Source organism: Cherax quadricarinatus, chromosome 48 (assembly GCF_038502225.1).
Source record: "Cherax quadricarinatus isolate ZL_2023a chromosome 48, ASM3850222v1, whole genome shotgun sequence".
Lineage (NCBI taxonomy): Eukaryota > Metazoa > Arthropoda > Malacostraca > Decapoda > Parastacidae > Cherax > Cherax quadricarinatus.
In genome coordinates this window covers 18,193,753-18,337,931 of record NC_091339.1, presented here as the reverse complement: position 1 = coordinate 18,337,931, position 144,179 = coordinate 18,193,753, and the positions used below count along the sequence as shown (strand labels likewise).

Below are 144,179 nucleotides of genomic sequence, written 5' to 3'. Positions count from 1 at the left end.
TAATCTTGCATATTTATGAGACAGACAAAAGACATCAGCAATCCTACCATCATGTAAAACAATCACAGGCTTCGTTTTACACTCACTTGGCAGGACGGTAGTACCTCCCTGGGTGGTTGCTGTCTACCAACCTACTATATATATATATATATATATATATATATATATATATATATATATATATATATATATATATATATATATATATATATATATATATATATATATATATATAATAATTTTTTTTTTTTTTTTTTTTTTTTTTATTTTTTTTTCAACAAATCGGCCGTCTCCCACCGAGGCAGGGTGACCCAAAAAAAGAAAGAAAATCCCCAAAAAGAAAAATACTTTCATCATCATTCAACACTTTCACCACACTCGCACATTATCACTGTTTTTGCAGAGGTGCTCAGAAATACAACAGTCTAGAAGCATACACATATAAAGATACACAACATATCCCTCCAAACTGCCAATATCCCAAACCCCTCCTTTAAAGTGCAGGCATTGTACTTCCCATTTCCAGGACTCAAGTCCGACTATATGAAAACAACCGGTTTCCCTGAATCCCTTCACTAAATATTACCCTGCTCACACTCCAACAGATCGTCAGGTCCCAAGTACCATTCGTCTCCATTCACTCCTATCTAACACGCTCACGCACGCTTGCTGGAAGTCCAAGCCCCTTGTAGGTAGTAGGTTGGTAGACAGCAACCACCCAGGGAGGTACTACCGTCATGCCAAGTGAGTGTAAAACGAAAGCCTGTGATTGTTTTACATGATGGTAGGATTGCTGATGTCTTTTGTCTGTCTCATAAATATGCAAGATTACAGGCATGTCTTGCTACTTCTACTTACACTTAGGTCACACTAGACATACATGTACACATTTATTTATACACACTCATCTGAGTTTTCTTTGATTTGTATCTTAATAGTTCTTGGTCTTATTAATTTTCCTTTTATATCCATGGGGAAGTGGAATAAGAATCTTTCCTCCGTAAGCCATGCGTGTTGTAAAAGTCACCTAAAATGCCGGGAACAATGGGCTAGTAACCCCTTTTCCTGTAAAGATTACTAAAAAGAATAAGAAGAAGAAAATTGTCATATATATATATATATATATATATATATATATATATATATATATATATATATATATATATATATATATATATATATATATATATATATATAGATATATATATATATATATATATATATATAGATATATATATATATATATATATATATATATATATATATATATAGATATATATATATATATATTATATATATATATATATATATATATATATAATTTTTTTTTTTTTTTCAACAAGTCGGCCGTCTCCCACCGAGGCAGGGTGACCCAAAAAAGAAAGAAAATCCCCAAAAAGAAAATACTTTCATCATCATTCAACACTTTCACCACACTCACACATTATCACTGTTTTTGCAGAGGTGCTCAGAATACAACAGTTTAGAAGCATATACAGTGGACCCCCGCATAACGGACGCCTTGCATAACGGACAATCCGCATAGCGGACGCTTTGATCGCTAAAATTTTGCCCCGCATAGTGGACAAAAACCCGCTCAGCGGCCTTCGTCCGAGACGCGTCCAATGTGCGGCCTGAGCCACGCTCACATGTTCCGCGGGTGGCATTGTTTACCAGCCAGCCTCCGCGGTAACATCCAAGCATACAATCGGAACATTTTGTATTATTACAGTGTTTTTGGTGATTTTTTTCTGGAAAATAAGTGACCATGGGCCCCAAGAAAGCTTCTAGTGCCAACCCTACAGCAATAAGGGTGAGAATTACTATGGAGATGAAGAAAAAGATCATTGATAAGTATGAAAGTGGAGTGCGTGTCTCCGAGCTGGCCAGGTTGTATAATAAACCCCAATCAACCATCGCTACTATTGGTGGTACAGCTGCTGCTGCTGCTGTATCACCGTCAGCTGCTGCTGCACTGTCAGCTGCTGCTGCTGTACCACCGTCAGCTGCTCCTGCTGCTGTAGTACCGTCTGCTGCTGCTGTAGCATCATCTGCTGCTGCTGTAGCATCGTCTGCTGCTGCTGTAGCATCGTCTGCTGCTGCTGTAGCATCGTCTGTTGCTGCTGTAGCATCGTCTGTTGCTGCTGTTCCACCGTCAGCTGCTGCTGCTGCTGTAGCATCGTCTGCTGCTGCTGCTGCTGTTCCACCGTCAGCTGCTGCTGCTGCTGTAGCATCGTCTGCTGCTGCTGTAGCATCGTCTGCTGCTGCTGTAACATCGTCAGTTGCTGCTGTAGCATCGTCTGCTGCTGCTGTAGCATCGTCTGTTGCTGCTGTAGCATCGTCTGCTGCTGCTGCTGCTGTAGCATCGTCTGCTGCTGCTGAAACATCGTCAGCTGCTGCTGCTGCTGCTGTAGCACCGTTGTTGGTGTGGCTTATTGAGAATACCAAGAAACAATTAACCCCAGAGGATTTGCCACCCAGGATAGCCCAAAAAAGTCAGTGTCATCGAAGACTGTCTAACTTATTTCCATTGGGGTCCTTAATCTTGTCTCCCAGGATGCAACCCACACCAGTCGACTAACACCCAGGTGAACAGGGAAAATGCCTGGAACTAGTGCTCATATTGGTGAATTTAGAGCCAGCAAAGGTTGGTTTGAGAGATTTAAGAATCGTAGTGACATACACAGTGTGATAAGGCCTGTTCTGGAAGAAAATACCAAACAGGACCTACAGTACTCAGGAGGAAAAGGCACTCCCAGGACACAGTGTCTCATCAGTCATTGCTGCATCTTCAATAAAGGTAAGTGTCATTTATTCTTCATTTAGTAGAGTAGTACATGCACAATATATATTGTGCATGTACTACTCTACTATTGTGCATGTATCCTTCTCTTTGTGTGTAGGAAAATGTATATTTCATGTGGTAAAATTTTTTTTTTCAAACTTTTGGGTGTCTTGCACGGATTAATTTGATTTCCATTATTTCTTATGGGGAAAATTCATTCACATAGCGAACATTTCGCATAACAGCCAGCCCTCTTGCACGGATTAAGGTCGCTATGCGGGGGTCCACTGTACGTATAAAGATACACAACATATCCCTCCAAACCCCTCCTTTAAAGTGCAGGCATTGTACTTCCCATTTCCAAGACTCAAGTCCGACTATTTGAAAATAACCGGTTTCCCTGAATCCCTTCACTAAATATTACCCTGCTCACACTCCAACAGATCGTCAGGTCCCAAGTACGATTCGTCTCCATTCACTCCTATCTAACACGCTCATGCACGCTTGCTGGAAGTCCAAGCCCCTTACCCACAAAACCTCCTTTACTCCCTCTCTCCAACCCTTTCGAGGACGACCCCTACCCGGCCTTCCTTCCCCTATAGATTTATATGCTTTCCATGTCATTCTACTTTGATCCATTGTCTCTAAATGACCAAACCACCTCAACAACCCCTCTTCTGCCCTCTGACTAATACTTTTATTAACTCCACACCTTCTCCTAATTTCCACACTCCGAATTTTCTGCATAATATTTACACCACACATTGCCCTTAAACAGGACATCTCCACTGCCTCCATCCGTCTCCTCGCTGCTGCATTTACCACCCAAGCTTCACACCCATATAAAAGTGTTGGTACTACTATACTTTCATACATTCCCTTCTTTGCCTCCATAGATAAGGTTTTTTGACTCCACATATACCTCAACGCACCACTCACCTTTTTTCCCTCATCAATTCTATGATTAACCTCATCCTTCATAAATCCATCCGCCAACACGTCAACTCCCAAGTATCTGAAAACATTCACTTCTTCCATACTCCACCTCCCCAATTTGATATCCAATTTTTCTTTATCTAAATCATTTGACACCCTCATCACCTTACTCTTTTCTATGTTCACTTTCAACTTTCTACCTTTACACACATTCCCAAACTCATCCACTAACCTTTGCAATTTATATATATATATATATATATATATATATATATATATATATATATATATATATATATATATATATATATATATATATATATGTTTGTATATATATATATATATACACACAAACATATACCTATATATATATATATATATATATATATATATATATATATACATACATATATACATATATATATACATACATATATACATATATATATACATACATATATATATATATATATACATATATATATATATATAGGTAGTAGGTTGGTAGACAGCAACCGCCCAGGGAGGTACTACCGTCCTGCCAAGTGAGTGTAAAACGTAAGCCTGTAATTGTTTTACACGATGGTAGGATTGCTGGTGTTTTTTCTGTCTCATAAACATGCAAGGTTTCAGGTACGTCTTGCTACTTCTGCTTACACTTAGGTCACACTACACATACATGTACAAGCATATGTATACACACCCCTCTGGGTTTTCTTCTATTTTCTTACTAGCTCTTGTTCTTGTTTATTTCCTCTTATCTCCATGGGGAAGTGGAACAGAATTCTTCCTCCGTAAGCTATGCGTGTTGTAAGAGGCGACTAAAATGCCAGGAGCAAGGGGCTAGTAACCTCTTCTCCTGTATATATTACTAAATGTAAAAGGAGAAACTTTCGTTTTTCCTTTTGGGCCACCCCGCCTCGGTGGGATGCGGCCGGTGTGTTGAAAGAAAGAAAGAAAGATATATATATATATATATATATATATATATATATTATATATATATATTATATAAATGTTAAGGAAGAAAGGGAGGCGGTAATTTCATGCACTGGCCAGGGAGGTATACCATCTTTTAGGAGTGAAGAAGAGCAGAATGTAAGTGTGGTGGAGGTACGTGAGGCATTACGTAGAATGAAAGGGGGTAAAGCAGCTGGAACTGATGGGATCATGACAGAAATGTTAAAAGCAGGGGGGGATATAGTGTTGGAGTGGTTGGTACTTTTGTTTAATAAATGTATGAAAGAGGGGAAGGTACCTAGGGATTGGCGGAGAGCATGTATAGTCCCTTTATATAAAGGGAAAGGGGACAAAAGAGATTGTAAAAATTATAGAGGAATAAGTTTACTGAGTATACCAGGAAAAGTATACGGTAGGGTTATAATTGAAAGAATTAGAGGTAAGACAGAATGTAGAATTGCGGACGAGCAAGGAGGTTTCAGAGTGGGTAGGGGATGTGTAGATAAAGTGTTTACATTGAAGCATATATGTGAACAGTATTTAGATAAAGGTAGGGAAGTTTTTATTGCATTTATGGATTTAGAAAAGGCATATGATAGAGTGGATAGAGGAGCAATGTGGCAGATGTTGCAAGTATATGGGTTAGGTGGTAAGTTACTAAATGCTGTAAAGAGCTTTTATGAGGATAGTGAGGCTCAGGTTAGGGTGTGTAGAAGAGAGGGAGAATACTTCCTGGTAAAAGTAGGTCTTAGACAGGGATGTGTAATGTCACCATGGTTGTTTAATATATTTATAGATGGGGTTGTAAAAGAAGTAAATGCTAGGGTGTTTGGGAGAGGGGTGGGATTAAATTATGGGGAATCAAATTCAAAATGGGAATTGACACAGTTACTTTTTGCTGATGATACTGTGCTTATGGGAGATTCTAAACAAAAATTGCAAAGGTTAGTGGATGAGTTTGAGAATGTGTGTAAAGGTAGAAAGTTGAAAGTGAACATAGAAAAGAGTAAGGTGATGAGGGTATCAAATGATTTAGATAAAGAAAAGTTGGATATCAAATTGGGGAGGAGGAGTATGGAAGAAGTGAATGTTTTCAGATACTTGGGAGTTAACGTGTCAGCGGATGGATTTATGAAGGATGAGGTTAATCATAGAATTGATGAGGGAAAAAAGGTGAGTGGTGCGTTGAGGTATATGTGGAGTCAAAAAACGTTATCTATGGAGGCAAAGAAGGGAATGTATGAAAGTATAGTAGTACCAACACTCTTATATGGATGTGAAGCTTGGGTGGTAAATGCAGCAGCGAGGAGACGGTTGGAGGCAGTGGAGATGTCCTGTCTAAGGGCAGTGTGTGGTGTAAATATTATGCAGAAAATTCGGAGTGTGGAAATTAGGAGAAGGTGTGGAGTTAATAAAAGCATTAGTCAGAGGGCAGAAGAGGGGTTGTTGAGGTGGTTCGGTCATTTAGAGAGAATGGATCAAAGTAGAATGACATGGAAAGCATATAAATCTATAGGGGAAGGAAAGAGGGGTAGGGGTCGTCCTCGAAAGGGTTGGAAAGAGAGGGTAAAGGAGGTTTTGTGGGCGAGGGGCTTGGACTTCCAGCAAGCGTGCATGAGCGTGTTAGATAGGAGTGAATGGAGACGAATGGTACTTGGGACCTGACGATCTGTTGGAGTGTGAGCAGGGTAATATTTAGTGAAGGGATTCAGGGAAACCGGTTATTTTCATATAGTCGGACTTGAGTCCTGGAAATGGGAAGTACAATGCCTGCACTTTAAAGGAGGGGTTTGGGATATTGGCAGTTTGGAGGAATATGTTGTGTATCTTTATACGTATATGCTTCTAAACTGTTGTATTCTGAGCACCTCTGCAAAAGCAGTGATAATGTGTGAGTGTGGTGAAAGTGTTGAATGATGATGAAAGTATTTTCTTTTTGGGGATTTTCTTTCTTTTTTGGGTCACCCTGCCTCAGTGGGAGACGACCGACTTGTTGAAAGAAAAAAAAAAATTATATATATATAAAACGAAAGCCTGTAATTGTTTTACATGATGGTAGGATTGCTGGTGTCCTTTTTTCTGTCTCATGAACATGCAAGATTTCAGGTACGTCTTGCTACTTCTACTTACACTTAGGTCACACTACACATACATGTACAAGCACATATATACACACCCCTCTGGGTTTTCTTCTATTTTCTTTCTAGTTTTTATTCTTGTTTATTTTCTCTTATCTCCATGGGGAAGTGGAACAGAATTCTTCCTCCGTAAGCCATGCGTGTTGTAAGAGGCGACTAAAATGCCAGGAGCAAGGGGCTAGTAACCTCTTCTCCTGTATACAGTGGACCCCCGCATAACGGACGCCTTGCATAACGGACAATCCGCATAGCAGACGCTTTGATCGCTAAAATTTTGCCCCGCATACCGCCCAAAAACTCGCTCAGCGGCCTTCGTCCGAGACGCGTCCAATGTGCGGCCTGAGCCAGCCTCATATGTTCCGCCGGTGGCATTGTTTACCAGCCAGCCTCCGCGGTAACATTCAAGCATACAATCGGAATATTTCGTATTATTACAGTGTTTTCGGTGCTATTTTTCTTATTATCACACCGGCCGATTCCCACCAAGGCAGGGTGGCCCGAAAAAGAAAAACTTTCACCATCATTCACTCCATCACTGTCTTGCCAGAAGGGTGCTTTACACTACAGTTTTTAAACTGCAACATTAACACCCCTCCTTCAGAGTGCAGGCACTGTACTTCCCATCTCCAGGACTCAAGTCCGGCCTGCCGGTTTCCCTGAATCCCTTCATAAATGTTACTTTGCTCACACTCCAACAGCACGTCAAGTATTAAAAACCATTTGTCTCCATTCACTCCTATCAAACACGCTCACGCATGCCTGCTGGAAGTCCAAGCCCCTCGCACACAAAACCTCCTTTACCCCCTCCCTCCAACCCTTCCTAGGCCGACCCCTACCCCGCCTTCCTTCCACTACAGACTGATACACTCTTGAAGTCATTCTGTTTCGCTCCATTCTCTCTACATGTCCGAACCACCTCAACATCCCTTCCTCAGCCCTCTGGACAACAGTTTTGGTAATCCCGCACCTCCTCCTAACTTCCAAACTACGAATTCTCTGCATTATATTCACACCACACATTGCCCTCAGACATGACATCTCCACTGCCTCCAGCCTTCTCCTCGCTGCAACATTCATCACCCACGCTTCACACCCATATAAGAGCGTTGGTAAAACTATACTCTCATACATTCCCCTCTTTGCCTCCAAGGACAAAGTTCTTTGTCTCCACAGACTCCTAAGTGCACCACTCACTCTTTTTCCCTCATCAATTCTATGATTCACCTCATCTTTCATAGACCCATCCGCTGACACGTCCACTCCCAAATATCTGAATACGTTCACCTCCTCCATACTCTCTCCCTCCAATCTGATATTCAATCTTTCATCACCTAATCTTTTTGTTATCCTCATAACCTTACTCTTTCCTGTATTCACCTTTAATTTTCTTCTTTTGCACACCCTACCAAATTCATCCACCAATCTCTGCAACTTCTCTTCAGAATCTCCCAAGAGCACAGTGTCATCAGCAAAGAGCAGCTGTGACAACTCCCACTTTGTGTGTGATTCTTTATCTTTTAACTCCACGCCTCTTGCCAAGACCCTCGCATTTACTTCTCTTACAACCCCATCTATAAATATATTAAACAACCACGGTGACATCACACATCCTTGTCTAAGGCCTACTTGTACTGGGAAAAAATTTCCCTCTTTCCTACATACTCTAACTTGAGCCTCACTATCCTCGTAAAAACTCTTCACTGCTTTCAGTAACCTACCTCCTACACCATACACTTGCAACATCTGCCACATTGCCCCCCTATCCACCCTGTCATACGCCTTTTCCAAATCCATAAATGCCACAAAGACCTCTTTAGCCTTATCTAAATACTGTTCACTTATATGTTTCACTGTAAACACCTGGTCCACACACCCCCTACCTTTCCTAAAGCCTCCTTGTTCATCTGCTATCCTATTCTCCGTCTTACTCTTAATTCTTTCAATTATAACTCTACCATACACTTTACCAGGTACACTCAACAGACTTATCCCCCTATAATTTTTGCACTCTCTTTTATCCCCTTTGCCTTTATACAAAGGAACTATGCATGCTCTCTGCCAATCCCTAGGTACCTTACCCTCTTCCATACATTTATTAAATAATTGCACCAACCACTCCAAAACTATATCCCCACCTGCTTTTAACATTTCTATCTTTATCCCATCAATCCCGGCTGCCTTACCCCCTTTCATTTTACCTACTGCCTCACGAACTTCCCCCACACTCACAACTGGCTCTTCCTCACTCCTACAAGATGTTATTCCTCCTTGCCCTATACACGAAATCACAGCTTCCCTATCTTCATCAACATTTAACAATTCCTCAAAATATTCCTTCCATCTGTTTCTGGAAAATAAGTGACCATGGGCCCCAAGAAAGCTTCTAGTTCCAACCCTACAGCAATAAGGGTTAGAATTCCTATAGAAATGAAGAAAGAGATCATTGATAAGTATGAAAGTGGAGTGCGTATCACCGATCTGGTCAGGTTGTACAAGAAACCCAAATCAACCATCTCTTCTATTGTGGCCAAGAAAACGGCAATCAAGGAAGCTGTTCTTGCCAAAGGTTTAACTGTGTTTTCGAAACAAAGATCGCAAGTGATGGAAGATGTTGAGAGACTCTTATTGGTGTGGATAAATGAAAAACAGCTAGCAGGAGATAGCGTCTCTCAAGCGATCATATGTGAAAAGGCTAGGAAGTTGCATGAGGATTTAATTAAAAAAAGGCCTGCAACTAGTGATGATGTGAGTGAATTTAAGGCCAGCAAAGGTTGGTTTGAGAGATTTAAGAAGCGTAGTGGCATACATAGTGTGATACGGCATGGTGAGGCTGCCAGTTCGGACCACAAAGCGGCTGAAAAATATGTGCAGGAATTCAAGGAGTACATAGAAACTGAAGGACTGAAACCTGAACAAGTGTTTAATTGTGATGAAACAGGCCTGTTCTGGAAGAAAATGCCAAGCAGGACCTACATTACTCAGGAGGAAAAGGCACTCCCAGGACATAAGCCTATGAAAGACAGGCTTACTTTGTTGATGTGTGCCAATGCTAGTGGTGATTGCAAAGTTAAGCCTTTATTAGTGTATCACTCTGAAACTCCCAGAGCGTTCAGGCAAAAGAATGTCCTCAAGGATAATTTGTGTGTGCTGTGGAGATCAAACAGTAAGGCATGGGTCACTAGGGACTTTTTCTATAACTGGTTACACCATGCATTTGCCCCCAATGTCAAAGATTACCTAACTGAAAAGAAATTAGAACTTAAGTGCCTCCTGGTGTTAGACAATGCCCCTGGTCATCCTACAGACGTGGCAGAGCGACTTTATGGGGACATGAGCTTCATTAAGGTGAAGTTTTTGCCTCCTAATACCACTCCTCTCCTGCAGCCCATGGACCAGCAGGTCATTTCCAACTTCAAGAAACTGTACACAAAAGCTCTGTTTCAAAAGTGCTTTGAAGTGACCACAGACACTCGATTGACTCTAAAAGAGTTTTGGAAGGATCACTTTAATATCCTCAATTGTGTAAACCTTATAGGTAAGGCTTGGGAGGGAGTGACTAAGAGAACCTTGAACTCTGCTTGGAAGAAACTGTGGCCAGAATGTGTAGACAAAAGGGATTTTGAAGGGTTTGAGGCTAACCCTGAGAGGAGTATACCAGTTGAGGAATCAATTGTGGCATTGGGGAAGTCCTTGGGGTTGGAGGTTAGTGGGGATGATGTGGAAGAGTTGGTGGAGGAGGACAATGAAGAACTAACCACTGATGAGCTGATAGATCAACTTCAAGAGCAAGAGGCCAGACCTGGGGAAACTGGTTCAAAGGAGGGGAGAGAGAAATTGAAGGAATTGCCTACTTCAAAGATTAAGGAAATGTGTGCAAAATGGCTTGAAGTGCAAACCTTTTTTGATGAAAATCACCCTCACACAGCTATTGCAAGCCGTGCTGGTGACTGTTACAATGACAATGTTGTGAACCACTTTAGACAAATCATAAAGGAACGAGAGGTACAGGCCACTATGGACAGATATGTTGTGCGAAAGAAGTCCAGTGACTCTGAAGCTGGTCCTAGTGGCATTAAAAGAAGAAGGGAAGTAACCCCAGAAAAGGACTTGCCTCCTCAAGTCTTAATGGAAGGGGATTCCCCTTCTAAACACTAACACACTCTCTCCCCTCCTCCCATCCCATCAATCATCACCAGATCTTCAATAAAAGTAAGTGTCATGTAATTGTGCATGCCTTTTTCAGTTTGTGTGTACTAAAATTAACATTTTTTTGTGGTAAAAAAATTTTTTTTTCATACTTTTGGGTGTCTTGCACGGATTAATTTTATTTCCATTATTTCTTATGGGGAAAATTCATTCACATACCGAACATTTCGCATAACAGCCAGCCCTCTTGCACGGATTAAGGTCGCTATGCGGGGGTCCACTGTATATTACTAAATGTAAAAGGAGAAACTTTCGTTTTTCCTTTTGGGCCACCCCGCCTCGGTGGGATACGGCCGGTGTGTTGAAAGAAAGATATATATATAATATATATATATATATATATATATATATATATATATATATATATATATATATATAAATAATATTTAGTGAAGGGATTCAGGGAAACCGGTTATTTTCATATAGTCGGACTTGAGTCCTGGAAATGGGAAGTACAATGCCTGCACTTTAAAGGAGGGGTTTGGGATATTGGCAGTTTGGAGGGATATGTTGTGTATCTCTATACGTATATGCTTCTAAACTGTTGTATTCTGAGCACCTCTGCAAAAGCAGTGATAATGTGTGAGTGTGGTGAAAGTGTTGAATGATGATGAAAGTATTTTCTTTTTGGGGATTTTCTTTCTTTTTTTTTTTTTGGGTCACCCTGCCTCGGTGGGAGACGGCCGACTTGTTGAAAAAAAAAAAAAAATATATATATATTTATTTGTTTATTTATTTATTTATTAACCAAATCTTTTCCTCAGTTTGAATATGCAATAGCAGCTTAGGTTTAGGGAAAAATTTGCAGTAATGAAAGAATAATCACTATGAATACCCACCCATTATATTAATAGAAAATATGTTGTCTTAATACTACTTTGACATCTTAGACAGTGGTCTTCAGTATTTTTGTTTTAATTTGTTTTTCTCAGCTTTAAAGGCAGCATTTATTGCACTCTATTTGCGTTATTAAAATAAGATCCGTATATTTGATTCAAGGAAACTGGTTAGCCAGACTTGAGTCCTAGAGGTAGAAAGTACAGTGTGTGCACTCTAAAGGAGGGGTTTGGGATATTTGCTGCTTGGAGGGACATTTGAACTGTCATATCTGTGTGCCTCTGGAAAAATGGTGATAGTGTAAATGATGGTGAAAGTTTCTTTTTTGGGTCGCCCTGCCTTGGTGGGAGAGGGCCAGCATGTTAAAAAAATGTTTAATTTATATATAAAATTATTTTCAGGTTCCGGAATCATTTTGGGGAGCAGTTAGAGCTATAATTAAAGTGCTCTCTACAAACTATGGTCATGCAAGGATTGATTTTGGACAGCCTTTTAGCCTTCGGGAGTTTGTCAAGAATGCCAAGGGTGTTGCATCCCGCCTTGGTTTAAATCAGCCTCAAAATCAGCCACAAAGTGAAATAATACTGGGATGCACACCACCCCTCTCCCCCACCCCAATCAATGTTAACTCTTCACCAGTTGCTAGTGACTTGAAACCACTAGCACCACTTCCTCAAGATGTAACTACTACTACTCTAGTCACAGGAAAGGGCCACCAGCGTTCTTTATCCAGTCCAGCATCCAGTGATCATCTACGACTGAAGAGAACTTTATCTAATCCATCCAGTGCTATCAATGCCATAAGTAGAACTAATTCTAACCTACATGAAGCAAGAAGTAATTCCTCCCTTTTTGGAAATGACGTTACAGATGAATATAGATATCTTGTCAAGTCATTAGCATCTCATATTGTTTATGGTAAGCAATAATTATGTCACAGATATAGAATAGCATACTGCACAGTGCTTTGTCTTTATTATAACTTAAAAATCACAATTTTTTCAAATACTGGTCTCATATACATGTACCCTACAATACATACATGGTCTTGTATGACTTTTTTCTGTAACCACACAGGTTATCTCTCAATCATTGGGCACCTATTTTTCATAAGCACTGAACACATGCATCAAGTATCCCAACACAAAGGTTTATTACTAAACTGAATAATGAGCTTGATGACAAACTTAGTTTTAACATATTTACCGCTGTATGACCCATGTCAGTTTAGCGTTTTCTTTGATTACAATAATAATTTAACATATTAATGAGTTATAGATAACCAAATGATGCAGTGAATGTGGCCACAGTTAAGAATCATCACAGGGCAAAAAAAGTACTTCTGTGGTCTTCCCAGGACTGTTTCTATGAGTGGCCAGTGCTTCTGAGTGAGGTTGTTGCTTGATAACTAAACTGTAATATGGTTTCTGAGTTTAGTACCACCACTTGCACTTTGGGTCATATATACTGTAATTCAGGTCATTTACTTAACCCTTTGGGGATTTCGGATGTACTAGTATGTCTTACGACCCAGGGTTTTTGACGTACTAGTACGCCTAAATTCTAGCGCCCTCAAATCTAGTGAGAGAAAGCTGGTAGGCCTACATATGAAAGAATGGGTCTGTGTGGTCAGTGTGCGCAGTATAAAAAAAATCCTGCAACACAGTGCGTAATGAGAAAAAAAAAGCTTTGACCATGTTTTTGGATTAAAACAGCGACTTTGCACTGTATTTTCGTATGGTATTTATTGTTGTATTCTAGTTTTCTTGGTCTCATTTTATAGAATGGAAGACATATTACAGAAATTGAGATGATTTTGACTGGTTTTACAATGAAAAGTACCTTGAAATTGAGCTCAAAGTAGCAGAAATGTTCGATTTTTACCAAAGTTCAAAAGTCAACAAATCATGCCAAGTGTCCAATACACATCAACTGGTGAGTCTAATATTCTTTCACAAGTGCGCTGATATTATTTATACCATTTCTACACTAATGCAGTAGTCTGCATAACAGTAAATCTTATTTTTTTTTTTTTTTGTAAGAATAAAAATTCAAAGTGGAAAGCCAAAGAAATATAAGAGGGGCCTGGGGATGTGACTAACGAACAGAAAACTTGTTATTTTAGTGCCAGGAATGTCTTTCTTGTTTATTCTGGACCCTATTCGGAAATTGGCATCTTTTGAAATTTGTGTGAAATTGGCAAAATTGCTAAATTTTGACCACTTTATTGGATAGTTGAAATTGGTAAATGGGTGGTTTCTTGTACTCATTCGGTAGAAAAAAATGGAGTTCTAGCGAAATAGTTATGATTTTTGTCGACTAGTACACTGGAATTGGCCGAAAATAGGGCTCAAAGTGGGCAAAATTGCCGATGCATAAACATCGTCGAGACCGCTAAATTCGCGAGAGCATAATTCCGTAAGTTTTTCATCAAATTTCATACTTTTGGTGTCATTATGACCGGGAAAAGATTCTCTATCTTTTCATAAGAAAAAAAAAAAATTGGCCGACCCTGAGAACAAGTCTCTGAGAGGACCTGTCGACCCCCAAAGGGTTAAAGAAGTGTTAAGGATCTACAGTTTGTAAATAAAATGCTATCAGAGGTATGCCTTTTTCAAATTTAGATTAAACATTTATTATACAAAAGGAAATACACAAGCATAGGGTATTCTGGTATATTGTATAATTTTGTTTCAGAATTATAAAAACAAGTAGATAGCACGAGTTAATTTTTATTATTTTGTTTAACAGATGCTGAGCGATGTCAAGCTATCATGTCAACAAATGCTATAGCTTGGTTGTTATCATTTGTGTACCGTAATGGAACAAGCTTATTTACTCTCACTAAAGCACTCGATGCCCTTAGAGATTCTCTGAGAACCCGAAAGCGGGATACAGGATTTTCTGGCAAATCCAAAGATGTTGTTATTCATGCTGTAAGTTTGCTACTTGGTAATTTACATGTTCATGTAATAATACTCTGTCTAATAACTGCAAATTTTTGTGTGGGAAGCTTAGTGACAACATTTAAAATTGAGTTTTATTCTTCAGTTATATAAAAATGTGCTATACAATTACAGGTTAAACTACTTGGAGCTGGACTGGTTAGAGTAGAAAAGCCTCAGGAAACTGACAAGCTTAGGTGTGAAGAAACTGATGTCTTAATTGCACCAATCACCCTCCTGCCAAATGTTATTGAACTCAACTATTATGCTAGTGCTCTTACTCCCGTCTTTGCTGTTGATGCTATTGTTGGTAAGTATAGTTCAGTGTTGTGTATTTAGTTGTATCTGAGCACCTCTGGAAAGACAGTGATTATGTATAAATGATGGTGAAAGTGTTGAATGATGAAAGTTTTTTTTTTTTCTTTCTTTTTGGGTCACCCTGCCTTGGTGGGAAATGGCCGACGTGTTAAAAAAAGTTAAAGTTCTTCCAGCATAACTTAATTCCATTCCTGGTTTGCCAGAGTGTCAAGAATCCACAGTAGCCTTGAAATAGTGCTCTTTCTGTAATGATTATTCTCATTGTTTTCTTCTTTTTAATATTTATTATCTACTGATGAATCCATCTTATTTTCATTAACTAACCTCTTGGTTTGAGTACTCCACAACTCCCATAATTGATCCCTTCATCCACTGTCCCATCTTTATGATGAATTTTTTTAATATTAACTGTTTTACGTGTGCACAAGTCCAGCCATGCTTTCATTATAAGTTGTGTTAAAACTGTCACTTGAAAAAAAAAAAACCAATAATATTATTGAAAATCTGAAGAGATTAATTTAGATATGCTACCAATATTCATAGCAGTCATTGTTAATTCTAAAATTATGATGAACGCATAATTATTAAGCTATTATTTTCTTAGGTTTATTTTATACTGAAGGTGGTGTATATTATGATTCATTTAAATAATACTGGTAATTATTATTTTCTCCATGGGGAAGTGGAATAGAATTCTTCCTCCGTAAGCCATGCGTGTTGTAAGAGGCAACTAAAATGCCGGGAGCAAGGGGCTAGTAACCTCTTCTCCTGTATATATTACTAAATGTAAAAGGAGAAACTTTCGTTTTTCCTTTTAGGCCACCCCGCCTCGGTGGGATACGGCCGGTGTGTTGAAAGAAGAATTATTATTTTCTCCATGGGGAAGTGGAACAGAATTCTTCCTCCGTAAGCCATGCGTGTCGTAAGAAGCGACTAAAATGCCTGGGGCAAGGGGCTAGTAACCCCTTCTCCTGTATACATTACTAAAATTAAAAAGAGAAACTTTTGTTTTTCATTTTGAGCCACCCTGCCTCGGTGGGAGACGGCTGATTTGTTGAAAAAAAAAAATGATTATTTTGAACACACACTTATTTTTTCAGCCACCAGTTTACTGTCATTACTCGACTGTGATTTGTGGAGCTACAAGGACTGTTCACTTGATATCTTAATAGACAGAGAAAAGGTATGTAGGGGTACTTGCACATAGTTTTTGTTTATGAATATATGTAAGAATTATTGGGTAACAAGTATGTTAAATACATGTGTTAAAGCAAACAATAGCATCATTATCGAAAGAGTTAATGGAATGTTAGAAAGCAGGAATATGGTGGAACAAGAAATAAGGAAGTGAAGGGGATGTGTATATCAAATTCAAATGCCTGCCTCTTAAAACTTCTATCATACCCCATTTTTCAACTCTTCTTGAAATGTCTACTACACCTTCCATCCACCAAATTTATACAGCTTGATCAGCCTATCTTGCCTCACCCATTCTGAAAGACTAAACCACCTCATAAACCATTCCTCTCTCTACAGGAGGATTGCACCTTACTTATTAATCTGACTTTGTCATATTGCAAAGTCAGGTAAAGAGTAACTTGGTCTGTCAACATAATGTAAAACTTTCTTAGATTTTACTAGTTATGATTGTATTGAGATTATAAAGGCCTGGACTTGTGCTGATTGTAATTGCAACATTAGTTTTTATATAGTTCTATGTTGTGCAAAAGAAAGAAATTGTAAGTGAACATAGGAAAAAACAAAGTTTTGAGAGTATGTAACTTAGTTTATTTTTATTGTAATACATGATCATTTCTTAGTGGAATTATCATTTTTTAAATAAAAATCTACCGCATATAATTTTATTTATTAATTTTAATTTTGTTTATTGTTGCAGTTAATCAAGCGAGCTCTACGCCTTTCTGAGATGCTACAGAATGAGTTCCTGCTGGCCCCACCGTGTGCCAGCCTGGACACTAAACTCCATGAGTCTGTCGACAGTCTTGTTGACATGGGTCTTCTACAAAATGCTGGGGTTGGTCCCTATATATATTCACATAATAACAGATTTTTTTTAGGTAGTAGGTTGGTAGACAGCAGCTGCCCAGGGAGATATTACCGTCCTGCCAAGTGAGTGTAAAACCGAAGCCTGTAATTGTTTTACATGACAGTAGGATTGCTGGTGTCTTTTTTCTGTTTCATAAACATGCAAGATTTCAGGTACGTCTTGCTACTTCTACTTGCACTTAGGTCACACTATACTTGTATGTACAAGCATATACAGGTTCTCCATCACAAATTCGGCATCAGTGGGGCCTGTAGTGTGCCAGATTACTGAGTTTGCTGGATTACAGAGTGATTAAGTTAGAATACACTTAATAAAGTTAACCAACTTTACTTACACAAGAAAGTTCACCACTGCCGCTTCCAAAGTGAATAGCTGAAATTTGCATCTAAACACATTTACATGTCTTGAGGTGAAGGGCTGTCAGGATTGCCATCTTCTTCATCAGGAACTGATGGTGACAGTGGTAGCACATCAGGCTGAGCAGATGTTGAAGGCACTAGATTTTCAAGTGGTGACTCCTCTGTTGCACACTTTTTAGCCATTATTTTGAACATATCTTGCAAGCTGAGTTGTTTCATATATTTTGGCCTTTCTTTGATTAGTTTATCCTACAGCATGTAAACATTCATTATTTATTGTTCACTTATAAAACTGCATTGCTCTAGACCTTTTAGCAGTTCACTTGCCAACTGAATTAACCTATCAATAGAGACTTTCTGCTACATCTTCCTCATTTTCATCAATGCTTTCTCCTCCACTGGCTTGCTACTGTGAATTTACAACCATCTGCACAATTTCTGAGTCAGTTTAATGACATACAATAGCTGCATCTTCATCTACATTCATCCATTCCCCAGCATTAACTTCATCCATCCTCGATGCAAGATCCTTCGCAGCAGGATTAGTCAGATCACTAGCAAAAGAAAGCAGTCTATGTATAATCTGTTTTTCCTTCAAAGCCCTAAATCCTGTAAAGTCATTTTCAATATCTTCTCCAGGTTCCATCTCAAACATTAACCCTGGCCACAATTTATGCCATCCATTTTTCAGTGTGGATACGTCTACAGACTTCCAAGTATTGGCAACACAGTAAACCATATCTCTCACATTAAATTCCTTAAGAAACTCATGTACTGGTCTGCCAGAGTTAACTGCACTAAGTAGGTGCCTCATAAAATGGGTGTGATACCTAGACTTAAAAGAACATAGTATGCCATTGTCCTGGGGTTGAATTAATGATTTGCAGTTAGGTGGGAGGTAGATACCAAAAACGTTGTTCTTTACCAGGAGTTCTGCTTTCGGATGTGCGGAACAGCTGTCTAAAATAAGCATTACCTTACAGTTGTGGTCCAAACCAACAGTCACAGTGAGTTCTTGCTTCTGGAAGAAAGTGATTTTCAAACCAATTCAATGTAATTTCAGTTACCAATTTTTTTTGTTGGCACGGTAAATCACAGGAAACTGTCATGCCTTTGAAAGCCCTGGGACGTAAACTTTTACCGATGAACAGTAACTTGCATTTGTGCGTTCCTGCGGCATGAGAGCATGCCAATACAGTGACATGATCTTTCAATGCTTTATATCCTGTTGGTGATTCTGCATCCTCAGTTGTCAGAGTTCTTCTTGGTGTACATTTCCAGTACAATGCTGTCTCATCTGCATTGTAGACCTGCTCAGGACTTAACTTTTCATCTGAAACTAACTTGGTGAACTTGTCAACACATTTAGCAGTTGCTTCTGTGTCTACTGAATGCTCTTCACCACACACTGCATGAAACTTTAAGCCATATCAATCCTTAAAATGCTGTAGCCAACCTTCACTGTAATCACATTCATAATCAAGTCCTAGTTATTCATGAAAAATTTTGGCTTGTTCCTTCACCAGTGTGCCAGACAGCTGAACACCTTCACTTACATGTAGCCTAAACTACTTCATTAGAACCTGATCTAGTTCTGAACTTTTTCCTTCCCTCATTTGTTGTCCTTTTACACATCTGTTTCTTTGATTCACTGTTAGCAAAGAAACTCAGTAATTTTTTTTTTGTTTCTTTATGTCATAAACTGTTGAAGAGTTAATGCTATATAACTCACACAGGTTCCTCACAGATACACCACTGTTAAGTTTTTTCAAAAGTTCAACCTTATCTGTTATGGACAGTGTACGGTGTTTGCGCTTTACACAATGAGGAACATTTCCTTTCGTTGGAACCATGGCTAGGGCTAATAGTGAGAAAGTTTTAGCAATAAATGGAGAGAAAAACAAATTGGAATGACTTATGCTCTAAGCAGTGCCACCAGACAGTAGCGGCGACCCCCGGAAATTTTAGCCCTTTCATGTTTGATCAAGAGTCCCTCACCAACATCAAGGAAAATTCCTTGAGGGTTTTCCATTTTGAGTTTTTATTCACACAAAAAAAATAAAGATTTACTATTATGCAGACTACTTAATTGTTGTAAAAAATGGTATGAATAATATCAGCGCATTTGTGAAAGCATATTAGACCCACCAGCTGACACATATTGGATGCTTGATACAACTTGTTTACATTGAACAGCGTCAAAAATCGAACACTTCCGCTACTTTGAGCTCAATTTCAAGGTACTTTTCATCATGAAACTAATCAAAATCATATTTATTTCTGTAATATATCTTTCATTCTATCAAATGAGACCAAAAAAACGAGAATACAACCATAAGAACTACATGAAAATATACCGCTAAGGGCCGGCTAATTGCTGAGTAGTGAACTCCGTTATTTATCATCAGTTTTTTTTTTTTTTTTTTTTTAATTTTTTCCATCATACATTGCCCAAGTTTCAGTAAAATAGCCCAACAAACAACTGAGAAAAAAAAACTATTTACCAAAAATCATACATATATGGCAAGCCCAAGCCAGGTACTGGAAATAAGTCACTTTGACTTTTTTGGGTTATCCTAGGTTCTCTACACATGTGCTGCTATGTATGATAATCTGTAGAGAAAATAGCTTTTTTGTTTGTTTTAGGGTGCATTACGAGTGTATATCACAGTTAGCCCTGTGCTATACTCCATTTTCTCTAACAGAAACCCCAAAGACAGAATAGGAGGATGGTACTTGTATCCCATATCCTCTTCATACCTCCGTCAATCTGCTCAGTATTATGCCAAATGTTATTCATTCTAGAGTATTTACAATGTTTTTGTTATTTATATTGTTTATTATGTCATATTAGATCATTTGTGATGGGTAAATAAGCCATAGTGTGATATTAGTGTAATAATAAAGCATATTGCTCTGCATCACAAGACTGAGCTCATGGCAACCGACAGTGGCTTCAAAGCCACCTTATCTTTTATGGACAGTGTACTGTGTATGTACTTTACACAATGAGAAACGTTTCTTTTATTCATTGGAACCATGGCTAGGGCTAAAAGTAAGCAGTTTATAGCAATAAATGGAGAATAAGAAATTGGAATGACTTATGCAGCAAGTAGCGCCACCAAACAGTAGCAGCAGGTTGGTGTGACGACCCTGGAAATTTGAAATTATGCTAGCTGAAATTAGTGCCAAATAACCGAAGGAACTAAATAACTGAATGCCAGATTTGTGATGGCAGACCTGTATATACACACCCCTCTGGGTTTTCTTCTATTTTCTTACTGATTCTTGTTTATTTCCTCTTATCTCCATGGGGAAGTGGAACAGAATTCTTTTGTAAGCCATGTGTGTCGTAAGAGGCGACTAAAGTGGTGGTAGCAAGAGACTAGTAACCCCTTCTCCTGTATACATCACTAAAGTTAAAAAGAGAAACTTTTGTTTTTCTTTTTGGGCCACCATGTGTCGGTGGGATACGGCCGATTTGTTGAAGAAAGAAGAAGAATAACTTTTTTTTTTTTTTTAACAAACAGGCCATAGCTCACCAATGCAGGGGTGACCCAAAAAGAATTATTTTTTTGTTTACATATAATAAATGACCAGTGTGTTAAAAAAAAAAAGCTATTCCCTTTTTAAATCCTTGGCAGTAATACTTGAATATTCAATCTGTAAGTGGATATTATTGCAGTATTTACTGTGATGAATATTCATTCACTGAGATCAAATTACATGTAGATTGAAACCTCATTAATGCGCATTTTTCTGGACCAGGAACTTACTTTAATAAAGAATTTTTATTAAATGAAGATACGTATAGTACATGTGAGCAATTGCATGGCAGAAAAGAACAAGTGCCACCAGTGCCAAAAACCGGGTTAGTGAACGAATCGATTCCTTGTCTGTTTATGGGAATGTGCAGATGTTGTCTTCTGCATCTGCAAATTAGGCTCATACCCCATAACAAAGTACAGCAACTTGAGCTCTATGTATACCACCACTCTCCCCCACGCCTGCATTTTTCTCTGCTTGAATTTGGCACTTATTTTTTCTGCCATGCAATGCCTTATATATAGTAAAAAAATAAGTGTGCCTAACTCAAGATGCTCTTTGATATTAGTAGTTTTCAGGTGCCTTTTTATGATTCACCATTTCAGGTATACTTGCTTAAAATTCAATTAAAATATTAATTTGTACTATTAACAGTTTGCATCCAGTTGTGCAAGAATGGTATATAATACCGACAAGATGAAATTAAGACACATGTGCAACATCTGGGTATCTTTATTGTAGACATTTTGCCATCCAGTGGCTTTATCAATACAAAATCTAGGACATAGCTTGAAGACAGTAGGACTATATACAGAAGATGAGGTAATCAGTCCCTCAACCTTGGAGTAGGTGATTACCTCGTCTTCTGTATATAGTCCTACTGTCTTCAAGCTATGTCCTAGATTTTGTATTGATGAAGCCACTGGATGGCGAAACGTCTACAATAAAGATACCCAGATGTTGCACATGTGTCTTAATTTCATCAGTTTGCATCTAGTTATCAATACCCTCTTAGCATACTAGCTATCATATAGATGTATGACTTACGTGTATGACATGATTCAAGAGTACAGTATGTTAGTGTTTTAGAATGTGACAAATTTAAAATAGGCTAACATATACAGTATGTTTTACGTACTGAAAAGAAATGAGTAAATCCAAGTAAAAGATTTATGATGATTGATATGAATGGGTGAGTAGTGATACAAGGCAATGAGAGGTGGGCTCATTGTCTCAGGAGAGTGTGATAAGGGAAAATTGTGCACATCAGGTGATTAAAATGTTGCAGATAGAGAGTACATGTCTTTTATTTGTGCATTTAGCTTTTATTCACACTCCAGTAATTCTTGGTAGTCTGTTACAAATTACTAGTATTTTTTATAGTAAGAGAAAACAGACTTGATGAGAGTTAAAATTTGGTGTAAAGAAATCATGAACAGAATATTATTCAGTGATAGAGATGCATATTGATTTAGAATCTCTTAAAGTAATGTTATCAAACTATAAATACATTTTGTATTACTGGATTGAACTTTATTTCATAAAATTTTAAAAGGCATTTTTTTTGTATAATTAATTCTTTATATTTTGTGATGTTACATAAAAAAAACCTTTGCAGAGCATACACAACAGATGGTCAGATGACTCTGATGAGGATGACCTGACCTTCTCCCTGTGTTACAAGATGGTACCATCCACATCCTCACTAGAAGTCATAGGAGCATGGACAACCATGCTTGCTCCCATATTGGATGCTTACTACTGCACAGCATGCAACCTACACACACTGATCACCAGACAAACACCTGATAAGGTGTTTATTCAGAATACTCAAAATCATATTGCAGCTCTTGTGGACAAAGGCACTCTGAGATACGGTATGTTATCCATTTATCTATATTTGTGTGTACTCGTATATAATTATGCCATTTACTAGTCTATAGCCCATTCTTTTGTATTTCACTCTTTTCTATGACAGTCATCCTAACACGGTTGAGGAAATTGGGTAATTTTTTTGACAGAAGTACTACTGGAGGTTGCCCAAGTATCCAGAAGTGGTATCCAAAGGTGTATGGATCTAGCCTTTCATTCCACTTTATCCTCATATATTATTAGCTGAATGACATTACACTGTTGGCATTCTTGGTCTAAACAGTCAATTTTACTAATCCTTCCTTGCTCAGTTAATTCTGTATAATGGGTAGGGAAGGGATGGTGGTTCCCGGGAAAGTCTTCTCTGCTTGTCATATTGATGGGGATGCTGGGAATCTTGGAAGTCTGTTTCTCTTTCCTTCACATGTGTGGTAAGGTACCTATCCCCTTCACTAGTTCCTTGGAGACAGCACCTACCCTATATGACCCTTGCATGATTGTGGACTGAGAAAACCCTAGAACCAGTCTCGGATGGGTACCCAGAATTTGAGGCTAGTTTGGGGTGTTACTCCAGTTTCTTTCTTTCAGGGTTAGTATACAACTGGCAGTCTGGTGCTGTAGTCTGAATATTATTGCAGTGCCATTAAAGATATTGATGTGTTAAAGATTCTGGAGGGATATTGGCAGTGGTTTCTTCCCAACACAATAAATTATTTTGATGAGATTTTATGAATTTTGCTGCTATAGTGCAGTATTATATGATATTCAGCAATAATTTTAGTAGTAGGCAGGCATATCTTATGTTGATGCAATAGCAAATACCTCAACTTACAGGTATTTGATTGTAGAGCACAAGTTCTGTAAGGGTTGCATACTAGCCTATGCAACATGCTCATTTTTTTTAACACTGGCCATCTCCCACAAAGGTAGAGTGACTCATAAAAAATAAGAAAGTTATTCACTGTTACTCATTCCATCACTGTCTTGCTGGAATTATGCTGACATTAAAGTCCAGATGCCCCTTTGAACTTCAACATCTGCGTTTCTCCTTTAGAGTGCAAGCACTGTACTAGCTGCCTGGCTAACTAGTTTTCCTGAATCCTTTCCTAAATGTTATCCTGCTCATACTCCAACAACATGTCAAGTCATAAAAACTACTTGTCTCCACTCTGATCTGATGTGCTCACCCAAGCCTGGTGTATGTTCAGGCCCCTAGCACTCTAAAGCCTTCTTTACCCCCTTTCCCTTTAGCCCCTCTTGTGATGACCCTTATGCCTCTTAGATTAACCCTTACCCCCTCCTTCCCTCAACTCTATTTTTGTATACCCTCCTAGTCATTGTATTTTTCTCCATCCTCTTTAAGGTGTCCAGACCACTTCAACAATGCTTCCTGAGCCCTCTGAATTATATTTTTGGTAACCCCACACCTAATCTCCACTCTCCAAATTCTCTGCAGTAGTAGTTTGTGATGAATATGTGGGCCATTGTGCTGCCAGCATCAACAACCTGGTTGACCAGACAAGCACCAGAAAATCCTGGCCCAGAGCCATGCTGTGGAATAGGAAAAAACTCAAACTTTTATAAGGAATATCTAATGGCCTCTGAGAACCTAGTTGGCTGGAATGATTATGACATGAAATAATCAAGCTTGACTCTCAATGTACCCCTGATTAGTTAGAAGGCTACAGCGCACCTAATGGTCACCAGATGATCTAAGGCTACTTGCCACCACTAGAGGCTCCAAAATACCTTTGTTTGCAGCTAGTAAAGATGACCACTGTACCACCATATGAGACTGGGGCAAAAACTTGTGAAACAGGCAGGGAATAATTGGGAATGTATTCCAGTGAATCAAGAAGTACATTAGGAGAAGCAAGTAAAGAGCAATTGTCTGGGAAGAGAGTCAGAATGAGGAAGAGTAACCAGTGGTGTTCCACAAGGTTTGGTATTAAGACTGGTGCTGTTTCTAGTTTGTGAACTACATACCAAATTAAATAAAGCCAGATGCATCTCTAGTTGCTGATGTAAAACTGATGAGAATACAAATAGATGAGGACAGGGAAAGGCTGCAAAGAATGACTTCCAGCCTTTATTGTTGAAATTGAGTGTTACAGATCATGAATTGATTTTTCATCATAAAGAATACGGTTCTCTTGAATACCAGTCTTGTTTAAGAATGTCAGTATGACATTGAGGATATTTTTGTTAATGTTATTTCAAGTTATTGATCAGCTTTTAACCGGGAAACTGTATTTAAGCACTTGTGCCCTCTCCTCTCTTTCCATTATTGATTAATTAATATTATTGCTACTTCTTGAACTCTAGTTCTCTCATATACAGTATGGCCCCGCTTTATGGTGTTTCGCCTTATGGTGTTCCGTTAATATGGCGATTTCAAATTATGACCAAAACTCGCTATACAGCAGCCTGTCTTTCTAATACGGCTCAAACCACCAGGTTTGTTTACATTCTCCGTGAGCGCATCTCTATTATGTCTGGAACCTTTCCAAAATTTCAAGTGTTTTAAAGTTATTACATATTTTATGTGTTTTCTGATAATAATACTTGTGTACCTATACCTAAATATACTTACACACTGTGCTGGCATGCAGGTACACATTAAATCACTAAGAATGTCCCTCTAGTCTTAACGCTGTAGTAATACTAATAGTACGTAATAATAATCACTCTTGGGGACGTTAAATGTCTTATTTTACATCAATATAGACATTTTCATTAATCCATCTATGATGTTTTCTTAAATTATATAAGAAACACATTACATAACATATAAACATGCTATGTGGGTGTGGTTGCCGGGCGGAGGGAAAACATTACGTAATACTAATAATAATCACTCTTGGGCACATTAAATGTCTTATTTTATGTTAATATAGACATTTTCATTAATCCATCTATGATATTTTCTTCAAAATTATATAAGAAACACGTTACATAGCATTTAAACATGCTATGTTTATATGCCGGGCTGAGGGAAAGCATTACATTTTCTCTGGTCCAGCACCAAAAAACGTGTATAAATCTGCATTTGGCCTGGTCACTCCGCTTTTGTTTATAATTCTCATCATGAATTATTCATTAATTCTCCCTTCGTTTATGACGGCATCTAAAGGTAGTTGTTAGAAACAATTAAATTCAGTGAACAAGGTATGTCGATGGTAATAATATGGCTCTGGGCCACAGTGTAGGTAGCTGGTAGGTATAGCACAGGTGGGCTACACCTATCAGCTATCTACACTGACTTCTACAAATAAATGTACTACCCACCTCTCATCCAACATTAAGACTACACATATTTTAAGGTAAATAATGAGTGTACTGTATGTGTATTTTATCTCTCTGGGCTGCTTTAAATATCGTATGCTATTAAGTTTGGGATGGGGAGCCAGGGCTCCCTACACCTGACTTCCTACAAATAAGTACTACTCACCTCTCGCCCTACATTAATAAGACTACAAATATTTTAAGGTAAGTAATGAATGTATTGTGTAATATATTTTACTTTTTATTGTGTTTTTTAATGCCTAGTTCTATTACTAACTTAATATAAATTAGTGCAAACTTGTTGTCTGGCATTTATATGCATTTATAAATGGAAAAAAATGGCGTTCTGTTCTCCGGCGATAGCCTGGAATCTAACCTGCTGTATAAGTGGGGCCTTACTGTACACAAGTTATGATTTTTTGTTTTTAACAAACTGGCCACAGGGTGACCCAAAGAGAAACGTGAAAGTTTTTTCTTTTAAATTTAGTAACTTACATAGGAGAAGGGGTTACTAGCCCCTTGCTCCTTTGAAAATAAATTATTGGTAATTAAATCAGTTTCTCCAGCTAAGCTAAATTACTTTTTTTTCTTTCAGGTGAAAGTATGTGTGTAGAGCCAATAAGAAATGCTGTAAAGTTTTTTGAAACAGAAGGAGTAATGGAAAGCTATACACAGGACAGTGTACGGCTCTTGTATCTTGCAAATGAGTATGACTCTGAAGACCGCCTTTCAGCCTTTATTGCTGAAATTGATTGTTACAGATCGTGAATTGATTTTTCATCATAAAGAATACAGTTCTCTTGAATGCCAGTCTCATTGAGGAATATCAATATGACATTGAGAATATTTTTGTTAATGCTATTTCAAATTATTAAGCAGCTTTTAGCTGGGAAACTGCATCTACCTTCTGCCATCCAAACATTAAATTTAATATCTTTAAATTGTGTCTGTTTTGGGAGTTTATGAAGCTAAACATTAAAATGTGCCATTAATGGAATCACCCAAGATGTGGATTACTTGGGTTTAATACTCTATTTTGATGTGTGATAAAAAAAAAAAAGAGCTTATCAAAAGTAGATCAGTATTAAGTGACATTTATTCAAAATTGGTAAAGATGGTCCTGTTCCAAAGTGCTCACCTTGAATTTTCAGCTACCATCAGGTTTGCAAATATTGGTTCACATGAATGAAACTTCAGCCAACCAACAAATATGGAAATGGGGGCTTTGTGGGAGTTAGGCATAATTTGTTTCTGTTGTATGTAATGGTTGTGCCATTAAGCTTGCGTTTGAAAAGCCTCCATAGTATTGTAACCTAATACTACTTTAGGAATTGTTCCAGGAAGCAGTACACTCAAAAGAAAGTGTATTGTAATGAGTGCTGAGCACTTAATTGTAATTATTAAAGGTGTCAAACAAGTTACTTTTTATTATGAAGAAATCCTTACACAGCATTGGAGTAGTGTTTGCAACACTTGGAAACTTTCTAAAGGAACTTTGCAATATATTTTTGACCGTAAGTAAAGGAGTTTATTTTCAGACTAAAAATCTTATTTTTTACCTAAACCCATTCAAAAGTAGACTTGACTTTCTTAATATTCATGAAGTCATCATCACTGACCTCTGAATATTTTCAGTGAATATCAAGCTGTAATATTACAGTCTGCAAATATTGTGGAATGAATACTGGTACAGTAGAGTATGAGCCACTTCAGCTAAAACACTGGCACCTGAAACCTATTCATCTTAATGATGGTTATCTTACAGATTGACCTGTTAAATTCATGGGAAAAAAATTTAATTTGTACCTAGCTGCAAATAAAAAAAAAAAAAATCATCATGCCTGCTAGTGTTTAAAACATTTCTCATAACAATCATCATTTTATATAAATAGCCCATCGATGCCTAATGCATGCATTTGACAGCTCGCCTGTAGATTTTTGTGGTGAGTCACTATTACTTGCCTTTTGTCAAATATTATTTTGTTTGGTATGTAATGTTTAACGAAGTCCATAACGCCACATAGGACCGAGATTGTATTAGACAAACATTCGATATAATGTCGATGTTCTATTAAGAAAGCTCATGTAGCAAAACTGTTAATTAGATTCTGTACCATACATGGTACTGCATTCTGTTTACAGACTCGTTCACACTTAATGCTACTGCATGAGTTGCTTAAACTGTTTTATGTACATTCAGACCATTGTCTCATGTGATGCACATTTTCTCTTAGGGTTTCTGCTGTAACAGAGCATTATCACAAATGCAGCCAATGAGAGTTTTAAAGTGTAAAATGTGAAAGCATATTTTTCAAATGAGATAAAATTACCAATGAAATTTTTTATGCATGTAAGAAACTTGTTCCTTTGGTATGCAAGTATTGATGTCATCATTTTTATAAGTTTATTTAAAGTTTTTAAATATGTTAATTATTAAAAATTGTGAAAAGTAACATAATTTAATGACTTAACCATTTATAATCAGATGTGAGAAAATAAAATTTTAAATTATTTTAAAGTACAATATGGATATTGAGTGGTACTGTGTAATGAAACATAAAGTGCAATGCATTGAATAGTACTCTTGATTTTTTTTTTAAATTCCTTAGAGAATAATTTTATATCTATCAGTCATGGAAATAGCGTGGCAATTTTGGAGGTAAGAAGTCTTTACAGTAATTACTGCTGAGAATATATAGGAGAACTCTATCTCCCAAATCACCCAAGTGCTCAGTTGGATCTAAAATGATTTATTTTACAAAAACAAGAGGTACAGAATGTGTTGATTGTGAATCAAATTATTCTTGCATCCAAACATGAGGCCTGTTGTATTTTTGCAGCAATTAAAATAAAATCAGCATGTTATGATCATTGTATCTGTGCAACTGCCCTGCTGACCAGTAGAACATACATTGGTTTTAACACACTAATCAGAGTGTAGTTTTGTTTAGAAATTCACCATATGTTTGATATTTTTATGTGCAAGCAAATAGCAAAGATTATTTTTCTTGAAAGAATCTTTATTTTATGGGTAAATAAGGACTGCTTAAGTATTCTTTTTTTCTTAATTTAAATTAGTGATACTAATCACGGGAAGCGCTAGACCCGTAGGGATTATACAGAAATTAGCGATAGAGTATCCTAAACAAAATTACTATAGTAAATGCAGTTTTGAGATATACACATAAGCAGGTGTGGTGTACTAGTAGGTTTGCCTTGTTGTGTTAGTGGCATTGTACCAATAGTTGTCCTATTGATACTGTAGTTGGTAGATGGTGCTACATGTCGACTGGTTTAATTGGCCCTTGGTATAATGTGCCATGTAATTCTCATTTGACACACCATTCAAAATGTTCCTGGTACCGCTGCATGAGTTAAGAGATTGTGCTGACAGCAGACCCACTGTTTATAAAGTGCCATTGACTGATGGCACATAATACATTTACTAGCAAATAGTGATAAAACACTGGCACCAATGTGCAAAGCTATTAGTTATTAAAATAATCTCCTTACAACTTAATTTGCACTGTTGCTCATGTTTACTTTAAATACATAACTTGTTTACAATTCTACCCAATAAATCAGATCCAGAGAATTTATAATTTTTAATTAGGTGATTTATTTTTAAACCTATACTCTTTGAAGCATGTCTTTTATTAGATAAATATGACATACAGTATACTGTATTCCCTTTATAATCACCATATGATAAGGGTATATAATGGTGCTAAAACTGGTTGTATAAAACTGAGGGTGTGACATAGGCATAAGCTAACTAAGCTACAGCTTATGATATAAGGGGCCTCAAAAATTTTTGCTCCCTTCCCATATACTTACTGTTACCTGTTTTGACTTTAAAAGTTTTGGGGCCACACTTGTCTTACTCATGGGTATTTCATGGAGAGGCACCCTGTTCCTCTCTGTGAGCAGTGTCAAGTTTCAGTATCGATTAGCCACATTCTGTTAGACTGCCCTCTCTATCAACGAGCACGCAGAATTTACCTCCGTCGTCGTCTCCGCTCTACTACTCTCTCTTTACCTTCCCTTCTTGCTGATGGACCCTCCTTTAATCTTGACTCTCTTATTGACTTCTTGACAATGACTGATTTACTCCACAAACTCTGATGATGATACCTTTTGCACTTCCCTAAGCCCTTTCTACCTCAATCTCTTGCTGCCCTCTACCCTTTCACCATCCACACCGCTGTTATTCGTAACCTATTACTCATCCATCTCCCTTTTGTCACCTGATACCCTCGCTTCCTTCCTGCCCTGCAGTGCTGTATAGCCCTTGTGGCTTAGCGCTTCTTTTTGATTATAATAATTTAACTTTACATAGATTAGCGCCTCAGAAAGCCAAACTCCAGCTCTAAAAATTACGGTTCCAGTCTTGAGTTTTTTTTTACCCTCTAAGTCATGTTCAGTCTTTTTGTATCATTTTCTTTACATAACTGATCTTGAGTATGAGAGATATAAGATACTTTCAAGTTACAATATAAAGACAAAGGTAGAATGGACACTTTATTAAGACAATATTGTGCTTAGCTTTTTCAAGTCTGTAATGCTTACATGGGAAACTTGGGGATGTATAGATGGAGTGGGGATTGTAGCCACAGCTGACCTGAGCATATGAACAACTGCAAAAGTCAAGTCAGGGAGGTTTGCAAAAGGGATTTGTATCTATGATAGTATAGTGTCCATAGCAAAGAACAAAGCTGATACTTTTCTTTCCATTGGCTGTTGGAATAAAGTTGTGACATTTTGGTTAATCCTCTGAAGACCATAAGCATTAGTAACAGTATTGTAATTTTTTTCAGTTGTCTTCTTGTTTGGAAGTCTCTTACTAATTGTTTGGTTGTGTAGGTGTTCCTGGGAGCAAGAGGTTGACTTAGAGATCCAGACCACCTGCATATTCCCATGTACTTACAACAGACTTGAAAAAGCTTGATCTCCAAGCAAAAGTTTGGCTTAATAAGGCATTCATTGTGACTTCTTTTATAACTGACTGTAATTCATTAATTTACTGTTGGGGTTGGGTGTATGAGACAAAACATTATGCATTATGACTCCTTAGTTATGGCAGGACATAGATGTACAGTACAATTGTTTTGTAAAAAAGTCATTAAATACTGTTTATTACTTAAAGTATCTCATAGTTGTGGTTATTATTATTATTTATGTAATTATTTATAAAAAAGTGCTAAATATGTATAGGTTTATAACACTACATTCAGTGAATGAATTTGCTGAGTGTGAAAGTGCATGTGAGAGAGAGAGAGCATTTGTCAGAGGCACAATATTTATTCTTGTTATTTTTTAACTACAACGATCTTTCACCAGAAAAAAAAATCACATTCACCACATTCATTCAATAGCTGTCTTGCCAGGTGTGTGAAAACATTACACTTCCAATGACCATCTGAACTGCAGCATCCCCACAGTAAAAAAATTCACTAAATACATTTATATAGATGGCATATACTTTACTGTATATTTTTGAAGGTGGGAATGGTATGTGACTTGACCCACTGTCCCTAAAGAGGAGGGACAAGAGATGCTACTGCTGATCCTCAAAAGAGCTCAAACCAAATTCCTTCAGTCATTTGCAGTCAGCCATGCCCTTGATCACTTTTACAAAACTGTCAGGACAATTTGGGTGCACAGTAACTTCTGATTATGTGATGCTTCATTTGTTTCTGTGCAAAATGAAATGTCTCGCAACTGGTAATATAACAACATAAGAGAAAATGCTTTATCTGGGAATCAAACAACCATCAACATAAATGCAGCAAAGATGATGTTACTATACTGTTAATCTTAAAATTGGTTCAAAATGGGTGTCTCATTTACCTGATAGATCCATATTATAAAATTCGTGATAGTGTGAAATTTCAGTTTGTAGTGAAAGGAATAAAGGGATGTAATAAACAACCATTCACATTTTCTTTTTCTTTTTTTTCTCTTTTTTTTTTTTTCTTGCATGCACATACTGGTAACACACACAGAACAGGCCAAGTGTTTAACAAGTGCCTTTAGCAACTGGTGACAACAAGAACATGTTTCTACCAAGTCACAAGCATGCTGAACAAGTTTAGCTACGATCCTGAGTAGACTTGTTAGAATTCAATTTGTATAGGTATCCAGTAGTATAAAATTATAATATACTGTGTACTTGATGGTGGCACTGTGCAATGAAATTGATTTGACTGTGGGGCTAAACAGCAACTACTGAGCTGAACATGATGCATTCCCACAGAGCTCAGTGTTTAACCAAGAGTAATCTGAAAGAACCCCAAAATTTATGAGGAAGTATTATAGTTGTGCAATGTGAAAAAGAAAAAGGCTGGATGAGTAAAATGTGGGTCTAAATACTGTATTTTAAATATAAGTAAGTCAAAATTTAAAAAATTTTGAGGCTCTATGATGTGTTGGCAGAAGTAATATACCATGTGCATTTATTACTGTACAGTACATGTAATTAAAAAAAAATTTGTTGCAGCTACTATAGTTCTCCTTTTTGGAACTTTGTTGTATACAGTACATAATAAAATCAACTTAAAATCTGTTTAGTAAAATTATATTTTGTTCATTCAGGTATGGAATATGAGTTAGCCTACACTAAAAATCAATATGAATTATTTTCTTTATTTCAAATTTTTATTGTTTAAAGGCAAGTGCCAGCATGACATTTTCAACCTTAAATAATTGCAGTTTTACACCATTACCATTCCTTTTTTTAGGTAATACTTGTAATGTTTTGAGTGTTGCTGAGAGTGGATGTATTTGTTTGTGCAAATGGTAAATATTGAGTCTAGCCAGCTGAGTGCATTTGTAAAATAAAAAAAAATTGACTTTGGTATCATCGGTTCACCCATTGTATTTTATATTCTTATTTTATATTCTTGTAGACCTTTTATAAAGGTTTGTGAATTATTTAGGGACTTGTACTCTTAGCATTTCTGCAGTAAGTAGGATTCTGGCTAGGAATATGTGATAATACCAGGAAGAAATTGCCTAAAATATAGAAGATCTGTCTTAGGATAGTAGAATTTCTTTTGTATGATCTTTTCCACTTGTAACACACACACTGTTTTATTTGCACATGTATTTAAAATACCTTATGTAATCTTGCTGCTTTTACTGTAACAGGACAGAATAAAAATGTACTAAAGCACCAAAGTAGTTTATTCAGAGATACCATTCTTGAGTGTGATACAAGTTTTTGGGCTAATAATAAAGATGTGCATTACTTTTGTGCCTGTACTGGAGTAATGCAGTACAATACATATCTTCAGTAACCTCAAGTGTATCTATACTCATTCTTAGAAATTTTTTTGTTCTGCATGACTTGTAGAGAAAGTCTTATCAGATGGGCAAAAGCTATCTTGGTACTTTATGGTGTGTTATGTTATATGCATAGGTGCAATTCAAATTCAAGTGTGTTGATCCTATAGTCACACATTTAATAAAGTCTTTGATGTTATAAATATAAAATCAAAGCTGTAACATGAAATAAGGCAACTGCAGTGTTCTCTTCAATCTTTGATTAGATGAATAATTCCAAGCATATAGCTGCTTGATTACACGTCATGTATAGTATGCTTGTCATACCGGGTGTTTCAGGGAGCTGCTCAGTGTTTGTTTTTCTATATTTTATTTACTTTTCTATTGTAATAAATAATAGTATCAGGATCTAGTCAGCTTTTCTGTGAATGCAGGAGAAACTTTACTAACAATGGATAGTTATTGTCATAATGTTAGCCATTCATTGGTGGTGCATTTGTTACAGAGTCGTCCATTAGTAGTGTACATCAATAAACTCAATATTGGGAAGTGTTGTTAACAGATCCAGGCTAAAAGCTTTTGTTATTCACTCAAGTTTTGAATCTTGGCTGGTATCTCCAAGTTCATTAAAATTTACTAAAAATTTGTATTATCATGCATACAATTTTGACTTGATATTGGAATATAAACATTTATAAAGGAATGTTTATGTGCATAAGCTGATACCAGTACTGTAATGAAAGTCAGCATTAATCAATCTTATTTCTAATGATACTTCACAAAGCCTGGAAATGCAATCATAATGAATATAGATATGTACATAGCATTTGATATTTATTCACTGTTGCTACCTAGAATGTATGTAAGATTCTGTTCATTTATGGCAAAGAATTAATATTTTTAGTTGCTACCAATGTTAGATGAATTGTAATATAACATTGGCAGTATTTGTAATAAACCTTTGAAAATTCTCCTGTACAAGTATTTTTAAACCTAGATTTACTTTGGGCCAAATTTTGGCAGTATTCTACAAGAATTGTGTTGATCTGACATTTTTGCAAAAAATTATATTAAAAAAATCATATGACTAAAAAGATTTTATGGGGAGGTTCTGAAACTTGGCTGGATAGGGAAGACAAGTGGAAAGTAAGAGTTTTTAAAGTGTGTCTGAAAGTTTTCAATTAGATGTGGGGGTAGGTCAAGGCTCTTCTATCATGCCTCCTATATTTTTTTTTCTTTTCAACATGACACCCTAACGTAATGACTTGACTTAAGAAATCGTAATGACACGATTGCAAACAAACCATACCCCCGGCCGGGATTGAACCCGCGGTCATAGTCTCAAAACTCCAGCCCATCGCGTTAGCCACTAGACCAGCTAGCCACAATAAGATTCATCCAACTAGGTATATTTCTACACCATAGGAAGGTTAGCACAGGCACCTCTGTGACCACAAATGCAAGTTTTTACAGACGAATCTCCAGCTAACGTAATGCTTGTAATGCCCTGCATCAGCAATTTATATTTGTGAAGACCCTTAGAGGTTTAGTGCTTCTTTTTTTATTAATATATATTTGTGAAGTTTATTCCAGAGAGTTGTCCACACAGACCATGTGTTGATGTGAAACTGTATAAACTACCTAACCAACAGCCGTAGTGCAAAATTTAGAACTTCAGAATGCCTCCAGGAACTTGCATACTGGAGTTGTTTTTTTTATCTCTGAACTAGCAGTTTTCTTTGACTATGGTCCTGACTTTTAAAATGCAGTGGTAGTTTTCTAACTTGTGCAATATTGTCATAAATGTTCCTGGTCCCACACCCACTCACACTGATAAGAAAAATGTTCTGCATTCCAACCAATAAACATGCTATTTAGCATATGTCTTGGTTGGCTTAGATAACACAAACTGCAAGATGAGATTCATAGTCTGTGTGCAAACCTCAAAAGCAAATACACACTCCAAGTTTGTGGCTGTAGGTGACACCACATTACAATTCATCAGCATACCTAACTGCTGTTGATATTCTGTAAGAATTCTCCCTCAAGGGTCTCTTGATTCAAGGAATTTGAGCATGTCTCCTCTTGGATTGAACTTGATTGCCTCCCATTTCCCATGAGCTGCATGACCCCTATGGATTTGGGGTTGTCCCCTTAATATAATAATGTAAGCTTTATCGTATCGCATCCATGCCTGTGTCATCATTTGTAGTAGTCTCAGACTCCCTTAGTGCTCTACAGGCTATACGAAAATTTGATACATCTCATCCCCTAGTTCTCCGTATCCAACTTTGGCTATGCCGTATCTCTACCAAACATAAAGATATTGTTTTTTGTTGGGTCCCTGGTCATGTCGACGTACAGGGCAATGAACAAGCAGACACTGCTGCGCGGTCAGTACATGACCTACCAATTTCCTATCGAGGTGTTCCATTTCTGGACTATTTTGCTGCAATAGCTACCCACCTTCGCACCCGTTGGCAACAACGTTGGTCAACTCTGCTCGGTAACAAACTTCATTCTATTAAACCGAGCATAGGTTACTGGTCGTCTTCTTGTCATCAGTGCCGAGGTTGGGAGACCACTCTCTCCCGCCTTCGCATTGGTCACACTCGTCTTACTCATGGGTATCTCATGGAGAGGCACCCTGTTCCTCTCTGTGAGCAGTGTCAAGTTCCAGTATCGATTAGCCACATTCTGTTAGACTGCCCTCTCTATCAACGAGCACGCAGAATTTACCTCCAACGTCGTCTTCGTTCTACTACTCTCTCTTTACCTTCCCTTCTTGCTTATGGACCCTCCTTTAATCCTGACTCTCTCATTGACTTCTTGACAACGACTGATTTACTCCACAAACTCTGATGATACTTTTCACACTCCCCTCAGCCCTTTCTAGTTCAGTCTCTTGCTGCCCTTTACCCTTTCACCATCCACTGCCCCGCTGTTATCCGTAACCTATTACTCATCCATCTCCCTTTTGCCACCTGATGCCCTCGCTTCCTTCCTGCCCTGCAGCGCTGTATAGTCTTTGTGGCTTAGCACTTCTTTTTGATTATAATAATAATAATAATAATTTATCATTTTATTTTTTGGTAAGACAAATGTTTTTTCTTACTTCAAATTTTGCTGTATGACCCTTGTGGGTTTAGCACTTAGTTATGATTATTATAATAATTATATACCCCAAATTTTATAAGATAAATGCCTTTTTTGTGTAACTTTTAAATAGGTGTGAGACATGGGTATTCCACATTGCAGCAAAAAGGATTCTAGAGTCAGTTATGTCACGTTTGAGAGCAACTTGCGGTGTGAACATCATACAGAGAATTCAGAGCATGAAAGGTGATGGAGAGGGGTCACCAGAGGAATGAGGAGGATCGTTGAAGTGGTTTGGTCATGTAGAGAGGATGGGGAGGGATAGGACGATGAAGAGGGTGTATAAATCTGGGGTGGAATGTAGAATGGGCAGGAATCATCCTAGGAATGGTTGGAGGGAGGGGGTAAAAGGGGTTTTGAGTTTTTGGGCTTCAGTATCCAGCAAGTTTGTATGAGTCTTAGATAGGAGCAACCAAAGACAAGTGGTTATAAACAGATGTGTTCTTGGAATGTAAGCAAAGTAACTGTCATGAAAGGATTCTGTAAAACTGGTTAGTTGGACTCTATGCCTGCACTTAAGAAGGGGTGGGGATGCTGCAGTTAAAGGATAATCTGATATGCGATGTCTGTACACTTCTGGCAAGACAGCAACTGAATGAATGGTGGTGTTGTATGACCCTTGTGGGTTTAGTGCTTAGTTTTGGTGATAATACAGTACTACGTAATAATAATGAATGGTGAATGTTTTTTCCTTGGGTCACCCTGCCTTGGCAGGAGATTGCTGATGAGGCAAAAAAATTATTTTATTTTTTATTAACATTGGCAGTTTCCCACCAAGGCAGTGGCCTGAAAAAGAAAAACTTTCAATATCATTCACCCCATCACTGTCTTGCCAGAGCCGTGTTTACACTACAGTTAAAAAACTGCAACATTAACACCCCTCCTTCAGAGTGCAGACACTGTACTTCCCATCTCCAGGACTCAAGTCTAGCCTGCCGGTTTCCCTGAATCCCTTCATAAATGTTACCTTGCTCACACTCCAACAACACATCAAGTCCTAAAAACCATTTGTCTATATTCACTCCTTTGTGGCTTAGCACTTCTTTTTGATTATAATAATAATATATTCACTCCTGTCAAATACGCTCTCACATGCTCGCTGGAAGTCCAAGCTCCTTGCACACAAAACCTCCTTTATCCCCTTCCTCCAACCTTTCCTAGGCCAACTCCTACTGCACCTTCCCTTCACTACAGATTTATACACTTGAAGCTTCTATTTTGATCCAGCCTCTCTACATGTCTAAACCACCTCAACAACCTCAGCCCTCTTTCTAGAGCCCCATATTCTAAACCTTCCTTTGGATAATAATGTTGATAATCCCGCACCTCCTAATTTCCAAACTACGAATTCTCTGCATTATATTCACACCACACATTGCCCTCAGACATGACATCTCCACTGCCTCCAGCCTTCTCCTTGTTGCAACATTCACCACGCATGCTTCACACCCACATAAGAGCGTTAGTATGGATATACTCTCATACATTCCCCTCCTTGCTTCCACGGACAAAGTTCTTTGTCTCCACAGACTCCTAAGTGTATTACTCACCTTTTTCCCCTCATCAATTCTATGATTCACCTCATCCTTCATAGACCCCATCTGCTGACACGTCCACTCCTAAATATCTGAATACATTCACCTCCTCCATACTCTCTCCTTCCAATCTAACATCCAATCTTTCACCACCTAATTTTTTTACCCTCATCACCTTACTCTTTCCGATATTCACTTAATTTTCTTCTTTTACACACCCTACCAAACTCATCCACCTACCTCTGCAACTTCTCTTCAGAATCTCCCAAAAGCACAGCGTCTTCAGCAGAGAACTGATGTGTTACATTCTTTATCTTGTGTTAGATTCTTTATATTTTATCCCCTCACCTCTTGCCAACGCCTGCCCATTCACTTCTCTTACAACCCCATCTATAAATACATGTATATTGAACAACCATGGTGACATCACACATCTTGTCTAAGGCCTATTTAATATGCTTATGAATGTTTGCTGGAAGTCCAAGCCACTCACCCACAAAACCACCTTTACCCCCTCCTTCCAACCTTTTCGAGGACGACCCCTACTCCGCCTTCCTTCCCCTACAGATTTATATGCTCTCATTATAATTATAATCATGGGGGAGCGCTTAACCTGTAGGATTATACAGCGTATGTGGGGGGAGATGGAAGGTATTCAGACTCAATTCAGGGAACTGGAGCAGATTCGATTCCCTAGATCAAGAGCCCCTCACCAGCGTCAAAGCACCTCCCTTGAGGGGATACGCTCTCCAAATCATTCTACTTTGTTCCATTCTTTCTAAATGGCCAAACCACCTCAACCCCTCTGACTAATACTTTTAGTAACTCCACACCTCCTAATTTCCACACTGAATTCTCTGTATAATATTTACATCACACATTGCCCTTAGACAGGACATCTCCACTGCCTCCAGCCTCCTCCTCGTTGCAGTATTTACAACCCATGCTTCACACCCATGGTAAGTGTTGGTACCAATATAGTCTCCTACATTCCCTTCTTTGCCTCCATGGATGTATATTTATTTATTCATTCACACTAATGCAAAACAACAGGCCTTTCCTAGAACAAGGGGAAAATAATACAATAACCTCTGCTGAAGAGTGTACGAATATTTCTGAACAGTGAGAGAGAGGACACATCAAGTAGTTTCTGTGATATAACAGGTAAACAAATTCTCCATGAAAACCATTACTGTTTCCTTGTTTCCGTGTTATGCAGTAAAAATTCTATGGACAAATTCATCACTGTTTCGCAGAATTTGTCTGTTATGATCCACGTTCAGATTTTAATTAAAAATTAAAAAAAAAATCTACGTGATGCATTCTTTGTACAGAAATGGGTGACACTTGATGCGCATATAGGAAGCCCTGCACAAAGCATTACAATGTATTTATGATGATAATTTGGTAATAGTCTCTTATTTTCAAAGTGATTAAGTTAAGTTTCAATTCCTAGATCTCTTCATGGTTGCTGCTCATCTACAGTGTTTTTTGCATGCTAAATATGTCTAGCATGGTTTCAGGCGCTTAACTTCTTTTAAGAAAAGTGGTTAGTTGCCTTGATGCTAGTAATGGGGATTTGACCCAGGGAAGTTGGCTTATCCTCCCCTTCCTAGGATCGATTATTATTATAATCATGGGGGAGCGCTAAACCCATAGGATTATACAGTGCATGTGGGGGGAGGATGGAAGGTATTCAGGCTCAATTCAGGGAACTGGAGCACAGATCCAATTCCCTAGATCAAGAGCCCCTCGCCAGCATCAAGGAACCTCCCTTGAGGGATCCTAGGATCGAATCTCGCTGCCTTCCATTCATGCGGAGTATGACCCCTACAGGTTTAGCACTACACCCTGATTGAAATAGAGCTCCTCTTTCTTATTATGCGAAATACTTCGCATGCTAGTGGCTTTATTTTGTGCCTAACAAAGTATTATTACAAGTAAACTACATTACTTGTACACTGCAGAAAAGAAATTAATTATTATTATTATTATTATTAGGGGCCAATCATTATGCCAATCACCTGACTTTTATAAAAATAAAGTTTTTGTTTGAAAGTGCTAAGTCAGGTGCAAGACTTCGTGTGTTGATCTCCAGCTACAGTAGTGTTGATCTCCAGCTACAGTAATGTTGATCTCCAGCTACAGTAGTGTTGATCTCCAGCTACAGTAGTGTTGATCTCCAGCTACAGTAATGTTGATCTCCAGCTACAGTAGTGTTGATCTCCAGCTACAGTAATGTTGATCTCCAGCTACAGTAGTGTTGATCTCCAGCTACAGTAGTGTTGATCTCCAGCTAGAGTAATGTTGATCTCCAGCTACAGTAGTGTTGATCTCCAGCTACAGTAGTGTTGATCTCCAGCTACAGTAATGTTGATCTCCAGCTACAGTAGTGTTGATCTCCAGCTACAGTAGTGTTGATATTCAGCTACAGTAGTGTTGATCTCCAGCTACAGTAGTGTTGATCTCCAGCTACAGTAGTGTTGATCTCCAGCTACAGTAGTGTTGATCTCCAGCTACAGTAATGTTGATCTCCAGCTACAGTAGTGTTGATCTCCAGCTACAGTAGTGTTGATCTCCAGCTACAGTAATGTTGATCTCCAGCTACAGTAGTGTTGATCTCCAGCTACAGTAGTGTTGATCTCCAGCTACAGTAATGTTGATCTCCAGCTACAGTAGTGTTGATCTCCAGCTACAGTAATGTTGATCTCCAGCTACAGTAGTGTTGATCTCCAGCTACAGTAATGTTGATCTCCAGCTACAGTAATGTTGATCTCCAGCTACAGTAATGTTGATCTCCAGCTACAGTAGTGTTGATCTCCAGCTACAGTAATGTTGATCTCCAGCTACAGTAGTGTTGATCTCCAGCTACAGTAGTGTTGATCTCCAGCTACAGTAATGTTGATCTCCAGCTACAGTAGTGTTGATCTCCAGCTACAGTAATGTTGATCTCCAGCTACAGTAGTGTTGATCTCCAGCTACAGTAATGTTGATCTCCAGCTACAGTAATGTTGATCTCCAGCTACAGTAATGTTGATCTCCAGCTACAGTAATGTTGATCTCCAGCTACAGTAATGTTGATCTCCAGCTACAGTAGTGTTGATCTCCAGCTACAGTAATGTTGATCTCCAGCTACAGTAATGTTGATCTCCAGCTACAGTAATGTTGATCTCCAGCTACAGTAATGTTGATCTCCAGCTACAGTAATGTTGATCTCCAGCTACAGTAGTGTTGATCTCCAGCTACAGTAATGTTGATCTCCAGCTACAGTAATGTTGATCTCCAGCTACAGTAATGTTGATCTCCAGCTACAGTAATGTTGATCTCCAGCTACAGTAGTGTTGATCTCCAGCTACAGTAATGTTGATCTCCAGCTACAGTAATGTTGATCTCCAGCTACAGTAGTGTTGATCTCCAGCTACAGTAATGTTGATCTCCAGCTACAGTAATGTTGATCTCCAGCTACAGTAATGTTGATCTCCAGCTACAGTAGTGTTGATCTCCAGCTACAGTAATGTTGATCTCCAGCTACAGTAGTGTTGATCTCCAGCTACAGTAGTGTTGATCTCCAGCTACAGTAATGTTGATCTCCAGCTACAGTAATGTTGATCTCCAGCTACAGTAATGTTGATCTCCAGCTACAGTAGTGTTGATCTCCAGCTACAGTAATGTTGATCTCCAGCTACAGTAGTGTTGATCTCCAGCTACAGTAATGTTGATCTCCAGCTACAGTAGTGTTGATCTCCAGCTACAGTAATGTTGATCTCCAGCTACAGTAATGTTGATCTCCAGCTACAGTAGTGTTGATCTCCAGCTACAGTAATGTTGATCTCCAGCTACAGTAGTGTTGATCTCCAGCTACAGTAGTGTTGATCTCCAGCTACAGTAATGTTGATCTCCAGCTACAGTAATGTTGATCTCCAGCTACAGTAATGTTGATCTCCAGCTACAGTAGTGTTGATCTCCAGCTACAGTAATGTTGATCTCCAGCTACAGTAATGTTCATCTCCAGCTACAGTAATGTTGATCTCCAGCTACAGTAATGTTGATCTCCAGCTACAGTAATGTTGATCTCCAGCTACAGTAGTGTTGATCTCCAGCTACAGTAGTGTTGATCTCCAGCTACAGTAATGTTGATCTCCAGCTACAGTAGTGTTGATCTCCAGCTACAGTAATGTTGATCTCCAGCTACAGTAATGTTGATCTCCAGCTACAGTTTACCTGGAGTTTACCTGGAGAGAGTTCCGGGGGTCAACGCCCCCGCGGCCCGGTCTGAGACCAGGCCTCCTGGTGGATCAGAGCCTGATCAACCAGGCTGTTGCTGCTGGCTGCACGCAAACCAACATACGAGCCACAGCCCGGCTGATCCGGAACTGACTTTAGGTGCTTGTCCAGTGCCAGCTTGAAGACTGCCAGGGGTCTGTTGGTAATCCCCCTTATGTGTGCTGGGAGGCAGTTGAACAGTCTCGGGCCCCTGACACTTACTGTATGGTCTCTTAACGTGCTAGTGACACCCCTGCTTTTCATTGGGGGGATGGTGCATCGTCTGCCAAGTCTTTTGCTTTCGTAGTGAGTGATTTTCGTGTGCAAGTTCGGTACTAGTCCCTCTAGGATCTTCCAGGTGTATATAATCATGTATCTCTCCCTCCTGCGTTCCAGGGAATACAGGTTTAGGAACCTCAAGCGCTCCCAATAATTGAGGTGTTTTATCTCCGTTATGCGCGCCGTGAAAGTTCTCTGTACATTTTCTAGGTCGGCAATTTCACCTGCCTTGAAAGGTGCTGTTAGTGTGCAGCAATATTCCAGCCTAGATAGAACAAGTGACCTGAAGAGTGTCATCATGGGCTTGGCCTCCCTAGTTTTGAAGGTTCTCATTATCCATCCTGTCATTTTTCTAGCAGATGCGATTGATACAATGTTATGGTCCTTGAAGGTGAGATCCTCCGACATGATCACTCCCAGGTCTTTGACGTTGGTGTTTCGCTCTATTTTGTGGCCAGAATTTGTTTTGTACTCTGATGAAGATTTAATTTCCTCATGTTTACCATATCTGAGTAATTGAAATTTCTCATCGTTGAACTTCATATTGTTTTCTGCAGCCCACTGAAAGATTTGGTTGATGTCTGCCTGGAGCTTTGCAGTGTCTGCAATGGAAGACACTGTCATGCAGATTCGGGTGTCATCTGCAAAGGAAGACACGGTGCTGTGGCTGACATCCTTGTCTATGTCGGATATAAGGATGAGGAACAAGATGGGAGCGAGTAGTGTTGATCTCCAGCTACAGTAGTGTTGATCTCCAGCTACAGTAGTGTTGATCTCCAGCTACAGTAGTGTTGATCTCCAGCTACAGTAGTGTTGATCTCCAGCTACAGTAGTGTTGATCTCTAGCTACAGTAGTGTTGATCTCCAGCTACAGTAGTGTTGATCTCTAGCTACAGTAGTGTTGATCTCCAGCTACAGTAGTGTTGATCTCCAGCTACAGTAGTGTTGATCTCCAGCTACAGTAGTGTTGATCTCCAGCTACAGTAGTGTTGATCTCCAGCTACAGTAGTGTTGATCTCCAGCTACAGTAGTGTTGATCTCCAGCTACAGTAGTGTTGATCTCCAGCTATGTGTTGATCTCCAGCTACAGTAGTGTTGATCTCCAGCTACAGTAGTGTTGATCTCCACTACAGTAGTGTTGATCTCCAGCTACAGTAGTGTTGATCTCCAGCTAGAGTAGTGTTGATCTCCAGCTACAGTAGTGTTGATCTCCAGCTACAGTAGTGTTGATCTCCAGCTACAGTAGTGTTGATCTCCAGCTACAGTAGTGTTGATCTCCAGCTACAGTAGTGTTGATCTCCAGCTACAGTAGTGTTGATCTCCAGCTATGTGTTGATCTCCAGCTACAGTAGTGTTGATCTCTAGCTACAGTAGTGTTGATATTCAGCTACAGTAGTGTTGATATTCAGCTACAGTAGTGTTGATATTCAGCTACAGTAGTGTTGATATTCAGCTACAGTAGTGTTGATATTCAGCTACAGCAGTGTTGATATTCAGCTACAGTAGTGTTGATATTCAGCTACAGTAGTGTTGATATTCAGCTACAGTAGTGTTGATATTCAGCTACAGTAGTGTTGATATTCAGCTACAGTAGTGTTGATATTCAGCTACAGTAGTGTTGATATTCAGCTACAGTAGTGTTGATATTCAGCTACAGCAGTGTTGATATTCAGCTACAGTAGTGTTGATATTCAGCTACAGTAGTGGCACTTACGGTAGGCCTCTCGAAGGAGTTCAGCTGTAACTCCTCTGCCTCCTGAGTATTTGGAGGTAAGGCTACTGAGGTCTCTTGCAAACACTGAGGTTGACGGGCTTAGGGTTATGTGACACAAATGTAAATACTAATTTATTTCTTTTCTGCAGAATACAGGTAATGTAGTTTACATGTAATGAAATATTTTTTGGCACAAAAGAAAGCCATTAACATACGAAGTATTTCTGTTATCTGTTGGTTCATGGTAAGGTTTTTACAGAGTCCCAGTAAACCCCTGGAATGTGTATGATGGGGTAATGTTCTTTCAGGTGCTGTTTCCTATAATGCTGTGGGATTACTGAGTTAATGGCGCGGGACTCCAGCTGGCTCCAGCTGGCACTGGACAAGCACCTAAAGTCGGTTCCTGACCAGCCGGGCTGTGGCTCGTACGTTGGTTTGCGTGCAGCCAGCAGCAACAGCCTGGTTGATCAGGCTCTGATCCACCGGGAGGCCTGGTCACAGACCGGGCCGCGGGGGCGTTGACCCCCGGAACTCTCTCCAGGTAAACTCCAGGACTAAACCAGTATGGATCATACAGCGCCTGTGGAATGAGAGATAATCAGGTTTAGCTTGAGTCAAGGGGAGGGGAGCTCTAATTCCTGGGATCAAGATCCTTTCGCCAGCATCAAGGCATATATCTACTTTGTAGTTTCTTTAATTCCAGCTATCTTATCTCCATAAACTTTGTCTCACCCTGACACATACATCAACCCTAATTCGTATTTCGTATAATCAAATTAGATATACTAGGTTTTATATAGAATATTCAGAGACTAACTGTGGTGATGCCCATCTCGATGGTGAGAGCATTCGGCTCACAAACTATAGAACAATGGTTCAATTACCGGATAGGGATAGACGTATGGGCGTGGTATTTTATACCCTATACCCCTGTTCACCTGGCAGTAGATAGGCACATGTGTGATAGTCAACTGTTGTGAATCACATGGTGTCAGACAAATTCTACTTTAAAATATGTAAGAAAATCTGATCATTTTGGAAAAACTACAAGTCTGGTAGGTAAAATTTATCCATACAATGTAGTATCTATTGATATTAAAAAAAAAATTCTTGAAGTCATCTCTCCATCAAATATAGTACAGTTACAAATACGGAATTCATATTAAATTTATGTAAGTGCAGTGTAAATAATATTGTAATATCACATCTAGAAATATATGCAGGAAGTTCTTATAAAATTGGAAAAAATCTTATTTAGCACAATGAACTAAATCTTCTAGTTTGATCTGCTCTAGGCAAGGTAAAGAGGAAGGGGTTAATCTTCTGAAGGTTTCTTGATCCAAGGAATAGGAGTTACCCTTTCCTTTCTTGGATCAAACTTGATTACCTTTAATTTTCTTGACTGTTTAGCCCTTCGGACTTTGCTCTTCCCTATGATAATAATAATAATAATAATAATAATAATAATAATAATAATAATAATAATAATAATAATAATAATAATTTGATCACGTTGCCTATTTATCACAACTTTTAAATCGCCTTACCAATAACGTACTTTTTCATCTTAGAGTAGACTGTGTAGACAGTGTCCAGAATATCTTGCTGTCAATTTTGTCAAGGTTGGGAACCAAAACAATCATAGTACTAGGGGGAGAGAGCACAACTTTGTAGTACCCACAGTCAGTGGCCAGGCTTCAAACACCTTTTATTGTGCAGCAATAAAGGAATGGAACAGACTACCCGCACATGTCAAAGCCAGTCATAGCATGAACCAGTTCAAGAAGAGTGACAAAAGGTGTCTGATGAATGTAGCTACAGAAAGGGAGGAGAATGATTTTCTATTTTTTTTAGCTAACATACGTGTAAATTTTACCTTATTCCTAGTAATGACCCTCGTATTGTAGATAGTCTTAATGACCCTCGTGTAGTAGATAGTCTTTTTAGTATGATAATAAGATGTTATCTTCATTATAGAATAATAAGAAAATATTATAACCTTTATATTATAATAATAAGGTAAAAGGACCCCAATGGAAATAAGTCACTGTCTGACTTTTTTGGGTTATCCCAGGTTCTCTACACATATGCTGCTATGTATGATAATTCTATATAACTGTATTTGTGTATACCTAAATAAACTTACTTACTGACCGTTAAGATAAGAGTAGCATCCACTTTACTTATAGATAAGAAATCTGAATGTTGTACTGTCTTTTGTACTATTTTTAGCCACACCGCAGTGGGTACGTTAATACTTCCAGCACCACTGGAGTTTCACAACATTTTTTTTTTTGTTTTTTTTTTTTATTCGCCGGTACTCTCCCGGCCCGGGTCTTTTCCAAGAGTGGTCCCCTCAAGGAAGATTCCTTGATGTTGGTGAGGGGCTCTTGATTTAGGGAATTGGATCTGTGCTCCAGTTCCCCGAATTAAGCCTGAATGCCTTCCACATCCCCCCCCAGGCGCTGTATAATCCTCCGGGTTTAGCGCTTCCCCCTTGATTATAATAATAATAATCCAAGAGTAGTGACCCGGCCTTGGCTCCCTATCTGGGGAGTGTCTCGAGACCAAAGTCTCCCATGGGAGGAGGTACAAGTACCCCATAGTCTTTGGGACCAAGTGTCCCCAGGCCTAGCCACAGTCCCCGCCCTCACGGGGCTCGCAGGGAGAAGCTAGGCCTCTGGTCTGCCATCTACCCCGCCCCAAAGGGGCTCGTGGGGATGGCAGTCTTGTGAGCTGCAGGTGGTAGCAAGCTCAGGCTATGCTTACAACACATTTATACAATAACGTTTTTCCTCCAAGGACACGATCCACATTAATCAAATAAGAGCGAAATATATTAGTATTCTGGTGGGTAAGAAAGGGCAGGAGTGATTATTATTATTATTATTATTATTATTATTATTATTATTATTATTATTATTATTAGTAGTAGTAGTAGTAGTAGTAGTAGTAGTAGTAGTATATTAACCATTCCATTGTATCCGCCTTTGGTTAATAATCAAAACTAAATCTTCTCTACCAAGGTTATTAAAGCCATATAGTATGAGCTGATAGAATATTGTAAACTCACCTAATGGCCATATGTACAAAATTACTACACTGTTATTGCCTTATTAATCTTAAGTTTGCCCGAAATGCTCTACATATAAAGGGGCTTTTGGCATATACACCAATTGTTATACTCCTTTGTACAAGCATGTATCATGCTGAAATAAACTTCTTATTCTTATTTAGGGGGGAAGCGTTAAACCCAGAAGGGTCCACGGTACCTAGGGAATGGGAGGCAATCAGGGTCAACCTACGACCTATTTTTTATATTATTCTCTGTAATATTTCTATTATTCATATAAATACTACATTTATATAATTACTATATTTATATAATTATTATATTTTTTAGTACTCTAGCTCTTCGTTACCCCAATTCCTTATTGCTCATATTAAATAGTCCATGAAGGCGGATATCAGCCAAATCTTTCAGTGGGCTGCAGAAAACAATATGAAGTTCAGCGATGAGAAATTTCAATTACTCCGATATGGTAAACATGAGGAAATTAAAATTTCATCAGAGTATAAAACAAATTCCAGCCACACAGTAGAGCGAAAAACTAACGTCAAAGACCTGGGAGTGATCATGTCAGAGGATCTCACTTTCAAGGACCATAACATTGTATCAATCGCATCTGTTAGAAATATGACAGGATGGATAATGAGAACCTTCAAAACTAGGGATGCCAAGCCCATGATGACACTTCAGGTCGCTTGTTCTATCTAGGCTGGAATATTGCTGCACACTAACAGCACCTTTCAAGGCAGGTGAAATTGCTGACCTAGAAATTATACAGAGAACCTTCACGGCACGGATAACTGAGATAAAACACCTCAATTACTGGAAACGCTTGAAGTTCCTGAATCTGTACTCCATGGAACGCAGACGGGAGAGATACATGATTATATACACCTGGAAAATCCTAGAGGGACTAGTGCCAAACTTGCACACGAAAATCACTCACGAAAGCAATAGACTCGGCAGACGGTGCAACATCGCCCCAATGAAAAGCAGGGGTGTTTCTAGCACGTTAAGAGATAACACAATGCGTGTCAGGGGCCCAAGACTGTTTGCCTCCCGGCATACATAAGGGGGATTACCAATAGACCCCTGGCTGTCTTCAAGCAGGCACTGGACAAGCACTTAAAGTCGGTACCTGACCAGCCGGGCTGTGGCTCGTACGTTGGACTGCGTTCAGCCAGCAGTAACAGCCCTGATCCACTACGAGGCCTGGTCATGGACCGGGTCGCGGGGGCGTTGACCCCTGGAACACTCTCCAGTTATGCATAGGTCCTGGGCACAGTAATACATGGCTGTAGACGGTACACTGTAAGATAAGATTTCGTTCGGATTTTTAACCCCGGAGGGTTAGCCACCCAGGATAACCCAAGAAAGTCAGTGCGTCATCGAGGACTGTCTAACTTATTTCCATTGGGGTCCTCAATCTTGTCCCCCAGGATCCAGGATGCGACCCACACCAGTTGACTAACACCCAGGTACCTATTTGCTGCTAGGTGAACAGGACAATAGTGTAAGGAATCGAACCCGGGCCTTCCGTGTGTGAACCGGGAGCTTTAGCCACCAGGCCACCGGGCCTGGAAGGTGGATCTGCAAACATTGAGGAAAGGAAAGATTGGGATAGAATAAAAGTGAGAATAAAAGGTTGTGGGTAAGCAGGAAGAAAGTGGTAAGCAAAGTTAAGTAGCCTGACCATTTTGAGTGGGTTTGAAGGGAGTGGTTTTGCCATATGACTAAAAACGCATTATAGATATATATACAGAAGTGACATTATGATGATTTAACCTAGAATATTCCTACTAAACTGACTGCTTGTTTTCTCCACTCAATGTCCCATTGAAGGACTCTTGGTCCAAGGAACTGGAGCTTCTCTTTCATGGATCGAACCTGATTGTCTACCATTCCACAGGTACTGTATGACCCCTATTGGTTAAGTGCTTCCCCATGAATATATTATTATTATAAAAAAATATTCGCTAAAGCCAATGGGTTATACGACCCATTGTGACCGGATATAAACATGTATAGTTCATTACCACTGTTACTTGTTCAGCTATCAATACTTTGCGGCCCAATCTCTGGACCCATTATGTATCTCTGTAATCCTTTGACTACCGCCCACAGGGGCCAGGAGCTGTGAATCGACCCCTGCATCCACAACTAGGTGAGTACAGGATTGGTATATGGTGCATAATAATGGTGTTAAACTAACTTACACAACGCTGAGTAATATTAAGTGTTCAGTAAATGTTATCTTGCTTTATAAAACATTAGAACAGTCAGAGTTACATTTGACACGTATTTGGAACTGCGTATGTAAATAAGTTGTAAATAATGGCTAAAATAGTTACAAAAAAATGTTATGAATTTTTTTATTCACGTAACCAACGTCAAGACAGGTATAATTTTAACTATATTCATTTTACATAATAAAAAATATAAGTCTAAATAATTAATCTTTGAGTCATATAAATTACACTTTCAATTAGCATAGAACAACAACTTAGTAACTCATGAATTCTTTGCTTAATTAATGCCGTATATTGAAGTATATTGAGAAGATAAATACTAGTTCTTGCATGTGTAACCCGGAGGTATGATGAATCAAGCAGTCAAGCACATCCAGACGACGGCTCGTTAGGCTACTCCAGTCTCATATTTTCTTAATTTTCTTACTCATTTCTTGGTAAGTTGCAAAGCTAACATAATTGTAAATCGAATGAACTTGTACTTAAGGTTTAAGAAAAAGGTTGATGTAATTTGAGGCTCAGATAATGGAAGAATTTTAGAGTATAAATTTTACCATGACGAAAGTGACAGGACGTCACTTGGGGACGAGCCTTGTGTTGCTCGCATTAAACTCTTGATGCTGGTGAAGGGCTCCCTTCAGTGGACGTGCATTGATGTGGGTCAAGGGCTTTTGTTCCAAGAAATTAGAAATGGTCCCCATTCCTCAAGGAAGGTACATTGATGCTGAGCACGGGCTCTTCATTTAGGGAATTTGAAGTATCCTCCCCTTCGTTGGATTCAGTCTATTGCCTTAATTTCCCATTCCCTAGACAATATATGAACTTATGGGTTTAGCGCACTCCCACGAATAATGATAGTAATGGTGAAGGGCCTTTGACCCAAGGAATTAGAGGAACTTTCCTTTGGATTAGTCCATGGTTAAATTATGCATAATGTTCTATATAAGACTTGTTTAAATATGTACATGTATTGGACCTAAATAAAAACTTGCTTTCCCAGGTACTTCATAACCCCTATGGGGGAGTGAGTGAGCGAGTTTAGCAATGAGGTGTGTGTGTGTGTATGTACACAGTATAGTTTAACCCCTTTTTTAGGGGTTAAAGTATTCTTGCAGCACTTATGACCCTAGTGGGTGTAGCGCTTCTTTTTTATTATAATAAAGTATTCTTGTCAAGTAGTGTACAGACTGTTGGTGCTCAGTGTGCACAGTCCAACCCGACTGATCAGGATCTGTTGTGAGGCATTTGTCAAGTACCCTCTTGAAGACAGTTATGGTATTTTGGTAATCCCCCTTAGCCCAGACAGTGGGCATACTCATAAAAAATATGTTGTAGATGAATGGTTCAGAGAACCAACAAGTTGATAAATTAGACACATGTGCAACACTTGGGTATCTTTAATGAGGAAACGTTTCACCACAAAGTGGCTTCATCAGTCCATACAAAGGAGAATCGTGAAGAACAGGAGTAGTTTGAGGTAATCAGTCCCTCAGCCTTGAGTCGATGTAATCAGTCCATCAGTCTTGAAAAGAATACAGCATATGTGCGAAGAAGTGGCTTATATACTGTAGGCAGATGATGAGGTGCAGCAGTTGTAGGTGGTATCACATTTACCCAATGTGGAAGTATTAAGACCCCAAGAAGTTGACACTGCAACTTCTTGGGCTCTTAATTCTTGGGAATTCTTCACTTGCCTAACCCTTGGGCACGACCTACTTCCACATTGGGCAAATGTGATACCACCTACGACTGCTGCACCTCTTCATCTTCCTACAGTATATAAGCCACTTCTTTGCACGTATGCTGTATTCTTTTCAAGATTGATGGACTGATTACATTGACTCGAGGCTGAGGGACTGATTACCTCAAACTACTCCTGTTCTTCACAGTTATCCTTGGTATGGACTGATGAAGCCACTGTGTGGTGAAACGTTTCCTCATTAAAGATACCCAAGTGTTGCAAATGTGTCTAATTTATCAAAAAATATGTTACTTAGTGCCTCAAATATTTTAGGCGCTCTTCACCTCGCATCAATCTATCCTTACCCCACTTATGGTATTTGTCTATGGGGATCAGCAACAACAGATCACTTTGTTGTTACTAAACAATTATCACTCAATCAGGTGCTTACAACTATTGAAAATTAAAAAAAACATAGCAATGATGGCCAGATTACTGAAAATTATATTATGTATTATACTATATTACCATATAGTAATATATATTATACTGTTTTATACTAATACTCTCTTTGTCATTGCCAGTATATTATATACATGTATATTTATGGGGTCACAGGATATATACCACAAGGCCTGTATTCTCTTAGTGTATGTGTTCTGAGTTTTTACTTTAAAAGTATTCCAGTCTGGTGGTGAAAAGGTTACCATGAAGCTTTAATGATCCTTGTGTAGTTGGTAGGCTTTAAATTCCATAAACCAAACATCATGGGAAAGTGCTAAACAAATACAGCACATACGGAATGGGAGGCAATTAGGTTTGATCCTAGGATGGGTTCACTTTCTTAGATAAAAGATTTCCTCACCATTATCAACAGACATCCCTGGAGGGTTACAAATAACCTGTTGAATTAAGGTTCAGCATTCTGATATGCATACATGCATAATGAAACTTCCATTACCTGGAAAATTACAATGAATTTATGTAATTTATGTACATTACTGTACTGTATCCTGTGCACCCAGTTGGTTATGCTATGTTTAATCTTTTTTGTATTACAGTATATGTGCTAACCTTTTTACAAAATAACCTGATAAAGTGGGCAAAGATGGGATTAAAATTAGGCAGCATATGCATAAATTTATAAATACTCGGATACATACGTTCATGATAGAGTAGGGGAAGGGTACTTTCCATCTTTTGCAAATTTTGTTTTTAATATATATTGAATATTAGTTTGAAATATTTGTTTATAGTTTGCATTGGGTACTTTTCACAATCTAGGAGTGGAGCAGCAATGTCAGAAGATGAACAGCATACTCAAAGCGAGCAGCAGGAGGGGGGGGAGGAGGCGACAGCAGCAGGACAAGAGACCCCCCAGGTGAATGGTGTTGAAGCCCTTAAGTCTCATGTTTTGCAGCACAAGGTGGACACAGCACTATGGGCTACACGAGCACTCACCCTCATCTTCTGCATATCCTACCTTATACCAATTTTTGGGTATGTGTTTATTGCATGTTTTCATATAGTATTATCACTTAGTAGATTGGTTTTACTTTTACCATGCTGAATTGTAAATACTACGAAATTTAAATAAAAGAATTACAGTACTGTATTTGTTAACCTGTCAGAAATGCAATTTTCAAATTCACTTTGCAGATTTTTTTACGGTTAACCATTTCAGTTACCATCAAGCAGAACTACGGCATTGAGACCAGGGTCCCTTCCCGTAGTTCTATGTCACAAACTCAGTTCGCTCAGATAAGCTGTGAGTGGTTAATTTTGGCCTAGATATGAGAGAATGAGTTTGTGGTGAGTGTGCAGTTTAATAAAAATCCTGCCCTGTGCAGTGTATAATAGGAAAAGGAAAAAACTGACCTTATGTTTAGTTTAAAATAGCAACTTTAAGGTGTTTTCTCGGATGGTCTTAATAGTTTTATTGGCTGTTTTTTGGTATTTGATAGAATGGAAGACATATTTAAATGTGTGATTTGGTTGGTTTCAGGTAGAAAATATTCAGTTTTTGCTGATTTTCCTGAGGATGATAAGGGCCCCCCCGAGTCTGTTTTATGGGTTTTTAATAGGTCTGATTCAATTATTGGGATGCTGTAAATCATGAACCTTTGTGCCTGGTTATATTTTATTATCTGAGAACGTAAATCTTTCTCCAGTCACATTCCATGTTATACAGTTTTATAGTATGATAGGGCTGTCTTATGTGATCGTTAAGTGGGGACCCCCCCTTTTTTTTCAGTCAACACATTCAGTAACTTAATGTCTTATTTAGCTGTAGTGACATCTTTTACATTCTTCTGAGCAGGTGACTGTTTGTGCTGTTTATGCTTTAGCTTTTATTTTTCCCCCCTCATCATTTCTAGTTGTACAAATGATTGAGTCATTCATGCACAGTTTACTTGCAGTTTGCATCACATTTACACATTCTCTAAGCATATCTTACACTTTTCATTTCCTTCAAAAACTTGTAACATTTCACTTATTCTTCTTAGCACCTCCAGCGTTATTAGTATTTCTTCGGCGCCATGATAAATATCCAGAGACCAGATAATGATAAAAATACAGTAATAAAAACAGATTGATAAAACAGTGAGTGAGGCATAGGATGTTTTCAGAATGCAGTTTAGGTAGTGTGGGTTGTCAGTGGAAGGAAAGGAGTCATCTGCTAGGGCATGTAATACCCAATTTTTTCAGCAGTGATAGAAGCGCAGTTACACAGTTAACAGGAATAAATTCCTAGTCCCATTTATGAGATTTATGCAGTGAAGGAGTTTAATGTTTTCTTGAAAGATTGAATTAGGGGTCATAGGTAATTATCAGGACTGTAGTTTGTTAAATTATATATCAATAATTATCTTTGCTACTTTTGTACAGTACTGCTAAAAGTTTGATACCGGTCATTTTAAGGCTTTGGAATTGCATAGCAGGGGAACTTTTGATTGCCATAATACTTTTGACCATCTATGGTGAATTATTTACATGACAGCATATGTCTTAATATAGTTCTTCATAATATTTCAGATTAATTGTTTACTCGACAACATATGTCTCAATGTTTCAGAATTGTGTGGGAATTCACTAAACTGTAAGAGAGGCTTCTTCTATATTACTGGTAAATCTTGTCTTCATATAATGCTAGCATTTGCTTTCATTTTTGGTTCTGATGAGCTTGGGGCATAAGGCTTGTATATTTGTTATGAGAGGTAGGTTATGCTTTGGGACTGTGACTTAGTTATTATAACCCTAACATATTAACTGTGCTTCTTGAGTTAGTGTTTGGTTGATAATTCACTGTGGTGCATTGTGTGTGGGGGGGGGGGTGTAGCATAGGCTGCTGGAGATAAAAGGTATAAAATACTTATATGATGGAAAATAAACACAAATGCAGTATAATGTGATCCTTTATTGGCTATGTTTCACCCACAGAGTGGGCTTTATCAAGTTACAAACAGATCTGTTTGTTTCAAATACTCACAAACAGATCTGTTTGTGTCTATAAAGCCCACTGTGTGAGCAAAACAGTCAATAAAGGATTTCATTATACTGAATTTGTTTTTATTTTTCCAGTATTAGTTGCTGTTGTAATAACCCTTAACCTGTTTACTGTCGGAAGCCTCTTACAGTGTCAGCATTTAAAAAATGAAATGGTAGATAGTTTTTCTGAAGGCAGTGACACCAAAAATACAAAATATGATGGAAAATTTAGGAATTATGCAGGTGCAAAGTTAGCAATCTGGGCACACTTTATGTATGTATTGGCAATTTTGCTCACTTTGATTCCTATCTTAAGCAAATTCCAATACTTTGATCAAATTCTTAGATACTTTACTAGCATACTTTCTGTTCTGTTGATTGAGCACAAGAAACTGCACATTCAACTATAATAACTGCTTTATAAACTGCACAGAAGTCAGTAATTTGGCCAGATTTACTCGATTAAAAAAATTCCAATTTGAAAATAGTCCAAAATAAACACTATACATTCCAGGCACTAAAGCAACATTTTTTTTTTTTAATCACATCTTCAGGCCTCTCCATTTTAAATTAATCATCATAAAAAAAAACTAAGATTTACCCTGTCTCAGATAAAAAAAATATACATAACCAGGACTGATTGGTCATGGTTTACAGTACCTTAAATAATTGAATCATACCTAGTAAAAACCCATGAAACAGACCAGGTGGTGTTGGGGCCCTTGCCCGTCCTCAAAAAATCATCAAAATTCTAATTTTTCCGTTACAGTGGACCCTCGGTTATCGGCCGTGATCCATTCCAGAAGCTGGGCCTAAAACCTAAATGGCCGAAAACTGAAATATTTCCCATAAGAATTAATGCAAATACAATTAATCCATTCCAGACAAAAATATTCACGAAAAAGATACTTTTTTAAACAAATCAATATTACATACCTTTATTGAAGACTAATGCTGGCTTCTGGAATGCCTGCTACACTTCCTGCATATATGCTTCACTTCCTGAATGCCTGCTACACTCCCTGAATGCCTGCTACACTCCCTGCATGCCTGCTACATTCCCTGCATGCCTGCTACACTCCCTGCATGCCTGCTACACTCCCTGCATGCCTGCTACACTCCCTGCATGCCTGCTACACTCCCTGCATGCCTGCTACACTCCCTGCATGCCTGCTACACTTCCTGCATGCCTGCTACACTTCCTGCATGCCTGTTACACTTCATGCATGCCTGTTACACTTCATGCATGCCTGTTACACTCCCTGCATGCCTGTTACACTCCTTGCATGCCTGTTACACTTCCTGCATGCCTGCTACATTTCCTGCATGCCTGCTACACTTCATGCATGCCTGCTACATTTCCTGCATATCTGCTACACTTCCTGCATGTCTGCTACACTTCCTGCATGCCTGCTACACTTCCTGCATGCCTGTTACACTTCATGCATGCCTGTTACACTTCATGCATGCCTGTTACACTCCCTGCATGCCTGTTACACTCCTTGCATGCCTGCTACACTTCCTGCATGCCTGCTACATTTCCTGCATGCCTGCTACACTTCATGCATGCCTGTTACATTTCCTGCATATCTGCTACACTTCCTGCATGTCTGCTACACTTCCTGCATGCCTGCTACACTTCCTGCATGCCTGCTACACTTCCTGCATGCCTGCTACACTTCTTGTATGCCTGCTACACTTCCTGCATGCCTGCTACACTTCTGCATGTCTGCTACAGTCCCTGCATTCCTGCTACACTTCCTGCATGCTTGTTACACTCCCTACATGCCTGCTACACTCCCTACAGGCCTGCTACACTCCCTACATGCCTGCTACACTCCCTACATGCCTGCTACACTCCCTGCATGCCTGCTACACTGTAGCAGGCATGCAGCCTGATTTCAAGCTGTTTCCATTCTTGAAATCAGCCAAACTCATCTCTTTTAGTAGTACAGCTTCTCCTTACTTAGCGACGCACTCGTTTACCGACAATTCAGACTTATGATGGGCTCTCTGACCAGTATGATTACCTAAATACTAATGTAATATGTATATTTAGAGATAATTTTCTCTATTCTGTTTATTATAATATACAGTAAACAATGTATAAATATTTCAAAATGTACCACTTAGCGACGAATTTGTTTACTAACGTGGGCTTAGGAATGGAACTCTGTCGTTAAGTGAGGAGAGGCTGTATATCTTTCATTCTATCAAATGTTACCAAAAAAACATGATAAAACCATAAAAAACATTCTAGAAAACACCTCAAAGTTGCTATTTTAAATTTATCAAACACAAGGTCATTGTTTTCCTTTTCCCTATCATGCACCACATGGGGCAGGATTTTTTTTTTTATACTGTGCACATACTGCACAGACTCATTCTCTTCTGTCTAGGCCAAAATTTACTGCTCACAGCTTATCTGAGGAAGCTGAACTCAAACTGTAGATTTACATAAGCGGCCCTGGTGTTAATAACTCAGAACTATGGATGAGATGATGAAAGTGTTAAACTGCTGAAGGGTCTAAAGTAAACATGCCTTCGGTGCTTTTGATTTTGAAAAAAAAAAAAATTAGCATTTTATCTTGCCAAAAAAATTTCCATGGTTTTAGATGTGTAATAAAACAAAAATGAGTGAAATCTGATAATTACTTAATCTGAATATTTAAATTTGATGTTGGTAATAAATTTATGGCAGCATGAGTGCTTGCCCTTTAAGGGAAGTTTGCGTTAATTTTTTTTTTTATGACTTTTTTCCAGTTTTTCTAATTTTTATGGATCATACGTTTTACATCTGTATGTTTACATATCATATTTCACTTATATTTGTTGCTCAGTAACACTACACAGATATAAATGGCATTTACTGAAGTTAATGACATTTTCCCATTTGGCATACATTTACATAATTGGCAGCCTAAGAAACCAAGTATAAATTAAATATATAATTTGATATACGTATTCCTTAACCCTTAAACTGTCCAAACAGATTTACATTCACATGCATAGTGCTCCAAAAGTAGATCTACATTTTTTTTGGCATATTTTCAAATAATGTATAACAAAAAACGTAGATCAAAGTTTTTTTTACACGTTTTCAAATTTTAAAAAAAAAATCTACGCTTTTTTTGCATACTTTCAAGTGTTGAAAAAATGTAGATCTACGTTTGGACAGTTTAAGGGTTAAGCAATGATAAAGTTTTATCCTGGAGCTGAAATTAAGGATTGAACTGTTTTCGTGTCAGTTTGTCTTATAATACTTTATGAAAGAGTAAAAACTTGGTTATCCATTGTCTTGGTAAATGTGTTACATTGTAAAACTACAGGCAGACCCCACTTTACACCTCTTAGTTTTACAGCGTTTTGCTAATGCAGCTGTTTTCAGTTGTACCTATTTTTCATTTATTCACTTCCCACAATAAATATATTCACCACTCACTGTAAGCTAAGGACAAAAAATATTTTAAGGTAAGCAATGTGTGTACTGTATATGCATTTTTTTTAGACCTAGCTCAGTTGCTCACTTAATGTGATAGTGTAAATATGTTATCAGGTGAAAATAAGGCTTTACAGCAGTAGCCCAAAGCCTAACCTGCTATATAAGTGGGGCCTACCTGTCCATATTGTATGTCGATTTTTTAGTGTTGTGTGCGAAAATTGATGTAGTTACTGATTTTTTTTAAACAGGAATCCTCACAGTAGTTACCAGAAAGTATTGATGAGTAATGCTGCTACATCTGCCCTGAGACTTCACCAGCGAATCCCATCAGTCCAATTCTCACGAGAGTTCTTTGCTCAGCTGTTGATGGAAGACTCGGCACACTATCTTCTCTATTCTCTGATCTTCATGTATACAGCTCCAATCACAATGGTCTTGGCCCCAATATTCCTGTTTGCTCTGTTGCACTTTGCCAGCTACTCTCTAGGACTTTTAGATGTGAGTATGAATTTGGTGTGGCAGGTACAGGTTCGCCATCACTAATCCGGCACTAATTTCAGCTAGCATAATTTCAAATTTCATCATTATACTGACTCGGAAATTGTGCAGATGGTTGTAAATCCACAGCAGCAATTCAATGGAGGAGAAAGCATTGATGAAAATGAGGAAGATGTAACAGAAAGAGTCTCTACTGATAGATTAATTAAGCGTATTCTAACCTAACCACTCTGTAATCCAGCAAACTCACTAATCCGGCACACTACAGGCCCCAATGATGCCGGATTAGTGATGGCCGACCTGTATTTTTTTTTTTATTCTTAGCAGAGAAAGGCTTCATTGAAATTTTTAGTATTAAAATTTTCATTAATAATCTAATGAATCAAACATATTTACAACAAACCATTAACTAGAAATGAAAACTGGACATCATTGTAGTCCATCCTGGACCATTTTCAGGTTGAAAGTGAATAAGAAAAGGGAAGAGAAGAAAGCCAAAAGTAAAATCAAAGCAGTAGAAGGTGAGGAGACAGCTAAGGTCAGGTTAAGTCACCAGTGTTCTGAAGATTAAGAGAATTTAACGGTGTATTGAAAGAGGCAAGCATTTATAGCAACAAAGCTGAGTCTAAGATTCATGTTAGTAAGTTGAGTGTATATGGGCTGACATCTCTTATTTAAAGAGGGTAAGATAATATTTGGAGTGGGCAATTGTCTAGGATTTAGGCCCTTAACATGACAAAAAATGTGTAGTTAATGTTGCCAAGATGAACACTGCTTTTAGTCCTTAAGTGTATTAGAAGGGCAGCAGCCATTTTCATGTATGTATTGAGAGAGGATCATGAAATTAAGTAGACACCCAAAGTAGCAGTGGCAGAATTAAATTATGAAGAAAATTAGTAGAAACAGCAGTAGAAACTTGTATTAATTTTTGATGAATTTTGGAATTAATTTTAGTAATTTTATCTAAAACCAAAAATGAAAATCTGGTAAAAGCTAAAAAAAAAAAAAAAAAATAATTCTTGTAGATGTATGCTTTCCAATTTTAATTGAAAAACTGGAATTAGATTACAAAATGCAACAAATTAAATTTACTTAAGGTACAATTTTCTTTAAAATATCCTTGACTATACACTAGTGCTAATTCCCAATTTCTAGATCAGAATTTTTTCAGGTTAAAAATTTCTTTATCTTTTTTAATATGACAAAAAGTGCAAATCATACACATCATCTGTATAGTGATACCAACACTCTTATATGGGTGTGCAGCATGGGTTGTTAATGCTGAGAGCGAGGAGGTTGGAGGCAGTGGAGGTGCCATGTCTGATGGCAATATGCGGTGTAAATATGCAAAGAATTTGTAGCTTAGAGATCAGGAGGAGGTGCAGAGTTAGGAAAAGTGTTATCCAGAGGGCTGAGCGGTTGTTGAGGTGGTTTGGATATTGAGAGGATGCAACAAAATAAGATGACTTTAAGGGTTTATAAATATGTAAAGGAGGAAAGGCAGGGTCGGGGTTGCTCTAGTAAAGGATAGAGGGAGGGGGTAAAAGATTTTGTGTGCAAGGGGCTTGGACATCCAGAAGGTGTGGGTGTGTTAGGAGTGAGTGGAGGCAAATAGTTTTTGGGACTTGAGCTGTTGGTGTGAGCAAGGTAACATTTTGTGAAGGGATTCCAAGAAACTGGTTAACTGGACTTGAATTCTGAAGGAGGGGCAGGGCTATTTGAAGTTTGGGGGGCATCTGAACAGTGGTATTGGCATGCCTCTGGTAAGACAGTGATGGAGTGAATGATGGTGAAAGCATTTTTTTTTCAGTTCACCCTACCTCGTTTGGAGACGGCCAGTGTGTTAAAAAATAACGTAATGCAATTTTAGGAACAGTTTAATTTAGACTGGTTTCTTTCAAGTATTTTATTGTATGTTATGTTTATAGAGGGGCCACAGATATATCAGATCACTTTCTAGTTGTAGCTACACTGAGAGTAAAAGGTAGATGGGATACAAGGAGAATAGAAGCATCAGGGAAGAGAGAGGTGAAGGTTTATAAACTAAAAGAGGAGGCAGTTAGGGTAAGATATAAACAGCTATTGGAGGATAGATGGGCTAATGAGAGCATAGGCAATGGGGTCGAAGAGGTATGGGGTAGGTTTAAAAATGTAGTGTTAGAGTGTTCAGCAGAAGTTTGTGGTTACAGGAAAGTGGGTGCAGGAGGGAAGAGGAGCGATTGGTGGAATGATGATGTAAAGAGAGTTGTAAGGGAGAAAAAGTTAGCATATGAGAAGTTTTTACAAAGTAGAAGTGATGCAAGGAGGGAAGAGTATATGGAGAAAAAGAGAGAAGTTAAGAGAGTGGTGAAGCAATGTAAAAAGAGAGCAAATGAGAGAGTGGGTGAGATGTTATCAACAAATTTTGTTGAAAATAAGAAAAAGTTTTGGAGTGAGATTAACAAGTTAAGAAAGCCTAGAGAACAAATGGATTTGTCAGTTAAAAATAGGAGAGGAGAGTTATTAAATGGAGAGTTAGAGGTATTGGGAAGATGGAAGGAATATTTTGAGGAATTGTTAAATGTTGATGAAGATAGAGAAGCTGTGATTTCGTGTATAGGGCAAGGAGGAATAACATCTTGTAGGAGTGAGGAAGAGCCAGTTGTGAGTGTGGGGGAAGTTCGTGAGGCAGTAGGTAAAATGAAAGGGGGTAAGGCAGCCGGGATTGATGGGATAAAGATAGAAATGTTAAAAGCAGGTGGGGATATAGTTTTGGAGTGGTTGGTGCAATTATTTAATAAATGTATGGAAGAGGGTAAGGTACCTAGGGATTGGCAGAGAGCATGCATAGTTCCTTTGTATAAAGGCAAAGGGGATAAAAGAGAGTGCAAAAATTATAGGGGGATAAGTCTGTTGAGTGTACCTGGTAAAGTGTATGGTAGAGTTATAATTGAAAGAATTAAGAGTAAGACGGAGAATAGGATAGCAGATGAACAAGGAGGCTTTAGGAAAGGTAGGGGGTGTGTGGACCAGGTGTTTACAGTGAAACATATAAGTGAACAGTATTTAGATAAGGCTAAAGAGGTCTTTGTGGCATTTATGGATTTGGAAAAGGCGTATGACAGGGTGGATAGGGGGGCAATGTGGCAGATGTTGCAAGTGTATGGTGTAGGAGGTAGGTTACTGAAAGCAGTGAAGAGTTTTTACGAGGATAGTGAGGCTCAAGTTAGAGTATGTAGGAAAGAGGGAAATTTTTTCCCAGTAAAAGTAGGCCTTAGACAAGGATGTGTGATGTCACCGTGGTTGTTTAATATATTTATAGATGGGGTTGTAAGAGAAGTAAATGCGAGGGTCTTGGCAAGAGGCGTGGAGTTAAAAGATAAAGAATCACACACAAAGTGGGAGTTGTCACAGCTGCTCTTTGCTGATGACACTGTGCTCTTGGGAGATTCTGAAGAGAAGTTGCAGAGATTGGTGGATGAATTTGGTAGGGTGTGCAAAAGAAGAAAATTAAAGGTGAATACAGGAAAGAGTAAGGTTATGAGGATAACAAAAAGATTAGGTGATGAAAGATTGAATATCAGATTGGAGGGAGAGAGTATGGAGGAGGTGAACGTATTCAGATATTTGGGAGTGGACGTGTCAGCGGATGGGTCTATGAAAGATGAGGTGAATCATAGAATTGATGAGGGAAAAAGAGTGAGTGGTGCACTTAGGAGTCTGTGGAGACAAAGAACTTTGTCCTTGGAGGCAAAGAGGGGAATGTATGAGAGTATAGTTTTACCAACGCTCTTATATGGGTGTGAAGCGTGGGTGATGAATGTTGCAGCGAGGAGAAGGCTGGAGGCAGTGGAGATGTCATGTCTGAGGGCAATGTGTGGTGTGAATATAATGCAGAGAATTCGTAGTTTGGAAGTTAGGAGGAGGTGCGGGATTACCAAAACTGTTGTCCAGAGGGCTGAGGAAGGGTTGTTGAGGTGGTTCGGACATGTAGAGAGAATGGAGCGAAACAGAATGACTTCAAGAGTGTATCAGTCTGTAGTGGAAGGAAGGCGGGGTAGGGGTCGGCCTAGGAAGGGTTGGAGGGAGGGGGTAAAGGAGGTTTTGTGTGCGAGGGGCTTGGACTTCCAGCAGGCATGCGTGAGCGTGTTTGATAGGAGTGAATGGAGACAAATGGTTTTTAATACTTGACGTGCTGTTGGAGTGTGAGCAAAGTAACATTTATGAAGGGATTCAGGGAAACCGGCAGGCCGGACTTGAGTCCTGGAGATGGGAAGTACAGTGCCTGCACTCTGAAGGAGGGGTGTTAATGTTGCAGTTTAAAAACTGTAGTGTAAAGCACCCTTCTGGCAAGACAGTGATGGAGTGAATGATGGTGAAAGTTTTTCTTTTTCGGGCCACCCTGCCTTCGTGGGAATCGGCCGGTGTGATAATAAAAAAAAAAAAAAAATTTTTTATATAATTATTCTCCTCTTAGGTCATGGGCCAGTACAATGCCTTGGGATCACGGTTTCTCATCTCACTGGTAGAGTTTCAGCACAGAAACATTCTTCGTGGAGCTGCATTTGTGGAGATATTTCTCATGCCCCTCTGCATCCTACTACTATTTCTGTGAGTATGTTACTGGTACTTTGTTAATTTTTTTAAATATCAGTAAATATGTTAATTTTTTTAAATATCAGTAAATATGTTACCTATTTTGAAAAAAAGAATGGTAGATATTTTCAAATTATAATTTGTATTAGACATAAAAGAATTTTTATGTAGGCTGATATATCTAGTGACTGGAAATGTATTTTTTAATGGTTAACCCTTTCGGAGTGGGTCCCGTTGTACTACGGCTTTGAAGCCCAGGTCAGTCCCATTTCTCTACGTGATGAGCTCAGCTCTCTCAGATAATCTGTGAGTAGTAAATTTGGGCCTAGATATGCACTAATGACTTGTCTAGCTGCTGGTTGAGCATGGTGCACACACACTGGCTAATGCTTTGCCATCTGTCACTGTGGTGTACACTTACTTTTCTGTCTGTACATATTGTACATAGTGTACATACTTGTATGCAGTAAGGCCCCACTTATACGTCAGGTTAGGTTCCAGGCTACTGCCGTAAATTGGAAATCGCTTTAAATGGAACACCTTTTTTTCCACTTATAAATGCAAATAAATACTAGATAACAAGTTTACACTAACATATATTAAGTTAGCAATAGAACTAGGCATTAAAAACAATATAAAAAGTAAAACACACACATAGTACACTCATTACTTACCTTAAAATATTTGTAGTCTTAATGTAGGGTGAGATGAGTAGTATTTATTGTAAGAAATTAGGTGCGGTAGGTATGGTAGCCAGCAAGGCTACCGCACCTACCATACCAGGCCACCTCACCTACACATAATATACTACAACATTTAAAGCGTCCCAGAGCGATAAAATGTATATACAGTTCACTCATTACTTTTTTTTTTTTTTCCAACAAGTCGGCCGTCTCCCACCGAGGCAGGGTGACCCAAAAAAGAAAGAAAATCCCCAAAAAGAAAATACTTTCATCATCATTCAACACTTTCACCACACTCACACATTATCACTGCTTTTGCAGAGGTGCTCAGAATACAACAGCTTAGAAGCATATACATATAAATATACACAACATATCCCTCCAAACTGCCAATATTCCAAACCCCTCCTTTAAAGTGCAGGCATTGTACTTCCCATTTCCAGGACTCAAGTCCGACTATATGAAAATAACCGGTTTCCCTGAATCCCTTCACTAAATATTACCCTACTCACACTCCAACAGATCGTCAGGTCCCAAGTATCATTCGTCTCCATTCACTCCTATCTAACACGCTCATGCGCGCTTGCTAGAAGTCCAAGCCCCTCGCCCACAAAACCTCCTTTACCCCCTCTCTCCAACCCTTTTGAGGATGACCCCTACCCCTCCTTCCTTCCCCTATAGATTTATATGCTTTCCATGTCATTCTACTTTGATCCATTCTCTCTAAATGACCAAACCACCTCAACAACCCCTCTTCTGCCCTCTGACTAATGCTTTTATTAACTCCACACCTTCTCCTAATTTCCACACTCCAAATTTTCTGCATAATATTTACACCACACATTGCCCTTAGACAGGACATCTCCACTGCCTCCAACCGTCTCCTCGCTGCTGCATTTACCACCCAAGCTTCACGTCCATATAAGAGTGTTGGTACTACTGTACTTTCATACATTCCCTTCTTTGCCTCCATAGATAACGTTTTTTGACTCCATATATACCTCAACGCACCACTCACCTTTTTTCCCTCATCAATTCTGTGATTAACCTCATCCTTCATAAATCCATCCGCCGACATGTCAACTCCCAAGTATCTGAAAACATTCACTTCTTCCATACTCCTCCTCCCCAATTTGATATCCAATTTTTCTTTATCTAAATCATTTGATACCCTCATCACCTTACTCTTTTCTATGTTCACTTTCAACTTTCTACCTTTACACACATTCTCAAACTCATCCACTAACCTTTGCAATTTTTCTTTAGAATCTCCCATAAGCACAGTATCATCAGCAAAAAGTAACTGTGTCAATTCCCATTTTGAATTTGATTCCCCATAATTTAATCCCACCCCTCTCCCGAACACCCTAGCATTTACTTCTTTTACAACCCCATCTATAAATATATTAAACAACCATGGTGACATTACACATCCCTGTCTAAGACTTTTACCGGGAAGTATTCTCCCTCTCTTATACACACCCTAACCTGAGCCTCACTATCCTCATAAAAGCTCTTTACAGCATTTAGTAACTTACCACGTATTCCATATACTTGCAGCATCTGCCACATTGCTTCCCTATCCACTCTATCATATGCCTTTTCTAAATCCATAAATGCAATAAAAACTTCCCTACCTTTATCTAAATACTGTTCACATATATGCTTCAATGCAAACACTTGATCTACACATCCCCTACCCACTCTGAAACCTCCCTGCTCATCCGCAATCCTACATTCTGTCTTACCTCTAATTCTTTCAATTATAACCCTACCGTATACTTTTCCTGGTATACTCAGTAAACTTATTCCTCTATAATTTTTACAATCTCTTTTGTCCCCTTTCCCTTTATATAAAGGGACTATACATGCTCTCCGCCAATCCCTAGGTACCTTCCCCTCGTTCATACATTTATTAAACAAAAGTACCAACCACTCCAACACTATATCCCCCCCTGCTTTTAACATTTCTGTCATGATCCCATCAGTTCCAGCTGCTTTACCCCCTTTCATTCTATGTAATGCCTCACGTACCTCCACCACACTTACATTCTGCTCTTCTTCACTCCTAAAAGATGGTATACCTCCCTGGCCAGTGCATGAAATTACCGCCTCCCTTTCTTCCTCAACATTTAAAAGTTCCTCAAAATATTCTCGCCATCTACCTAATACCTCCCTCTCCCCATCTACTAACTCCCCTACTCTGTTTTTAACTGACAAATTCATACTTTCCCTAGGCTTTCTTAACTTGTTTAACTCGCTCCAAAATTTTTTCTTATTTTCATTAAAATTTCTTGACAGTGCCTCTCCCACTCTTTCATCTGCTCTTCTTTTGCACTCTCTCACCACTCTCTTCACCTTTCTTTTACTCTCCATATACTCTGCTCTTCTTATAACACTTCTGCTTTGTAAAAAACCTCTCGTAAGCTACGTTTTTCTCTTTTATCACACCCTTTACTTCATCATTCCACCAATCACTCCTCTTTCCTCCTGCCCCCACCCTCCTATAACCACAAACTTCTGCCCCACATTCTAATACTGCATTTTTAAAACTATTCCAACCCTCTTCAACCCCCCTACTACTCATCTTTGCACTAGCCCACCTTTCTGCCAATAGTCGCTTATATCTCGCCCGAACTTCCTCCTCCCTTAGTTTATACACTTTCACCTCCCTCTTACTTGTTGTTGCCACCTTCCTCTTTTCCCATCTACCTCTTACTCTAACTGTAGCTACAACTAAATAATGATCCGATATATCAGTTGCCCCTCTATAAACATGTTCATCCTGGAGCCTACCCATCAACCTTTTATCCACCAATACATAATCTAACAAACTACAGGTCTCCCTCAAAATTCGCGAGAGTTAGGGGATCAAGAGCCTCGCGAATGTTGAAAACCGTGAATGTTTGGTGCCCCAATATATTGTAGGGAAATATATTACAATACTGCTTCCTTAACTTGTTGAAGCATGAATAATCATAAAATACATGAAAACGTCGTAAATTGTACTAAATATATACATGTTATGCTTTAATAACGTATGTTATTTAATAACATGTTAATAACATGTATGTTATTAAATATCACAGACCACCACTGCCTCCACCAATGCCTCCACCACTGCGAGTCCCTACTACCCTCCGTCCGACCCCCGCAACTGGCAGCCAGCCCTCCCACCACTCAGTGTGGTGAGTGTTTTGTTTGTTCATTATTTGCTATTAAACTACTGTATAAATAATGTAAACACATTCATGACTGCATATTGGAATGGCTATTAGGAAAGGTACTAGACAGTGACATCATGTGTTTACTCTTGAACACTGCAAAGAATCGAACATTTCTGCTATTGCTAATAATAACAATAATAATAATAATAACAATAGTAATAATAATAATAATAATAATAATAATAATAATAATAATAATAATAATAATAATAATAATAATAAATACGATATAATTGAAGAAGGAAATTGTACAAAAATACGAGGGAGTGGTTGACACATCGTCAGTGTGACTTTGTTTATGCTGGAGTGAGCATTAGTCTCCCTGCTCTTCCAAACATTTCACAATAATTCAGTTGAGGCAGTGGTATTTAATAACATATATGTTATAAATAATAATAGTACATGTTATTATTAATTTTTTTTTTTTTTTTTTTTTTCAACAAGTCGGTCGTCTCCCACCGAGGCAGGGTGACCCAAAAAAAGAAAGAAAATCCCCAAAAAGAAAATACTTTCATCATCATTCAACACTTTCACCACACTCACACATTATCACTGCTTTTGCAGAGGTGCTCAGAATATAACAGTTTAGAAGCATATACGTATAGAGATACACAACATATCCCTCCAAACTGCCAATATCCCAAACCCCTCCTTTAAAGTGCAGGCATTGTACTTCCCATTTCCAGGACTCAAGTCCGACTATATGAAAATAACCGGTTTCCCTGAATCCCTTCACTAAATATTACCCTGCTCACACTCCAACAGATCGTCAGGTCCCAAGTATCATTCGTCTCCATTCACTCCTATCTAACACGCTCATGCACGCTTGCTGGAAGTCCAAGCCCCTCACCCACAAAACCTCCTTTACCCCCTCTTTCCAACCCTTTCGAGGACGACCCCTACCCCTCTTTCCTTCCCCTATAGATTTATATGCTTTCCATGTCATTCTACTTTGATCCATTCTCTCTAAATGACCAAACCACCTCAACAACCCCTCTTCTGCCCTCTGACTAATGCTTTTATTAACTCCACACCTTCTCCTAATTTCCACACTCCGAATTTTCTGCATAATATTTACACCACACATTGCCCTTAGACAGGACATCTCCACTGCCTCCAACCGTCTCCTCGCTGCTGCATTTACCACCCAAGCTTCACATCCATATAAGAGTGTTGGTACTACTATACTTTCATACATTCCCTTCTTTGCCTCCATAGATAACGTTTTTTGACTCCACATATACCTCAACGCACCACTCACCTTTTTTCCCTCATCAATTCTATGATTAACCTCATCCTTCATAAATCCATCCGCCGACACGTCAACTCCCAAGTATCTGAAAACATTCACTTCTTCCATACTCCTCCTCCCCAATTTGATATCCAATTTTTCTTTATCTAAATCATTTGATACCCTCATCACCTTACTCTTTTCTATGTTCACTTTCAACTTTCTACCTTTACACACATTCTCAAACTCATCCACTAACCTTTGCAATTTTTCTTTAGAATCTCCCATAAGCACAGTTTTTATGTAGTAGGTTGGTAGACAGCAACCACCCAGGGAGGTACTACCGTCCTGCCAAGTGAGTGTAAAACGTAAGCCTGTAATTGTTTTACATGATGGTAGGATTGCTGGTGTCTTTTGTCTGTCTCATAAATATGCAAGATTACAGGTACGTCTTGCTACTTCTACTTACACTTAGGTCACACTACACATACATGGACACGTTTATTTATACACACTCATCTGAGTTTTCTTTGATTTTATCTTAATAGTTCTTGGTCTTATTACTTTTCCTTTTATATCCATGGGGAAGTGGAATAAGAATCTTTCCTCCGTAAGCCATGCGTGTTGTAAAAGTCAACTAAAATGCCGGGAACAATGGGCTAGTAACCCCTTTTCCTGTAAAGATTACTAAAAAGAATAAGAAGAAGAAAATTGTTATTATTAATAACATGTATTATTATTAACATGTATGTATTTAATAACATATATGCTATAAATAATAATAGTACATATTATTAATAACATGTATTATTATTATTAACATGTATGTTATTAAATACCATTGCCTCAATCACTGCCTCTACCACTCCAGTCACACTCAATCTACAAGCACCAAACAATGAATTATTGTGAGAGGTTTGGAAGAGCAGGGAGACTAATGCTCACTCCAGCATAAACAAAGTCATACTGACGATGTGTCAACCACTCCCTCATATTTTTGTACAATTTCCTTTTTCAATTATATCATTATTATTATTATTATTATTATTATTATTATTATTATTATTATTATTATTATTATTATTATTATTATTATTATTATTATTATTATTATTACTATTACTATTATTACTATTCTTATTATTAGCTGTAGCAGAAATGTTTAATTCTTTGCAGTGTTCAAGAGTAAACACATGATGTCACCGTCTAATACCTTTCCTAATAGCCATTCCAATATGCAGTCATGAATGGGTTTACATTATTTATACTGTAGTTTAATAGCAAATAATGAACAAACAAAACACTCACCACACTGAGTGGTGGGAGGGCTGGCTGCCAGTTGCGGGGGTCGGAGGGAGGGTAGTAGGGACTCACAGGTGGCGGGAAACTTAAATATGATTTGGCGGCTGGGAATTTGGTGGCTGGGAATTTGGCGGTTGGGAATTCGCGAATGTGTGAAGCTCGTGAAAGTTGAAAACGTGAATGTTGAGGGAGACCTGTACTTTCATTACGTGCTACATCATACCTTGTATATTTATTTATCCTCTTTTTCATAAAATATGTATTACTTATTACCAAATTTCTTTCTACACATAGCTCAATTAAAGGCTCCCCATTTACATTTACCCCTGGCACCCCAAATTTACCTACTACTCCCTCCATAACATTTTTACCCACTTTAGCATTGAAATCCCCAACCACCATTACTCTCACACTTGATTCAAAACTCCCCACGCATTCACTCAACATTTCCCAGAATCTCTCTCTCTCCTCTACACTTCTCTCTTCTCCAGGTGCATACACGCTTACTGTAACCCACTTTTCACATCCAATCTTTATTTTACTCCACATAATCCTTGAATTTATACATTTGTAGTCCCTCTTTTCCTGCCATAGCTCATCCTTCAACATTATTGCTACTCCTTTAGCTCTAACTCTATTTGAAACCCCTGACCTAATCCCATTTATTCCTCTCCATTGAAACTCTCCCACCCCCTTCAGCTTTGTTTCACTTAAAGCCAGGACATCCAGTTTCTTCTCATTCATAACATCCACAATCATCTCCTTCTTATCATTTGCACAACATCACGCACATTCAGACTTCCCACTTTGACAATTTTCTTCTTCTTATTCTTTTTAGTAATCTTTACAGGAAAAGGGGTTACTAGCCCATTGTTCCATTGAGCTTGGGAGTGCCCATAACCCTAGTACTTATAAGTTAAATGATGTAGAACTTAGCCATACAGATTGCGAAAAGGACTTGGGGGTTATGGTGAGCAGCAACCTTAAACCAAGACAGCAATGCCTAAGCGTACGTAATAAGGCAAATAGATTACTGGGATTTATATCAAGAAGTGTTAGCAACAGAAGTCCAGAGGTCATACTGCAGCTTTATACATCATTAGTAAGGCCTCACCTAGATTATGCAGCTCAGTTCTGGTCTCCGTATTACAAAATGGACATAAATTCGTTAGAAAACATTCAGCGTAGGATGACTAAATTAATACATAGCATTAGAAATCTTCCTTATGAAGAAAGATTGAAGACTCTTAAGTTACATTCACTTGTTAGACAAAGAATGAGGGGAGACCTGATCGAAGTGTATAAGTGGAAGATAGGTATTAATAAAGGGGATATTAATAAGGTCTTGAGGATGTCTCTCCAAGAGAGAACCCGCAGTAATGGATTTAAATTAGATAAGTTTAGATTTAGAAAGGACATAGGAAAGTATTGGTTTGGAAATAGGGTAGTTGATGAGTGGAACAGTCTACCTAGTTGGGTTATTGAGGCTGGGACTTTGGGTAGTTTCAAATCTAGGTTGGATAAGTACATGAGTGGGAGGGGTTGGATTTGAGTGGGACTTTCACATCAGAGCTTATTTCTTGGGTGGCATTGAAAATTGGGTTGGGCAAATGTTTTGTTAGTGGGATGAATTGTAAAGGACCTGCCTAGTATGGGCCAGCAGGCCTCCTGCAGCGTTCCTCCTTTCTTATGTTCTAATGTTCTTTTACAACACGCATGGCTTATGGAGGAAAGATTCTTATTCCACTTCCCCATGGATATAAAAGGAAAAGTAATAAGACCAAGAACTTTTTTTTTTTTTTTTTTCAACAAGTCGGTCGTCTCCCACCGAGGCAGGGTGACCCAAAAAAGAAAGAAAATCCCCAAAAAGAAAATACTTTCATCATTCAACACTTTCACCACACTCACACATTATCACTGCTTTTGCAGAGGTGCTCAGAATACAACAGCTTAGAAGCATGTACGTATAAAGATACACAACAAGAACTATTAAGTTAAAATCAAAGAAAACTCAGATGAGTGTGTATAAATAAATGTGTACATATGTGTGTAGTGTGACCTAAGTGTAAGTAGAAGCAGCAAGACATGCCTGTAATCTTGCATATTTATGAGACAGACAAAAGACACCAGCAATCCTACCATCATGCAAAACAATTACAGGCTTCCGTTTTACACTCACTTGGCAGGACGGTAGTACCTCCCTGGGTGGTCAGAGGTGAGTAAACACCATAAAAAAAAAAACGAGAGAGAGAGAGTACATGAGAGAGGACAGATGCAGTTATGCAAACAAACCAGACGAATGCATCTGGTTTTAGTTCAGTAAGTAAGTACGTAAGTAAATTTATTCAGGCATACACAAATATAGTTGCATAGATTATCATACATAGCAGCATACAGTGGACCCTCGGGTAACGGCATTAATCCGTTCCAGATTAAATATAGATATACATACAGAAAACAATGACAAATATAAAGCACTAATAAAATGGGTAAATGAACATTTAACATCACACTTACCTTCATTGACACTTGTTGGTGTATGGAAGACAAGTAGGAGGCAAGAGGCAGGCGAGTTTATTATGCTTCAATATGACACTATCACAATTCATCTAATATGACATAATAAACAATATTAATAACACAGAAACATGATATATATTCTAGAATGAATAAAATATCATAATGTATGTGAGGAGTAAGTGGTGGTGGTGGTATTGGGTTTATAAAGGCCACTGAGAGAAGCTGTACATATTAGTGGTGGTGGAGGCGGCAGCAGAACCTACCACCACTATTCACACTTAAACAATGTATGTAATTTATAAATAAGAAATATTTACATTTTAATTTATAAATAAGTAAGTAAGTTTATTCAGGTATACACAAATACAGTTATATACATACATTATCATACATAGCAGCATATGTGTAAAGTACCTAGGATAACCAAAAAAAGTCAGAGTGATTTACATATTTCCATTGGGGTCCTTTTATATTTACACACATTTACTTTTATACTTACACTTTTATATTTACACTTACCTTGGAGGAGATGTTAGTTTAATTAGTTAGTTTGATGGAGGAGATGCAGGCAGAGGTTTAGGGTGGTGGAAGATAGCAGGGTGGCGTTATGTTCATTGGCCCGATACATATCCAACAACATTGGAGAGTTACTTTCGTGTCGTTTTTCTATCGCTTACTTGCTAAACTTACTTGCTACACTGTTAATTCTACACTTTATCACTGGCTGGCACTAGTCTTTATCGATACCTGCTGCTTTAGTATCGTACATATCGTTGAATCACTGCAGAAGGCACATTCTCCCCTCTCTCTTCCTCCTCCACTTTGGTACTTTGCTACGAGTTTTTTCTTGAATTTTGTTGTGCTTCTTTACCACAGGGCTGGCACTGGAAGCTTTCTTTGGGCCCATGGTGGCTTATTTAGCAGTTACAAGCACTAAATACAATGGAATAATACAAAATATATCACATGTATGTGTGGAATCGTCCTCCGTGGCTTGTAAACAATGGCACACTGGCTTTACATGGGCTCAGGCCGCGTGGACACGTTCGGGATGAATGTCCTTAACCCTTTGACTGTTTCAGGCCCCTCTCTGAAACTGTCATTCTATGTCGCTCAATTTTTGAAAAAAAAAAAAAAAATTTTTTCTTATGAAATGATAGAGAATCTTTTCCCGATGGTAATGACACCAAAAGTTCGAAATTTGGTCGAAAACTCATGGAATTATGCTCCCACAAAGTTAGCGGTCTCGGCGACATATGCGTATCGGCGATTTCGCCGACTTTGAGTCCTATTTTCAGCCAATTCCATTGTTCCAGTTGACCAAACTCATAGCTTTTTCTTTAGAACTCCATTTTATCTATCAGCTGAGTACAAGAAACCTCCCATTTACTAATTTGGACTACCCAATATGGTGGTCAGAAATTGGCAATTTGGCCAATTTCACGCAAACTAAAAAAGATGTCAATTTCAAAATAGGGTCCAGAATAAACAAGGTAGACATTCGTGGCACTAAAATAACATATGCTCTGTTCATTAGTCACATCTCTAGGCCCCTCTTATATTATTATTGCTTTCTATTTTGATTTTTTATTCATACAAAAAAATACAAAATTTACTGTTATGCAGACTACTGCATTATTGTAAAAATGGTATAAATAATATCAGTGCACTAGTAAAAGAATATTAGACTCCTCAGTTGATGTGTATTGGACGTGTGGTGTGATTTATTTACTCCTGAACATTGGTAAAAATCGAACATTTCCGCTGCTTTGAGCTCAGTTTCAAAGTCGTTTTCATCGTCAAAGTAATGAAAATCATCTCTATTTCTGTAATATGTTTTCAATTTTATCACCTAAGACCATGAAAACGCGAATACAACGATAAAAACTATACGAAAATACACCTCAAAGTCGGCGTTTTATTCCAAAAAAACGATCAGTTTTTTTTTTCTCATTACGCAATGTGTGCTGCAGGATTTTTTTTATGTGGTGCACACTGACCACACAGACCCATTCTCTCACATGTGGGCCTACCAGCTTTCTCCCGCTTGATTTGAAGCCGCTAGAATTATTGAGTATATATATGTCAGAAACATTGGCTCGTAAGACGTATTTATACATCGAAAACAGTCGAAGGGTTAACTGAGTTCGTGGGTGTTAGCCGAGCCAATATTTTGACACAAAAACGTGCTGCTATCTGATTTTGGCGTTAGCCGATGCCGCCGTTACCCGAGGGTCCACTGTATATGTAGAGAACCTAGGATAACCCAAAAAAGTCAGTGACTTATTTCCATTGGGGTTCATACGTTTATATTACTATACCATAATACAAACACTACATTGTGTTAGAGTTGTCTCCACATTGATACAGTAGAATAAATAAAGAGCAACACTTCCATTCTCATGCAACACCATTCTTAGAAGAAATGACGCTCTGAGTGAAGGCATATGAAAGGAATAATTTTCTCGTTACCCCAGTAATATTATAGTGTACACATTGTCTCTGATGTTGGACTAGAGAAAACGTTATTCAGGAGGGCTCCACATATACAGCACCTTCTATTGGGTGTTCCACATTTTGTTGGCTTCAAATTGAGCCATTGTTCATTATGTTCCACCTGTTGGCAAAAATCGCCAGCAGGTTGAACAATGGCTCAACTGAAAGCCAATGAAAATATGGAACACTGAAAAGAGGTGCTGTATATGCAGGGCCCTCCTGTATTAGAAAGGACTTCAGTATTATTTGTAATTTAAGGGTAATTTGATTATTAAACCTTTAAGTGTCTTATATAGGTCTACATCTAAATCTTAGCACACTCAGATATGCTGTGATTGGTATATTTTGGCCTAGCCATGAGAGAATGAATCTGTCAGGAGGGTGTGAGCAGTATCAAAAAAAAAAAAAAAATAATCCTGCCCCCTCATGCAGTGCATGATAAACACAGCAAACCTCTGACCCCGTGTTTTGGTTAAAATAGCAACTTTGAGATGTTTTCTCAGATGTTTATGATTTTATTGGCTGTTTCCCAGTGCCAGTAAAAATTAGATGATTTTGTTTCGTTTCATACTGAAAGTGGTCTGAAATAAACCACGAAGTAGAGGAAATGTTTGATTTTGGGTAATTTTCCTATGGAAGGTTGGGTTCCCACAGCCCCTCTTCTAGTCCATTTTATGGAATTTTTACATGGTTTGATTTTATTATTTGGACAGCCTAAATCATGTATATTTTACTAGCCAAGAAATAGTGTAAGACTTAATTCATTTTTTTTTGCGATTCAAAATGAATGGCAGGTGTTATATAGTAAAGACCTGGGAACATGACTAGTGAACAGAGGAAAGGTTGCTTTAGTGGCTGCAAGTTTGTGTAAAATTAGCCAAATTACAAACTTTGGGAAATTTGTAGAGTAGCTCTGATGGTTGAATGAACAGTTTCTTATGCTCAGTTGATTGAATAGAAGGCATACTAGAGAAATAGTAAGGATTGGGTCAGTTTAAGTAATTTAATTGGACTTAAATAGGCCTCAAAGTGGGAGAAATCACTACTTCATAAATTGCTCTCAGACTGCCAACTTCACACCTATGTAATTTCATAAGTTTTCCATCAGATTTCTTATTTTTGGTGTCATTACATTCAGAAAAAGATTTTCTACCATTTCAAAAGATGAAACTATTTTTTAACAGCGGTGCTATGAACACTTAATTTTGAGGGTCGTGATATGTTAGCAATAAATCATTCTCTGTGAAATTGCTCTGATGCTAAAGGCAATAAAATTTCAGACCATGTTACACAACCAGGGATCATCCATTCTTGCATTGATTTGTGCAATTTTCCTACTTCTATATTTTCTTGCTCTGTTCCAATGCTTAGAAATTTTTACTCAGCTGCATTCTCTTAAGTCAGTTACAATAAACTCTCCATGGGCTCACAGTTGAAGGACCTGGGCTTAATCCTGAGTGATTAGTGACACATGGGAATGATTCCTTTCACCTACTGTCCCTCTTCACCTTGGACTAAATAGGTACCTGGGTATCAAGAGACTTGTGTAATGTATCCTTGGATATGATAGATTAAACTAAGCTTTAAAATTAGGTGAGGTAGGATAATAGCTCATAGCTTGTAAATTCAACAGTTAAAAAAAAATTTCAAAATGCATTGGTTACATGAAACTCAAACTTGGTCCTCTCTTGATGACCATGTCTGCATAGATTGCTGGGTTGCACTTTTGATAGATTAGTCAATTTATCAGCAATCTTGCCATTTGTATTTCCAATCGCTTCTTTGATGTCCTTTGTAGTTAGCCTGCTGTCATTTCAGAAAGTTTCACCTTGGAAGCAAGATTTATTTTTGACATCTATAATTGGTCTTTTGAATTGGTCTATGAATCTTTCCAACTGCTGCTTTCTGATGTAATTGCTCTACTTCCCAAAATCATTTTCACCAGATGACCTTCCCCTTCATATACCCTTTTGCTATGCACTTTTCATAACTATAAAAGCAAATGGCCAGGTCATTGACCAATACAGATTTCTAAAAATTAGGTTGCAGTCATGCTGACACCCACAATGAACGAATTACAGTTTAACAAAAAAAAAAAAAAAAAAAGATAATGGCAGGAAGCACTGTGTGCTGAAATTTGTTCCAGCAAGACATTTAAATATTATTAGAAATGACCCTTTTAGGGGATACTTGTACAGTTCAGGAAGTAATTTAAAAAAAAGTAGTTTTTAAAGCATTTATGTTTCTTGCCTTATTTAATGTTGAGGAGTGCAGTACACTGCATAATTTATAAACAAGTTTTGAGTTTTTAATGAGCAAATTTTATTTTCAGTGGCAGAGTTAATTTGTTGACGCCATTCGTGTACTACCGATTTCTGACTCTAAGATACTCATCACGGCGTAATCCTTATACTCGCAACATGTTCCATGAGCTTCGAATGACTATGGAATATACTGTCAACAAACCTGGTATTCCAGTGTTTCTGCGCACTGCTGTCAATCGTGCCATTGCCTTCATCTCAGGATTGGCTCCTGCAGGTGCTTATCAGTAACCTTAAGTGTATGTAGATCTTAGTCTTAGATAAATAGAGAATATAAACTGGAAATGCAGGGCAAAACAATATTTTTTATTTAATAGTAAAGGTAAAGAACAATATTTTCCATAAGGAATGGGCTGTAGAGGTTTCATTAAATTATCAGATGAACCTTTCGTTGTTCTTTAATTAAACATATTGAGGACCAATGAAATGTGTTATATAACTTATTATCATTTGAGAATTAACTTTAAATTTATACCATAAATATAGAATAGAAATTATTTAAATTATTTTTATTGCTAGAAAGTGGTTTTTAGTACAGTACAGTTTTATAAAGCTGCACCAAGGTGACTTTTTCAGTTCTACAGAGGCTGAAACTTTGATCATGATGTTGCTTCTTCTTGGAATGTAATTATAACTTTAAAGCGATACTAGTAAATGTTGTATGAAGGGGTATTTAAAATCTTGCCTTATATATGATGTAGTAATAGTATATCCCAAATTAACTCGTGAAGGTTGACAGGGTTACTTTTTCTCAGTATTGTTATAATATACCGTATTAGGATTGAAAAAAAAATATTCAAATGAGGACTTGTACAAAATAAAATGAGGTGAATAGTGCACAAGTTGTTGTATACTGATATATGCTGTATATAAAAAAACTGGTCAGCTAAATGTGAAAACCAAGACTTAATCATCCCCATTTCTATTAGTATATTACTTCCCAGCATTATGGGAGACATTGTAAACAGACCTTTGACCCTTCTAAATGGAAATGTTAAGAAATTTATTTTAAAATGGTTTTATGTTACAAGATTAAAAAATGGTGCCACCTCATTAAGAGTATCAGATACACGTTGTAGTGTTAATCTTGTTTTAGATATAAATGGAGTACTTTTCAAATTGAATTACACCCTTAATGATTGGTTGCTCTTGTTTTATATCATGTATTGATGGTATTGTTTTTAAGTTAAAACTGTGTGTGTTGTGTGTGTTGTGTGTGTTGTGTGTGTTGTGTGTGTTGTGTGTGTTGTGTGTGTTGTGTGTGTTGTGTGTGTTGTGTGTGTTGTGTGTGTTGTGTGTGTTGTGTGTGTTGTGTGTGTTGTGTGTGTTGTGTGTGTTGTGTGTGTTGTGTGTGTGTGTGTGTGTGTGTGTGTGTGTGTGTGTGTGTGTGTGTGTGTGTGTGTGTGTGTGTGTGTGTGCGCGCGCGCGCGCGTACTCTCCTATACAGTGGACCCCCGCTTAACAATCACCTCCCAATGTGACCAATTATGTAAGTGTATTTATGTAAGTGCGTTTGTACGTGTATGTTTGGGGGTCTGAAATGGACTAATCTACTTCACAATATTCCTTATGGGAACAAATTCGGCACCTGAACATACTTCTGGAATGAAAAAATATCGTTAACCGGGGGTCCACTGTATGTGGTTGCAGGAGTCGAGTTCCAGCTCCTCAGACTGTCTGTTTGCCAGATTCGTTCCCTCCTAGCCTCATGGGCACTGTTGTACCTGCTCTTAAAACTATTAATGTATGAAGCCTGCCTCCATCATGGCCTCATCAAGAATGTGGTGGAGTGAATCCAAACAACAACTTAACTGACTAATCTTGGTCTGTCCAGATTAATTTGCAACCTTTTCTTGTCTTCTGGTTTTATTCTTATTACTTTTACATCAGCAAACAGGAATAGATGTGACTCAATCCTATTTGGTATATCATTCACATTAACCAGAAGCAGTATTGATCCTTGCAAAACCCTACTTGTATTCTTCCCCATTCTGACATTGTTCCCAAATAATTACTTTGTTTCCTTCCCCTAAGGTACTCTGGAGTACATATCCTGTTTTTCCAGAGTGCACCTCACATTTTCACTCTGTTGTGGGGTAGAATATCAAATGCCTTCTTGCAGTCTAAAAACTATCCACCCACCCTGTTATTTGGTTGTAGAATTCTGACAGGTTAGTAAGAAAATTGGCCATCTCTTGAGCCTATGTGTGTGTACTCACCTATATGTGGTTGCAAGGGTCAAGTCTTAGATCCTGGCTGCAGCTTGCCAGATTCACTCCCTCCTAACCTATTGTACTTGCTCCTAAAACTATGTATGGAGTCTGCCTTCGCCACTTCAAGGTCATTCCACTGTGTGTGTGTGTGTGGGTGGGTGGGAGGGGGGTGGGGACACACTGGAGACTGATTAAGTGAGCTCATGACTGTCAGACCAGTCCACAACTGTACAAACTATTCCAAACCTGGTCTTTTACCTAAGACAGGATTGTGAAGGGTCTAGCTGTTAGCCAGATCACATCTTACAGGAAGGCTGAAAGCATTTCCTTGATACAATATAGTATAGAACATACAGCATCTTTAAACTGGTGTGCTGTCATTTTTCTCTTAAAATGTCTAAGTACTGAAAAAGTCCAGGTTTGGAAGTGTGTGAGAGAGAGCAAGCGAGCATGGATGTGAGTGTGGGTGTGTATGAGTGAGAGTGGGAGGGAGGGGTTGTGAGTTTGGTCCCTGTACTCCTTACACCATATCTATATATAGTATACACACACACACACACACATATATATATATATATATATATATTTTTTTTATTTATTATCACACTGGCCGATTCCCACCAAGGCAGGGTGGCCCGAAAAAGATATATATACGTATATATATATATATATATATATATATATATATATATATATATATATATATATATATATATATATATATATATATACGTATATATTATATATATATATATATATATATATATATATATATATATATATATATATATATATATATATATATATATATATATATATATATATAAACAAACGTAACTAAATTGCAAACTTCCTTTTGCTTTATTTTGATGGTCAGCTTCCATACTACATTTTGAAAGGCATATAAAACCTGTACCAGTCCATCTTTTAAAGCTACCTTTTATTTACAAAACAGAAGTTAATGAGCTGATATCACAGTCTCACGAAATTAGGAATAATGCCTTTGTATAAGAAATGAAACCCCCATTTTAAGTTTTGAAGTGCTTCAGCATATATACATACATACTTTAGTCAGTGTTTGAAATACAGGAAGATACTGACAGGTATGGTAGTACAAAGAGACAGCAGAATAAGTCTTTATTTGCATAGTGTTTTACTCACAGGTAATCTTTTTCAAGTCAACACTTGAAACTTGCCTCCAAAAGAAATGCAAAGAGGCTTACTCTGCTGTAAATTTATTTGTATTGTCATGGTTTGTGCACTGACATTTTAATATTACAGAACATTGATTTCAGTGTTTTTTTGTTTACAAATTTTGTATATTGTACACAATTCTTGGTTTAGTGACTTTTCACGGAAGTAATTGGTAAAGATTAAAGGCATTCAATTACCTTCAGGCGTCGTTTTACTGAAAACTCTGATTTGCTGTATGTTCACTAGAAATCAGACCTTTATGGGCCATACAGTGCCATATGGCACAGAGAAGGTGTGTGAAGGGTGAGGTATATACTAAACTGGAAGTCAAAATCTGGCTTAATAAGTCAGTTTCATCCAAGAACTCTGAAAACCTGCATTGAAGGTAGGACTGTCTAGGAAATGAGCAGTCGTAATCCAAGCATAAAACTTTATTTTTTGCAGTACTATATTATTTATATAGCTGAGAGTCCTCTATCCGAAATGCTTGGGACTGGAAGTGTTTTGAATTTCAGATTTTGGAATATTTGAATATTTGTGAAACTAATTAAAAAAGATGTCTATGGTGATCCATGCCCTTTTGCTAGCATGAAAATGGACTGGTAAGGTATTCACACCTTTAAAATAATGAGGTTGTAGGCTTTTGTCTACTACAGCAAGTTTACACTTACAGTGGAAACTCGGTTTTCGTATGCCCCAGTTTTCGTAGGATTCGGTTTTCGATGACTTTTTTCGTCAAAATTTTGTCCCAGTTTTCGTACATCTGCTTGGTTTTTGTAGAGTTGAAAATGGCCTGTACCAAACGTGTCCATGTGACTTGGCCACTCGAGCGCCCACACAAAGCATCCCATGCGTTCATGACTTGGTCTGCCTTTATTTCTCGTTGAGTGAGCATCACCCCGAGCATTCATCCAAAACATTTCGTAATCATTGTTTTTTGTGCTTGTTTATCGAGTGTGACTGCTAAATATGCCACCAAGGGGCCTTCTTTGATAAAGAAGGCGAGAAACACGATAGAATTCAAGAAAGAACTTATAGCAAAGTACAAAAGTGGTGTACTCGTGGCTGATCTTGCCAGGATGTACTTCCTGCACATCCTATGAGATGTACTTTCCCTGTCCAGGGAAGTAACCCTGGATAGGGCCTTGATACCTGAAGTCCTTATGGAAGGGGATTCCCCTTCCAAACAATAACCTCTCCTCCTCCCTCTTCCCTCGCCATCTTTCATATGCCAACAAGAGTCTTTAGTAAAGGTAAAAGTGATGTTGAATGTTCATTTATCCATTTCATTAGTCATTTATATTTATTTTTCATTAAAAACAGAGTAGGGGAGTTAGTAGATGGGGAGAGGGAGGTATTAGGTAGATGGCGAGAATATTTTGAGGAACTTTTAAATGTTGAGGAAGAAAGGGAGGCGGTAATTTCATGCACTGGCCAGGGAGGTATACCATCTTTTAGGAGTGAAGAAGAGCAGAATGTAAGTGTGGTGGAGGTACGTGAGGCATTACGTAGAATGAAAGGGGGTAAAGCAGCTGGAACTGATGGGATCATGACAGAAATGTTAAAAGCAGGGGGGGATATAGTGTTGGAGTGGTTGGTACTTTTGCTTAATAAATGTATGAAAGAGGGGAAGGTACCTAGGGATTGGCGGAGAGCATGTATAGTCCCTTTATATAAAGGGAAAGGGGACAAAAGAGATTGTAAAAATTATAGAGGAATAAGTTTACTGAGTATACCAGGAAAAGTATACGGTAGAGTTATAATTGAAAGAATTAGAGGTAAGACAGAATGTAGAATTGCGGATGAGCAAGGAGGCTTCAGAGTGGGTAGGGGATGTGTAGATCAAGTGTTTACATTGAAGCATATATGTGAACAGTATTTGGATAAAGGTAGGGAAGTTTTTATTGCATTTATGGATTTAGAAAAGGCATATGATAGAGTGGATAGAGGAGCAATGTGGCAGATGTTGCAAGTTTATGGAATAGGTGGTAAGTTACTAAATGCTGTAAAGAGCTTTTATGAGGATAGTGAGGCTCAGGTTAGGGTGTGTAGAAGAGAGGGAGAATACTTCCCGGTAAAAGTAGGTCTTAGACAGGGATGTGTAATGTCACCATGGTTGTTTAATATATTTATAGATGGGGTTGTAAAAGAAGTAAATGCTAGGGTGTTCGGGAGAGGGGTGGGATTAAATTATGGGGAATCAAATTCAAAATGGGAATTGACACAGTTACTTTTTGCAGATGATACTGTGCTTATGGGAGATTCTAAAGAAAAATTGCAAAGGTTAGTAGATGAGTTTGAGAATGTGTGTAAAGGTAGAAAGTTGAAAGTGAACATAGAAAAGAGTAAGGTGATGAGGGTATCAAATGATTTAGATAAAGAAAAATTGGATATCAAATTGGGGAGGAGTATGGAAGAAGTGAATGTTTTCAGATACTTGGGAGTTGACGTGTCGGCGGATGGATTTATGAAGGATGAGGTTAATCATAGAATTGATGAGGGAAAAAAGGTGAGTGGTGCGTTGAGGTATATGTGGAGTCAAAAAACGTTATCTATGGAGGCAAAGAAGGGAGTGTATGAAAGTATAGTAGTACCAACACTCTTATATGGATGTGAAGCTTGGGTGGTAAATGCAGCAGCGAGGAGACGGTTGGAGGCAGTGGAGATGTCCTGTCTAAGGGCAATGTGTGGTGTAAATATTATGCAGAAAATTCGGAGTGTGGAAATTAGGAGGTGTGGAGTTAATAAAAGCATTAGTCAGAGGGCAGAAGAGGGGTTGTTGAGGTGGTTTGGTCATTTAGAGAGAATGGATCAAAGTAGAATGATTTGGAAAGCATATAAGTCTATAGGGGAAGGAAAGAGGGGTAGGGGTCGTCCTCGAAAGGGTTGGAAAGAGGGGGTAAAGGAGGTTTTGTGGGCGAGGGGCTTGGACTTCCAGCAAGCGTGCATGAGCGTGTTAGATAGGAGTGAATGGAGACGAATGATACTTGGAACCTGACGATCTGTTGGAGTGTGAGCAGGGTAATATTTAGTGAAGGGATTCAGGGAAACCGGTTATTTTCATATAGTCGGACTTGAGTCCTGGAAATGGGAAGTACAATGCCTGCACTTTAAAGGATGGGTTTGGGATATTGGCAGTTTGGAGGGATATGTTGTGTATCTTTATATGTATATGCTTCTAAACTGTTGTATTCTGAGCACCTCTGCAAAAGCAGTGATAATGTGTGCGTGTGGTGAAAGTGTTGAATGATGATGAAAGTATTTTCTTTTTGGGAATTTTCTTTCTTTTTTGGGTCACCCTGCCTCGGTGGGAGACGACCGACTTGTTGAAAAAAAAAAAAAAATTATTTTTCATTGTTTTCTGTATGTAAAACTATAGTTATTCTCTATAAAATGTAGGGAGGGAAGAGTATATCGAGAAAAAAAGAGAGGTTGAGAGTGGTGAAGCAATCTAAAAAGAGCAAATGAAAATAAGAAAAAGTTTTGGAGTGAGGTTAATAAGTTGAGGAAGCTTAGGGAACACATGGATTTGACAGTTAAAAATAGGAGAGGAGAGTTATTAAATGGAGAGTTAGAGGTATCGGGAAGATGGAGGGAATATTTTGAAGAATTGTTAAATGTTGATGAAGATTGGGAAGCTGTGATTTCGTGTATGGGGCAGGGAGGAATAACATCTTGTATGAGTGAGGATGAGCCAGTTGTGAGTGTGGGGGAAGTTCATGAGGCAGTGGGTAGAATGAAAGGGGGTAAGGCAGCTGGGATTGATGGGATAAAGATAGAAATGTTAAAAGCAGGTGGGGATATAGTTTCGGAGTGGTTGGTGATATTATTTAATAAATGTATGGAAGAGGGTAAGGTACCTAGGGATTGGCAGAGAGTATACTGCATAGTTCCTTTATATAAAGGCAAAGGGGATAAAAAAAAAGAGTGCAAAAACTATAGGGGAATAAGTCTGTTGAGTATACCTGGTACAGTGTATGGTAGTTATTATTGAAAGAATTAAGAGTAAGTGGAGAGTAGGATAGATGAACAAGGAGGCTTTAGGAAAGGTAGGGGGTATGTAGACCAAGTGTTTACAGCGAAACATATAGGTGAACAGTATTTAGATGAATGTAAAGAGATTTTTGTGGCATTTATGGATTTGGAAAAAGCATATGACAGGGTAGATAGGGGGGGCAATGTGGCAGATGTTGCAGGTGTATGGTATAGGAGGTAGGTTACTGAAAACAGTGAAGAGTTTTTACGAGGGTAGTGAGGCTCAGGTTAGAGTATGTAGGAAAGAGGGAGATTATTTCCCAGTAAAAGTAGGCCTTAGACAAGGATGTGTGATGTCACCGTGGTTGTTCAATATAGTTATAGATGGGGTTGTAAGAGAAGTGAATGCGAGAGTCTTGGCAAGAGGTGTGGAGTTAAAAGATAAAGAATCAAACACAAAGTGGGAGTTGTCACTGTTGCTCTTTGCTGATGACACTGTGCTTTTGGGAGATTCTGAAGAGAAGTTGCAGAGGTTGGTGGATGAATCTGGTAGGGTATATAAAAGAAGAAAATTAAAAGTGAATATAGGAAAGAGTAAGGTTGTGAGGATAAAAAGATTAGGTGGTGAAAGATTGCATATCAAATTGGAGGGAGAGAGTATGGAGGAGGTGAATGTATTCAGATATTTAGGAGTGGACGTGTCAGCAGATGGGTCTATGAAGGATGAGGTGAATCATAGAACTGATGAGGGGAAAAGGGTGAGTGGGGCACTTAGGAGTCTATGGAGACAAAGAACTTTGTCTGTGAAAGCAAAGAGGGGAGTGTATGAGAGTATAGTTGTACCAACACTCTTGTATGGGTGTGAAGCATGGGTGATGAATGTTGCAACAAGAAGAAGGCTGGAGGCAGTGGAGATGTCATGTCTGAGGGCAATGTATGGTGTGAATATAGTGCAGAGAATTCGTAGATTGGAAATTAGGAAAAGGTGTGGGATTACCAAAACTATTGTCCAGAGGGCTGAGGAGGGGTTGTTGAGGTGGTTTGGACATGTAGGGGAGAATGGAACAAAACAGAATGACTTTGAGAGTGTATAAATCTGTAGTGGAGGGAAGGCGGGGTAGGGATCGGCCTAGAAAGCGTTGGAGGGAGGGGGTAAAGGAGGTTTTGTGCGCAAGGGGCTTGGACTTCCAGCAAGCATGCGTGAGCGTATTTGATAGTGAATGGAGACGAATGGTTTTTAATACTTGATGTGCTGTTGGAGTGTGAGCAAAGTAACATTTACAAAGGGATTCAGGGAAACTGGCAGGCCAGACTTGAGTCCTGGAGATGGGAAGTACAGTGTCTACACTCTGAAGGAGGGGTGTTAATGTTGCAGTTTTATAACTGTAGCGTAAAGCACCCCTCCAGCAAGACAGTGATGGAGTGAATGATGATGAAAGTTTTTCTTTTTCGGGCCACCCTGCCTTGGTGGGAATCGGCTGATGTGTTAATAAAAATTTTTGGGGGGGATGTCTAGAACGGATTAATTGGATTTACACTATTTCTTATGGGAAATATTGCTTCGGTTTTCACGTGATTCGGTTTTTATCAGACTTATTAGAACGGATTAATCACAAAAACTGAGGTTCCACTGTATATGTGCCTGCTGCTTTAGCACATCCCAGCACAGTCAATCTGTCCTTGGCATCCTTAACACCTGTAGGAGCACTCATCAGCTGTAATCAATGTTTTTCTGGGGCAATAACACCAGAACAGCGATGTCTCTTCAGCATTGTAGATTTTTTTTCTGTTGCATAGACTGTGGTAGGCTATGTAGTCATCCAAAGGCAACACAGAATGCCTCAGGATTTCTTACTGTGCAGCAAGGACAATCTAGTAATGGCTGCAGTTACAGAGCTGAGCAGATGAGGAACTTTAATACAAGATTCTAGCAAGAGGCTGCAGGCAGACACTGATGAAGCTAGAGATACCTAGCCTTCCCTGGGGACAGGGACACGCCGGAATCAGGTCTACAGTTAGTAAAATGACGTTAGGATCACAGATGAGAAATTCTGTGTTCGAAGAAGTGATGAGTGAGTTGGCTTTGTGTGTGTGTGCACACTGAACAGCTAGGAATCACATCCAGGAGCAGCATATGACTTAAGTATCTTCTCATGTTTACATATTCTTCATTGACAGCATCTAATACTTGATTACATGCAGTGCATGACATGCCGAATTTAGAGATTTTAAGATGTCTCAGAGCACTAAAAGGAATTAACAAGAGTTTAAGCCTGCACTACCTGAACACATGGACAAGATAGCTGATGAGTGATGTACGTCGAGTAATTTGAACACAAACAGAACTAAAAAAAATTTCAGTGATTTTATTTAAATTGTCCATGATGGCTAAAGATATTAGTTGATAACCAGCAGCAACAGCCTGTATTTCATACAGAATGTGCATTTTGCTGGTTGTCTAGTAAAACGTTCTGTCTTGCACAATCTGCCATTGGCAGATTCTAGAAATAGGATGCACCAGTAGGGAAACCAAGTAAGAGGAGAGGAATTTGAGTGGGATAAAATAAGAGAAAACTAGGTTCATCGGTCAGAAAGAGAAGCAGTAGGCTGTCAGGGTGCAGCATGGTGAAGAGGGTCAGCTGTTGCAAGACTTCAGTCCTAGGAGAGGCAAAATGATTCATCGACAATGTAAACAAGATTAATATTGTAATAAAGTTGGTAGAATTACCGACAATATGTAAAGTAAAAGGACACAAGTGCAACTAATGTGACATTTATTGTGGCAACGTTTCGCTCTCCAGGAGCTTTATCAAGCCATTATCGTAATGGCTTGATAAAGCTCCTGGAGAGCGAAACGTTGCCACAATAAATGTCACATTAGTTGCACTTGTGTCCTTTTACTTTAAAGATTAGTATTAACGTACTACTGGCACCAGCCACAGGATCCAATGAATGAATGCTTTTTAATGCCTGGTTTGCCCTAGCTAAATCTAATTAGCCAGTCGATTCTGCTAGGCCAGCATTGAGCCTTTTGTTTTACCTCTATTCACCAGAGTGGCTGTAGCTGCAGAGGAAAGTTCACCTTCCATGTGAATGAAAATGAGGAATATATGGGTCTCCTTACATAGCATATACACTTTGAAAGTTTGCTCAAATTTGCTCACCTTACAAATCCTGGAAGGAACACAAGAATTAAAAAAACATGTAAAACTTTGTCTATCCAGTATCCCATCTACCATCTGTGATATACCTGTAACAAGTTTTGAGGTTTCCTACTTCATAGTCTGGCCTGGTACCAGACTTCTTTAATGACCTACTCAACCAGGCTTTTGCTGTTGGCAGCATGCTAGCCCACATATCTATCACAGCCTGGTTGATCTGGTATTCCATGGACTATTAGCTAGTAGCAAGTTGAATAGTAGAGAACCACGTATGTTGATACGCTGTTCTCTTAGTTTACTAAATGCCAAGAGTTGCATATCTGACCACCAAAGGGCTGCAGCTCCAGGAAAGAAAAACATGGAAGCAGCAGCAACATAAATTTTCAGCTATGCCTCTTCCTCCCAGTATGAAACCTTTTTCCAGTAAAATCCCAGACATCATCAGTTTGCAATTCTAGTCGAGTACAACAAAAAGGAAGAGTGACAGCTACAGTGAGGAGATTAATCCTTTCAGTGTCGATCCCATTGTATCACAGCTTTGAAGCCAGTGTAGGTCCTGTAGTATGATGCCATGAGCTCAGCTCACTTAGATAAGCTGCGAGTGGTAAATTTGAGCCTAGATATGAGAGAACCGGTCTCTGCGGAAAGTGTGCACCATATTATATATGTTCTTATATAAAAATAATCGTACAGCATGCAGTGCATAATGAGGAAAAACTGTGATCTTGTTTTTGGTTTAAAATGGTGACTTTGTGGTGTATTTTCATAAGGGTTTTATGGTTGTGTTCTTTGTTTCTTGGTTTTGTTTGACAGAATGGAAGGTATATTACAGAAATAGAGATGATTTTGATTAGTTTCAGGACTGAGAGTAGCTTGAAATTGAGCTCAAAGTAGCGATATTCCAGAGTACACAAATGATGTCACTTGTCCAATATGCTTCCAAATGGCCAATTTGATATGCATTTAGGAATGCACTGACATTATTTATACAGCTATTACAATAATGCAGTAGTCTGCAAAAAAGTAAATTTTTTATTTTTTTTGTGTGAATGAAAATTCAAAAGGAAAAGTGAGTGTAATATAAGAGGGGCCTGGAGCCATGACTGAGGAGCAGAGGAAATGTTTCAGTGCCAGGAATGTCTACAATGTTTATTCTGGACACTATTTTCAAATTGGCAATTGTTGAATTTTGTGTGAAATTGGCCAAAATCACCAATTTCCGATCACTTGGGTAGCTGAAATGGGTAAATGGGCAGTTTCTTGTACTCATTCGATAGAATAGAAGGAATACTAGCGAAATAGTTGAGTTTGGTTGACTGGAACGATGGAATTGGCCAAAAATAGAGCACAAAGTGGGTGAAATTGCTGATGTGTAAATATGGCTGAGACCGCTAACTTTGCGAGAGCATAATTCCGTAAGTTTTTCATCAAATTTCGTACTTTTGGTTTCGTTTCCTTCGGAAAAAGATTCTCTATTATGTCGAAAGATAATTTTTTTTTTTAAATTCTTCAAGGCTGGGAGGAAGTTTGCGAGCAGGGGTCGTGACACTGAAAGGCTTAAAGTAATAGGATAGGGGAACCATGTAAGAGAAGATTAAAGTCATTTTGCAGCTAAACCAGGTAAGATGATAATGGAGCACAGTGAAACCTTGGCACCATGGACTTGTAGGAGGGAAATTATTCATTTTGTTACATTCATAGGAGCAGTAAACCGGTATGTTAGGTAAAAGGACACGAGTGCAACTAATGTGACATTTTATTGTGGCAATGTTTTGTTCTCCAGGAGCTTTATCAAGCCATACAAACAATACATGGACACAGAGGGTATATATGGGCTTAGAGTGAGGTGTAATACTAGTGGTGGTAGTAGTAGTAGTAATACAGTGTGGTAGAACAATCAACTTGCACATGAGTAAAAGGTTATAAAAGCAGTTACTTGGGTAACATAAAAATAGGTTACAAAAATATTTCTTGTTAGTGGTTGGTTTGAGACAGCCTGTTCCAGAGTTCCTCCTGTTATGTTCTGGTGTAGTATTAGCAGCAGTGACTTTATGATGGCAGGGTTTATTGTTTTGAGGAGGATTTTTGCTAAATACCTCAGATGATGCTGCCTTTATTTTGCTCGATATTGTTAGAAACGGTAATTAATGACGATTCAAGGCATTTACATCTGCAGAAATTAGGTTCTGAAGACTTACACCTCACTCTAAGCCTATATATACCCTCTGTGTCCATGTATTGTTTGTAATGGCTTGATAAAGCTCCTGGAGAGCAATATGTTGCCACAATAAAATGTCACATTAGTTGCACTTCTGTCCTTTTACCTAACATATTGTTGGTAATTCTACCAACATTAATACAGTAAACCGGTAGGGGTCATACGGTGCCTGGGGAAATGGAAGGCATCCAGACTGAAGCAGCAAACTTGTTCCATTGTATGAAGTGCCTATTGGACACACTACCACTAATGGACAAGTGCTCAATACAGTGGACTTGGCCCATTGAATAGGAAGCATATTGGAGAGACTACAGTTCATGGACAAATGCCTGATGCTGCAATTTAGTCTTTTTGCATTGAGGTTTTGTCAGACCAAATATTGTCTGCTGTATCCAAAATTGGTATTGAAGAAATAAGCATTAAGGCCAGGTGGGTAAATTATAATAATCATGAGGGAGCGCTAAACCTGTAGGATTATACAGCGCCTGTGGGGGAGGGGGGAAAGCATTCAGGCTCGATTCAGGGAACTGAAGCACAACTCCAATTCCGTAGATCAAGAGTCCCTCTCCAGCGTCAAGGAACCTTCCTTGAGGAAAGGTAGGTAAAGAGTGGGTGTCCATTAGTTATCTGACTTCCATTCCATTTTGGGAATTATATTGTTTTTTCTCAAGTTGGCCATCTCCCACCAAGGCAGGGTGACCCAAGAAAGAAAATCCCCAAAAAGAAAACACTTTAATCTCACTTGTACATTAACACTGTCTTTGCAGAAGAGCTCAGATACAACAGTTTAGAAGCATATATAAAGATATATATCATATCCCAAACCCCTCCTTTAAAGTGCAGGCACTGTACCTTCCATTTCCAGTACTCAAGTCCGGCTGTATAAAATCACCAGTTTCCCTGAATCCCTTCACTAAATATTACCCTGCTCTCACTCCAACAGCTTATCAGGTCCCAAAAACCATTCGCCTCCATTCACTTTTATTTATTTATTTATTTAGAAATTTTAGCATACAAACAGAGGTACAAAAAATACAGGTAAGAGCAGCATGCCAAAGCCACTTATATGCATAGCATTACGGGCTGGCTTAAAATTAACTAAGCAATGATGAAATCAGTGATAAGACATTATTGTAAACAGATAACTATAAAATACAAATGAGTATTACAAAGACAGGTCCTATGGTTGCATGCATTGCTGTTCATTCAGTAGAATGGAGTATTCTGTTAGGTAGTGTATTTAAAAAAAATAACAAAGTTAGGTTTAACATTTGTGTGATATAATTGTGAGTAACATTTAGGATATACAATTTATATGGTTCAGTTATTCAGTATTTATTTGGTTTTGAGTGAGTAAGTGAACTTTGAGAAGAGACTTGAATTTATAAACAGGTAGTGTTTCTTTTATATTTACAGGTAATGAATTCCAGATTTTAGGGCCTTTTATGTGCATTGAGTTTTTGCATAGCGTGAGATGGACACGAGGAACATCAAAGAGTGATCTGTGCCTTGTATTATGGTCATGTGTTCTGTTGAGGTTGGCAAGGAGATGTTTGAGGGGAGGGTTAATATCAGAGTTAAGTGTTCTATGTATGTAATAAGTGCAATAATAAGTATGGATGTTTTGTAAGGTGAGTAGGTTGAGTGTTTTGAATATTGGTGGAGTGTGCTGCCTGTAGTGAGAATTTATTATCATTCTAACTGCAGCCTTTTGTTGGGTAATTAGTGGTCTGAGATGGTTAGTTGTTGAGCCCCATGCACAAATTCCATAGGTGAGATAGGGGTAAATAAGAGAGTGATAAAGTTCCAGGAGGGCTGACTGTGGAACATAGTACCGTATCTTCGATAGTATGCCTACAGTCTTGGAAATTTTCTTAGAAATTTGTTGTATATGTGTATGAAATTTGAGTCTATTATCGAGGTGGATTCCTATGAATTTTCCCTCTGTTAGCTTTGTGATAGGTGATCCGTTTATCGTTATGTTAAGAGGTACATCTGTAGCTCTGCTACCAAACTGAATGAAGTAGGTTTTGTCAATGTTTAGTGTAAGTTTGTTAGTCCTCATCCAGGTAGATATTTTCTGTAATTCTGTGTTTACAGTATTGGCTAGCATGACTGGGCTCGGGTGAGAGAAGACGTATGTAGTGTCATCTGCAAAAAGTGTGGGTTTGAGTAATTGCGAAGCATTTGGTAGGTCATTTATGTATAGGAGAAAGAGAAGAGGGCCAAGGACACTTCCCTGTGGGACACCAACTGTAATTGGTTGTGCGGAAGAGCTTGCCCCATTTGCGTACACATATTGGCTTCTGTTGCTGAGGTAAGACTTGAGGTAGTTGAGGGAGTGCCCTCTAATACCATAGTGTGACAATTTTACGTGGAGTAAGTCATGGTCAACTGTATCAAAAGCTTCACGTAAGTCAATGAAGATCCCCAGTGGGACTTCTTTTTTCTCTATTGCAGTGTATATATGTTCTAGCATGTGTATAATAGCATCATTAGTATTTTTATTAGGCCTGAATCCAAATTGGCAGGGGTTGAGAATGTTATGGGAGATGAGGTAGGAGTGGATTCGTTTATGAATTAATTTTTCGAAGATTTTTGAGAGAGGGTGTAAATTGGATATTGGCCTATAGTTATTCAACTCTGTTTGGTCTCCTCCTTTATGGATCGGGGTGACCCTTGCTATTTTGAGAACTGTAGGGAAGGTGGAGGATTCAATGGATTTGTTAAAGAGTGTTGCAATGATTGGTGATAGTACTTGTGACGCTTTTTTGTATATAAAGGGTGGTAAGGTATTTAAATCTCCTGCCTTGTTTTTCAGTGCGTTGATAATAAGGGAGACTTCGTATGGGTTAGTCGGAGATAGGAACAGTGTGTTCGGGTAGTTGCCAGTGAGGTAGTCATTTGGTGGGGTATCTGAGCTTGGGATATTATTGGCAAGGTTTTGACCTATAGTGGAGAAGAAATCATTGAGTCTGTTTGCTGTTTCTGTTGGTGGGAGTTGGGGTTCATCTGATTTTGCTAATTTTATTTCGCTATGTCGTGATATCTTTTTTGTTCCCAGAATTTCTGATAGGGTCTTCCAGGTCTTTTTTATATCACCTCGTAAGTTGGATAATCTGTTCTCATAATACAATTTTTTTGCCCTTATCAGGCTGGTTAAGATTGACGAGTAACGTTTTGTTTGGTCTCTGGTTATGTGACCCATTCTGTACTGTTTTTCACTCCTATCTAACACGCTCATGGACGATTCCTGGAAGTATTTTATCATAAAAATCTATTCTAATCTACTACTGGGAAAAGTAAAAGTCCATAACATTTAATAAATATAATTAAAAATATATTAACCATGTATCAGGGATAGGGGGATGATAGATGTTGCATTCCTAGAGGTCCTGTGAATAATATAAAATTATGTTCTCAAATTCTGTTTCAGATTTTGACTTGTCCTGTATTTTGGTGGCCATATCACTCTGAATCTCATTGATATCAATAGTGAAAGACACTTGTGCAACATCTGGTTGTCTTTATTGTAGATGTTTTGCCATTCAGTGGCTTTATCAATACTGATTCTAGGACAATTAGAAGACAGCAGAACTATGTACAAAAGATGAAGTATCAGTCTCTCAGCCTTGGAGTTGGTGTGGAGAGCACCGTGGTTGTAGATATTCTGGAGCATAGGCAAGGAGACTGGCGCTCATATAGGCATCAGTGGATAGGGACATGTAGCAGACGAGGGCATAGTCACTGATAGGCAGGATTTCCCAGTGGAAATAGGTCCTACCCAAAGGGATGGGTTAGTTGTAGTAGCCGTGAAGGTCATGTAGATGTCCTCTGAACCAAGATTCCATGATGTTGCAGTGTCTGACAAGTTGTGCAAGAAAGGTATACAGTACCGACAAGATGAAAGTTAAGACACTTGTGCAACACCTTTCATCTTGTTGGTATTGTATACCTTTCTTGCACAACTTGTCAGACACTGCAACATCATGGAATCTCGGTTCAGGGTACATCTACATGACCTGCTTCACGGCTACTACAACTAACCCATCACTTTGGGTAGGACCTACTTCCACTGGGAAATCCTGCCTACTGGTGACTATGCCCTCGTCTGCTACATGTCCCTATCCACTGACGCCTATATGAGCGGAAGTCTCCTTGCCTATGCTCCAGAATATCTACAACTGCAGTGCTCTCCACACCAACTCCAAGGCTGAGGGACTGATTACCTCATCTTTTGTATACAGTTCTGCTGTCTACTAATTATGTCCTAGAATCTGTATTGATAAAGCCACTGGATGGTGAAATGTCTACAATAAAGATAAACAGATGTTGCACAAGTGTCTTAACTTTCATCTTGTCGGTATTGTATACTTTTCTTGCACAACGATATCAATAGTTATGATAAAAAAAAGGGGGCTAGATTTGATCATGGGAAAGTTACTGAGCATATTATAAATAAAACTCCATGGTTATCTTTCTATATAGAGGTTTGTATGCCAAGCCTCCCAGAAATACCCACACAGAAAGAGGAATGACATGGCATGCGAGTGATGCTGAAAGTGACAAGAAAAGGTTTAAAAGTTAAGTCTTGGAGTTAAAGAAAATCGAGATATTAGACAAGCATGAAATTGGTTCGTGTGTAGCGAATATCACGAAAGCTTATAGCCTTACTGAAGCATCAGTTCGTAAAATGAAAAAGAATGGAGACAAATATATGGGCTTGTGTAACGAATAATCCAGGATGTCATCTGAAAGGAATGACATGTAGATCACACCTACCAGAATAAAGTGACTGATTTTCTGACTTAGACCTTTTTAATAAAGAGGACGCTGATAAATCTAGAAGCAGTGTTTTGAAATGGGGTCTTGAGCAGCTGATGCCTTACCATCAGCTGTATAATATACTGAATGGTAAAAGAGCCCAGAGATCGATTACAGAATTTATGCACACACTAGTACAACCATCGACTTTAGTACCAGAACCTCTACCATCCGCCTCAACCCAATAGGGCCACAGGATAATGCCACTCTTTGCAATCATCAACAAACACCAGCACCCACAATTTCAGGAAAGAAGTACTATTTCTGTTGCATTTGTAGCCTTAAGCAATTGAACAACATAATACATCACAACAATTACATAATCATTTTTATTTTTGCAAGATCTGAAGAAAAAAAAAATGGCAGTTTTGGGGGTCCCAGGAATGTGACCCTATTTTTCCCATAAGTTTTGTCTAACAGCATTTTTCAGGAATGTAACTACCATGTAATATAACCGTCTACTGTATATAAAATTATTTTTGAAACATTTTAATATCATAATTTGTTAATTCAAGAAGATATCGGTAGACCAATGCATAACTGTTTTAAACAAAAGGAAGCTGCAGCAACCAACCAAATGTACTAGAGACCAAGACTAACACTGCTGTCCCTCCTTTTTTAATTTTTGCTGGATACAGTTATGGTATTACTCTGTTAACACTGCTAGATGACTTGTATGGCTTTAGTGCCTATTTTCATTACCACAATATATATTCAAGTTGTACAGTAATGCTATTATTATTGAAAGCAGAGATAAGGTACTCATCAATTACACTGGTTAATATAAACTACAGTATATATAGTAGAATTAAAAATAAATAAAATAAATGTATTTATTAAACTCTAGAATAAACAGTAGTTTCCAAGGTTTAAATTATTTTGGTCAATATTTTGTACATACAGTATTTTAAGTATTAATGTTCACCTTCATGTTATTTCTTAAGTAAACATTTTTCTGAAATGTCCTAACACTATCATTTGCTTGTATGGCCACCAGTACAACACTGTTCACAATATACTACTCATGTGTGTAATAATGTCCTATCCAAATAAAATACTAATTAATTATTTTGACAGCTTTAGGTTTGATAATTTAGTTTTATTATATAACTGAGCTTAAACTATAATGACAGGTCTGCATAGCCCTTGTGGCTTAGCGCTTCTTTTTGATTATAATAATAATAATATAATGACAGGTATGTGAACAGGACACTGTAGTTTATGGTTCATGCTGAAATGACATTGATAAACTCCCTGGTGGACAAAATGTCATCTCAGTAAATGCTATAAACTGCATATTATCTTATTCACATTTAAAATATTCAAGTCATGGTTTTCATTAGGAATGTCCTTTTTCAATAAAATTATTCCTAAATTTTAAGGCACAAATATTTCATGGAAGACCTACATTATAGGTTAGAACATACAGACTATTTAGTATACATTGTAATAGTTTTGAAATTTCAGTGTAAATATAGGATGCTCCAGATGTGTGGATGCATAAGAAACAGTATATTCTTAAAAATAAATTACCCTAACAGATTAGTACATCAAGAGGAAATGGAACTAGCATAACTCCAGGTTTCTGGAACAAGTCAAAGGGAGTCATGTCAATTATATTGTAAAACAGATGCTTAAAGCCAAATTACCGATTTGCTGGTAGTGTTGCAATAATTAAAATATACGGTGGAACCTCAAAAATCGAACTGCATCCAACACAACCAATTTTGTAAGTGCTTTTATAAGTGTATTTTTGAGGGTCTGAAATGGACTAATCTAATTTACATTATTCCTGATGGGAATAAATTCATTCGGTAAAGGCACTCGAACAGCCTTCTGGACCGAAAAAAGTTTGATATTTGAGGTTCCACTGTACTTGAAATGTTGCTGACAGACCACATACTAGTCAACAGATGATATATTCTAAGATTTTTCCTATGGGTCCAGAATTCAATAAGACCTATATTCCTGGTGGTCCTCAGACAATTTGTTTTATATTTTGCAAAACAATGAAGACTAAGAACAAAACTCCCATCAAAGAGAAAAAAAGACTGGGGTTGTAATGCTGGTAGTCTCTTCATTTAATGAACTGGATCCATTTATCCCTTAAATAAAAATTCATTACTTTCCATTTCCCCAGTCACTTATGACCTCTTTGAGTGAGTTTAGCACTAACCAATAAAATTATATAATCCAAGAATAGATATGAATTTTTAACTGGTTTTCAAAACGTATTTGTAATGGCTAAGCAAAACAATAATACTAATGAATTAAACATTAACAATCTACTATACATACATATTAAATGTTCTCTTCCATAAATTGAAAGTAAATTCTGTGTGTTGCAAACCTAGCGAGAGTATGCGAGAACGAGTGTCGGAAAGGGTGTGTGTACACCTATTTGTGGTTGCTGGGGTCGAAACATAGCTCCTGGCCCCACCTCTTCACTGATTGCTACTAGGTCCTCTCCCTGCTCCAAGTTTTATCATACCTTGTCTTACAACTGTATGGTTCCTGCCTCCACTAGGTCACTTGTCAGACCATTCCACTTCCTGTCAACTCTGACTCATCTGTCTGTCCACTTTGTCAATTCCTACCAGTATTTTGTATGTAGTTATCATGTCTTCCCTAAATCTCCTCCAGTGTCGTCAGGCTGATTTCCCTTAACCTTTCTTCGTAGGACATTCCCTTTAGCTCTGGAACTAGCCTTGTTGCAAATCTTTGCACTTCCTCTAATTTCTTGACATGCTTGACCAGGTGGGGGGTTCCAAAGTGGTGTTGCATACTCCAGTATGGGCCTGATGTACATAGTGTACAGTCTTTTGAATGATTCCTTACTGAAGTATCGGATCGCTATTCTCAAGTTTGCCAGGCACCCCATGTGCTGCAGCAGTTATTATACTCACCCCAAGGTCCTTTCCTTGAGTGAGGTTTGCAGTCTTTGGCAACCTTTTGTGTGTGCGCGCACGCGCAAGATAATTTTATTAAACCCTTAGGTAAAAAGAGACCTCTGCATTCATTCACAGTCATTTTATAACCTACAATATATGTTCCCAATAGAATTTCATTAAAAACTTTTATAATTTTTTTTTGTTGAGCAACAACTGCACTGTACAATAAAATGGTAAAAATCCAAACTGGCTAATTTTATGTACTGGTTTATCCCCTGGATCTCTGTTTTTAATACAAGAGTAGCTCTTTAGAACTTTTATTGAAGCCTTAAACTGAATATTAGGGAATGGGAAACTAGACATCCCTGTTGTGGGAAACTTTTGGATAAGGGAGGGATGAACTTAGTTTTCATTACAGTATAATGTAGAACATGTAACAATAGTAACACTAAAACACAAACAAATGAGTAAAGTTAAGATCTTGCAGTGCTGACAATGACAATCCCATATAGCACCAAAATATATTGTATATGAAAAATATTTTTTTAACTATAGTTACATTGTACAAATTCCAATAATTTTACATGTACATATTTAAGTGTGTAGTATGGTACTCCCTGAAGTAAAGTAACAGAGGGAAAAAAAAATACACCTCTCCAGGGAGGTCCCACATCTTGACTGATAAGAAAAATATACAGTACATTGTATATAGCAAATTGGTATTAATTTCACTTCTGTATCAAAAACTATTATACAATAATGCCAGTGTTCTCTTTTCAAACAAACTGCCACCCACATACCATGACTTACTAACATTCTCAGTTGCAGGGTCCCCAAAGAAGCCTGCAAAAAAAAAAAAAAAAAATGGATAAAAATGTGCCATACAAGACCAAGATATTTCGAGATAAATTACATCAAGCAAAACTTATTTTGAACCTCAGTGTTCAAGGGAGCTGTAAAAAAAAAAAAAATTGTCCAGTTTAAGGATTAATATGAAGTCTATTTACATATTAATCTTTAGCTTTATTACAAAAACTGTTTAAATTACAGAAAATTCTTTTTTTTAAGAAGTCAAATTTCAAATAATTTTTTCAAACATTATACTATATCATATACAAACATCCATTCATTATCTATAATGAAGTAATTATTCATTGTAAGCACTTTCTATGGTGGAAAAATATTACCCAATTTTACCATTTTCTTGCAATTACTTTACCTTAGTTGAGAATGATAAATGCCCATATACTGCAAAACTACTGGTAATGAATAAGAATGGCTAACTTTTATACAAACTAAGTATAAAGTATTAAAGAGTTAATTACAAGACTGAAATCTCATATTAAGATCAGTTACTACAAAATTAAACTCTAGGACAAGGCTGACACTAAAATAGCGAGTTAAATAAATTTCACAATTTCCAATGCTCTGTACAATCTTGTAGAGAGCTAATGCAAACACATTAAAAATTTTCACCATAACTAATCATTTCTATAACTTGAGTTGATTGAGCACTTCTTTTTGATTATAATATGACTTGAGTTACAAAATGAGGTTTAAAACAATATGAGAAAAGCAAACCTCAATGTCTTGGTATGGTATATCTTGGTGTTAGGGCCTTCAGACATCAATGCACGAGGCAAAGCACTTCTTGGCAGCATCTCGTGCATATGGAATGTAAGAGAGAGAATACCATGTCATCGCCAAGAACTGGATGATCACCATCAGCAATGCCAGAGCTTTCTTGTGTAACTGAAATATTTAATACTATAGTTTAAAACCTCTCTGACTTGTAATCTATGGTATGTCTAAATTAGGAATCGGTTGATGCTTAATACATACAATGGAAATAAATGGTATACAGCCTCTCCTCACTTAACTAAGTTCCGTTCCTAAAACCACATCGGTAAATGAATTTTTCACTAACTGAGAAGCATACTATAATGGTAGTAGGTTTGTGTCAACCATATTCGATAGTTTTAATGTCACCTTTGCACCATTTATAACATTTCTGGTATATTTTTAAATGTTTATACAGCAGTGTACTGTATACTGTAATAAACAGAATAAAGGAAATTGGCACTAATATACATTATTTAGGTATGCACACTGGTCAGAGAGCCCGTCGCAAGTCAAAGTCGTTGGATAACAAGTACGCCACTAAGTGAGGAGAGGCTGTAGTAATACTAACAAAATGTGGAAAGACAAATGTACACAAGAGTCTTTTTCCACACTAAGTGAAACTGTAATATGTAAAGTTACTGTATACAGTAACTCCCCATAAGAATAAAGAAGCACTGCAACAGGTTTACTGGCCCATGCTAGGGAGGCCTTCTCATTTTCATCTCATTTCACTTGTATATTTGTCCAACCTATTTTTCAAGTTAACTTGGGAAGCATTAACAATAGGTTAGACAAACTATTGCTCCCCCTACCTATCCCAATAAATTCTAAAGATAGCTTCAATAATAAATACACTAAAAAACAAAGCAAGTATACTATCATTTATATACAGTAGGAATCAAATATGCACGTTTATGAGCATGTTTTCAGCAGACTATTTGCCTGATAGTTTTGAGAAGTGCCAAGGCAACTTTCCTATGGAAGATAGTGCCTCATGCTACCAAAGATATAAGACTGGCCAGATGATTGTAAAACTTCATATTTTAACCCTTAAATGGTCCAAATGTATATACGTATACATTTTTTCAACATCTGAAAGTATGTAAAAAAACTTATCTACATTTTTTTTTGTTATACTATTTGAAAATATGTAAAAAAAAGTAGATCTACTTTTGGAGCACAACGAATCTGAACGTCTATCTGTTTGGACCGTTTAAGGGTTAAAGACTGGCATGGTAGTTCACCAGGCTTAAATCTGATCGAGAACCTTTGGAACCTAAAAACACAAGCTTCAAGTCTTACTTGGAAATACCACAAGATTTCCAAATACGTAACAGATATTACTGTTTATAAACGTGTACTATATGTATATACCATATACAGTACTGAATAATGCACATATACAATACTGAAGATGTATACAACACCAGATATTTCTCAAAGATGCAATGACCATTACTTACTCTTTAGCCACATTTACAGAATACCACAGCTCAGAAATTATGACCCACATAAAACTGGTTTTAGGCCTATTACTGTACACAACAAGGGTACACACATTTAAAATTAACTCAATCCCCTTGCTGCCAGTGCCTATTTAGGCCAATGCATAGAATGTCTTACCCTAACACTGATAACTTACCAGAAAAACTGCCACAAGAACCATAATGGTGATCTTACTGTAAGGAGCATTGATCATTTGCCACAATGACTTCCCCCACACATCATGAGGACCTTTGTGCAACACTGTTCATTTATCACCCTGACTTGTCACAGGAGCATAATGAGTGTCGTGCCAAAAGTAATACTGATCACTTACCACAAAGGCTGCCACAAGCGTCATAATGAGGGATAGAAACACAACAATTGTGGCTATGATTCTAGTCTTGGCAAACATCTTCTTGAACTGATTCACAGGACCCATAAGGAAGCATGTACTGAAAAAAATAGTGTCATGGTGAACTAACAAAATATTTAGATTAGTGTTCAAAAGGATGAAATTAGGTTTCCGTATTCTCAAGTCCTGGACTTCATTCACTTTTTAACCCCTAAACTGTCCAAACGTAGATCTACATTTGCACCACTAGCGCTCCAGACATAGATCTTTTTTTTTTGTTTTACACGTTTAAAAAAAAAAAAAAAAACCACGTTCGGAGCGCTAGCGGTGCAAACGTAGATCTACGTTTGGACAGTTTAAGGGTTAAGACATGGACACTACATTATCCCTGCATATTCCAAGTTTGGCCAACAGTACAATGTAAACAATTTTCTAACATCTCTCCATCCACATATCTGAAGGCTATTTTGAAGTTTTCCCCAGTGTAACAGCTACCTATTGTATGTGTAATCATTCAGTGATAATATTTTTTTCTATAATTACAGTACAGGCATTTCTAATTACCTTTTTCTCAATCTATAATTTTTATGTGAGCTCTTTTCTCACACACTACACGGACCATTAAAATTTTATTACAAAATTAAATTTTATTTACATAAAACTACATCCACCAGTTTCTCTTATCTACAGTTTTTTAAAAAAGTAGGGATTTACAACTGTTTCTATTACAGTGCTTACACTGCATAGAAGTTTTGCATCATCTGCAAAATTTTTCATATGGTTTTTTACTCCATTTGGAAAAGCATTTATATAAATCATCAGATCAAGTGCTGATCCTCCTGGGGCTGGTAGCAAATGTATATACATCATGTTTAGTGATCCAAATCATGTACAATGACCCCCTGCTTAACAGCCATTTGCACAACGTAATTTTAATTATTGTAGGTAGTAGGTTGGTAGACGGCAACCGCCCAGGGAGGTACTACTGTCCTGCCAAGTGAGTGTAAAATGGAAACCTGTAATTGTTTTACATGATGGTAGGATTGCTGGTGTCTTTTTTTCTGTCTCATAAACATGCAAGATTTCAGGTACGTCTTGCTACTTCTTCTTACATGTAGGTAACACTACACATACATGTATACAAGCATATATATACACACACCCCTCTGGGTTTTCTTCTATTTACTTTCTAGTGCTAGCTCTTGTTTATTCCCTTTTATCTCCATGGGGAAGCGGAACAGAATTCTTCCTGCGCAAGCCATTCATGCTGTACGAGGCAACTAAAATGCTGGGAGCAAGGGGCTAGTAACCCCTTCTCCTGTACAAATTACTAAATTTAAAAAGAGAAACTTTCGTTTTTCTTTTTGAGCCACCCTGCCTTGGTGGGATACGGCTGGTTTGTTGAAAAAATTTTTTTTTTTTAATTATGACCGAAAAATGAAAATTTAGGACCATTCCCTCAATACAGTGGATTCTCAGTTTTCATGATTAATCTGTTCCCGAGAGTCTGACGAAACCCGAAAATCACGAAAACTGAAATAATTTTCCCCATAAGAAATATGTAATATAAATCCAATTAATCCGACATCCAAAAGTTTTTTTTTTTTTTTTTCAACAAGTCAGTCGTCTCCCACCGAGGCGGGGTGACCCAAAAAAGAAAAAATCCCCAAAAAGAAAATACTTTCATCATCATTCAACACTTTCACCACACTCACACATTATCACTGCTTTTGCAGAGGTGCTCAGAATACAACAGCTTAGAAGCATATACGTATAAAGATACACAACATATCCCTCCAAACTGCCAATATCCCAATGATGTAGCACGTAATGAAAGTAGTTTGTTAGATTATGTATTGGTGGATAAAAGGTTGATGGGTAGGCTCCAGGATGTACATGTTTATAGAGGGGCAACTGATATATCGGATCATTATTTAGTTGTAGCTACAGTTAGAGTAAGAGGTAGATGGGAAAAGAGGAAGGTGGCAACAACAAGTAAGAGGGAGGTGAAAGTGTATAAACTAAGGGAGGAGGAAGTTCGGGCGAGATATAAGCGACTATTGGCAGAAAGGTGGGCTAGTGCAAAGATGAGTAGTGGGGGGGTTGAAGAGGGTTGGAATAGTTTTAAAAATGCAGTATTAGAATGTGGGGCAGAAGTTTGTGGTCATAGGAGGGTGGGGGCAGGAGGAAAAAGGAGTGATTGGTGGAATGAAGAAGTAAAGGGTGTGATAAAAGAGAAAAAGGTAGCTTACGAGAGGTTTTTACAAAGCAGAAGTGTTATAAGAAGAGCAGAGTATATGGAGAGTAAAAGAAAGGTGAAGAGAGTGGTGAGAGAGTGCAAAAGGAGAGCAGATGAAAGAGTGGGAGAGGCACTGTCAAGAAATTTTAATGAAAATAAGAAAAAATTTTGGAGTGAGTTAAACAAGTTAAGAAAGCCTAGGGAAAGTATGGATTTGTCAGTTAAAAACAGAGTAGGGGAGTTAGTAGATGGGGAGAGGGAGGTATTAGGTAGATGGCGAGAATATTTTGAGGAACTTTTAAATGTTGAGGAAGAAAGGGAGGCGGTAATTTCATGCACTGGCCAGGGAGGTATACCATCTTTTAGGAGTGAAGAAGAGCAGAATGTAAGTGCGGTGGAGGTACGTGAGGCATTACGTAGAATGAAAGGGGGTAAAGCAGCTGGAACTGATGGGATCATGACAGAAATGTTAAAAGCAGGGGGGGATATAGTGTTGGAGTGGTTGGTACTTTTGTTTAATAAATGTACGAAAGAGGGGAAGGTACCTAGGGATTGGCGGAGAGCATGTATAGTCCCTTTATATAAAGGGAAAGGGGACAAAAGAGACTGTAAAAATTATAGAGAAATAAGTTTACTGAGTATACCAGGAAAAGTGTACAGTAGGGTTATAATTGAAAGAATTAGAGGCAAGACAGAATGTAGGATTGCAGATGAGCAAGGAGGTTTCAGAGTGGGTAGGGGATGTGTAGATCAAGTGTTTACATTGAAGCATATATGTGAACATTATTTAGATAAAGGTAGGGAAGTTTTTATTGCATTTATGGATTTAGAAAAGGCATATGATAGAGTGGATAGAGGAGCAATGTGGCAGATGTTGCAAGTATATGGAATAGGTGGTAAGTTACTAAATGCTGTAAAGAGCTTTTATGAGGATAGCGAGGCTCAGGTTAGGGTATGTAGAAGAGAGGGAGAATACTTCCCGGTAAAAGTAGGTCTTAGACAGGGATGTGTAATGTCACCATGGTTGTTTAATATATTTATAGATGGGGTTGTAAAAGAAGTAAATGGTAGGGCATTCGGGAGAGGGGTGGGATTAAATTATGGGGAATCAAATTCAAAATGGGAATTGACACAGTTACTTTTTGCTGATGATACTGTGCTTATGGGAGATTCTAAAGAAAAACTGCAAAGGTTAGTGGATGAGTTTGGGAATGTGTGTAAAGGTAGAAAGTTGAAAGTGAACATAGAAAAGAGTAAGGTGATGAGGGTATCAAATGATTTAGATAAAGAAAAATTGGATATCAAATTGGGGAGGAGGAGTATGGAAGAAGTGAATGTTTTCAGATACTTGGGAGTTGACGTGTCGGCGGATGGATTTATGAAGGATGAGGTTAATCAAAGAATTGATGAGGGAAAAAAGGTGAGTGGTGCATTGAGGTATATGTGGAGTCAATGAAGGTATGAAAGTATAGTAGTACCAACACTCTTATATGGATGTGAAGCTTGGGTGGTAAATGCAGCAGTGATATTTAAAAAAAAAAAAATAAAAAGACATCCAAAAGTATTAACAATAAATACATTTTATAGAGAATACCTATAGTTTTACATACAGAAAACAATGAGAAATAAATATAAAGCACTAATGGAATGGATAAATGAACATTTAAATCACTTTTACCTTTGTTGAAGAGTCTTGTTGGCTTTTGGAAGGAAGTGTGTGTTTGGAGACAGGGCAAAATGCTTAAATACGATGCTAATATCAACTTTACGGCTTATCTATCACAATTCATCTAATATAACATAATAAACAATATTAATAACAGATATATACTCTAGAATGAATAAAATATGTCATTACGTATGTGAGGAGTGGTGTTGGGGGGGCTTATCAGGGCCACTGACAGCATAAGCCATACATATAGTGGTGGTGGCAGCGGCACCAGAGGCCACCACCACTATTCACTCTGAAACAATGTACATAATTTATAAATAAGAAATATTTACACTTACCTTGGAGGAGATGCTGACATTGGTTTAGGGTAGTGGAAGATACGCAGGGGGGTGTATCTTGTCAACATTGGAGTTAGTTTTGTGTCGTACTTTTTCTATCGCTTAATTGCTTAACTTAGTTGCTACACTTTATCCTGCTGCTTCAGTATCGTACATATTATAGAATCACTGAAGAAGGCACATTCTCCCCTCTCTCTTCCTCTCCCACTTTGGTACCTTGCTATGAATTCTTTCTTGAATTTTATCATGTTTCTCACCTTCTTTGCCATAGGGCTAGCACTAGGAGTTTTCTTTTAGCCCATGGTGGCTTATTTAGCAGTCACACAATAAACAAGTGCAAAAAACAACGGATTACAGTGGTACCTCAAGTTTCAAACAACTCCCATCTCTAACAATTATGCAAGTGTATTTTTGTAAGTGTATTTTTGGGGGTCTGAAACAGACTAATCTAATTTACATTATTCCTTACGGGAACAAATTCGTTCGGTATCGGCACTCGAATAGCCTTCTGGAATGAATTAAGTTCATAACTCGAGGTACCACTGTTTTACGAAATGTTTCGTATGGACCTCGCAGGGTAATGTTTACTCGCCGAGAAACACCACACTGACTCAGAATGGTGTGTGGGAGGCTTTGCATGCATGTGGGCACTCAGACATGTTCTATGTGACTGACAAAACCAGAGGGAATTAACAAAAACAGACTACATTTTGACAAAAAAACAAAGTCGGCGATAACTGAAAATCACGAAATCAGAGGGTCCATTGTATAATGACCAGCTCCCACCCGTTTAACAATCAAAATCCAGGCTGTGGGCCTCTCCCAATCCCTCCTACCCATGATTACCCAGACTGTATGTGAAAGACGAAAATTAAAAGTAAACGTAGGAGAGAGCAAGGTGATGACAGTTTCAAATACAGTGGACCCCCAGATTAAGACGTCATCAGAATGAGTAATATTCGGAATAAGTAACGTTTTTGCATCAAAATACAGTGGACCCCCGCATAACGATTACCTCCGAATGTGACCAATTATGTAAGTGCGTTTGTACGTGTATGTTTGGGGGTCTGAAATGGACTAATCTACTTCACAATATTTCTTATGGGAACAAATTCGGTCGGTACTGGCACCTGAGCATACTTCTGGAGTGAAAAAATATCGTTAACCGGGGTCCACTGTATTGGCTTGGTGAACGTCACTGAACTTGGTACAAGTCATTCGTGTCGGGGCCTGAGTGGCCCAGTGTGCCATTGTTTATAAGACAGCGAGGATGATCCCACACATTCATATGATAATTTTTTTTTTTCAACAAGTCAGCCGTCTCCCACCGAATCAGGGTGACCTAAAAAGAAAGAAAATCCCCAAAAAGAAAATACTTTCATCATCATTCAACACTTTCACCTCACTCACACATAATCACTGTTTTTGCAGAGGTGCCCAGAATACAACAGTTTAGAAGTATATACGTATATATAAAAATACACAATATATCCCTCCAAACTGCCAATATCCCAAACCCCTCCTTTAGAGTGCAGGCATTGTACTTCCCATTTACAGGACTCAAGTCTGGTTATATAAAATAACCGGTTTCCCTGAATCCCTTCACTAAATATTACCCTGCTCACACTCCAACAGCTTGTCAGGTCCCAAATACCATTTGTCTCCATTCACTCCTATCTAACGCATTCACGCACACCTGCTGGAAGTCCAAACCCCTCGCCCACAACACCACCTTGACCCCCTCCCTCCAACCTTTTCGAGGACAACCCCTGCCCTGCCTTCCTTCCCCTACAGATTTATACGCTCTCCATGTCATTCTACTTGATCCATTCTCTCTAAATGACCAAACCACCTCAAAAAACCCTCTTCAGCCCTCTGACTAATACTTTTATTAACTTCACACCTTCTAATTTCCACACTCCGAATTTTCTGCATAATATTTACACCACACATTGCCCTTAGACAGGGCATCTCCACTGCCTCCAACCGCCTCCTCGCTGCAGCATTTACAACCCAAGCTTCACACCCATATAAGTGTGTTTGTACTATTATACTTTCATACATTACCTTCTTTGCCTCCATAGATAACATTTTTTGCCTCCACATATACCTCAATGCACCACTCACCTTTTTTCCTTCATCAATTCTATGATTAACCTCATCCTTCATAAATCCATCCGCTGACACGTCAACTCCCAAATATCTGAAAACATTCACTTCCTCCATACTCCTCCTCCCCAATTTGATATCCAATTTTTCTTTAAGCCATTTGATACCCTCATCACCTTACTCTTTTCTATATTCACTTTCAACTTTCTACCTTTACACACACTCCCAAATTCGTCCACTAACCTTTGCAATTTTTCTTTAGAATCTCCCATAAGCACAGTATCATCAGCAAAAAGTAACTGCGTCACTTCCTATTTTGTATTTAATTCCCCATAATTTAATCCCACCCCTCTCCCGAACTCCCTAGCATTTACTTCTTTTACAACCCCATCTATAAATATATTAAACAACCATGGTGACATTACACATCCCTGTCTAAGACCTAATTTTACTGGGAAGTAGTCTCCCTCTCTTCTACACACCCTAACCTCAGCCTCACTATCCTCATAAAAACTCTTTACAGCATTTAGTAACTTACTACCTATTCTATATACTTGCAACATCTGCCACATTGCTTCCCTATCCACTATCATATGCCTTTTCTAAATCCATAAATGCAATAAAAACTTCCCTACCTTTGTCTAAATACTGCTCACATATATGCTTCAATGTAAACACTTAATCTACATATCCCCTACCCACTCAAACTTCCTTGCTCATCCGCAATTCTACAATCTGTCTTACCTCTAATTCTTTCAATAATAACCCTATTGTAAACTTCCTGGTATACTCGGTAAACTTATTCCTCTATAATTTTTACAATCTCCTTTGTCCCCCTTCCCTTTATATAAAGGGACTATACACGCTCTCCGCCAATCCCTGGGTACCTTCCCCTCTTTCATACATTTTTTTTTTTTTTCAACAAGTCGGTCGTCTCCCACCGAGGCAGGGTGACCCAAAAAAGAAAGAAAATCCCCAAAAAGAAAATACTTTCATCATCATTCAACACTTTCACCACACTCACACATTATCACTGCTTTTGCAGAGGTGCCCAGAATACAACAGTTTAGAAGCATATACGTATAAAGATACACAACATATCCCTCCAAACTGCCAATATCCCAAACCACTCCTTTAAAGTGCAGGCATTGTACTTCCCATTTCCAGGGCTCAAGTCCGACTATATGAAAATAACCGGTTTCCCTGAATCCCTTCACTAAATATTACCCTGCTCACACTCAACAGATCGTCAGGTCCCAAGTATCATTCATCTCCATTCACTCCTATTTAACACGCTCATGCACGCTTGCTGGAAGTCCAAGCCCCTCGCCCACAAAACCTCCTTTACCCCCTCTTTCCAACCCTTTCGAGGACGACCCCTACCCCTCTTTCCTTCCCCTATAGATTTATATGCTTTCCATGTCATTCTACTTTGATCCATTCTCTCTAAATGACCAAACCACCTCAACAACCCCTCTTCTGCCCTCTGACTAATGCTTTTATTAACTCCACACCTTCTCCTAATTTCCACACTCCGAATTTTCTGCATTATATTTACACCACACATTGCCCTTAGACAGGACATCTCCACTGCCTCCAACCGTCTCCTCGCTGCTGCATTTACCACCCAAGCTTCACATCCTTATAAGAGTGTTGGTACTACTATACTTTCATACATTCCCTTCTTTGCCTCCATAGATAACGTTTTTTGACTCCACATATACCTCAACGCACCACTCGCCTTTTTTCCCTCATCAATTCTATGATTAACCTCATCCTTCATAAATCCATCCGCCGACACGTCAACTCCCAAGTATCTGAAAACATTCACTTCTTCCATACTCCTCCTCCCCAATTTGATATCCAATTTTTCTTTATCTAAATCATTTGATACCCTCATCACCTTACTCTTTTCTATGTTCACTTTCAACTTTCTACCTTTACACACATTCTCAAACTCATCCACTAACCTTTGCAATTTTTCTTTAGAATCTCCCATAAGCACAGTATCATCAGCAAAAAGTAACTGTCAATTCCCATTTTGAATTTGATTCCCCATAATTTAATCCTACCCCTCTCCCGAACACCCTAGCATTTACTTCTTTTACAACCCCATCTATAAATATATTAAACAACCATGGTGACATTACACATCCCTGTCTAAGACCTACTTTTACCGGGAAGTATTCTCCATCTCTTCTACACTCTCTTCTACATTTATTAAATAAAAATACCAACCACTCCAACACTATGTTTCCCCCTGCTTTTAACATTTGTCATGATCCCGTCAGTTCCAGCTGCTTTACCCCCTTTCATTCTACGTAATGCCTCATGCACCTCCCCCACACTCACATCCTGCTCTTCTTCACTCCTAAAAGATGGTATACCTCCCTGGCCAATGCATGAAATTACTGCCTCCCTTTCTTCGTCGACATTTAAAAGTTCCTCAAAATATTCTCGCCATCTACCCAAAACCTCTATCTCCCCATCTACTAACTCCCCTACTCTGTTTTTAACTGACAAATCCATTTGTTCCCTAGGCTTTCTTAACTTGTTTAACTCTCTCCAAAATTTTTTCTTAATTTTCATTAAAATTTCTTGACAGTACCCCCCCCAGTCTATCATCCACTCTCCTTTTGCACTCTTACCACTCTCTTCACCTTTCTTTTACTCTCCATATACTCTACTCTTCTTATAACACTTCTGCTTTGTAAATACCTCTCATAAGCTACCTTTTTCTCTTGTATCATACCCTTTACTTCATCATTCCACCAATTACTCCTCTTTCCTCCTGCACCCACCTTCCTATAACCACAAACTTCTGCCCTGCATTCTAATACTGCATTTTTGAAACTATTCCAACCCTCCAACTACTCATACCTGCACCAGCCCACCTTTCTGCCAATAGTTGATTATATTTCACCTGAACTTCCTCCTCCCCTTGTTTATACACTTTCACCTCCCTCTTACTTCTTGTTGCCATTTTCCTCTTATCCCATCTACCTCTTACTCTAACTGTAGCTACAACTAGATAATGATCCGATATATCAGCTGCCCCTCTATATGTGTACATCCTGGAGCCTACCCATCAACCTTTTATCCATGAATACATAATCTAACAAACTACTTTCATTATTTGCTGCATCATACCTTGTACATTTATTTATCCTCTTTTTCATCAAATATGTGTTACTTATTACCAAACATCTTTCTACACATAGCTCAATTAAAGGCTCCTCATTTTCATTTACCCCTGGCATCCCAAATTTACCTACTACTCCCTCCACATTTTTACCCACTGTAGCATTAAAATCCCAAACCACAAGTACTCTCACACTTGGTTCAAAACTCCCCACACATTCACTCGACATTTCCCAAAATCTCTCTCTCTCCTCTATACTTCTCTCTTCACCAGGTGCATATACGCTTACTATAACCAACTTCTCACATCCAACCTTTATTTTACTCCACGTAATCCTTGAATTAATACATTTATAGTCCCTCTTTTCCTGCCATAGCTTATCCTTCAACATTATTCTTTTTAGTGCTTGCAACTGCTAAATAAACCACCATGGGCCCAAAGAAAGCTTCAAGTGTCAGTCAGCCCTTTGGTAAAGGGCTGAGAGAGAGGGAAGAACACGCCTTTTTCAGTGATTCTGCAATACGTACGATACTTAAGCAGCAGGAGTCCATAAAGGCTATAGCGCCAGCCAGCGATAAAGTGTAGCATTAACAGTGTAGCAAGTTAAGCGATTCATCGATAGAAAAAGGACAGCACGAAACTGACTCCTCCATTGTTGTTGGAGGTATATAGGGCTACTGACTAACACCACCGCCTCTGCTACTGCCTTCACCACAACTATGTAAGACTCGTCTTTCAGTGGCCCTTATACACCCAACAACAAACACACCACCACTCGTGACATTCTTTTATTCATTCTAGAGTGTATTCCATGTTATTAATATTGTTTATTATGTCATATTAGATGAATTTTGCTAGATAAATAAGCTGTAGAACTGATATTAGTGTCATATTGAAGGACTATTCTTAACATATGTCAGAAACAGACTTCTCTGGAACACTTTTTTGAGCGATAGTGGTCCAGTGACTCAAGCTGGTCCTAGTGGCATTAAAAAACAAAGGAGGGAAGTAACCCAGGATAAGGACTTGGTACCTGAAGTCTTTATGGAAGGGGATTCCCCTTCCAAACAATCTTAAACTCCTCCATCCTCTCCCCTTCTCCCGTCTTCCATACATCACCATGTCTTCAATAAAGGCAAGTGTAATGTTATTATTGTTTTATTCTTAATGTATCATTGTTTTCTGTGTAGGTAAATGTATATTTCATGTAGAAAACATTTTTTTAATACTTTTGGGCATCTGAAACGGATTAATTGGATTTCCATTATTTCTCATGGGGAAAATTAATTCGGAATAAGTCAGATTTGGGATAAGTCACTCTCTCTGGAACGGATTAATTACGTAATCTGGGGGTCCACTGTATTGTGTGTAATTTGATATTGGAAATTAGATTGGAGGGAGTATGGAAGAAGTAAATGCATTCAGATATTTGGGAGTGGATGTGGCAGTTGGTTTTTTGAGAGATTAAGTGAACCACAGAACTGAAGGAAAGAAAAGGTTGGCAGTACACTGAGGCATCTGTGGAACAATATTTTATCCATGGAGGCAAAAGTCAGAATGTACCAATATGTAGTGGTACTAACACTTTAATGGGTGTTAAGCATGGGTATTGAGTGTTGCAGCGAGGAGGAGGCTGGAGGCAGTCAAGATGTCGTGTTTGGGGGAGGCAATGTTTGGTGTGAATATTATGTAGAGAATTCAGAGTTTGAAGATTAGGAGTCACCAAAAGTATTATTCAGACGGTTGAGGAGGGGTTATTTAGGTGGTCTGGATATTTAGAGAGGACGGATTATTATTATAATCAAAAAGAAGCACTAAGCCACAAGGGCTATACAGCGCTGCAGGGCAGGAAGGAAGCGAGGGCATCAGGTGGCAAAAGGGAGGTGGACAAGTAATAGGTTATGGATAACAGCGGAGCAGTGGATGGTGAAAGGGTAAAGGGCAGCAAGAGACTGAGCTAGAAAGGGCTGAGGGGAGTGCGTATGATATCATCATCAGAGTTTGTGGAGTAAATCAGTCGTTGTCAAGAAGTCAATGAGAGAGTCAGGATTAAAGGAGGGTCCATCAGCAAGAAGGGAAGGTAAAGAGAGAGTAGTAGAACGAAGACGGCGTTGGAGGTAAATTCTGCGTGCTCGTTGATAGAGAGGGCAGTCTAACAGAATGTGGCTAATCGATACAGGAACTTGACACTGCTCACAGAGAGGTACAGGGTGCCTCTCCACGAGATACCCGTGAGTAAGACGAGTATGGCCAATGCGAAGATGGGAGAGAGTGGTCTCCCAACCACGGCACTGATGACAAGAAGACGGCCAGTAACCTATGCTCGGTTTAATAGAATGAAGTTTGTTACCAAGCAGAGTTGACCAACGTTGTTGCCAACAGGCGTGAAGGTGGGTAGCTATTGCAGCAAAATAGTCCAGAAATGGAACACCTCGATAGGAAATTGGTAGGTCATGTACTGCTGACCGCGCAGCAGTGTCTGCCTGTTCATTGCCCTGTATGTCGACATGTCCAGGGACCCAACAAAAAATAATATCTTTATGCTTCGTAGAGATACGGCGTAGCCAAAGTTGGATACGGAGAACTAGGGGGTGAGATGTATCAAATTTTCGTATAGCCTGTAGAGCACTAAGGGAGTCTGAGACTACCACAAATGATGACACAGGCATAGATGCGATACGAATAAGTGCTGCAAGAATGGCATACAATTCAGCAGTAAAAATGCTAGCCGAAGATAGTAAATGCCCCCGCACGACGCTGTCCGGAAACACTGCTGCGAATCCGACGCCGTCTGAAGACTTAGAGCCATCTGTGTACACAGCGATGGCATGAGAATGGGAGTGGAAGTGATCAAGAAAAAGAGCGGGAAGCCACCGTAGGCAGTTGAGCTTTCGAGCACGGGAGTGAGAAAGAACAGACCCGAACAGCTGGAACTTCCCAGGGGGGTAGGGAAAAGTGAGATGCTACATGAACATATAAAGGTGGTAACTGAAGGGAAGACAAGAGTGAATGTAGGCGAAGAGAAAAGGGACGGAGCAAACAGGGGTGGCGAACGAATAAAGAATGTCTACTAATATCGGTGACCATTCTATAAATGGAAGGATTGTGGAGATTGTGAGAGCGTACATAGTAGCGAAGGCAATGGGCATCACGGCGATCAGACAAGGATGGAACATTCGCTTCTGCATAGAGGCTCTCAACAGGGGAAGAGCGAAAAGCACCAAGGCACAAACGTAATCCTTGGTGATGGATAGGGTTAAGGCTAGAGAGAGTAGCAGGAGAGGCCGCTGAATAAATCTGGTCACCATAATCGAGTTTCGATAAAACGAGGGCTGAATGCAGGCGAAGCAGAGTTCGACGATCAGCTCCCCAGGAAAGATGAGCAAGGGCTTTAAGAAGGTTTAGCCGGCTGTGACAAGTTGCCTTCAGAGAGGTAATGCGAGGTTTCCAGGATAACCTACGGTCAAAGAGAAGGCCTAGAAACCTGACTGTATCACGTTCGGGGATACGGGAGCCATAGAGATACAAAGGATGATCGGAGATGACAGAGCATCTAGTGAAAGTAATTTGGTGAGTTTTGGTACTTGAAAATTTAAACCCATGCGTGGTGGCCCAAGTGGAAACACGGTCGACCGCATGCTGGAGAGAAACTGCAATGAGATGAGTCAGCGCCTGCACAAGCAATAGCAAAGTCATCAACAGAGTGATGACCAAATATTGGGTGAAAGAACAGAGGTTAAATCATTTATAGCAAGGAGAAAAAGTGTCGTGCTTAGAACACATCCCTGGGGGACACCTTCAGCTTGGACGAAGTCTGGGGAAAGAACATTATTGACTCGAACACGGAAATGTCTGTCAGTTAAAAAGTTCTTAAGGAAGGATGGTAGATTGCCTAGAGAGGACGGAGAAAAAGATGACTAGGAGGGCATATAAATTGAGGGTAGGAGAAAGGAGGGGGTTGGGGTCATCCAAGGAAATGTTGGATGGAGGGGATAAAGGAGGTTTTTAGTGTTAAGGGCTTGAATATCTAACAAGCTTGTGCAAGTGTGTTTGATAGAAGCACGCGACAGCAAGTAGTTTTTATTTGACATGCTGTTGGAGTGTGAGAAAGGTAATATTTATGAAGGGATTCTGGGAAACCAGTTAGCCAGACTAGTCATAGGGATGGGAAGTACTGTGCCTGCATTCTGAAGGACATGTGGGGATGTTGGGGTTTGGAAGGTTATATGAACTGTGATGTCACTTTTCTGGCAAGACAGTGATTGAGTGAGCAACAGTAAAGGTTTTTTCTTTGTTGGGTCACCCTATCTTGGTGGGAGACAGCCAGAACTTTGTTAAAAAAGACGAGAAAAAGAAAGACTTCTCTTTTGATGCTAGGCATTCTTCCACCAAAGGTAATGAGAGGAACTACCTTATTTATACAAAACTGAAATTTACCTTGAAAGTGCCAATATATTTCCCAGTGTATAGAAAACTGCAAATAAGATGAATCCTCCTGGCAAGAAGAGAAGTGCTGATCCCAGAATGGAGAATAAAAAGCCAAGAGCAAAGCATATTGCAAAGCCTTTAACTCTTGTGTTCCAGCTGAGACTACTGTTGTCAATCACCTGTAAATGAAAAAATTAAATGAAACTCTTGTCTTGTACATACAATACATATACGGTACATTCAGCATATAAATACTGTGAACCATACCCCCGGCCGGGATTGAACCCGCGGTCATAGAGACTATGACCGCGGGTTCAATCCCGGCCGGGGATATGGTTTATTTGCAATCGTGTCATTACGATTTCTTGAGTCATATAAATACTGTGTATCTATAGGCGTGCCTGTATGTCATGCTTAACATTCTAGTCAAACAAGCTGACCTACTGCATTAACACTGTATGCAAATTTTAAATTTTGCACCAAAACTTAATCTAATCCAACACTACTAAAAATTACCAGAATATAACTCACTCCTATATAAGACCAGTCAAATTTTAGTTTTGTTACCATTATCAAACGTCATGAAATATATAAATTTCACTATGTTTAGAACTTTAGACTGATATTTGCAGCTAATGCAATACTGAATTCATTTTTTTTTTTTTGGTCAGAGCAGTTTGCTGAATGAGCAAAGTAAAGTTCAATTTAAGAAGCACTACATACTGTAGATACATTACCAGCCATCAGTTGGCATTTTATTTAAAAAATGTGGCACTAGACAAATTTATCTTACGAGATATAATTTTTTTAAATGAGCAAGAAAAAAATTGTCGATGCACTGAAGGTTGGAGATGGCTGTAGCATTATTAAGTGTTCAGTTGTAATAGCCTGAGGGCCATTGTTTGGTTGAGGGGCTGCAATGTCCCTAGTCACTGTTGGGTAGAAGGGTTTCACTGGCACTAGGGATGCATTAAGCCAACTAACAAAACTCAATCTTATTATAAATGCAGCAAATCCTCCATTTAACTTACTTCAGAAATATGGAACAAAATTTGGTGTTGGTAGATTTGGAAACAACAGTCTTTTGGTTGCAGAACAATTCTTTATAATCGTGACAAACTCCCTTATCTATCACAAGTGTCACTGGCCACTACCTTCCCCTTTAGTCAGTTATATGGGGGGTTTACGGTGGTTTATTTCGTTAAAATGTCATTCACTATTTACTATAATAATTCTTTCTTTCTTTCAACACACCGGCCGCATCCCACCGAGGCGGGGTGGCCCAAAAGGAAAAACGAAAGTTTCTCCTTTTACATTTAGTAATATATACAGGAGAAGAGGTTACTAGCCCCTTGCTCCCGGCATTTTAGTTGCCTCTTACAACACGCATGGCTTACGGAGGAAGAATTCTGTTCCACTTCCCCATGGAGACTATAATAATTAACATTTACAATACTTATTACAAGTTTATTTTTTCATATTTTAATTGAGGGATAGGGAATGAGAGGAGAACCACTAAACCAGTAGGTGTCATATAGCACCTAGGGAATAGGAGACAATCATGTTTGATCCAGGGAAGGGTGGTCAAATCCAGTACCTTGGATGAAGAGGTCGTCACTAATATCAAAGCCCTTCCCTTGAGGGGTGTAATACTGTAGAAACTTTAAATGTAACTGAATAAAAATGTTTAACCTAATAGCTTGATGTTTACCATAAACACCAGGTTTTGGAATGAAATGAAAATACCAAGCTTGACTTATGGCCCCTCAAGGAAGGGTCCTTGATAGCAGTGAAAGGGTTCTTGATGCAAGGAAATGAAACTGTTCTTCCCTTCCTTGGATCAAATCCGATTGCCTCCCATTCCCTAGGCATCATATGACTATATTGGTTTAGTGTTTCCCCTTAACCCTTAAACTGTCCAAACGTAGATCTATGTTCACGTGGGGGGGGGGGGGGGCTCAGAACGTAGATTTTTTTTTAGATGCTTTCTACGTGAACGTAGATCTACGTTTGGACAGTTTAAGGGTTAAATATAATAATAATAATTGATTTATGAGAGGCCCTAAATAAACTGATTTTTGGGGAGACTGAATTTTTTTTTTTTTTTAGACCGAGCTTAACTTATAGCTGGTGAAGTAATTAATATTATATAGACATATACCGTACACAATGTATAAATATAAAAAGTTACTATTACAATCATAATAATGGCATTACCAATGATCCCAAACTTTATAATATATATACAGTGCACCATACATGAGTATTCCAAAGTTGGCTGTTTACTTAGATAATGCTACTAGGAGGGAAAACAGTTATACTTTTTCACTTAACTTTAGTTCTCTGATAACATACAATTTATAATACAACTTAAAATTATACAGATAATCACGGAAGCCAAGCTGGAAATTATAATCAAAGCAAGCAATAAACCAACAAGGGTGTAAGCTGGAAATTAATATAGGAAAATTCTGAATGGGATGCTGATGCTTGTACAACACTGAGGCAAGGGATGTGGGGGGACTCCAAGAACACAAGCAATGAACATATTAAGAATGATGGAGCAGAGGAACTGGAAATGATCAAATACAAAAGTTCCCATAAAATTTGTTTTAAGAAGATAAAAATCCCACACATTCAGCTAAGCTAGTGAATTAACAGTCATTACTCAACCCACTAATTGGAGATTATCATTATATTTGTGGGGAGTAGGAGTGTTAGACCTGAAGAGGTCATACAGTGCCTGGGAAAATGGGAGGCAATTAGGTTCAATCCAAAAGAAAATAAAGTCCAATTCCTTGGATCAAGCTCCCCTCAATGTCATCAAAGAACCTTCCTTGAGAGGAAACTGGATATGAAACTACCATAGACTATCTGTTCTGAGCCATAAAGTTTTTTTAGTTTCTTCAATTTGTAGGTTAACCCTTTGACTGTTTCAGTCGTATATATACGTCTTACGTGCCCGTTTCGGACGTATTTAAACGCGTAAATTCTAGCGGCTTCAAATCAAGCAGGAGAAAGCTGGTAGGCCCACATGAGAGAATGGGTCTGTGTGGTCAGTGTGCACCACAAAAAAAATTCTGCAGCACGCAGTGCATAATGAGAAAAAAAAATGACCATTTTTTTTGGATTAAAATGCCGACTTTGAGGTGTATTTTCGTATAGTATTTGTTGTTGTATTCTCGTTTTCATGGTCTCACGTGATAAAATGGAAATCATATTACAGAAATAGAGATGATTTTGATTACTTTCTTGATGAAAACGACCTTGAAATTGAGCTCAAAGTAGCGGAAATGTTCAATTTTTACCAATGTTCAAGAGTAAGCAAATCACACCACAGTCCAATACACGTCAACTGGGGAGTCTAATATTCTTTCACTAGTGCACTGATATTATTTATACCATTTTTACAATAATGCAGTAGTCTGCATAACAGTAAATTTTGTATTTTTTGTACGAATAAAAAATCAAAATAGAAAGCAATAGTAATATAAGAGGGGCCTAGAGACGTGACTAATGAACAGAGGATGTTATTTTAGTGTCAAGAATGTCTACACTGTTTATTCTGGACCCTATTTTGAAATTGGCATCTTTTTTATTTTGCACGAAATTGGCCAAATTGCCAATTTCTGACCACTTTATTGAGTAGTTCAAATCGGTAAATGGGTGGTTTCTTATACTCAACTGATAGAAAAAATGGAGTTCTAAAGAAATAGCTATGAGTTTGGTCAACTGGAACAACGAAACTGGTCAAAAACAGGGCTCAAAGTCGGCAAAATCGCCGATGTGTATATGTCGCCGAGACCGCTAACTTCGCGGGAGCGTAATTCCACGAGTTTTCGACCAAATTTCGCACTTTTGGTGTCATTACCATCGGGAAAAGATTCTCTATCATTTCATAAGAAAAAGTAATTTTTTTTTTTCCCAAGAATTTTGCGACATCGAATGACACTTTCAGAAAGGGGCTTGCGACAGTCAAAGGGTTAATAGTCAACTGTTCCAGCCATAGTACTGAGACTTTTATACAGTACGTACTTAATTCCCATTATATTATTAGAACTATGCATATACTATACTTCATTCTCAGCCACCGCATAGGTTACTACAGTATTATTTATTAATTTTACATTGTCATTTCCATCTGTTACTTCATTAATAATTTGTAAAATATTCTTGTAGGCTCAACTCATTTCACAATACAGTATATTTTTTTTTTTTTTTTTTTTTTTTATAGATTTTTAAGAAGTCACTGAAGTGACAGAGCAGATATTTAATACACAGGCATACTCTGCTTCATAACCCATACTTGTTCCACAATAACAAAATTCAACATTTTTTTTTCTTTTCATGAGCCTAACATTAAAACTGTCATGGCATGTAGTGCACTGGCAACTAAACCACATCACTAAACTTTAACATGCACTTTTCTAGTAAATTATGAATTCTGTATTACCTAATATTATACATTAATAAAAGTAAGAAAATGAAGTTCTATAAAATTACTCCTGTACTTACTTATGGATGTAACATCATATCACAGGGCATTTGCTATTAAATAACAAGAAAATATAGTTAAAAGATAGAAGACATATGTGATGCCAAGTATAATAATTTAATGCAATTAAATAGCTTGTCATAAAAAATAATTATCTGAAACTTTTTTTTCTTTATCTTGATAAGAGATTTTGTAATTTTTACTGGGTTCCAAACTGTGACCAGATGCATTTAATAGTAAATGGTTTTAGAACTAAAATAAATATCAGTGTCCCTTCTTATCCTAAAATGCATTCAAAAATACAGTAAAACCTCTCATTAATGGATTTTGGCAATGAAAAAAAAAAAAAAAAAGAAATGTTGGAACCATCAGACAAACTGGAAAAAAGTTAGTAAATCCAGATTTTGTCTGTAGAGATGGTGTCTAGTCTTCTAAAGCATTAGATCAAGTCTGATAACTGGAAATCATGCAGTATGGGGCAGAGTGGCCATGTCTAGAATCTGTTTTCTTTGTTTCCTGAGCTGTAAGCCTCCTGTGCCAGTTTGTGCTCACTCGTGCAGAAACCTGAACCAAGTTTTAGGTCTCAGTGGCATGGGTATGCGAGGAATTTAACGTTAAGAAATTAACATTTGTAAAAGCAAGGACAGGCTTACAGATGTGCTCATAAGTTTAGTGGAGATGCGAGCCATAAAGGTTCAACAGTTACCTCCAGAAAACAAAAGAAAATGGCCCATAATAAAAAGCTTGGAGAAGCAGGGTGTAAATGGTCCATTCAACAATGGTCTCCTGGTGTTAACCCTTTGACTGTTTTGGTCATATACATACGTCTTATGAGCCACCGTTTTTGACATATATAAATTCTAGTGGCATCAAATCAAGCAGGAGAAAGCTGGTAGGCCCACATTTGAGAGAATGGGTCTGTGTGGTCAGTGTGTACCATATAAAAAAAAATCCTGCAGCACGCAGTGCATAATGAGACGAAAAAAATCTGACCATTTTTTTAATTAAAATGGAGAGTTTGTGGTCTATTTTCGTATAGTATTTATGGTTGTATTCTCGTTTTCTTGGTCTCCTTTGATAGAATGGAAAACATATTATAGAAATAGAGGTGATTTTGACTGTTTTTACTATGAAAAGAACCTTGAAATGAAGCTCAAAGTAGGGGAAATGTTTGATTTTTGCCGATGTTCAAAAGTAAACAAATGATGTCATTTTCTAATAAATGTCAAAGTAGCCATTCTAATATGCAATCATGAATGGGTTGACATTTATACAATTATTACAATATTGCAGTATTCTGCATAACAGTAAATCTTCTATTTTTCGTTTGAATAAAGATTCAAAATAGAAAGCAAGAGAAATATCAGAGGGGCCTGGAGACGTGACTGATGAACAAAGAAAATGTTATTTTAGAGCCAGGAATGTCTGCATTGTTCATTCTGGACCCTATTTTTTAATTTTTGTGACATTGGCCAAATTACAAATTTCTGACCACGTTATTGGGTAGTTGAAATCGATAAATGGGCAGTTTCTTGTACAAAATCGATAGAAAAAATGGAGTTCTAAAGAAATAACTGAGTTTTGTTGACTGGAACAATGGAATTAGCCAAAAATAGGGCTCAAAGTGGGCGAAATCGCCGATTCATAAATATCACCGAGGTCGCTAACTTTGCGAGAGCGCAATTCCGTCAGTTTTCCATCAAATTTCGTTCTGTTGATGTCATTACAATAGGGAAAAGATTCTCTATCATTTCACAAGAAAAAAATTTTTTTTTTTTTTTTGAAATTTTGCAACACCAGGATTTGGGGTTGCGACAATCAGGGGGTTAATATTTATGGTGTTACTCTTTGCTCTGCTGCTCATATACGTACTAGCAAAGCATATGAACAGACATCTACATACATTATTTTCACTAGTAGAGATTTACAGATCCTCTGACTCAGAATAAAAGTTATTCAGAGTCAAAGCAGTTTACATTTTGTTTCACCACGAAAAAGTAATTAAAACCTTTTCGGATGTCTTCTGAACCAGAAGACTTGGTCTACTGATTCAGAAGACCACCAGATGATCATGAAAAAAGTATTTCAGAATTTGGAAGTGTTGGACAGCTGGACACTTATAACTCCATTAATTAGAGGGTTCACTGTACCACTGTAAAAATGATGCTTTAAATTAAACAGTATTCCTAAACTAAACTTTTGATGTGTCTATCATACAAGAACTTGCAATATCTGGTCATTAGAAACCAAGCTTTTCTTTATGCAAATACAGTTTTTGGATAGAAGGCAAAATTAAGGATAATTTTAATACTCTTAAGGCACATGCAAAGATAATGCAATTAGAAAAATGCTAATGTACAATGAAATGCACAATGATGCACTATATCTGGCTTTAATTTGTTCTTTTATTTATGGAGTAGGTCTTCCAAAGGGACAAAAATATTGTATTCATTAGGTAATTAAACCTGTAAGGGTCATACAGCCCTTAAGGAAATAAGAGGGAAGGGGGAGTAATCTAATTTGTTCCAAGGAAGGTATGGTAGCTCCAATTACTTGTAACAAACTTCCTTCACCAACATAATGGCACCTGTTCCCACCCCCCTCCTTCCTTTTGAAGGAGCCTGTGAAGAGCATTATAAAACAGTGCTCACATGAAAGGTGTAACAAATGAATTATGAAAATAAATTCAGAATATAAAATAATGAACAAGATATACTGTGCTTAAAAAGCAATTAATAGTACAGTGCCAGTAATAAAGTTTATTTAAAAAATTATTAAGAGTGATCCAGCACAATAATGAAAGCTGACATGAAAAAGTTATAGAATTTATAAATTTGAAAAAATTCAATAAAATTATTTCAATTAATCTGGAGGGGTAGGGGGTCCTTCACTACTAAGCATTATGGTACTGACAGATTTGCATGCATCTACAGATAAACTAAAAATAAACCTATGCTAATGATTTCTAAAAGTTAAACATAGAAAATAAGGTAAATAACCCCTTTATATAAGCAAAAAATTTTCAATAATATTCAGAGAAGGACCCACAACACTTACACGCAAGAGTGGCGTGTCCTCCGTCTAGGGAAGAAAGAAGTGGAGTTAAGTAGGTACGTGATGTCCAGTCTTCAACACAAATGTGCTGCTGACAACACTGCTAATCATTACATATTTCAGGAAACAAACATTAGCATTAACACACAGGATAAGAAAGCCACGCCAATGCAAGCATGTACAGCGCAACCCATAAAATAAAACATCGTACAGTATATTTAAAATATGAGAAATAATGTTTGTATGGTAAAAAAGTTTAGTTCAGTATTTAACGTTTCAACAAAGTACCATTATACATTTCTTTCTCTTTTCTCCAAGTCACTGTTCTTTCAAAATATGATGTTACGATCATCAAATTTGGATGGACCATTAACATACACACAATATCTTCTTGAAAGATACATTACCAAGATGAATGCCTTTCAGTTTTAGGGGAATGAATATGGTATGAAGGGGAACACTGGCAAAGTTAAAAGATTCAGTAATTATATGAACAGTCATAAACTGAATTTTAAAGGAAGCATGTATGGAGAGAAGTATGGAAAGTGAAACAAAGTACAAGTACACACAGTAGATGGTAGAAATGAAATGAGGATATCAAGAGTAATGGGTCATGGAAGCCTTGCTCTGCAGGCAGTCTCAGATCAGGCCTCCTAAATTAAAAAAAAAAGAATAAAAAAAAAATTACAGTGGAAAGTATAGGGTATACTGAATGTAAGTAGAAGTATTTAAGATTCTTCCAGAGTAGAAAACATTTAACAGGCTTCCATTCACACTTGCCTTTTGGGTAAACTAATCGTTTGGTTTACTTACTTATTAACAGTATTTTATTTTTTTTTTTTTTTTTTTTTCAACAAGTTGGTCGTCTCCCACCGAGGCAGGGTGACCCAAAAAAAGAAAATCCCCAAAAAGAAAATACTTTCATCATCATTCAACACTTTCACCACACTCACACATTATCACTGCTTTTGCAGAGGTGCCCAGAATACAACAGTTTAGAAGCATATACGTATAGAGATACACAACATATCCCTCCAAACTGCCAATATCCCAAACCACTCCTTTAAAGTGCAGGCATTGTACTTCCCATTTCCAGGACTCAAGTCCGACTATATGAAAATAACCGGTTTCCCTGAATCCCTTCACTAAATATTACCCTGCTCACACTCCAACAGATCGTCAGGTCCCAAGTATCATTCGTCTCCATTCACTCCTATCTAACACGCTCATGCACGCTTGCTGGAAGTCCAAGCCCCTCGCCCACAAAACCTCCTTTACCCCCTCTTTCCAACCCTTTCGAGGACGACCCCTACCCCTCTTTCCTTCCCCTATAGATTTATATGCTTTCCATGTCATTCTACTTTGATCCATTCTCTCTAAATGACCAAACCACCTCAACAACCCCTCTTCTGCCCTCTGACTAATGCTTTTATTAACTCCACACCTTCTCCTAATTTCCACACTCCGAATTTTCTGCATAATATTTACACCACACATTGCCCTTAGACAGGACATCTCCACTGCCTCCAACCGTCTCCTTGCTGCTGCATTTACCACCCAAGCTTCACATCCATATAAGAGTGTTGGTACTACTATACTTTCATACATTCCCTTCTTTGCCTCCATAGATAACGTTTTTTGACTCCACATATACCTCAATGCACCACTCACCTTTTTTCCCTCATCAATTCTATGATTAACCTCATCCTTCATAAATCCATCCGCCGACACGTCAACTCCCAAGTATCTGAAAACATTCACTTCTTCCATACTCCTCCTCCCCAATTTGATATCCAATTTTTCTTTATGTAAATCATTTGATACCCTCATCACCTTACTCTTTTCTATGTTCACTTTCAACTTTCTACCTTTACACACATTCTCAAACTCATCCACTAACCTTTGCAATTTTTCTTTAGAATCTCCCATAAGCACAGTATCATCAGCAAAAAGTAACTGTGTCAATTCCCATTTTGAATTTGATTCCCCATAATTTAATCCTACCCCTCTCCCGAACACCCTAGCATTTACTTCTTTTACAACCCCATCTATAAATATATTAAACAACCATGGTGTCATTACACATCCCTGTCTAAGACCTACTTTTACCGGGAAGTATTCTCCCTCTCTTCTACACACCCTAACCTGAGCCTCACTATCCTCATAAAAGCTCTTTACAGCATTTAGTAACTTACCACCTATTCCATAAACTTGCAACATCTGCCACATTGCTCCTCTATCCACTCTATCATATGCCTTTTCTAAATCCATAAATGCAATAAAAACTTCCCTACCTTTATCTAAATACTGTTCACATATATGCTTCAATGTAAACACTTGATCTACACATCCCCTACCCACTCTGAAGCCTCCTTGCTCATCCGCAATCCTACATTCTGTCTTACCTCTAATTCTTTCAATTATAACCCTACCGTATACTTTTCCTGGTATACTCGGTAAACTTATTCCTCTATAATTTTTACAATCTCTTTTGTCCCCTTTCCCTTTATATAAAGGGACTATACATGCTCTCTGCCAATCCCTAGGTACCTTCCCCTCTTTCATACATTTATTAAACAAAAGTACCAACCACTCCAACACTATATCCCCCCCTGCTTTTAACATTTCTGTCATGATCCCATCAGTTCCAGCTGCTTTACCCCCTTTCATTCTACGTAATGCCTCACGTACCTCCACCACACTTACATTCTGCTCTACTTCACTCCTAAAAGATGGTATACCTCCCTGGCCAGTGTATTTTATACCTAGAATAAAATTTCAGTCAGTATAGCCTGGGTACTTCATTATAATCATGTACAATGAGGCTACAAAGAAAGAATTGGTCAATTATAAATAAATTACACTGAATTTTTATCAGTTCAATGACCAGCACATTATGGAGTGGTTGAATCAGGGTGTTGAAATTGAAATCAAAGCATGAGAATTTACACTCAATGGCTATAATCTTTTCTTCTTTCTTTTAATGCAATGGCCGTATCTCACTGAAGCAGAGTGGCCCAAAGAGAAAAACAAGTTTCTCTTTATAAATTTAGTAATATATACAAGAGAGGGGTTACTAGCCCCTTGCTCCCGGCATTTTAGTCGCCTCTTACGACACGCATGGCTTAGGGAGAAAGAATTCTGTTTCACTTTCCCATGGAAATAAGAGGAAATAAAAAAGAACAAGAACTAGTAAGAAAAGAGAAGAAAACTCAGAGGGGTGTGTGTGTATATATATGTTTGTACATGCATGTGTAGTGTGACCTAAGTGTAAGTAGAAGTAGCAAGATGTACTTGAAATCTTGCAAGTTTATGAGACAGAAAAAAGACACCAGCACTCCTACCATCATGCAAAAATTACAGGCCTCTGTTTTACACTCACTTGGGATGACAGTAGTATCTGCCTGAGTGGTTGCTGTCTACCAACCTACTACTTACGATGACTATAATTATACATATATGTACATGTATAAATATACAGTATAATGAAATTTAAATGAACAATAATTAATACTTTGCTAGATTTTTCCAGGAATAGTTTTGGAAAACATATAATTAATGCTTACATGTGGTATAGAAGCCAATGCAGTGGGTCTGAGGGCCACTAAAATCCTCATTCCCCAACCCCCTCCTCATTACATCTTATAATGATGCAGAGCTCACTGTAGTACATGTACCTACCAGCTCCTAGTATGGTCAGTCCTTCAGGTAGTGTAAGCATTTAAGCCTTATTTTTATTTAATGTTATTCAGGTACCTTCCATTGTTATTATGAACCAAATAAACACTTAAGCATTCATCTTTTTTATACTTCTTTTTATTGTACACTTGTTAGAGAGCCCAAGATTTGCACACCTCTTATTCTCTGATCTAAGGAGTTGAATACTCTGAAAGGTGATTAAAGGAACAGAATTTGATGATTTGGGAAGAAAGGATAACCAGAGGAGACATGATTATAATATAAAGGATACTCAGTGAATTGATAAAGCAGATATGGATAGACAAATGTAAGGACCATGAACAAAGACAAATGGAAACTGAAAAATGCAAACAAGTCACACGGATAAGAACTTTTCAGTTTCAGGGAAGAAGGAAAGAAAGTAAGAATGAACTGGATGTGAAAATTGGGGAAACAACCCCTATACAGTTTTAAGAGTAGGCTCCAGACATCAGAAACCAATAATGCCAGTTAAGAAAGCTTAAGAGGCATGGCCAGGGACCAAGACCATCCTCACAAACAAATCTGCCAGCAAACTCATGGCACATGCACACTGTATATTATAATACTGCTGTACTTATCTTAAGATAAAATACATACTTATACTTTCACAGTTTCAAACTTTATCAGAAAACAACTGACATTTTACCTAAATAATTTTCTGACCCTTCTGAGTAGTTGAAAAATCCTACAGCAGTACAGTTAAAAAAAAAAAAACACTAATCATCTCTATCAAACAAGATATATTATGTACAACACTAATTGTTGCACTACTTTTATCTGCAGCCGAGCACATGAAAACCTCATATCTAATGCCCTCTGTGACCTTTGCATTTAATATTGTACTATTCATGGCTCGCATAGTGTCCCATGGCTCAATTTGCAATGCTCTCATCTCACATACTGAGTGTCCATGGCTCAATCCCTGGCAGGGTGGAAACGTTGGTCATTTTTTCTTTACACCTGCTGTCCCTGTTCACCTAACAGTAAGTAGGTACCTGGGTGTTAGCTGACTGTTGTGAGTTGCATCCTGGGGGACAAGTCTGAAGGACCCCATTAGAAATAATTTTACAGATAATGAAGTGGCAGTTTTAATAGTAAAAGAAATAATTGGACTGTCTTAATATTTCAGTCTTGACCACTGTACAGTGGACCCTCGGTTATCGGCTGTAATCTATTCCAGAAGGTCGACCTAAAACCAAAATGGCCAAAAACTGAAATATTATTTCCCATAAGAATTAATGCAAATCCAATTAATCCGTTTCAGACACCCAAAAATATTAAAAAAAAAAATACATTTTTTAAAGATTAACTATAGTTTTACATATACAAAACAAAGAGAACTAAATAAAATGACTAATGAAATGGACAAATGAACATTTAAATCACTTTTACCTTTACCTTGTTGGTGTATGCAAAACGGCGAGGAGCGGAGAGGGAGGCAAGTTTATTGTTTGGAGACAGGACAGAATGCTTAAATATGACACTATTATCAACTCCACAGTTTATTTATCTATCACAATTCATCTAATATGACATAATAAACAATATTAATAACATACACGATACGTATATGCTCTAGAATGAATAATATGTATGTGTCATTACGTATGTGAGGACTGGTGGTGGTGGTGTTGCTGGGTTTATAAGGGCCACTGCCAACATAAGCCATACATATAGTGGTGGTGGTGGCAGCTCTGCTACCACCACTATCCACACTGAAACAATTTATAAATAAGAAATATTTACACTTTATAAATAAGAAATATTTACACTTACTGTACCTTGGAGGAGATGCTGGCATTGGTTTAGGGTGGTGGAAGATAGGCAGGGTGGCATATACTGTCAGTGGCCCTATATACCTCCAACAACATTGGAGGAGTCAGTTTCGTGTCGTCCTTTTTCTATCGCTTAATTGCTTAACTTACTAGCTACACTGTTAATGCTACACTATCACTGGCTGGTGCTATAGCCTTTGTTGACTTCTGCTGCTTTAGTATCATACATATCGTAGAATCACTGAAGAAGGCACATTCTCCCCTCTCTCTTCCTCCTTTACTTTCATACTTTGCTACGGGCGGACATGTCCAATATGGCAGATAACCGAAATAACGGCAGATAACCGGAATAAAATTTCGGCCAAAAAAACGGCCAATAACCGAGGGTCCACTGTACATTAAATCTTTGGAGCAACTTGTATTAACTCGAAACGGATAGTTTTCCATTTGCTTTTTGTCACTGCATGTAAAAAGTTTTTTTTTTTTTTTGCAATACGAATATGATAGTATTTCAAAACTTGTGCGGTAAATTTAGTATATTCTTTTAATATCTAAATCAAAAGTAGCAAGTTCAATGTAACGTAATTCTGTAAAGTGACAAATTAACATCTCTAAATTATTTCTTCTCTTTTAATGGTAGTTCAGACAGTTACAGACAACATGAGGATTTTGAACACAATCTAACATTCGTATTAAAGGAAAGTATGAATTTCCTAATCATGGTATCAAATCAGAAACAATGCTGTTGTCACCAAAATATTGAATTTCCAGAGGAAAACGTCATTTATTAATAAAAAAAACAATGCTAAAGCTTGAGTTTTCATTGAAATCATCCATTTAAGTCTGACCTTTAAAACTAGTTACAGTAAACCCGATTCCTTAGCCTTCAATTTAACGTACTTTAGAAATACAGTGCAAAATCTGTTGGGTTAAGTGATTTGTAAACAACAAAGTCCTTTAATTACAAAACTGTGTCATGATCATAGCAAAACAATCTAGTCTCTATCCACCACAATTGCTATTACCAATTCCTCTCCCTTCTCCCCAGTATTTGTCAGGTGAAGCCAGGGCTTACTGTAATTAAATATTAAATAGGCTACCTTGTATTGAAGGATTAGGTTTGTTCAGATGTATAAATACAGTGGAACCTCTACTTGTGAGCACATCCACGTGCGAATTTTTCCAAATACGAGCAGTCGATTGGTCGATTTTTTGTTTCCATACGTGAGCAAAACTCCCTAAGCGAGCAGACCTCAAGGCAGGTTCTTTGACGCTGGTGAGGGGCTCTTGCTCTTGATCTAGGGAATTTTATCTCAATTGTTTGTTGGACTATCTTATTGAAACTTGGGCAATGTATGATGGAAAGATGCTTCTTAACGTACACCAAAAATGAAAGAAATCTGAGCATAAATAATGGATTTCACTTCAAATTGAGCTCAACACAGGAGAAATGTTAGATTGTTTTGGCTATGGTCAAGAGTAAACAAATGATGTTACTGTCCATTCCAATATGCAGTCGTGAATGAGTTGACATTATTTATACAATTATTGCAATAAGGCATAACAGTAAATCTTTTTTTTTGTGTGTGTGTGAATAAAAATTACAAATTATTTATATTGTAATAATAATAATAATAATAATAATAATAATAATAATAAAATATAATAATAATAGTACATACAATAATACAATACAAGAATAATAATATAATATGTATAATAATAATACACATATAATAATAATGTACTACATAATAATTATAATAACAGACGGCTTCAAAAGGCCGTCGCTAGATGTCAGTGTTTACCACAACATAGAGGGAGCGGTTGTGGCCGCCTCCACCTGTTACATAATTGCACATTTTAGTCATTTTAGAGTACATGTATATATCAGGTTTCTATGCTATTTATATTGTTTATTATGTCATATTAGATGAAGTGAGATATATAAATAAGCTGTAGAGTTGATATTAGCGAAATTATTGAAGCACAGAATTCCACTGGAACGGATTAATTGCATTTCAGTTAATTTAAATGAGGAAAACTGACTCTGCAAACGAGCAAATCCAGTTGCGAGCAAGGTCGTGGGACGGATTGAACTCACAAGTAGAGGTTCCACTGTATATCAGTTAAGTATGCAACCTTCTGCTAGTTCAAAAATACATTGATAAACATACGTTTTTCTCATCTTGTAGCTCTTAAAACTGAAATAACACTTCTACACACGATAGCTGCCAAATTTCGGCATAAAGAAGCGTTTTATGCCAACTTCCCATTTCTGTAATCGAGTGGTTTTGCTCTGATTAAATTGACAAGCTTGACCTCACTGAGCACGTTTTTTAGTTCACGTGACATTCATTTAATTGCAAGTACATACATGATGCAGAAAATCTTGCACCAAAGGTGATGGATTGATTACATCAAACTATCTTTCCACTTTGCCTACTTCATTGGGTGGCCCGGTGGCCTGGTGGATAAAGCTCCTGCTTCACACACGGAGGGCCCGGGTTCGATTCCCGGCGGGTGGAAACATTTCGACACGTTTCCTTACACCTGTTGTCCTGTTCACCTAGCAGCAAATAGGTACCTGGGTGTTAGTCGACTGGTGTGGGTCGCATCCTGGGGGACAAGATTAAGGACCCCAATGGAAATAAGTTAGACAGTCCTCGATGACGCACTGACTTTCTTGGGTTATCCTGGGTGGCTAATCCTCCGGGGTTAAAAATCCGAACGAAATCTTATCTTATCTTCATCTTCCAGCAAAGTTGATCTCTCCAAGAGTGTAATTCATCTGTCTATTCCACTGATAAAACCTGCAGTACAGGTGAATGTTTAGTCATAGATTATTGATGCTGCACATGTGACTTATCAACAATGGTTTTGCTTAACATGTGGAGCAATAATTTTTATGAATCCAACAGCACCTGACATTTTTCCTACCATAGCCGTGGTTCCAGTGTATAAACCAGAATATAAATGCCAGGATATTTCATGTTTCTTAAAGGATGAATCATCAAATTTTAAAATTATTCACCCATAACTTTGGTAGGAAGATTCCAAATAAGCATATTTTCAACAGAAAATTCATATATACGGTGAACAAACATAAGTAACGTTGCAAACCCTGCAATATCTGGAAAGTCTACTGGACTCAATTTTACAAGTCTTCATTCTTCACAAAAACACACACATTTGCTACATCTAGAAACTGTATGTGAGTGATACACAGTAAATTCTTATGTAAAATTTTTAACATGTACGTTTTACCAGACCACTTGCGCACAATTTTATTTCACACTTTTTGCGACAGGATGAGGTTCATCTGATTTTGCTATGGCATTAAATTCAAATGCAAAAATACACTTTTCTTCTCATGGTATTTGGCAGATATTCTTTTGGGGGTACTCTTTTTTATTTTCCATGTCAGGATATGTGTTTTCAAAATCTCTTCATAATTTCACAGGATTTGGACTACTGTTGGTCAATATTTATTCACATTCAACATGACATACCCAACAGAGGTCAGCTTTGAAAACTTCTGCTCTATAACATATAAAGGACTAAGTTAAAAACAGATCTTGCCCCCTCTCATTTCTTCAATACAAAAAATATTCCAGGAAAATTGCATGGAAGATAGACTGAATTGTGAGATGCTTCTTCAGACTTAATCTTTTAACTGGAATAACAAGTTTGGGACAGCAGTGAACAATGACAAAACACTTGGGGTACCAGTAAATATTTGATTATCAAATTTTATTGCTGTTTTCTCATTAATATAAAGCACCAAAAAGTGGAGAGCTGCATTTAATGACATCTCAAAAGTATTATTATCCTACAGTTTACAGTGTATACACATACAAATGCAGTATATAAAATAATTTTATATGTATAATTGTAATTGATAATATAACTAAATTTGTGACACAGAGTAATCTTAAAATATAAAGCAGTTAAAACACCAACTGGACTGACTTAATATTTCAGTTCTAACCATAGTACATTACAAGCCAACAAGGATATCCTACCGAACAAGAACAAAGAGACAATCGCAACGTTATTTGGCTTACTTGAGTAATTATATTCCCTCTTTCCTCTTCTTCCTCACCAATGGTTTCCCGGCCACTCAAAGCCTTGCGCAGCTTATCCATACTTGATTTATCAAAGGTTTCTCAAATTTTTTTTCTGTAGGGACATTAAAATATTTAAAGTTAGAAAAAATTTTCATTTTCATCCCAAAAGATTACAGAAACAGCCAGACAAAGAGCCTAATTAAGCAATCTATCCTGACAACATACTTAACACTCATGTAGATCTGAATGTTGCCCGAGCTTACCAAACACTGATGCTTGACTGTCGAGCCTTCAATTTTTTTTTATTATATGTATTTTTATAATTTTTTTATATAATGTAACCTATAGTAAAAAAAAGTAATTACAGGAAATAGTCAGAAAATGACCCTGAAAGTTGCAAAAGTAAACCAAAGTTGCAATATGAAGATATAATAAATTAAGTAGATTATGATCAAGTTTTTAGCCTCTAAACCATCTAATTTGGAATTAGCACTATGGAAGTATTGATGAAACAAAGTAGTACTTAACAGCTTCTGCAATATGCCTGCAGAGGTTATAAAATGGAGCACAAGTTTCAAATTACTATATTAAAAACAAAATTAGTGTAACAACACTACCTACAGCAACACAAAAGGACTCACATTGTGTAAGTGTATCCAAAATATTAAATATGATCTTTGTATTATTATTATTATTATTATTATAATAAAAAAGAAGCGCTAAACCACAAGGGCTATACAGCGTATGATCTTTATAGAATACAAAAGTGACATACTATGATGACTTAACTAGGATGATGAAGGAGCATGCAGAGATGTTCAGCATATTTTTTTACAGCGGTTTCAGTTCACCTAACAGTAAGTAGGTAGCTGACTGTTGTGGGTTGCATCCTGGAAAAGGAGGGACCCTAATGGAAATAAGCCACACTGATCGATTTGCATTGGTCACAAAATTTCTGGGTTAATACTCCAAATAAAGTCACTGTTGGTGTCATTTTACCGTTGAGTATCTCAACTAGACAAGGATGCAGACTCAGTTCCAGAGCAAGTTAAAATAAAGGGTAAGGAAACATTTCTTTATACCTGCTGTCCATGTTGAAGATGACAGAACATAGTTTTTTTTTTTTTTTTTTTTTTCAATCGTTTTGACGCCTCATAAAAGGTATATTAAGTATCTAATAAATGTTAATCCAATGAAGTCAAACGTTATTTATTCCCAGTATAAATAATCTAACGTTAACCATTCTGATAAGTAATTTTATGGAGAAATACACTACGTAACTATGAGTCTCCAAGTATGACACAACTTATGTTAATCAGTCTGTGTTTTACACCTGTGCTGTATCTTCTTGCGATACAAACCCGTAGGAGCAGCACTGACCCCGGTGGACATGATACACCTGACCAACTGAAAGAAATATATATTACAAAGAAATAAGACGGCAATATTTCTGCTACAGTATTATCTCGTAGCCAAGAATTAACGGGGTTATGAAGTTAGGAAACACCCACGAACCTTCTTTGTTGTGATTCTAGAACACACACTAGCCTTATTGCTCTTTCCTCGGCCTACTGGCTACACCAGTACATTTAGCACACACACTGATGCTAACTCCTGCAGTTACCGTGTGAATCGAGGAAATAACTGGCGGAAGTCAGCTGACACTACTACTGGTCACTGCCAGGTGGTTGTTACTGTAGTTAAGGGGTCACACTCGAGTAAGCTGTATTCAGTCTCATCTCCTTGTCTCTGGGGTTGATATATTGTCCAAAGCTGTGATGAAAGATAAAGGAAACAAGTGTAAAAAATATACATAGTATGGAGAAAAGAAGAAAGATGAACTTTGCAGCATTAACTCCGAGCTTCACAACACTGAAGTTGGTGACCGGCTCCCCATATAAAGCTGTTTAAAATATTAACACAAAAAAAGAACTAATGTTTATAGATAATTTTTGTTATTGACAGAATTAGATAAATAAGGAACAAAAAGTACTCCACAGAGTTATTAGGTAATCATGTCAACAATGTCCAGCACAAAGTAAGATGCCCATACACCCCTAAACATGGTGAATAAATCAGGATACCAGGTGGCCAAACTGGCTACTTTTTGCCAGTTTTGCTCTCAGTTACTATTTAACATGTAAACATTTTGTGGAAAATACTGTATATATTTTCCAGAAATTCAGTATTTATATGTAAATAAATGGCCATACTGTATTTAATAATATTTGTCATAGAAAACGGAAAGCCTGCGTCTGCGCAGACGGGACTCGCCATCTTGGTTTTGAATTGGATACAACGTTAATATAATGGGAAGAATTTTTCATGCTCTAGAGGTTAAAATTGGATTGACACCTCTCAAATAGGAGGCGAAATTGTTGGATGTGCATTCCTGCATAACTCGAGATATCAGACGACTGGACAAGACAGCTCCATGAAGCTCAGATAAGCTCTCTAGATTTGTGTATAATTCTGGCCAGTGTTTTCATAAATTTTGTTAGTGAGGTTTTTCTGAGTATGTTACAACTTAATATCCAGTCAAATTGGTGAGTGATATTAAGATATATTTTCCTTCTGTTATGTATATGTGAATTTATATATAATAATTTTTTAATATACAGTCCACAAATTTATGTATTTACCAGTATTCCTGGTGTATGTATATTTCATTTAATTAATAGGTCCAGAGCAACTTGTGGTTATGACAGTGGTAGGTATCGAAGGGGGACATTTTTTGCGACCTAGGTGTCCCAAATTCCTACTTGTCTATGTAACATTGATAAATAATAATTATCTTTGTTATCATTTACTGTTATGTACATAATTAGTTACATTCAGATAAATGCAATTTTCCACACATTTCACATGCAATGACAGTCTACCCGAAACCCTGGCAAATACCATAACTCTGTGTGCTGCCTGTCTAGAAGTTATTGCCACCACTTGATGGAGAATTATAAGTCCCTGCTGCCTTGTCCTGCGACGTAACTTACTGCCAACTTGTCAAGTCTTGATATCCAACTTCCACAAGACCATCGCAACTGAGCCTGCAATTCCTGATTCTTAAGTCTGACCCACGATCACCTAGCTGCTGGGTTAAGCCCTGGCACTTTTTATACGACTAAGGACACTCCTTTCCAACGCTATTTTTCGCCTGTCCCGTCTTTCCCGCTCACGCCATTGAGGTCTTATCTATACTCTCTTGATTTTGAAGTCACAATGCCGTAGTAGGAACAATGCCCTCGAAACCCTCAGTTAGAAGAACCTTGTGACGACGTTTCGGCCCATTCTGGACCATTGTCTAATCACAACAGTTATGACTTGACAACGGTCCGTGATGGACGAAAGGTCGTCATAAGCTTCCTCCCCTAAGTACCAGTCCTTGATGAATTGCACCACCGGTTGTTAACTGAACTATTACACTACGTTATTACGATCTTGAACGCCAGAACACCCAGGAATTTAAGAGGCGATTCATTCACAACTAAATAAACATTTCATCCGAAATGACAAAATCTGGCCATGACCTTGTAACATAATAAATTTAGTGTATTGCAACGTTCATGTGACTGAATTAACTACTTGCATAACTAATTAATCACTACTGTAACATAGCTGTATAGCCCTTGTGGCTTAGCGCTTCTTTTTGATTATAATAATAATAATAATAATAATAATAATAATAATAATAATAATACTGTAACATAATCCATTACTGGTGTAAACAATTGCTTTTCGATTATTTACAATAGCTACATTTACACAATTTACAATAATCAGAACAGTAAGTGTAACTGGCTCAATTAACTCACATCTGAGGCCTAGTCCATTATACGCTTATGTATTTAAGAAATTGTAAAATAATTTCGAACATTTAATTTTGATTGACTTTTATTATTATATTTAGGAGAGGAGCACTAAACCCGGCATGAGTGGAAACATTGGGCATATTTACTTACACCTGTTATCCCTGTTCACCTAGCAGGAAGTAGGTACCTGGGTGTTAGTCGACTGGTGTGGGTCGCATCCTGGGGGACAAGATTGATGGACCTGGAGCAGGTTTTGGGGGTTAACGCCCCCGCGGCTCGGTCTGAGACCAGGCCTCATGGTGGATCAGGGTCTGATCAACCAGGCTGTTGCTGCTGGCTGCACGCAAGCTGACGTACGAACTACAGCCCGTTTGGGTAGGTACTGACTTTAGATGCCTGTTCAGTGCCTTCTTAAAGACAGCCAGGGGTCTATTGGCAATCCCCCTTATGTATGCTGGGAGGCAGTTGAACAGTCTTGGGCCCCTGAAGTTCATTGTGTTGTCTCTCAATGTACTCGTGGCGCCCCTGCCCTTCATCGGGGAAATGTTGCCTCTCCTGCCGAGTCTTTTGCTTTCATAGGGAGTTATTTTCGTGTGCAGGTTTGGTACCAATCCCTCCAGGACCTTCCAAGTGTATATTATCATGTATCTCTCTCGCCTGCGTTCCAGGGAATACAGATCAAGAACCTTGAACCATTCCCAGTAATTTAGGTGCCTTATCGTACTTATGTGTGCCGTGAAAGTTCTTTGTACACTCTCCAGGTGTGCAATGTCGCCAGCCTTGAAGGGGGCCGTTGGTGTATAACAGTATTCCAGCCTAGAGAGCACAAGCGATTTGAAGAGAATCGTCATGGGCTTGGCGCCCCTAGTTTTGAAGGTTCTCATTATCCATCCTATCATTTTCCTAGCAGATGAGGTAGATACATTGTTGTGGTCTTTGAAGGCAAGATCCTCTGTCATTATCACTCCCATGTCGTTCACATTACTTTTCCGCTCTATTGTATGGTTAGAATTTGCCGTATACCCTGATACATTTTTAATTTCCTGAGTAGTTGAAATTTCTCCTCGTTGAACTTCATATTGTTTTGAGTGGCCTATTCGAAGATTTGGTTGATGTCCGCTTGGAGTCTCGCGGTGTCTTCGATGGAGGTCACTGCCATGGTGATCCGGGTGTCATCCTCAAAGGAAGACACGGCTTACATCTCTATGTCAGAAATGAGGATGAGGAATAGAATGGGAGCGAGTACTGTGCCTTGTGGAACAGAGCTTTTTACCGTGGCATCTGGGACTTTACTCTGTTTACTATTACTCTTTGTGTTCTATTTGTCAGGAAGTTGTAGATCCATCTACCAACTTTCTTCTGTTATTCCTTTATCACGCATTTTGGCACTTGGAAATAAGACAGTCCTCGTTGACTTTCGAATTAGGTGGAAACTTCTTGTGAAGGTTTGAAGTTAAGCCACTGAGGGTTTTGTAAGTTCTTCGAGCCATTCCATTGGTCAGAGGGTACTTGCATTTACCAATTGTTTCCAGAATCTGGTCCTCAGAATTTAAATCCGATCGGATGAGGGGGTTCTCGAGGTATGAGCGAAATAAAAACGAAAAGTAGGAAGAACAAAATTCAGACAACCACTTAAAGGTATCCCTTCGGGGATACTTAATGATGCGCTGGGTAACAGAAATCTTAAAAACCAAGAAATAGGAGTGATGATACTCTTTAAGGAACATGTATTGTCTAAATTCGAATACTGATATATAATAACACATCCCTTTTAATAAAGACGAAACCGCATACCTGTAGAATATACATCAATTCAAACACCTAAACTACTGATCAAGTAGATTGTGGTGTCTGGCTGTGTGCAGTGTAATGTAGCATAATCAGTGGACAATTTCACAATTCTGGTGAAAGACATGGAAGGAGAATTTGATAATTCGCCACATGGACGATAACGCGATAACAGTGATAAGAGCAGCAGTGGCTGTGGCCTTGAGTCTACTGTGACAACACTTGCTAGCTCGCTTACCTCTTCTTCAGAAATACAAACCACTTCTTCACTACCTCCAGGTAACACATATTTACCGCTCAGCTTGGAAGTTAAAGCTGCTGGTGTAAGTTAGAAGAAGTGGCTCTTTTGTTATCTGTTAATATCCACGAAGTTTTGCCACTGAGTATGTTAGATATAACCATGTGACAGTGCTAGTTAAGTCATGCTGGGGAACGTCTATATCCTAGCACAACCAAGCAGGGAAAATTCTAATCCCTAGCACAATCATGAAGGGGAAACGTTTATTCCTAGCACAATCATACAGGGAAACTAATAGTTACTAGCACAATCATACAGGGAAACTAGTTCCTAGCACTTCACGCAAGGCAACGATTAGTTTCTAACAGCAATTCACAGTTTTAATTAATATTAACATGTGTATCTCCCGACTGAAAAAACCTTTTGCATCTCTGAGTGTTCTAAGCTATTATTATTATTAGTAGTAGTACTATTAATTGTAGTAATAGTAGTAGAATTACTTGTTAACTTTCATACATACATACATACATACATACATATATATATATATATATATATATATATATATATATATATATATATATATATATATATATATATATATATATATATATATATATATATATGATGCAATAGATGTATACAAAGAGCACACACCATCACAATATAATTTCTGATTTCATAGTCGTTCGTGGATAATAATAATAATTAGCATTCATCGATGGAGTATTTATGACTCCAATATTTTTTTATTATTTACCGCTGACAGGATGAGATTAGAGTGTACAATAAACTAGTTGCTAAGGCGTCTAAAAGGCAACCTAAATGACCCAGGTTCGACTCCAGGATAGGTCGTAAAGTATGGGCAAGTCGTCTTGCACGTGCTGTTGCCTCTGTTTACCTAAGCATGAAATAGGTATCCATGAGCTAGTCAGATACTGTGGGTAGTATCATAGCGAAGAATACAAACGAAACTAAACCACACTCCTTGATTTTGTATTCTTATCCTGAATTTTGTGGTCTTATCCTGGGTTAGACAGACCTAATTTTTTTTTTTTTTACATTTCTTCAGGTATGCCACGGGAGCTGACCCCAGCCCAGATCTCCGAGGCTAAGGAATGCTTCGCCATCTACGGCAAGGATGGCAGGTTACCTATACAAGATCTGGGCAACGCTCTCAGGTCACTAGCCATCAACCCTTCCAATGCTGAGATTAAAAATTTGATCCAGGAAATTGGCTCACCCTCGTCCATCAACTTCGATACATTCATGGTCTCTTGCCTACAGATTAGTTTTTCGGTGTATTTACTTGTGTGTGATCTTTGTTCTGGTCAATTTTGTATCTGTTATGGGGACGTAATTGTCAGTGTCGTTGTTCTTGTCAGTGACATACTAGTGCTGCGTTTGTAATTGAGTGTTCTTGTTCGTATTCCTTCCATGTCTGTTTGTGTGTATGTTGAAAACATTCATCAGCACTCATAATTACGTACCCGTAAACAGTATTTTCCAGTGACATTAAGGCCGTGAAACATTCTAAACATTATTTCAAAGTGGTGAAAGGAGATGGCTGGGAACAAAGGGTACACATGATAAGCACATCTTATCTACATAAAAAATCACCACTGGTAGAGATAGAAAACACTTTGCAGAACACAGACACACAGACACACACACACACACACACACACACACACACACACACACACACACACACAAATAGGTGAGTACACACACACACACACACACACCGAATGGGTCCATGGGGGCAGACGTGGGCACACAAGGCTCCGAGAATCCTAGTGTTTTTAAGGGTGCAGTGACTGCTAACAGTAATCAGTGGTAGTGACATCGTCAGTGAGCAATAATACGAGTGATAACTAAAGTTATTAGTTAGAAAAAGTCGTGAGAAAGCCTGAAATTATCCATTATCCAAAATTATCCAAACGTTTTGGTCTATTAGGCAGCGGTAGGCCTGAAGCAGTGACGTCACGACAAGTTGTGTGCCATTATACATATAAAGTGAAGTGTATATAATGTGAAGTGTATACTATCATAAGTGAAAAGTGAAATCGCGTGAGGAACGAGGGATGTATGAGCACATTTGGTTATAATCATCACGGATGAAGGATCTCCAAAATAGGGATTTAGGCTACGTACGACGACTAGTCATCAGCATCTGGCAACTTGGCACGACCGTTGCCAGCGCAAGTATCACCTATATTGTGGTTTGCATGTCGCAGGCTTGGCTTGGCTTGGCCTTGCATCACTGTTAGATACTGGTCACTCACTCCTGCAAGCTATTACAGTAGTTATTAGTAGTAAGAACACTTAGGAAGCTAGTAAGTAAGTAAGTAAGTAAATTTATTCAGGTATACACAATACAGTTACATAGAATTATCATACATAGCAGCATATGTGTAGAGAACCTGGGATAACCCAAAAAAGTCAGACAGAGTGACTTATTTCCATTGGGGTCCTTTTACCTTATTATTATAATATAAAGGTTATAATATTTTCTTATTATTCTATAATGAAGATAACATCTTATTATCATACTAAAAAGACTATCTACTACACGAGGGTCATTAAGACTATCTACAATACGAGGGTCATTAAGACTATCTACTACCCGAGGGTCATTACGACTATCTACAATACGAGGGTCATTACTAGGGATAAGGTAAAATTTACACGTATTTTAGCTAAAAAATAGAAAATCATTCCCCTCCCTTTCTGTTGCTTCATTCATCAGACACTTTTTGGCAGTCTTCTTGAACTGGTTCAAGCTATGACTGGCCTTGACATTTGTGGGTAGTCTGTTCCATTCCTTTATTGCTGTACAATAAAAGGTGTTTGAAGCCTGGCCACTGACTGTGGGTACTACAAAGTTGTGCTCTCTCCCCCTAGTACTATGATTGCTGCGGTTCCCAACCTTGACAAAATTGACAGCAAGATATTCTGGACACTGTTTGTGAGCAATTTTATAAACATGATTTAGCTTCAGTTGTTTTACTCTGTCTTCAACATTCAGCATATCCAACTGCTGTAATTCATCCTGGCCTACATGTTCTCTTGGTCCCAGCCCCAGGATGAATCTTACGATTTTGTTCTGGGTGATTTGCAGTCTATCTTTCAGTTTTTTTGTCAAGGCAGAGTACCAAGAAGAGCAAGCGTAATCCATATGGCATTGTATAAGGGCTAGACATAGGGTCCTGCGAGCCTCAGTAGGTAGACACTGTGCTTGTCTATACAGGAACTTCAGCCTGGCATTCGCTTTCTTTACTACACTGTTCCCTATCAATTCTCCTGACATGCATGGGTCAAAGGGGATTCCCAGATATTTAACTGATGAAACCAAAGTGATGGACTCCCCATTACACTGAACATTAAAATTATTTACCCTTCTCAGTTTATGTTTCGTTCCAAAGAGAATGGCTTCAGTTTTCCCTAGGTGTAATGATAGTTTGTTGTCTACTAACCATTTGCTGCAGGACTCCAGTTCCAGTGTTAAAACATTAGCAATATCTTGTGGGTCTTTACCTGTCACTAACAGAGCACTGTCATCTGCATACAGTAGGAGTTTGCACTTGACACTGATAGGCATATCATTGACATAACATAAGAATAGTAAGGGACCCAGAATACTACCTTGGGGAACTCCACATGTTATCGGCAGGGGTTCTGATTCCGTTTTGTTGATTTTGACTATTTGTCTCCTGTTGCTAAGGTAGGACTTAAACCAGTCTACAGAACCTATACCGATAGATTGAAGTTTATTACATAATATATTGTGGTTGACAGTATCGAAGGCCTTTTGCAGGTCTAAGGTTACCATACCTATGAGGTTCCCTTTTGACATTTCAGTTCTCAGGTAATCCATCAGATTAATAAGGGAGGTATCGGTTGAGTAGGATCTTCTAAAGCCCGATTGATAGCTATGGAGAATGCTGTTGTCATTAAGGTACTTAACTACTTGAGAATACACCGCCCTCTCCAGAATTTTAGATATTATACTGAGTATACTAACAGGTCTATAGTTGCTTACATCAGAGCTATTATTTTTCTTGAAGATAGGAGTAACTCTGGCCTCCTTGAACCCCTCCGGTACGGTATTAGTGGTGATTGATAGATTTATTATGTGAGCAATAGGGATTGACAGTTCAAAAGCACCATCTTTTAGGAACTTAGATGGGATGTTATCAGGGCCTGTGCTCTTAGTTGGGTTTAACCTGCTTAGTTCTTTTTGAATGAAGTCATGAGATACACTTACTAGTTGACAACTGTTTGGGGTTACCCCTTTATTGGTATAGTATGTTTGAAACTTATCAGAGTCTGTGTTAAAGGTATTTGATGCAGCTGGTAGTTTACTTACTAGTGTTGATGCAACAGATGTGTAGTAGGAATTAAAGCAATTTGCCACCTTAGATGTTTCGTGGCATACCTCATTATCGATAGTGAGTACTATGTTAGACCTATCTAAATGTGAACAAGGAATAGGATAATAACAGCAATAATTGATACTTAAATCCAGAAAGGACAATAAGCGAAGAGTGTAGCATTTCTAGGAAAGACAAAACAGAGAGGTATAACGGATCTACCCCCCCTAACCATCCCTCCCTAACACACACACACACAAGGGCAGACACTTATTGAAGCTTTAGACCCTAGTAGCAATTATCGCTTTTTATAACCCAGAATTACTGGTATGTATTAACAGTATCTCCCCGCATACCTCCCCCATACACACATACACACACACACATACACACACACACACACACACACATACACACACATACATACACACACATACACACACACATACACACACACACACACACACACACACACACACACACATACACACACACACACATACACACACACACACACATACACACTGTAAGTACGTGCCGGTCAAGCCCCAGGAGGTTGGGGGTCAGGTCACAAGAAGTTGTGGGCAGCAAAGGACCACTGAGACTACATTACAATGCACAAGCCACCTACCTATCAGTACATAATAAACCCACACATAATTCCACACAAAATTACACACACACACACACACACACACACACACACACACACACACACACAGCCAGGAGCTGAGTCTCGACCCCTGCAACCACAATTAGGTGAGTACACACACACATATCCAGACTCACACATACACTCCCCCCCCTCACCACCGACATCTCACTTCTTCCCCTGATCCCTCCCCTCCCTCATTCACCCTCCCCTCCCCCGTTCACCCTCCCCCTCCCCACCCCTCTCCCACATAGCCACAGTTCCTCCACTACCTCCCCCCCCACACTCTGACATACACACTACTAACCTAACATACAGAACTAATAGGTTTCCCACTCTGAAGCAATCAAGATAAAACAAAAATGGGTTGTCAGAGAGCAACAAGAAAAACCAAGGGACAGGAGGAGGAAGCTGCAAAGGAAGATTGGGCAGCAGAGCTCATAAAAAGAGATCATGAATGGGAAAAGAAACTGGAAGAACTTAGCATGAGAATGGAAGAGAGGATAGATATGGAAAGCAGGAAGTGGGAGGTGCATGTCAAAGCAGCAGAGGCTAGGATACAGAGTTTAGAAGAGGAACTGAAAAATCTGAAACAGCCTAAAGAACTAAAGAACATTTTGGGATTGACAACAGAGACTGCTACCTCAGCCACAAATAAGGGGACTGTAGGGAAAGAAGGGGCACAACTGCATGGGGAAGCTCTATCAGAGGAGACTGTAGTAAATGAAAGAGCTAAGCTTTATGTGGAGGCCCTAACAGACAACAACAGAGCCCAAGGAAAGCCGAGAAGGGAAAATGACAGGCCACTGAGCCCAAGTACATTAGCCAGTGAAACTGAAGAAAGGAAAGCTGCAGTGCAGGAAACCAAACTAAGTGAGGGGATACACAGGGATACGCAGTGGGAGAATGAAAGGGTGAGGTCAGTCTTTGTGTATGGGCTCCAGGAAGTTGAAGGGGAAACATATGAAGCCAGAAAACAAGGGGAAAAAAAAGCAATTGAAAGCATCATGAAAGCGATAGGAGAAGACAACATGACCCAGTTGGAAAATTTTCGGAGAATAGGGGGGT

General features: G+C 38.2%; 4 protein-coding genes across 17 annotated transcripts in view; 3 read left to right on the top strand and 1 right to left on the bottom strand.

Moving 5' to 3' along the window:
* mino (glycerol-3-phosphate acyltransferase mino) overlaps window positions 1-34,510 on the top strand; it is a 163,811-nt gene extending 129,301 nt beyond the window's left edge. For all 4 annotated transcript variants that reach the window (XM_070094933.1, XM_070094932.1, XM_070094934.1 and 1 more), the window contains 7 exons: window positions 12,264-12,780; window positions 14,614-14,798; window positions 14,943-15,117; window positions 16,226-16,308; window positions 17,023-17,160; window positions 22,717-22,975; window positions 26,851-34,510. In XM_070094933.1, the coding sequence (XP_069951034.1) occupies window positions 12,264-12,780; window positions 14,614-14,798; window positions 14,943-15,117; window positions 16,226-16,308; window positions 17,023-17,160; window positions 22,717-22,975; window positions 26,851-27,023 (1,530 nt within the window). In that variant the 3' untranslated portion in view covers window positions 27,024-34,510. The remainder of the gene's footprint in view (window positions 1-12,263; window positions 12,781-14,613; window positions 14,799-14,942; window positions 15,118-16,225; window positions 16,309-17,022; window positions 17,161-22,716; window positions 22,976-26,850) is intronic.
* Window positions 34,511-50,122: 15,612 nt separating this feature from the next.
* On the top strand, window positions 50,123-78,169 carry Kr-h2 (Krueppel homolog 2). The gene is made up of 5 exons (XM_053787093.2): window positions 50,123-50,242; window positions 52,771-52,986; window positions 58,666-58,915; window positions 63,372-63,505; window positions 77,282-78,169. Exons 2-5 carry the CDS (start codon window positions 52,784-52,786, stop codon window positions 77,499-77,501), a joined length of 807 nt encoding a protein of 268 aa, XP_053643068.1. The 5' UTR covers window positions 50,123-50,242; window positions 52,771-52,783; the 3' UTR covers window positions 77,502-78,169.
* A 15,175-nt stretch (window positions 78,170-93,344) lies between these two features.
* Window positions 93,345-134,021, bottom strand: LOC128696063 (vesicle transport protein SFT2A). Of its 10 annotated transcripts, none has more exons than XM_053787076.2 (8): window positions 133,873-133,991; window positions 133,024-133,138; window positions 132,246-132,360; window positions 122,687-122,710; window positions 115,144-115,313; window positions 101,189-101,306; window positions 99,328-99,498; window positions 93,345-98,589 (listed from the first exon to the last, which is right to left on the bottom strand). In XM_053787076.2, exons 3-7 carry the CDS (start codon window positions 132,324-132,326, stop codon window positions 99,367-99,369), a joined length of 525 nt encoding a protein of 174 aa, XP_053643051.1. In that variant the 5' UTR covers window positions 132,327-132,360; window positions 133,024-133,138; window positions 133,873-133,991; the 3' UTR covers window positions 93,345-98,589; window positions 99,328-99,366. The 10 variants fall into 10 exon arrangements, with proteins under 10 accessions (XP_053643051.1, XP_069951031.1, XP_053643049.1 ...); XM_070094930.1 differs by having other exon boundaries at window positions 133,038-133,138; XM_053787074.2 differs by having other exon boundaries at window positions 133,764-133,957.
* Window positions 134,022-137,983: 3,962 nt separating this feature from the next.
* LOC128696062 (calmodulin-like) overlaps window positions 137,984-144,179 on the top strand; it is a 12,526-nt gene continuing 6,330 nt past the window's right edge. The window contains exons 1-2 of one of the 2 annotated variants that reach the window (XM_053787069.2): window positions 137,984-138,124; window positions 139,156-139,355. In XM_053787069.2, the coding sequence (XP_053643044.1) occupies window positions 139,158-139,355 (198 nt within the window). In that variant the 5' untranslated portion in view covers window positions 137,984-138,124; window positions 139,156-139,157. Of the gene's footprint in view, window positions 138,169-139,155; window positions 139,356-144,179 lie in introns of both variants that reach the window. The other variant, XM_053787070.2, reaches the window with a different exon arrangement.

Coding starts and splice junctions, on each gene's coding strand:
- Kr-h2 (XM_053787093.2), top strand. CDS start 52,784: ATGTCAGAAGATGAACAGCATACTCAAAGCGAGCAGCAGGAGGGGGGG. Junction 52,987..58,665: donor TACCTTATACCAATTTTTGG/GTATGTGTTTAT, acceptor TTTTTTAAACAG/GAATCCTCACAGTAGTTACC. Junction 58,916..63,371: donor ACTCTCTAGGACTTTTAGAT/GTGAGTATGAAT, acceptor TTCTCCTCTTAG/GTCATGGGCCAGTACAATGC.
- LOC128696063 (XM_053787072.2), bottom strand. CDS start 132,326: ATGGATAAGCTGCGCAAGGCTTTGAGTGGCCGGGAAACCATTGGTGAG. Junction 115,314..122,686: donor AGGACACGCCACTCTTGCGT/GTAAGTGTTGTG, acceptor TTTCATTTACAG/GTGATTGACAACAGTAGTCT. Junction 101,307..115,143: donor AATATATTGGCACTTTCAAG/GTAAATTTCAGT, acceptor TATTTTTTTCAG/TACATGCTTCCTTATGGGTC.